The 144,179-nt window shown below is 37.1% G+C and overlaps 1 pseudogene; it reads right to left on the bottom strand.

The window, feature by feature from the left end:
* Positions 1-90,486: 90,486 nt before the first annotated feature.
* Positions 90,487-92,108, bottom strand: LOC138377813 (tubulin alpha-1B chain pseudogene; annotated as a pseudogene).
* Between the last annotated feature and the right edge of the window lie 52,071 nt (positions 92,109-144,179).

The following is a 144,179-nucleotide window of genomic DNA, read 5'->3' as shown; positions in this document are numbered from 1 at the left end:
AAAGGGCATTGGTGACTCCCGTGCTAGTAAAGTACCTAGAGAGTGTCTGAGACAGAAGGGATCTGGTATGAGAGTACAAAGACAGAAGCACTAAGCCAGATGGACAGATACACGGATCTATAACCAATTATTTATTCTCAGTCATGTCTTTCATGCTAGAGCGCGAGCTTCTTGAAGGAAGGTGCATGTCATCAGTAGCATTGTAGCCCTAGCACTTGGCACCAGGTCAGGCCTGCAGAGGCGGCTCAGGGAAGGTTTTTCTTATGAATGGGCAGCTTCAAACCTTTGTGAATTTCTGGGGTACTCCTCTTACATATGCGCACTGTGGACCCAGTGTTTATCGACATTATTTGCAATTGAGTCATATTGCTTTCTGCAGTCCCAAGCTATGTATAGATGCGAGTGGGTTGCTCCGGGCTTTCCAGAACAATGCATTTAATCTCCTGGGACTCAAACCAAGTGCAGTGTAACTCAATTCTCATGTCATATAACTTGATCCCTTTGCACCAAGGACAGACATTTCTGACCCACTAGACTAGGTTAGACACATAACCTGTTGGGCACACCCATATCATCCTGTGTTTTCTTTTTTTATAGAATCCTTCATTTTTATAATTTTTTCCTTAATGTCTGTATTTCCTGAGAGAATGTGAGCTTCCAAACCCACATCTACAGGGTGTCTTATTTATAGCCATCCCTGGCACATGCCACCTAGCACATAAGAGACATTTAATAAATAACCATTGCATAAATCAATGAACAAAAGGCATAAAACACAGAGGAGAAATATAACCAGAAGATATGATTAAAGGATTATGGGGAAGTGGATAATGGGGAAGCTATATTCAGTGAGGGAGGTACATTTAAACTTAGTCCAGAAGGATGAGGAGGATTTAGAGCTCTGAAGATGAGTGTTTTAAAAAGGATTGGTGGCAACAGGACAAGGAGAGACTTCCAGATGGAAAGAGCACTGGCAACAAAGGCACATGATGGGGAAGGGAGTGGTTTGATTACTTGGGCAGGAAAGTAGGGGATATGAAAGTGAGCAGGCAGAAATAAGATCAGGAAGGAAATATAATCAATAACTATGTGAGTGAAGGATTTAGAACTTAAATAATAAAAATATAATCATTAAAATATGTATGATTACCATCATCATAGCTCAAGTATAGGATGATTTTTTATTAGTTTTTATTATTTATTGTCATATTTTGAAAGCTTCAGTGTATGTGGTTCCATTCAGAAATGTACAGCAGTTGCTGTTAGAGGTGTGACACTGAGGCATGATACATTTCATTATGATATAAAACAAATTTCAATAATGATCAAAACTTAAGTGTAATAGAAAACCCAGGGAAATATGGTTAATGGTGAAGATAAGGTTGTTATATTTTTTTGAAATAACTGTTTCTGACTTGGCCTCATAAGATCACTTCTTTGCACTAAAGCCTCAAACGCTAAAAAAAAAAATTGGGCATGCTTTGTAGCCCATCTTTGTGACTACGATCCAAAATATGCATGGAAATCTCATCTGCTTCTTCTTAGACTCTCCAGAGAAAAGATACTGTTTGACAAATCTTAACAAGTTAGTGGTATTTTTTTGTAAAAAAAAAAAATGTAACCTAAATACCTCTTTCTACACTTTAAATGAAATTTATTTCCTTTACTCTTTTGGGAAGATGGAGGGCCATCATTTCACAGCCAACAATAGTATTGTTTTCCAAGTACATGTTGCCCCTGTACCTGTTACCCAACATCCTGTGAAATAACCTTTCAATTTTAAATAGCCTCTTAATTCAAGAGACTCCCAGAGAGAATTGATATGACTTTCTGTTTTCATCTCTACTTGCTTTTTCTAAAAATGTGCAGAGAAGTATAAACTTTGTATAGATTCGCATCACAGCATGTGGAGTTTAATACCCACCCACCACCCCACCCGAAAAGGTGAATAGCCATACAAGGAAATGGAATAAGCCACTCAGTGCCACTCTATGAGCAGATTAAAATGACAGCTTTGCAGAACATATGTGAGCTCAGAATAAAGACCCCTAGTAAATTCATGCAATATGCTTTGTACACTAATAAAATTCATCATGGTCTCTTGGAATGCAACAATTATTCATACTCTCCTCATTTTATTTTTGGGAGGGGCATGGAAACATTTCAACATAGCAGAATGTTGAGATAAAGGCAAGTGGGATGTGATTTTTCTCAGGTGTGCAGTTCAGTGCGAGAGATAGCAGCCTGAATATGAAGGTCGGCAGCAGTATTGCTTTTTCCTGTCAAAGCACTGGAATTAAGTGAAATGGATTTGAAATAGAAGAACATATTGTACTGTACTTCTTATGGAAGAAAACATATCCCTATAACACTTTGTACAAGCTAACATTAGACATGGTAATTAGATTCAGTGGTTGTTCCAAGATTAATAGATGCTTTACTTCAAGTACTTTGCTAGCAGAACAAAATCAGATGAAAGCAAAATGAGAGAAAAATGAATCTTATCCTTTTCATTTCATTGAGCTGTAGGAAAGCATTTTGCAGCTAACTCTTCGCAAAGACCTGATATACAGTCTCATGAGGTAGTTCCCTTTCCTTCTGATACATGCAATTCCCAAACATACTTGCTGTAAAGCAATATACTTTGGCCACCAATTCAGTCCCATTTAGGCCTTTGACAGGATATATCACCAGGCACATTAATTTGCAACATAATTTAAATCTGAATTCAAAACTCTCAGCTTGTGTCAATAAAGGTGATGTTCAATAGGTTATGTTGACTAGGGACTGATTTTCTTTTCAAAGAAAATGCTGTGTTTAAGTCAAATCAAATTATGTTTTTGCTTACTTATGAAAAACACCAGAACTGAACAGCATGTTTTATTGGTTTGAGTGAGCTTGGTTTTTTCCTAGATTGTTTTCTTCTAGTGAGGATATTCTCTATCACTAATAATAGTACATAATAATATCATGTACCTTCTGATGGGATGTACTGAGAAGGGCATACCATTATTTTTTGTGGTATTCCTGCCAAAAACCCATAACCTGAATATAATTATTAGAAAACATCAGATGAACCCAAATGGAAGGTCATTCAATAATTCTTTAAAAATATCAATGTCATACAAAACAAAGAAAGGCTAAAGGACTTTTTCAGATTAAAGGAGACTAAAGCAACACAACTAAAGGTAATATGTGGCTCTGGACAAGATCCTGGACCTTAAAAGAATTGCTATAAAGAGCATTATTCAATTGGAAATATCAAAATATGGATTATAGATTAAATAATAGTATTATATCAATGTTCAATTTCATGATTTTGGTATTGTGGTTAGGAGAATATTCTTGCTCTTAGAAAATACACCTTAAGGTATCAGAGGGTAAAGGGGCATAATTTCTGCAACTTACTCTTAACAAATGAGAAAAAAAATCTCTATCTATTTATCTCTATATAATCTATTGACAGAATGATAAAACAAATGGTGAAGAATATTTACTGGTGAATCTAGATAAAGAGCACATGGGAATTTTTCATACTATTTATGTAATTCTTAAATAAGGTTGAAATTATCCAAATAAAACTTAAAAAATAATTTTAAAAAGATATCCTTTATATTTGGCATTAAGCTTCAGTTGTCTCAAAAGCCTTGTCTTGCCTGGATTTCATCTTGTATGCATTAAAATTATAAAAGCAATGACACAAAAAATCCATAGTAGTATCAAAGAATTGTAAAAAAAATGATAATCTATTTTAAATGATACAAAATTTACCTAAAATCTGTGGATTTGAAATAGAATTCACTAGTGTTAACTTTAAATGTATGGCTTGAATGTGAATTTCACACAGAGATCAACTTTACTTATTTATTCAGTGGATATCACAAATATTCTTTACCATTGCTGTGTGAGTATTTTCTATTTCGTTCTTCAGCTTAATCTAATGTGTCCCATTTTGAGGAACATAAAAATGGAAATATTTCATCTAAGTATTATGTTTTTAAAGGAACTTTGGTTATTTTTAAATGACATCATTTGAAACGACTGTTATTCTAAAGGAAATTTGTGGGAGTATGGTCCCAATGTTTGGGGGGGACACTATTGATATTTAGTGGGAGGAGGTTCAAAATTGATAGACAATGTGTGGGACAAATCTGATCTATGGAAAATTATCTTACTTCCTGCACTACTTTCAAATGTCCCACTGGACATCCATGATAGTAAAAACCTATTAATAATTATCAAGTACAGAACATAATTCCATTTTTTTATTAAAATGAAATTTTTGTACAACTTTAATAATCACTGTATTTTCCAGGAATGTAAATGCTACTACCATATACAATGAGGAAAGACTGAACTTATTTTGTTTGGAGTTTTACTAGGAATTGTTTACTAATCTGGAAAATCATGCCACCAATAGCAATGTCATTCACATTTGTGTGACCAATACAACACACCTGGATTAGTTTGTGTTTGTACCTGTCTCTAATATGGAGATCCCAGGAATATACATGAATATAACTATTTAGCCTTTATTTCAAAATGTCAAAAAAATTTCAAAGTTTTGACAATATTCAATTGACTATCCCTTATTTCTATTTTTAAATCGAAAATTATCTGATTTTTGCTCTTGACTTTTAAAATTATTATTACTAATATAGACTTTATTTTTTAGAGCAGCTTTAGCTTCACAGCAAAATTAAGCAGAAAGTACAGAGTTCCCATATATCTCCTCCCGCACGTTGTTTTCCACCTTCAACACCCCCCGCCAGAGGGGTACATTTGTTACAATTAATGAACCTACATTGACACATAATTATCACCCAAAGTCCATAGTTTATGTTAGAGTTCATGATGTTTTACATTCTATGGGATTGGACAAATGTATAGTGACGTGTATCTACCATTACACAAGAATACAGAATAGTTTCACAGCTCTAAAATTTCCCTGTGCTCTGCCTATTCATCCCTTTCTTCCCCAACCCCTGGCAACAACTGATATTTTTTACTGTCTCCATGGTTTTGCCTTTTCCAGAATGTCATAAACTGTAGTTGGAATCAGAACTTTGACTAATACATACAGTATGTAGCCTTTTCAGATAGGCTCCTTTCACTTGGTAATATGAATTTAAAGTTTCTTATTTCTTTTAAATTCAAATTTATTATAAGTAGGAATAAGCATCTGACTCTTTCTAGTGTGGTGATGCTTAAACATTAACATTTGGAATTTATTTCATATCATGAATTACTTTCCTTTTACTTCTTTAAATCACAGGATATTATATAGACTTTTTAAAAAATTACCTATGACGATAGATTATATTAGTCATGAATTTCATTTTAGTATAGCAAAGGGGACCATGTAAAATATTTCTTTAAAAAAGCAGGATGTTTCTCAAAAACTGAAAAATAGAATAACTATATAATACAGCAATTCTACTTCTGGGTATATACTCAAAAGAACTGAAAACAGGATAAAAAGTAGAATGGTGGTTTCCAGGGACTGGCAGGAGGGGGAAATGGGGAGTTGTTGTTTAATTGGGATAAAGTTTCAGTTTTGCAAGATGAAAAGAGTTCTGGAGATTGGTAACACAATAATGTAACCCAGAGTCCATAGTGCTTAAAATTACTGAAGTGTACACTTAAAATAGTTAAGATGGTGAATTTTATATTATGTATAGTTTATCGCAATTTTTAAAAACAGAGAGGAGGGTACTGGGTATGATAGAGTTGAGAGTCATTGCTCTGCAAGTTTGAGGGAGGGGCGTGGTCTATGGTCCACCTGACTGCACTTTCCCTTTTCCAGCAGGTTATACATTCTCAGATATTGAGACAAGGAACAATGAGAAGGAAAAGTTATCTTCTTATATGACCACCAATGGCAAGTTGGTTGATCCTACTGCTTAGTTTGTTACTGAGCAATCATGTGGTCAAAAGACTCATATGAGCAGCTCATGATGCCAACAGCCACACTGATGAAAAAAATCATCTCCAAGCAACTCCCCTGGGAGATTCAGCACATCTTCTAGCCGGCTCTTAGCTGGAGCCTCCTACTACATCCACATCCACTTTCCTCTGAGCTCATTTGCTCCAAGTGATCAGTATCCTAGCAAGTCTGCAGTCCTTGACCTAGGACCTATTGGTGCAGGAGAGGCCCATCTTTCCATATCCTTCAGAAAGTGAAAACTGGGAGCTTAAGTGGTCAGGCATATTTTTTGTTACATTCCTGCATCCCTGAATTTCCCTCCACACCATTATCCCACCTGTATGTTAGCTTTCACAGCTTTTTTGTTTGGACAATCACTTGTCTGATCTTGCTTTAGACTTTGTTTTTTTTTTTTTTTTGTATTGAATCATTCATTCGTTTACTGACACAAATACATTAAGCACCTTCTGTATGCCAAGACTTTCCAATTCTGAAAATGTCACTGCCTGTGTCAATCCCTGTGATCTCAGGAGAGAAACTCCCTATTCCTATCCTGGCTCTAATAAACCTCTTCAATAGAGTTGGTGCCACTCCTGGAACACCCTTTTCCACTCCCCACCCCCAAATCCAACTTCCTTGCTAGGCAAAAAGCCTTCTTAGGGCATTTGGGCTTTCCCATCTGAAGGACTACCCTTACTTTTCAAGATCCTCAGCCACTTCCTAACATCCTTCTGTGAATGGATAAATAATTCCAAATTATGAGGAGTCACTCTTCATATATCAGGTAGCTATTGCTGCATAACAAACTACCCCAAAATTCAGTGGCTTAAAACACCAATCATTACTTATACCATGCACATCTGTGCGTTGGCTGGGGCTTTGTTCTAGGCTTTGCAGGGTGGGGCAACTTAGCTGGGGCAGCTGTGCTCCACATGCCTCTCATCTTCCCCCCAGCCTCCAGGAGTGGCAGACTAGGTTAGGCATGTCCTTCTCATGGGGAAAGCATAAGCACAAGAATGAGTGAGCCCAACTGTGCAAGCACTTTTCAAGATTCTGTGCCACATTTGCTACAATCCTATTGCCCAAATCATATCATCTAGCTGAGCCCAGGGGTGAGGAATTATACTCCACCCATGTCAGAAAGGACTGCAAAGTTACATGGCAAAAGGTGTAGATAGCTTTAGGCAGAAGTGAAGAATTTGGGCCATTGATGTAGTCTTTTGTACTTCCCATACTCCTCCCCATTTTTGCTATAATCTTAGACTGTATCTATATTTCATCCCTAATCACATTAGTTTGCCATGTCTTTTGAACATTATGAAAGATGTCTTTCTCTGGGTGACTTTTCTCTTAATTTGCATTTATGCTGCTCAAATTCAGTTTGCTAACCTCACAGTCATATTCACATCTTTGCCCTATATAGTGAAATGCCAAGATCTGGTACAAGCATATTCTTAATATACACATAATTGTTTTTGTACTAGAAAGAAGTTGTAAATATATGATTATTAGAGAACAAAGGGTGGATATTCTAGATTTGAATTTTAAAAATCAGTCCATGTGCTATTTAATTAGTAGATAGCCTTCTGCCCAAATCTATGCCTTTGAGTCAGCTTTGAGAATGTGAACACACCCAGGGCATGTGAGGAAATGTGTAAGTTTGAATGATGGGATTTAAGTGGACACATGGCTCCTCATATAGTCTTTCATTGGGTGGTGATGAAAGAAATGGTAATTCTGGGATGGTGTAAGTAGTTGACATGAATTTGAAGTTTTAGCTCATGAAGACTGACTCAAAGCAGTTAACAGAGAATGTCTGAACTAATACTCTTTGTAAGTTGGCATGAGATGTTTTTGTGTTGCATAGGTAATAGTGGAATCAAGTGTGACCTGAGGGTAGTATACTATGATGGAAAGATCATTCACTTGGTGGCTGAATTCTAGACCCTGATAAGCCACCACTTTAGCTATGTTGTACTTGAATGTATTTCTTAACCTCTCTGAGTCTTAGCTTTCTCACTTGCAAAATATAGGCTGATACTAGATATTTTTAAGACTTTACCACGCTCTAAGTTGCTATGATCCAAAGAAGCATTGTATGTCTAAAAATTAGAATCCTTCTCCATTGATTCTAAGCATGTCATAGTTGCTACAAGGAAATTAGAGATTTGCCAATGACCTGGATAAAAGCCATGGTATTATCCCCCTAGTTATTAATTATGTGTGATGTGAAGATAAAATGTACCATAGATATATTACATTTTAGTCCTGTTGTGTGTCTTGAAGCTAGGCAAGAACATGTGGTTTGTGTAATACAAACTCATATTAACTACTAGAAAAACAGCTCAAAATGGATGCCTTACTGATAATGGGTTAGTGTTGTCATGTTTATATGTAGAGAATCCCTTTTTCCATTAACAAATGCATGCTATAAATGATATAATGAAGGCCTTGCTAATGAATGGTGACTGGGGTGTGTTTCACCATCTTAAAAACTGATTTTTAAGCAATCAATCATGGCTTATATTTCAAATCCCTAGTGTTGTTATTTTAGTTACAAACAGGAAAGAATTGCTAAGATATTGTAATTGATTTGCTGGCAAGTTTGCAGACTCTATAAGTGATTTATCGGTTTTATATGGCTCCCTGTGAATTTCAACAGCTAGAGTTATCTGCTTATTATTTCCCAGTGCATTAGGTTAGTGGTATGATAGGCTGTCTTCAGATGTAGGTTATGTCTTCTATCTACTTCTTACTACCATTAGTGAGATAGAAGTTTTTAGACTATAATTACTGCCACTTGCGCTCTTGTAATCCACACATTCACTCAGTAGTTCAATGGAGCTCTATTACCAGAAGCCAGGTATTTCAGATACCTGGGGGAAAACAGTCATTATGAAAAAAAAAAATAAGGTTTCCCTACATTATTCTATAAATAAATGAGATAATATCAGAGCACTTTGTGGAGTGTAAAATGCTATCAAAAGCATGTCACAATTCTTTTTAAATTTTCGTCTAATTTTTGTTGTTCAGAATGGTAAAGATAACAAAATCTTTATTTGTTCATAAATAGATATTAACTACTTTAGTTTTCACCATTAGTCTGATGTCCCTAAGTGCCTTCTTTAATTAAAACACTGAAGTTGTGATATTTGCTTGTTGGGTCACAACACTCCTCTCCTTCTGCAGTTAGTCTCTTTGTATGTGTGCATCTCTATAAAAAAGTAAAGGCCCCACAATGCAAAGTTGCTACTGTTCCCTGATTGAAGCCCTGCTTTTGCCCTTTAATTAAGATCTCACTCTACATTTTCATCTAGAATTCTTTTTTTAAATTATTTCAGAGTATTACTGGGGTACAGACATTTTGATTACATGAACTGCTTTTGTGCCATTTGAGTCAGTTATAAGTGTGCCCATTACCAAGATAGCATGAATTGTACCTGTTAGGTGTGAATTTACCTGTCCCCACCTCCCCCCTCCTACCTGCTTGTTCTCTGCTAAGTTTTACTACCATATGTGCACATGAGTGTTGATCAATTAGTTCCAGTTTAATAGTATATGCAGTGTTAGTTTTTCCATTCTTGTGATACTTTGCTTAGAAGAATAGACTCCAGTTCCAACCAGGTTGTTACAAAGGGTATTAGTTCACCATTTTTTATGGCTGAGTAATACTCCATAGTACACATATACCACATTGTATTAATCCACACATATATTGATGGGCACTTGGGTTGTTTCTGCATCTTTGAAATTGTGAATTGTGCTGCTATAACTAGAGTCTACAAAGAACTCAAACAAATCAACAAGAAAACATCAAAAAACCCATTAAAAAGTGGGCAAAAGACATGAACAGCAGCTTTTCAAAAGAAGATAGACTAATGGCCAATAAACAGGAAAAAATGCTCAATGTCTCCAATCATCAGGGAAATGCAAATCAAAACCACAGTGAGATGTCACCTAACTCCAGTGAGAGTGGCTTTTATCCAAAAGTCCCAAAACAACAGATGCTGGCATGGATGTGGAGAGAAAGGAACACATATACACTGTTGGTGGGACTGCAAACTAGTCAGCCTTTATGCAAAACAGTATGGAGAATCCTCAAAAACTAAAAGTAGACCTACAATTTGATCCAGCAATCCCACTACTGGGTATTAACCCAAAGGAAAAGAAGTCATTTTATCAAAAAGACACTTGCACTCGAATGTTTCTCGCAGCACAATTCACAATTGCAAAGACGTAGATCAACCCAAATGCCCATCAATTCATGAGTGGATTAACAGAATATGGTATATGTATATTATGGAATAGTATTCAGCCATTAAGAAAGATGAATTAATGCCTTTTGCAACAATTTGGATGGAACTGGAGACTGTTATCCTAAGTGAGGTATTTCAAGAGTGTAAAAACAAACACCACGTTTACTCACTATTAAATTGGAACTAACTGATGAGTACACATGGGCAGAGAGGAATGTAAAACTCAATGGAAATTAACCAGGGGGGAGGGATGAGGAGGGGAGGACCAAAACCTACCTAATGGGTACAATGAACACTATTTGGGTGATGGGCACACCTATAGCCAGCACTCAAGTATTACAAAAGTGATCCATGTAACCTAAAATATTTGTACCCCCTTAATATTTTGAAATAAAAAAATAAAATATAATCTCACTCTATTCAAATCCATTGCATTTTAAATCCATTTCTCCTTGTCTCTTGAATTTTAAATGACCAAGAGATACATCTGTGGGAATGCTCTTTGAATTTATTCCTTTTTTAGGTGTCCAATGCTGATATGACTTTCATAGTCTTGCATTTAGGCCCAGAAAATTGTTTAGTTTTTTGTTGTTGTTGAAACGAAGTTCTCTATTTATTAAAATCCTTCTACTTTTATCCATATAAGATGCTGTTCTAAAATCACTCTGGTTTTTGTGGTTTGTTTTTGAATTTTTAAGGAGGCACAGTATCAGAGAAACGTGCTATGGCTAACCAGTTCCTTTTATTTTTTGTAGCAAGCAATTCTGTGTTAAGGAAAACCCACTTCTATATCTGATGCCCTTAGTGGATCTATTACAACATCAGCAAAATTGACATCCTAATTTATGCTCACTACCTTGGACCAGGGTTAACATTTTAGGGCAGATTATACTTTGTTGTAGGGCCCTGTCCTGTGTGTTGTAGGGTGTTTGAGAGCATCCCTGACCTCAACCCACTAGATGCCAGTAGCATCTCCCCCGAGTTGTGACAATCAAAACTGTCTCCAAATGTTCCTGGGGGCACCATTGACCCCAACTGAAAACCATGGACTTAGATATATCAATCAGGTGATTCCTCAGCTCAGTTTTTATATTTTTTAAAGGTGAAAGCTTTGATTTGCTCAACCTTATTTGGAATGTGTGATCATTCTCTGTTACTAAGACTATAGGAGCTGTGCTATGCCTGGAGCAAACTGTTCATCTGCAGTAGAGACCACCTACTTGCACAAATTTACTGTGTGCTATTTATGTTATTAAGTGCTACTTATACATTATCTCATTTAGTTCTTCTCTTTTTCACATATGAAGAAACCAAGACAACAAACTCAATTTCCTGAGAATGCTTTATCTAGAGTCCAGATAAAGCAAATACTGTAATCTAGGCCTTCAAAACCCCTAAACTGTTTCTACATTCTTTGCTATACTCACTTTGTCATCTCGAGCAACTTATTAAACTTTCATGTGCCTTAATTGTGTCAATAGTGTTAGTTATTATTATTATCTATATAAACTAGTTTGAGAAAAAATTATTTTTTGGCTTAGAACTTTACTTGAAACTTCCTTCAAAAGAATTTGGATTTCCATGTAGCTTGTTGACATGCTGTTTTATAACAGAGCTGTTCCTTTAGTTTATCCTCTCCTTGAGGCTCAGGACATACTGGACTCATAGACACTCAATAAATCTTTGCCAACTGATTGCATAAACAACCACAAATTGATTATCTATAGAAATTCAGGGTAATTTTTCCCAAGGATATTAACAATTCTTGTTATACCAGCAGTTGATGATCCACGAGAGATATTTGTGTATTTTGACATAATTTATCTAAATTGGAGGGTTCCCATCATCATTGTTTTCAAAGTTTTGGGCTATCAGCAGTAGCTATTCCTTATGTAGGCCTTGATAGACATTAACTGTAAAATATGAGACAACTTGCAGACAAACGGGAAAGAAAGAGAATTTAGTCATCAACTCAGTTATGTCAGGTTGACCTTATGAAATTGTACTTCACCTTGAACCCTTCTGTCCTCACTTCCTCAGGCTGTTGTGTGTGGTCTGTTGCCTTAGAAAAAATGATTAATCACTTTATGAAGGCCCCTGGTGTGTGGTCCAAGGCAAATGAGGTATCACTATGTCACTAGAGTGGTGAATGGCTGGTCATAGGAAGGCAAACAATGGCCAGTAGTATTGGTTACTACTTAATAATTGATAGATGGGATTGTTTTCTTTTCTTTGAAAGATGAATGATGAGGTTACTTCAAGGCAATGGCAGGAAGGGTAAACATTGGGAAGAAAGGGATGGGAACTCAGGACTGGCTCAGGCAGGAAATGAATTTAGCGGCAGTGACATCTACTTTTGACAGCACCTGCACAGCATGTTCCTAGCACAGGGCCTAGAGAGGGAAAACATTTTGATTACATTTCTTTGAAGGAAAATGAGGAACATTAGATTGCATTTTCAAAGGCAGACCTGCAATCTATCTCCTCAGAGGGCCTAATATGTATATGCTTTCAGTTTGGACTGAATCTGGGTCCAGCTGCCTGGTTCTATATTGCTTATTAAGTGTTATTTTCTGTCTAAATGAAGCTACTTTTTTGAACTGCATTGTTAAGTCTGTATTTCCAGATTTGGGAAATATTCATTAAGAAGAGCTATGAGCTTTTTGTCCTCAAATCAATTAATGTTGTCCCTTAACACTGCTGAGAATAAACCATGCAAAGCTAATTGAGATAGTGTTCACTCTTCTTGCACAGACAAGCGGAAGTCTTTAGGGCTAAGAAAATGAATATTATTCTCTCTTAAACTGACTATTATAGCAAAGAGATAGGCCAAGTCTCATTTCCAGTAGCTCCTAGTTGAATGAAAACAGTTATAAACAGAAAATATGAACCCAAGCACCCACTGGATGAAGAATGACCAAGCTTTCTGATGAGGAGATGCTCACAGACATGTATTCATATTGAAAGGAGTTGTTTATCAAGACACCTTTTTCCAAACACCCTGTAAATTAATGTTTAAAATTCTTGCAAGAAATACCATATGCTAAACAAAGGATCTCCTCAAGTGGCCTAAGAAGCCAACTCTGAAAATAAAGCCAGCATTGGTTAAGCCAAGAACTATTACTGTTAAGTGGAAATGCTAAGATTGATCTATAAGACAATCAAAAGCTGAAGATCATAGTCATGTGAAATTTTCTTATCTATAAAATGAGAAAATTTAAAAAGATGAAATATAGAATGCTGAGCACATGGAATAAGAAGTTATGCTCAATTACTTCAGAATCATTTTTTTTCTTTTTCTGAAATTGAATCGTATCTCATATATGTAGTTAACTTGATGTTTCTGGGGCTATAAATATTTGCTATAGTATTTCATAGCTAATTAGTGTTTGTCTTTCCTTATTTGATAGTTTTAATTAAGAAACTTTGGCTGTTTTTAGCAACTAATAGATGCGCAATGTCTATATTGATTTAACTTTCAGTAAGGGATTTGACAGTTAGTCTATGTGACTGTAAATCAGAAATGCTTTAAGGTAAATTTCCAAAGCAGTGGTTACCAATGTATTGGGATTCTCAAATATAAGTTAGTGATGATCATGAGATGTTTTAGATGAAAAAAGTGTGTCTATATAGATTAAAACAATGAGAAGAATGTTGTATCAAGAACCTAAACTTTTGTACCCCCATAATATGGTGAAATAAAAATAAATAAATAAATCACCTCTTAAAAAAAAAAAAAAGAAGATGAACACATTGACCAAGTGTTTTGGGATCATTATTAGAAGCAGGGATATGTAGCATTTGTTTAGTGCATATAGTGTGAAATTAGGTCTCCAGGTTTTAAAATTAGAATATAGAATATTAGAATATTGATATACATTCTTTCTTGTGGATTTCCCTTCCCCCATTAGTATTTGGCACAGATTTTCTAAACAAAATAGAAAATGATGTCATTTATAGTCAGTGTCCCCAGACTCTCATTTTCTTCTTCATGAGATTTTTCTTCACCCTACAGATATATGTTGTTGGGCTTTCTTATCTAATTTCTCCCTTCTCACCCCAGCCCTTTGCTCTTCCCTCCAAAACATAAAACCCAAAAGAAAAGTTTTTGTAATGCAAAAATTAGGCTCATCTTAACATGACACAGGTGTCCCCACTAGGTTGCCTGAATAATAAGCTGGCTGAAATCTGGGAGAATCCATCTTTTCCCAGCAGGAGGGACAGTGCCCAAGCTAAGCTTGCAATGGCACTGGTGACTTCCTGTTGAATCCCTTCTTCCCTCCCACCCCCAGACACACAGAGAGAACTATAACACCTCAAGGGCTCCACAGACTCCAAGTACTGGAGTAGCTCGCATCCTAACTCCAGATTTTTGTTTCCAAACAGCCTCTTTGTTTCATTCAGTGACAGGGCCATCATTTCACACTTGCTTCATAAGAAGAGAGACCCAAGAGTAAAACGTTCTTCTCTTCACTGGAGTCAAACCCAAGCCAGATCGAGAAAATGCTCCCTCAGTGGATGATGGACATATTAGGGGATCATGATCATCTCTGGTGGCTGATCCTGGCCTTGTGAGTTTTCTCTTATTACTCCTTAAACTGATACTGTGTGACTTGTGAAGTTTATCCTAACCCATTGCATGGCAGGTGGCAACCCTAAGGAGAACCACCTGGTTAAACAGCCTTCTTATTTATTCTTCATTCAACCATAACTACAGCACCACAATATTGTGTCTGAAGCCTCATTTCTAAGTGTGGAATTAGAGACATTTTTCACATTTGAAAGATATTTTAGTAACAAGTGACATATGGGAGGGCAAGTATTTCAAACTTTTATTAGAAAAAAAACTTTCTTGGTATTCTAAACTCAGACTACATAAGTGATCATCTTCTGTGTGAGGCTGTTTTGATACTATAGTCTTATAATAAGTCTTCAATCAGGTAGTATAGGTCCTTCAAGTTTGTTTCTCTTCTTTAATGGTACAATGTATGTGTACGTTCATGTAACAACCACATAAAACAAGATACAGAACTATTCCATCACCACAAAGATTTCCCTGGTAGTATTTCTTTTAGTCACATCTACCTTTCTATCACCTCACACCATCCCTAACTCGTAGTGACCACTAATTTGTTTTCTATCTCTATAATTTTAACATGTCAAAAATGTTATATAAATGGTGATCTAGCACCTCTTGTATTATGCTGGATAGAGTTGAAACCCATTCTACTAAGTGAAGTATCCCAAGAATGGAAAAACAAGCACCACATGTACTCACCATCAAATTGGTATTAACTGACCAACACTTAAGTGCATATATAGTAATAACATTCAGTGGGTGTTGGGCAGATGGGAAGGGGGAGGAAGGGATGGGTATATATACACGTAATGGGTGCGGTACACACCATCTGGGGGATGGACATGCTTGAAGCTCTGACTCGGGTGGGGCAAGGGCAGTATATGTAACCTAAACATTTGTACCCCTGTAATATGCTTAAATAAAAAAATTAAAAAGAATATTATATAAATGGAATCATGCAATATATTACCTTTTGATATTGGCTTTTTAAAAAATTCAGCAGAATGCCCTTGAGATCTGTGCAAGCTCTTATTTGTATCAATAGTTTGTTCCTTTTTATTGCTGAGTAATATTCCAGAGTATGTATGTACCACAGTTTGTTTAACCATTGAGCTACTGAAGAACGTTTTGGTTGTTTCCAGTTTTGGGTTGAAAATAAAGATGATATGAACCATTGTGCATAGGTTTTTGTGTGGATATAAACTTCATTTCTCTGGGATAAATGCCTAAGAGTTCAATTGCTGGGTCATACGGTAAGTGTATATTTAGATTTTTAAGACACTGCAAAACTATTTCTAGAGTGGTGAACCATTTTACATTCTAACCAGCAATGTATGAGAAATTTCATTCCTCTGCATCCTTGCAAACAGTTGGTGATGTCACTGTTTTCTATTTTAACCATTCTAATGGGTATATAGTGATAGCTCATCATGCTCTTAATTTGCATTTCCTCAATGGCTAGTCATGCTGAACATCTTTTCATGTGATTATTTGCCATCTTTTTATCCCTTTTGGGAAAGTGTCTCTTCATATATTTTGCCCATTTTCTAATTGCATTGCTGGCTTTTTACTGTTGAGTTTTGAGAGTTATTTTTATATTCTATACATATGACTTCTTCCTTTTTTATATTTTACACTCTATATATATCAGGTATATGGTTTGTAAATATTTTCTTTCAGTCTGTAGCTCATCTTGTCATCCTCTTAATAAGGTCCTTATCAAAACAAGTTTTAAATTTTAATGAAGTCCAATTTTGATTTTTTTGTTTTATGAATTATGCTTTTGGTGTTATATCTAAGAACTCTTTACTAAGTCTTAGGTCTCAAAGATTTTCTCCAATATTCCATTCAAAAAGTTTTATAGTTTTAGGTTTTATATTTAAATTTAAATTTGTGATCCATTTTGAGTTACTTTTTGTGTAAAGTATGAGGTTTAGGTGGAGGTTCACTACTTTGCCTATGGATATTCAATTACTTGAGCATCATTTGCTACCAAGAATATCCTTCCTCCATTAAATTGTTTTGCACCTTTGCCAAAAATCAGTTGGCTATGTAGGGCTGTGTAGGATTATTTCTGGGTTTTCTATTCTGTTCCAATGATCTATGTGTCTACTCCTTCACCAGTACTAGCACAGGCTTGATGACTGTAGCCATATAATAATTCTTGAAGTAGGATGGATTGATTACTCCCACTTAATTTTTCTTTTTTAAAAAAATTTTAGCTATTCTAGTTCCTTGGTCCTTCCATATGAATTTTAGAATAGGCTTGTCTATATATACAAAAAAGGTCAGACTGAGGTTTTGACAGTAATTATGTTAAACCTGTGTACCTATCTGGGAAGAACTGACTTTTTTTCTATTTTGAGTCTGCCAAATTATTAACAAGGTATGTCTCTACATCTATTTAGAACTTTAATTTCTTTCACCAGCATTTGGTAGTTTTCAGCATACAAGTTCTACACATATTTTGTTAGATTTATGCTTAAGTATTTCATTTCTTTTAGACTAATTTTAAATAGTGTTGTATTTTTTTAATTTGGTTTTCACAGTTTATTGCTAGTATATACAATTTGTAGTACAAATACAAATAATTTTGTATATTGATCTTATATCCTGTGACTAGAATTTTGTTTTTGCAGATTTCCTGGGATTCTCTATGCAGACCATCATCTCATCTTCAAATAGGGACAGTTTTCTTCCTTTCTTTCAGATATTTGTGCCTTTTATTTCCTTTTCTTGACTTACTGGGCTGGCTAGACTTTCCAGTACCATATGAATAGTAATGGTGAGAGTTATCATCTTTGCCTTCTTCTTCATCTTAGGGTGAATTATTCTGTCTTTCAGAATTAAGCATAATGTTAGCTGTAGTTTTATTTGGGATTTTTTGGCAGATGCTCTTTGTGAAATTGAGGAAGTTCTCTTCCATTACTAGTTTCCTGAGTTTTTTTTTATACTGAATGTGTATTGAACTCTGTCAAATGTTCTTCTTGCATCAGTTAATATGATCATGCCATATTTTTTCTTCTTTAGCAGATTGGTATGGTGAATTTTAACTGATTTTTGACTATTGAATCAGCCTTGCTTCCCTGGAATAAACTCTATTTGGTCATAGCATATAATTATTTTTATGTATTGATAAATAGTATTTTTTAAAATGTTTTGCTAAGAATATTTGCATCTATATTTATGAGGGATACTTGTTTGTAGTTTTCCTTTTTGTATTGTCTTTTTCTGATTTGGGTATCAGGTAATTACTTGCTTTATAAAATGAATTGATTTTTCAACAGTATACAACTGGTACTTTCAGAAAGTGCTCAATGAGCATTTTAAGATATACATATATATAAAATCTCCATATCACATGTGTTTTCTAAAGCTTTTTCTTAACTAAACAATATACCAAGGTGACATCAATGGATGTATACATACCAAATTCTGTTCTCTCTTAAAATATACAAATTTATCAAGCAATTTAAATTTTTTGTAGCAAATAGATTTATTTCTTATTCTTATATTTTCTGGGATAGATTGAGTAGAATTGGTATTAACGCTTCTTTAAATATTTTATAGGATTCTCCAGTGAAACCAATCAGACCTGGATATTTCTTTTTGGAGAGGTTTTAATTATAAATTTCATTCCCTTAATTAGTTATAAGTGTATTCAAATGATTTATTTCATATGGGGTGAATTGTGGTGGTTTGTATTGTTCAAGGAACTGGTATATTTAATCTTAATTGTTAAATTTATATGAGTAGTGTTTTTCATAGTAGTTTCTTATTATCTTTTTGATGTACATTTTTTTTTATTTCAGCTCATTATGGGGGTACAAAAGTTCAGGTTATATATATTGCCCATGCCTCCCCATCCCCCCGAGTCTGAGCTTCAAGTGTGTCCATTCCCTAGACAGTGCACATCACACTCATCATGTAGGTATGCACCCATCCCCTCCCCCCACCCCTATCCCCCCTAGTCAGAACTTCAAGCGTGTCCATTCACCAGGGAGTGCGCATCACACTCATCAAGTAGGTATACACCCATCCCTTCCCCCCAGCCCCCACCTCTGTCCGATACCAAATTGGTGTTATTCCCAAATGTGCACTCAGGGAAACCAGTTTGCTGGTGAGTACATGTGGTGCTTATTTTTCCATTCTTGGGATACTTCACTTAATAGAATGGGTTCCAACTCTCTCCAGGAGAACCAAAGAGATGCCATATCGCCATTATTTCTAATAGCTGAGTAATATTCCATGGTATACATATATCACATTTTGCTAATCCATTCATGAATTGATGGGCATTTGGGTTGTTTCCACATCTTTGCAATTGTGAATTGTGCTGCTATAAACATTTGGGTGCAGGTGTCTTTTTTATAGAATGACTTTTGTTCTTCTGGGTAGATGCCCAATAATGGGATTGCTGGATCGAATGGTAGGTCTACTTGAATCTGTTTAAGGTATCTCCACATTGCTTTCCACAGGGGTTGCACTAGTTTACAGTCCCACCAGCAATGTATGAGTGTTCCTGTCTCTCCACATTCACGCCAACATGTATTGTTTTGGGACTTTTTGATAAAGGCCATTCTCACTGGAGTTAAGTGATATCTCACTGTGGTTTTGATTTGCATTTCCCTGATGATTAGAGATGTTGAACATTTTTTCATATGTTTGTTAGCCGTTCTTATATCTTCTTTTGAAAAATTTCTATTCATGTCCTTTGCCCACTTTTTGATGGGGTTGTTCTATTTTTTCTTACTGATTTTTCCTGAGTTCTAAATAGATTCTTGTTATCAGTCCTTTATCTGATGTGTAGTATGCGAAAATTTTTTCCCATTCTGTAGATGGTCTGTTTATTCTCTGGACTGTTTCTTTGGCTGTGCAGAAGCTTTTTAATTTAATCATGTCCCATTCATTTATTTTTGTTGCTGCTGTGATCGCCTTGGGGGTCTTCTTCATAAATTCTTTGCCTAGGCCAATGTCTGTAAGAGTCTTTCCTATATTTTCTTCTAGAATTCTGATTGTATCACGCCTGAGGTTTAGGTCTGTTATCCACCGTGATTTGATTTGTGTGAGAGGTGAAAGCTGTGGGTCCTGTTTCAGTCTTCTACAAGTGGCTAACCAATTCTCCCAGCACCATTTATTGAATAGGGATTCTTGTCTCCAGAGTATATTCTTTTCCGCTTTGTCAAAAATTAGGTGACTATATGAGGATGGTTCTATATTTGGATTTTCTGTTGTGTTCCACTGGTCTGTGTCCCTGTACTTGTGCCAGTACCAGGCTGTTTTAAGAACCACGGCCTTGTAGTATAGTTTGAGGTCTGGCAAATTAATACCTCCCATTTTGTTTTTGTTGCTTAAAATTGCTTTTGCTATATGGGGTCTTCTTTGATTCCATACAAAGTGTATAATTATTTTCTCTATGTCTGTAAAGAATGATGTTGGTAATTTAATAGGGATTGCATTGAATCTGTAGATCACTTTGGGTAGTATAGACATTTTAACAATGTTGATTCTTCCGATCCATGAGCATGGTATATTTTTCCATCTATTTGCAAGTTCTGCTATTTCTTTTCTCAGTGTTTCATAGTTTTCCTTATAGAGGTCCTTTGCCTCTTTAGTTAGATATATACCTAGATATTTTATTTTCTTTGTTGCTATTTTGAAGGGTATTGAGTCTTTAATTTGGTTTTCCGATTGACTGTTATTGGCATATATAAATGCCTCTGATTTGTGTATATTAATTTTGTAGCCTGAGACTTTGCTATATTCGTTAATCAATTCCAGGAGTCTCATGGTTGAATCCTGGGGGTTTTCCAGATATAACATCATATCATCAGCAAAAAGTGAGAGTTTGATCTCTTCCTTCCCTATTTGGACTCCCTTGATTCTGCTCTCTTGCCTGATAGCTCTCGCAAGGACTTCCAATACTATGTTGAAAAGTAATGGAGACAATGGGCAGCCCTGTCTGGTTCCAGTTCTAAGTGGGAGTGCTTTCAGTTTTTCCCCATTCAGTATGATGTTGGCTGTAGGTTTGTCATATATGGCTTGTATCATTTTTAGGTAGGTTCCAACTACGCCTATTTTGTTAAGCGTTTTTATCATAAAAGGGTGTTGAATTTTGTCAAATGCTTTTTCTGCATCTAATGAGAGTATCATATGGTTTTTGTTTTTGCTTCTATTTATGTGGTGAATTACATTTATAGATTTACGTATGTTGAACCACCCCTGCATCTCTGGGATGAAGCCCCCTTGGTCGTGATGGATTATTTTTTTGATAAGCACTTGGATTCGATTTGCTAGGATTTTATTGAGAATTTTTGCATCTATATTCATAAGGGATATAGGTCTGTAGTTTTCTTTTTTTGTTGCATCCTTTTCTGGTTTTGGTATCAGGATTATGTTGGCTTGGTAAAAAGTTGATGTACATTTTTGATATTACAAATTTGTGTGTTTTCTACCTTTTTGTCAGTCTTGCTAAAGATTTGTCAATTTTATTGATCTTTTCAAGTCACTACATTTTTGTTTCATTGTTTTTCTTTATTATTTTTCTATTTTTAATTTCATTGATTTCTCCTTTTATCTTTATTATTTCTTTACTTCTCCTTGCTTTGGGTATATTTTGCTCTTTTTCTAGTTTCTTGACATGGTAGCTTAGATTATTGATTTGAAACTTTATCTCTTTTCCAAGGTAAACAATTAATGCCATAAGTTTTCCTGTCAACCCTGCTCTAGCTGCATCTCACAAAGTTTGATATGTTGTATTTTCAACTTCATTCAATTCAATACATATTTTTATTTCCCTTGCAACTTCTTTTTTTGCTCCATGGATTGTTGAGAAGTATGTTGTTTAGTTTCCAAATATTGGAGATTTTCCTGTTATTTCTCATTTATAGTTTAATTCCATTGTAGTCAAAGAATGCACTCTATATGTTTTAAATTCTTTTAAATGTTTTGTGGTTTGTTTTATAGCCTAGAATATGTCTATCTTGGTATATGTTCTGTGGACTCTTGAAAAGAATATGGATTCAGCTGTTGTTGGATGGAAAATCCTATAAATGCCAATGAAATTGTTGATTAATGGTTTTGTTGAGTTCTTTTCTATTGCCTTCTTGACTTTCTCTCTAGTTTTTCCATTAATTTTTAAGAGAGGAGAGTTGAAGTATCTGAGTATAATTGTAGACCTGTGTATTTCTCCTTTCTATAGGTTTTTGCTTCACATATTTTGAAGCTTTGTTGTTTGGTGCTACGCATCTAGGATTCTGATATCGCCTTAGTGGATTGCCCCATTATCATTATTTTATGTTCCCTTCTGTCTCTGGCAATTTTCTTTGTTCTGAAGTCCAACTCATATTAATTGCCATTAGTGCTTTCTTTTGAGTATTATTAGCATGGTATATATTTTCCATCATTTTACTTTCAACCTTTCTATATTATTATATTTGAAGTGACTTTCTTGTAGATGACATATAGTTAGGTCATTTTTTAATCCATCCTGCCAAGTGTTGTTTTTTAATAGGTGTACTTAGATCATTTATAAATAATGTAATTATTGACCTGTTAGGGTTTGAGTCTGCCATTTTATTTTTTATTATTTTTTGTTTGTTTTCTCTGTTTTATTTTAGCTGCCTTCTTGTGAGGTACTTTAACATTTTTTTTTTGAATTCTATTTTCATTTATCTACAGTGTTTTCGAATGTATCCCTTTGTAAAACTGTCTTAGTAATTGCTCTAGGTATTTGTCTCCCTCTGTCTCTTTTTGTCTCTCAATTTTTCTCTATGTTTCTCTCTCTCGCTCACTATTTATATATCCTTTTGATGTACATTTTTGTGTATATATACACATTTTATGATAGTCTACTGGTGTTATGGACTGAATGTTTGTGTCCTTCCCCAAATTCATAGGCTGAACCCTTACCTCCTAATGTGACTGTATTTGGAGATGAGGACTATAAAGAAGCAATTAAGGTTAAATGAGGTCCTAATAGTGGGGTCCTGATCTGACAGCATTAATGTCTTTATAAGAAGAGACAATCGATAGCTTATTCATGCCCTCTTTCTCTCTCTCTGCACAAAGAAGAGGCCGTGTGAGAATAAAGCAAGAAGGCAGCCATCTACAAGCCAGGAAAAAAGGCTTCATCAGAAACTACCATGCTGGCACCTGGATCATAGACTTGTAGTCTCCAGAACTGAAAGAAAATACATTTCTGTTGTATAAACCACTCAATCTGTGGTATTTTGTTATAGTAGCCTGAGTAGACTAATACAACTGGTGCCAACATTTTATTAGTCTGAGTGAAGTATAGAGACATTTCTTCCCTTTACATTCCTTTACTCTTCTCATTTATATAATTGTCTTAAATATTTTCTCTACTTACACTGATATCCACATCAGACTGTGTTACAATTTTTGCCTCAGCCATCAAACATAATTTAGAAAACTCAAGAGGAGAAGAAGAGTCTATTGTATTCACCTACATTGTTACTTGTTTCATTGGGTTTTTTTTTCCTTCCAAAGTTCAAGATTCCCTCTTTTGCCATTTCTTTTCCTTTTAGAGAATTACCCTTAGCCATTCTCTTAGGTTGGGTCTACTGGTGACAGATTCTCTTAGTTTTCTTCATCTTGACTTCACTTTCATCTCTATTCCTGAGGATATTTTCACTGAATATAAGATTCTGGGTTGACAATTCTTTTCTTTCAGAATATGGGAAATATGGTGCCACTTTTTTCTGGCCTCTATAGTTTCTGATGAGATATCTGTCATTCAAATTGTTTGACCCTGTAAGTAATGCATTGTTCTTCTCTGGTTGCTTCTAAGATTTTTCTTTGTCTTTACTTTTCAGATGTTTGATTATGATGTGTCTTGGTGTGGATTTCTTTAAGAGTTTTCTAGGCCGGGCGTGGTGGCTCACGCCTGTAATCCTAGCACTCTGGGAGGCCGAGGCGGGTGGATCGTTCAAGGTCAGGAGTTCGAGACCAGCCTGAGCGAGACCCCGTCTCTACTAAAAAATAGAAAGACATTATATGGACAACTAAAAATCTATATAAAAAAAAAAAAATTAGCCGGGCATAGTGGCGCATGCCTGTAGTCCCAGCTACTTGGGAGGCTGAGGCAGTAGGATCGCTTAAGCCGAGGAGTCTGAGGTTGCTGTGAGCTAAGCTGACGCCACGGCACTCACTCTAGCCTGGGCAACAAAGTGAGACTCTGTCTCAACAAAAAAAAAAAAAGAAAAAAAAAAGAGTTTTCTGTTCGAGGTTCACTCATCTTCTTGAAGCTGCAGGTTTTTTCCTTTTACAAGTTTGAAAAAATTCAGCCATTGTGTCTTTGAATATTTTATTAACACAATCATATTCTCCTCTCCCAGACTCTGATAAAATGAATGTTAGATATTTTGTTATATCCCTATGAGTCCCTGAGAATCTGCTCATTCTTTTGTCAGTCTATTATCTCCTTGTCATTCACATTGGGTGATTTCTACTGTTCTATTTTCAAGTTTACTGATTCTTTCCTTCTTCCTCTCTATTCTTTCTATTTTAAACTCCAAAATACATTTTTAGAATTTTTGCCTTAAATCATCAATTATCTTTTAAAGAGAGTAAAATAATGAGAAAAATATTTTATATTCTCCTGATGAAATTATTATTTCCAGTGCTTGTCATTACTTTGCATAGAAACAGACTTCTATGTGATACCATTTTCCTCTTGCTTGAAGTACTTAAATAATTCTCACAGTTCAATTCTTCTGTTGATGAATGACTTTAAGTCTCGTGTGTCAAAAATTTAATTATTTAACCTTCAGTTTTGAAACATATTTTCATTTTATATAGGAGTCTGGGTTGACGGGTTTTTTCCCTTTAATACTTGAGATATGTTGCTTCACTATCCGCTGACGTGCATTATTTCTAATGAGAAGTCTGTTGTATTCTTATTTTTGTTACTCTCTATGTAATGTATTTTTTTCCCTTAGGCTGCTTTTAAGATTTTTTATCAATGATCTTAAATGATTTGATTATAATATGCCTTGATGTTTGTTGGTGTTTATGTTTCTTGTGCATGGGGTTCATTCAGCTTTTTGGATCTCTTGTCTACATTTTAGGCAGGATAGTAAATCCAGTACTTATTAGTCAGTCTTGGTTAATAGCAGAAGTCCTGCACTACTAATTTTTAAAGCTTTCCAACCATTTCCCATGTTCAGCTAAGGGTGAGAAGCACATCATGATAGAGAGAAGTGAGCAACTGTAAGAAATGATAATAAAGTAAAATGACCAGACTTTGATCATTTAGTGGAGGGGAGTGGAGGGGTGGAATGTGTTTGGAGTGAAGAAAAAAATAGGCTTTTTGCTTTAGTCACTGTGAACTGAAAGGGACGTTGACATACAGAACTCTATGGTCAATATAATTTTAAGGAGTGGAAAACACTAAATTTGAGATCCCGAAGTGTGCCCAAACAGAGTCATTTTATAAGCAAGTGGTATAAAAATCAGAAGAGAAATATGAACTGGAGAAATATGTGTAAGTAGGATTCATACGCATGTAGATGCTAGGGAAATTCATGGGGTGGACAGTACTGGCTAGGAAGAGTGCCCAGAGTGATACATTCAATCTTTAAGCTTGTATTTCTCTTGGGGTTCCAGGGATTTAATGACTCAATGCCTAAGTGGATACTTCAAAATTGAAATTGAGGAATTTCTTATTTCTTTTACCTTATATTTCAACTGTTTATCCATTTTAAAAGTTTGATGGAACTTATAATATTTAAATTCATTACACTAAAAATTAGTAATTTATCAGATGTTAAAAACTCTGGACTAATTTTCCTTTTCTTTTCAAAATAGGAAGATTTACCTTCATATAACTCATGAGGATATATAGATTCTAAAATTTTAAAAATGAAGTTGTCTATTTTTCCTAAAACTGTGATTAATTCTGGTTGGTCGCATATAAGATAACACATATAATATAATATAATTCAATAATAATATAATTCATTCTCAATATTTTAGTAGCATCATAGACAATGCTATGGAGCTTTATGTTTTTTTATGAGAGAACTACTATATTGGAATTTCTAGCCGTTTCTAGTGTAGACTTCAAGTCATCTAATAGCAGATCGATTGTAACCTTACTTTAATTATACCTGTATAAGGCAAATAACCCTAATAAAATAACCCAAATTCCATTACTTTAGGCTGGAATGTTAAATTTTGTTTGGTAATGCTAAAGGCAGTATCAGTGTTGCAGAGAAATCATTTATATATTTAGGAATTTTAAAAAATGTTTAAAGAATGGTAACTGGTTTGTCACTGAGACTCTGAAAAGAATATGGGAGCAACCCAGACACTGGGATCATAGGCTAGGGTCTAAGTAAGGTACAGTAGAGGGCTCCCTGTAATGTAACTCTAGGACTACTAGGGTTTGATAACAAATTATTAAGTTCTGTTTATTCTGTATTATAATTCTCTTACAACATCCTGAAGTCTTCAGTTGAGTTTGGAGTCAGTCTTGTGGTTGTGATACTTTGGGGACTGGAGAAAGTGGTTGTTCCCAGGTTTTGGGTGAGGAACCTGGGAAAACCTGGGGAAATGTCATCAAAATGTCTAGACATGACTGGAGACTAAGTTACCGCTGCAACAACCAGTATTGCTTTTGGGGGAATCCTTAAAACTGGTTTAAAGAGAAAAAGATTCCAGCAGAAATCTTATGTGGATAATCAAGAAAGAGATAATCCCAGAAGGCTAAAACACTGAGATTACTTTTCAAAATCCTCTCAAAATGATGGTGACTCTGCAGTTCATCTTTAATTATCTTGACATATAATTACTCAGTATATCTTTAGTAAATAAGTTGAGAAAAAATAATTAATAAAATAACAAATAAATAAATAATAAGCTGCTCATACTTCCTTATCTTTAGTTGTGCATATTGTCCATGTTGTTGATTATAATGAATTTTATTCAAGAAGGTTTATTGGCCTTTAGAGCTGTCCATTTTTATGGGATGTAGATGCATTTTTGCATTTTTGAATTTTTTCTAGGTCTTCATTAACTCCTTTTTTTTTTATTTCAGCATATTATGGGGTTACAAAAGTTCAGGTTATATATATTGGCCATGTCCCCCCATCCCCCCAAGTCTGAGCTTCAAGCGTGTCCATTCCCCAGACAGTGCAGATGGCAATCATCATGTAGGTGTGCACCCATCCCCTCCCCCCATCCCCATCTCCCCGAGTCAGAACTTCATGGACTTGAAGTTCATTAACTCTTAATCGCTAGCGATTTTCTTCTTGGATTGTTGGAGGGATAAATTTTGAGTCTTTCCCAGACTTCTGTAGTGAAAAGAACATAGGAATCAAAGGCAGAAGAGCCTGAATTCAAATCTGGCTGAATGATCTTGGGCAAATCCATGCGGCTTGACATTGACTTCATCTTCTGTAAGCATCTTTCTCAAACTACTCTCTATGACTTCAATCTTGTCCTTAAAGACAGGCCAATTAGACGTGACTTTTTAAAGCACAATTTCAACGTTTGTGGCAAAAGTAGAATATTGGATTGTGGTAATAATAACATGAGTGTACCCATATGTCCACAGTCACTGAATTGCATACACTAATTGTATGCATTTTTTGTATATCAATTATACCTCAATAAAGTTTGGGGGAAAAAGTAAGATGCTGGAGATAGACTTTGGAATAAGGATTTCAGAAAAGCTCATTCTATGGACCTAGAAGTCACTCTTTTAAAAAGTCTTTCAGTAAAACAATCATTTGGTAATAAAATACAAACGTTCCATATAAACACTTCCCTTAAAAGTCTTCAAGAAAGTTTAAAAAAGAAAAATTCGTCTGTGTTTAAAAAATAAATATAGGCCTTAATTGAAAAACTGACAATTCTCTGCCCTTACTAAATTGTGACACCCACCAAATAGCCACAATATAAAATAAAATAGTTCTTTTGTATCAATAGATAGCTTGGCTTAGCAGAAATATGGCTAAATAATTTCTGGGAAGCCTGCAAAGCTGGTTTTGAAATGTTTAAAATATTATTTTTGGGGGTGGGGCTCACTGCATGGAAGTTGGCTTGGAAGGGTGATATGACATCGTTAATAATGAAGGTATTTAAAGTAGGACTTGGGCAAGGCTATTTACAGAGCTGCCTGACTAGTGTGAATCTGCACAGACCTATTTCTGGACTTTTGTTTGCAATTCATGGTAATTTACAGAGTAAATGGCTCAGGATTTGCAAAAGGAAACAACAGCCTATGTAGATTTCAGGGGTCTAAATGGAAATTTTCCTCTCTGACACAGGAAAATTGGAATATGATGAATAGCTGATGGCTGGATTTTTATGCTCTTGCATAAAATTCAATTTAATTTTCTTTAGGTTTTAAATCAAATCATTGATAATGTGTAAAAATGAAGAAAAGGGAACTTACTAACCTTTGGGAATGTATTTACCCTTCAGTAGATGCCATTTAATAGACAAGACTTAACTTACTTGAAATATTGAATTACTTTCTATGATTACCACATTCATCATTACTATGGTACAGTATGGTAGAAAGAACACTAAAGAAAGTGTTTAAATATGCACATAGGATATTAAAAAGGTACATATATTGAGCACCTAGTATGCCTCAGGCATTGTGCTAAACAATTTATATACACAATTTCACTTCATCTGTATTCCAGTTCTACTTCCACTTACGAGCAAATCATTGAATATCTCAGAAATTTTTTCTCATGTCTATAGTAGAAACTTTAATAAGTGAATTGCTTTCTCATCCACTCATTTATGCATTCAATAAATATTTACAGTGTGCCTATTACATGCTAGCAATTGTAGTAAGTAGTGGGGATGCAACAGTGAATAAGGCATTGTCCCTCCCCAAACAGAGCTTATTTAGTTTCCTAAACATGATGTATATAGTGTGTATTTTTTCCCAAAACTTGTTCTAAATAAATAAATAAATAAAAAACCTTCAGGGGAAGGTGGAACAAGAAGGCTGAATGGAAAACTCCAGTGATTATCCCTCCACACTAACACCAAATTTGACAACTATTCACATAAGGAAATACCTTCAGAAGAACCAAAAATCAGGCGAGTAATCATAGCACCTGGTTTTAACATTATATCAAGGAAAGAGGCACTGTAGAGGGCAGAAAAGACAGTCTTGCATTGCCTATGTTACCATCCCATCCTCTGGCTGTGCCATGCCAGCCCACTGAGTGGAGAGAGAATCTGTGTGCCCAGAGGAAGGAGAGTGAAGTGATTGTGGGACTTCGCACTGAAACCCAGGGCAACCTTGGCACAGGGGACTACAGCACAGGGAAGAACTCTGATGGCACCCACAGAGGGAGCATTTATACCAGTCCAGCCAGAGGGAGATCCTCCACCCCAAAACCTGAATTCTGGCTAGCCCTACTACCCCCCAATAAAAAGTGGTCTAGGGCCTAGAAAAAATTCATAAGGCAGTCAGGCCACAAAGGCTGTGATCCATGGGTGATTCCTGTGGCTGTGCCAGCTCAGAGCCAGTGGACTTAGGGTGCATGTGACCCAGTGAGACACCAGCAGTGGTAGCCAAGCCAGTGCCTATGTCACTCCTTACCCAACTCCAGGCAGTGTAGCTTATGGAGAGTCTAATTCCACTTGGGGAAAGGAAAGGGAAGAGTTCAGAGGAAACAATCAACAAAATGAAGAGACAATCCACAGAATGGGAGAAAATATTTGTAACCTACCATCTGATGAGGGACTAATGACTAGAATATATGAGGGATTCCAAAAACTCAATAGGAAAAATATCAAATTATCTGATTAAGAAATGGGCAAAAGTTCTGAATAGATATTTCTTAAAAGAAGACATACAAATGGCCAATATGTATATGAAAAAATGCTCAATGTCATTAGTCATCAGAGAAATGTAAATCAAAACTACAAGGAAGTGTCATTTCACCCCAGTCAAAATGGCTTTTATGCAAAAGGCAGGTGATAACAAATGTTGGTTATGATGCAGAGAAAGGGGAACCCTTGTACACTGTTGGTAGGAATATAAATTAGTTCAACCATTACAGAGAATAGTATGGAGGTTCTTCACAAAAGTAAAAATAGAACTACCATATGACCCAGCAATCCCACTGCTAAGTATATATCCAAAAGAAGAGAATTCAGTATATCAAAAAGATATCTTCACTCCCATATTTATTTCACCACTATCCGCAATAGCCAAGATTTGGAATCAACCTAAGCGTCCATCAGCAGATGAATGGATAAAAAAATTGTGGTACATATACGCAATGGAATATTATATGGCCATAAAAAGAATAAAATCCTGCCATTTGAAACAACATGGATGGAACTGGAGAACATTATGTTAAGTGAAATAAGGCAAGCACAGAAAGACAAATCTTGCATGTTCTCACTTATATTTGGGAGCTAAATCTTGAGAACAATTGATATCATGGAGACAAGAATAGAATGATAGTTACCAGAGACTGGGAAGTGTAGTGGGGAGGGTGTGGGACTAAAGTGGGGATGGTTAATGTGTACAGAAATGTAGTTAGATAGTTAGATAGAATGAACAATATCTGATAGCACAACAAAGTGGCTATAATCAATGATGAATTATGGTATAGCTTAAATTAACTAAAAGAGAATTGGAATGTTCCTAACACAAAGAAATGATAAATGCCTAAGGTGATGGATACCCCAATTACCCTGATTTGATTAATTTCCATTTCATGCTTATATGAAAAATCACATGTTCCCTATACATATATACAACTATTATGTACCCATAATAATTAAAAGTAATTTTTTTAAAAAGATAAAAGTAAAATAAAAGCCTTTTAAGGTGGCACATTGAACAAAGTTGTTATTAGACTCGAGATAATATACAAGCAAAGTACTTGATAAGTGATAAAAGGATATAAAACAACTTTGATGAACATTGGCAAATGGCCTTAATAATAAGGCCAAAAATTCCTTATGGATAATAAATACTTTCAGGCTAATATTTTATGCTAAGCTCTGAAAAATCTATTTAAGATTTCATTAACTTGAAATACAGACTATTGCTGAGATGACTGAAATATGCCTAACACTCATCAAGGACTGTTGCTTAGTAAAAGTATAATGTGGGAATGATGTTAACACAGTGGTCCTCCATAACAAAACAAGTTGGACTTGCTTGTCATACTAAATGAAGATACTATCCAAGTGAAGAAGCTTACATGGAATTTGGCTGAAAACCTTTCTAATTCAAGATCTAATAAGGTTGGATGCCATACTCACATGTTTGTGAAAAGGAATTTTTGAGTTGGAATATGCAATACCAAAGATATGTGTGTATGTGTGTGTGTGTGTGTGTGTAGAGAGAGAGAGAGAGAGAGATTCATTTACTGGGTAATAAACCTCTTCAATCCAAAAATAAGTTAGAGCCTAAGGACTGACCTCTTTAAACCCGTTACCCCCTTGGCAGGTAAAGGAAGGGCATGAAAGGTGGGAACGATTAGAAGATACAGCAAAATGAGACCATCTTTTATTGTTTCTTATTAGAAACAATTTTTATTTCCCTTTGTTTTGGACATTATTTTGTATTTTGTTTTGGTTTTCTTAATTGTCACAAATAGATTGTTTTTCATTGCTTGAGTTCTGACAGTTGGCCCTCCTGATTTTTACCCTTGATACACAATACTAGCGAACATGAGTAACCAGTGCAATTTTCTCCAAACTGAACAATTTCTGCAAATTATATCCTTTCATGTATTGAATTCTCCTTAAGATAGGCCTGACTAACTCCAACATTAAATAGCTATAAGTTTAAGCAGGGAATGGCAAACTACAGCTCACAGACCAAATCCAGCCCACAGCCTGTATTTTCAAATAAAATTTATTGGAACACAGCCAGTCCCATTTATTTAATTATTCTCTATGGCTGCTTTCATGCTACCACAGCAGAGTTAACTAGTTGCAATTAAGACTGGGTGACCTGCAAAGCTGAAAATATTTGCTGTATGATCCATTACAGAAAATTTTGCCAACACCTGAATTAGACTTAACTAACTTTAAACATACACATATGATCATTTTATAGATATTTAATTGACTTACAGCAATTATTCAACCATGGTCATTGCTTACATCTTTAAATTCTTAAAGTTATTTGTGAAGATTTAAAGTAACGTAAGTGGGCGTTTTTCCTTCAAAGACAGAATTCTATCGAGTCTTCCCTCCCCCAACTTTTCCCACCATCTCTAAAGCAGCAGGGAGTGCTGGTTATTTAAACATCTTAATTATAGTACTAAAGAAAGAAGTCATGATCATTTCTCTCCCAATTGTTCAGCAAAATCATTGCCTTTTCAACAAAGATACTAAAGTAATCGCTACAGAGTGATATAAAATAGCTGGTACATGATATCATCAAATTAAATTATATATTTCTTAATTTTAGCATAACTCTACCTAAAGTTTGATATGGAGACTATGCCTTAAATTTGAAAACCCTAAATCTCGTAAGGGAAAGGATCATTCTCACTAATAGAATGTAATTATAAAATTTCCACAATAATCACAAACTATTCTGGGTAAAAAGTATAGTTCTATTCAGTGCTTTCGAAAGGAGAAATGTCAGATCGTGCTGTTAAGACTACAGCTACTCCACAGATACTAATTTAATATGGCAAAAGCAGAAGTTATTTTAAAAAATGAGGGTGATATATTTGCCAAGTGAATCAATGAATCACAGCACCACTTAGTTTAGGTAATTCACAAAGTGACTGTGTGTTTTGTTTGTAGGGATATGAAGATTCCCTTCATTCCGAATATTTTCTGTATCTGTGCGGGTACACAGGGAGTAGAGGTTGGTCTGAACAAAGCAAGACATACTCCTGACGTGGTCAATTATAGTTGCTACTGCAAACTAGTGCCACCCCTGTGGAAAGCATTATGGAGGTATCTTAAACAGATTCAAGTAGACCTGCCATTCGATCCAGCAATCCCATTATTGGGCATATACCCAAAGGAAAAAAGGTCATTCTGTAACAAAGACACATGTACCCGAATGTTTATAGCAGCACAATTCACAATCGCAAAGATGTGGAAACAACCCAAATGCCCATCAATACATGATTGGATTAGTAAACTGTGGTATATGTGTACCATGGAATATTACTCAGCTATAAGGAATAATGAAGATATGACATCTCTATGGTTCTCCTGGAGAGAGTTGGAACCCATTCTATTAAGTGAAGTATCCCAAGAATGGAAAAACAAGCATCACATGTACTCACCAGAAAATTGGTTTCCCTGAACATCACCTAAATACACATCTAGGAACGACACCAATCGGATATCAGACTGAGGTGGGGGGTGGGGGAGAGGATGGGTGTATGCCTACCAATGAGTGCATTGCGCACCCTTTGGGGAATGGTAACGCTTGAAGGTGCTGACTCGGGAAGGGGGGGTGGGGAAGGGAGGGATATATACCTACATGATGGGTGCAACACGCACTATCTGGGGAACAGACACGCCTGGAGCTCTGACTTGGGGAGAAAGGCGGTACATGGGCAATGTATGTAACCTGCAATTCTGTATCCTCCATAACAATAAGATGAAAAAAAAAAAAACAAATAAAAAAAAGTTATAGTTGCTTATTGTAGTTATTCCCCTATATCAATGACTTGTTCTTTTTTGCACCCTTCACTTACTCCTTTCCCCTCTCTCTTATACTAAAGGTAGGTTATTCCCCAAAGTGATTCCTTAACATTTTCTCATTATCTAAAATCTTTTTATTTGATATAACTTCAAACACAGAAAAGTTACAAAAATAATACAAGGAATTTCCATACATTCTTTGTCCAGCTTCACCAATTGTTTGCATTCTGTTCCATTTGCTTTATCCCTGTCTCTCTGTCACTGTGTATATGTGTATGTGCATATTATTGTTTTTGGACCATTTAATAGTAAGTTGGAGATGTTGTGTCCCTTTACCCCTACATAATTTGGTATGTATATTCTAAAAATAAGTGCCTTCTCTTACACAACCATGCTGTAATTATCAAAATCAGGACATTCAACATTAATATGATAGCATTTTCTAATCCAGAGCCCATATTCAAATTTCATCAATAGTTTCAATAACGTTCTTTATGCTATTTTTTCCAATGTAGGATCTCAATCTAGGATCATGTCTTATGTTTAAACATCATGTCTCTAATTTCCTTTAATCTGGTATAGTTCTTCAGCATTACTTTGTGTTCTTGACCTGGACATTTTTAAGGAGTATAGGAGAGCTATTTTATAGACTGTCTCTCAAGTTGGGTTTGTCTAATGTTTTCTCACTAGCCATTATTTTATTCCTTCTCAAGAAACCTATCTTCCAGATCTCATCCAATTCCCTAACTTCAACATCTTCTCATCTATGTTACCTGTTCTCTTGTCTTCCCTTGTCTCAACCAAGGTATACCATGGTTTTAATTTCTGGCAATGCAATAGAGCAGCTATCTTGAACAAAAAGGAAAAAAAAAAACCCACAAAGCCATACAAAATAAAACATCTTGATAACCTGTAAAAACATTTTAAATGCAGTTGAGCCCACAGAAAGTAAGCCTTCAGGGGACAGAAATGCACTGAGAGCTTGAAACTAGGATGGAAACTGATGCTGAAGCTGAAGCTCTGGCCACCTGAGGGTCCAGATTTAGAGTCTGAACTGAGATTCTTGAATAATTCTTCAGAAAGGTACATGATCGAAGAAAGAGTGAAATGGAAACAAAAAAAATCTAGCAAAAGAAGATGACAAAGAAATTTTCAGAGACAAACTGACTTGGCTCTGGATACAAAAACACAACAAATAAAAAAAAAAAAACCTCTTCCCTGAGAATTTGAGATCATAGGCTTGTTTCTTACAGACTTAGGATTCAAATATACACTAGTTACATATCTTAGCAAGTCCCAAATCAATGTAAGAAATTAAAGTGTTTTTGAGTTTGTCTGGCAGAAGAAAATTCAAACTTTTTCAGAAGGGTCATACTCCAGTCCTCACAGGATTACCTTACATAAAGATCAATCAAATAGGAGCTCACACTCCAATGTTAGAAGATGCATGAGGAAAAAAATCTACTATGAACAAGAATCAGCAGAATTGGACTCTCCAAAAATTCACATAGAACTATTATTAATAGCTATATACCACAAAATAAGTACATTTAAAATGATTAAAGAATAAGAACATAGAAATGATAATGTGGCCCAATATAAAATATTTCCAGACAGATTTTTTAAAAAAACTAAATAGTACTTCTAAGAATAAAAAATACACTTACTGAAGTAAACAAAACTCAATGGATGGTTTAAACATCAGAACAGATTCAATTGAAGAGAGGCATGAAAAAATTATCAAGATTTTAGCATAGAGATGTAGACATGACAAATATAAAAGAGATTAAGAGACATGGAGAGTAGAATAAGATCTAACATATTTTTTCAACAATAACAGTGAATTAATATCTTCTGCATGCTGAGAGAAAAATAACTGTCAATCTGGAATTGTAACATATGATACATTATTATTCAAGAAAAAAAGTGAAATAAATATTTCTTTAGATAAAAACTGAGGGCTTACCAATAACAAGTCTTCATTAAAAAAACTTCTAAAGGGTATGCTTTAAGAAGAAGGAAAATTATCCCAAAGAAAGAACTAAATGCAAAACGAATGACGAACAAAGAATTGGAAGATACATGGGTACGTCTAAAAAAATCATTGAATAACAATAATCCTAAATTAAACACTTCCTAACTTGCTAAGTTGAACACACTCGTTTACTTCTACAGCCTCCTGAAACCCCACTAAACAAATATAAGGAAATTTTTAAAAGACATAAATTCACAAGGACAATGCAAACAAAGAACGGAGAAAGCAATTGTGGAAGATGGAAAGAAAACAGAGGTGTAAGTATTAACTGATTTACTAGACATGAGAGAGCTGAATCTTAAGTCTAGAGCCATCTGGTTTTTATCACAGAACCCTGAATTTGAGATGTGCATTATCTCTGGAAGTAGAGGGGCATGTAGAGTTCAAAATAGGAGGATTTGTTGAAGGTTTGTTTAATAAGCAATTAAATCCTCACATCCTCTACTTCCTACCACCCAGCCAGGCAACTGCCTTTCCAAATGTGAGCCAGATCTGGTCTTTTTATTTTGGAGAGAGTAAAACAGAGAAATTCTGGACTGAAAACAAGGATACTGTATAACAAAGGAGGATTAAGTCCAAGTTTATATACAAAATGTTAAGACCTTCAGTTTTCTTCTCCCACTTGGCACCCAGAATGCTGACAACCAGCCTTATACCCTCCAGTCCTAGGGTACTCGAAGTTTCTTCTTGGGGTAATCTGACCAGCCTGAGAAAAAAGATAATGACACATGGGATTCTTTTAGAAAATGGCTCAGCCAGATTATTGTAGAATGAGTTTAAGCATATTGAGAAGAGATTCATATAACAAGGGAAAAGTTTGGGGTTGAATTTGTGATGAGTATGTAGAAAACTAAGCAAAAAGAAAAACAAACCAAAAAAATCCCTCAATTATTAACTTCATGGAAAACAAAAACCTTTCCACAAAAAGAAGCATGAATGGTCCCTTTGGGGTTCAGAAAATGATGGGAAGGCATGAGGCAGTATATAGCTATTTTTCCCAAGAAGTCTTATAGGTTTCTTGGACTCTGTAAGTGTTCTACATGAATAATATTTATAATAAATGAAAAAATGAAAACAAATTAAAATTTAATGGTGCAAAACCAATTAATTAATGTCTAATTTGGAGATTAAAACAAGTAGAACTAAAATACTGGGGGAAATGACATGCAAGAAGAGAGGAGTTGAATGGAATTAAAATGTTTATTCTACAAAAGGAGATATGAAATTTAGCCTTTGTTAACAATGTATGTTAAAACGTTAAGGAATGGTGATAAAAATATATAACTTCTAAGTAAGTGGAGGGAAAAAATTAAGTTTATAACAAACATATATAAAATAATATTAAAAATAGATAAATATAGGTATAAGTATCAATGAAATGCATATAGATATAGATGTAGATACATAAGCTCTCCTATCATAAAGTCAGGGGTTCGACTACAAGATCTGATATTCGAATCATACTCAAATTTCTTATTAACTAGTCAATTCTAAATTTTATTTTTCACCTGGGACAAGGGTGGGCTGAGTGAATCATTACCAACATTTTTGATAATGATAATAATAGCAACTAGTTGTAATATTTGTTCTAAATTGCTTCAAAGGAATAAGAGACTTTTCAGCTGTTTATATAATATGAATAATAGTAAAAATAGCACTGAATTAAGCCAAAGGCTCAGCCTAGACCCTATTGAGATTAGATTACATATGAATTAAAAATATGCATCAAATGAACCATGCTCCATATTTGCAGCCTCCTCTTGAAATAAGTCAAAAACATTTGTTGTTGTCTTATCATTAGATTTTATTGTACAACAAAATCCTATTGAATGGTGGAGTTATTTCCAGTACAGCTCATCAAATCATTCATTTTAGTTCTAAGTCAAAGTTTAGAATAGTGATGGAAAGCAATGGAAGGGGATGCTCTATGTATTTTTAATATAGAATCCATTGAAACTAGCATATTTTATAAGATCTACTAGCAAGATAGGACGCTGCTTGGGAATTCTTGTTTTCTTTGATTTCTTTTGTTTTAATGGATTAAGTACTAAACAGAAGCTGAAGCAGTAGATCTAGGAGTACTAAACAAAGATGTGACTGCCTCTGTATTATATGCTGAGGGTAAAGTGAACACAACAGTCTCATCATTTTAAATTTGAAAATGGCCTAAAATATTAAACCAAATTAAATAATTTCTCAGAAAGGTACCAGGTTGCATTTTGTGGTATTGTTCTCTTTTCCATGAAGATTCTGATTACATGTCATTCTTTATGGCTTTCATACCTGGAAGGAGTCTTATCACATAGCAGCTATTTGTCAAGTTTTACTTACAGCACTGGTTCTCAACCCTGGTTGCACATTGGAATCACTTGGGATGCTTTAGAAAATGCTGATGCCTGGGCTCCACTCCCACAGATTCTGATGTAACTGGTCTAGAAAGCAATGTGGGCATTGGGGATTTTACTTCCCAAGTGATTCTAGTATGTAGCTACATCTGAGAACAACTGAGTTGGAGGGTCCAACTTAGGCTTCCTATAGCTTCCAAATCCCTTGGTTTCTAAGGGCTCTCTAAAATCCAAGAAGGACATTTATCTGATTAAAATTAATAAGATTAAATGGAGGGTCTCCTCTTTTTCTTCCTTTAAAATGAGTGAAACCTGTGACTCGTCTCTCTTTTAGCCTCTTGTTTCCCACCCACTCTACTTTCCCAACCATTTAAATATTTGCCATGATCCCAGGCAGCACAAAGAGTGGACACCCAGCCTCACTTCCCTCACCATGACTCATCCTAAAAGCTGTTTGCCAAATGAGGCTCTGGTTTTGTTTCAGACTTCATGCAGGGGCATCCGCAACCCTGCACAACAATGACTGTTCTTGCTCAACTCCCCCTCGGTCCCCGCCCAACCTCCTACTCCTCTATTCAAAACCAAGCCAGAAGAAAAACAAGGCATTTGTCCCCAACAGTTTGCAAACCAGTCATGCTTTTCCAATATATGCAGAGCTACCATTCAAAAACCTGGGATTCATGAAACTAGTTCCCTAGGCATTCATCAAATATGCTTGTAGTCCTCTGAGGACATTTGGAATTTTCAGCCTCTGTGATACATAAGCTAAGGATGGGACATGGCTTTCACAATGCTTATAAAGTAAGACTAACTGGACTCTCAAATCTCTAGGCAGCAGATAAAGACCCTTTTTAGAAGCATTTGCTAGGCATTCTCCCCAAATTTATCCATAGGAGCTAAGTTTGGCTGTGTTTTGGAGAGAGTTGTGTATTTACTGGTTAGTTTACAGAGAAAAGGAGCATGGTGAGGGTTTAGGACCTGGAACTAGAGCTAGTGGACTGTGGTGAGGAATCCAAGAAGCTAGTGCACTGACAGGTGCACTCCAGAACTGGAAGGTGGTTAAGAGACAGCAAGCAGTAGTCCCTGACTGACATGAGGACCATGGAAAAAGAAGGGCTGACAGATTTCTGAGGTACAGCAAAGAGGAATCCAGCAGTAACAACCTTCTAAAATCCAGACAGGACAGCAGTTGCCATTGGGTCAACCTCTAGGTGGGTAGCAAGACCCCCACCATGCTCCTTGAGAATGGAGTGGAGTATGAAATGGTGGCAGTAGAGTAGGAAAAGAGCACAGTAGGGTCCTAAGCCTCAAGGGAATTAGATGAGGATCCCTTACATACAATTATTTGCATGTCTTTTATCTAAGTTGAAGACTTAGCTATGAGTATTTGAGAAGTCACTTAACATGTTGAGCCTCAGCTTTCTCATCTTTAAAATGGGTAAAGTAACACTTGTGCTATGGACTGAATGTCTGTGTCCCCTCAAAATTCATATGTTGAAATCTAATCCCCAATGTAATGGTATGTGGAGGTGGGACCCTCAAGAGGCAATTAGGTCATGAGGGTGGAGCCCTCATGAATGGGATTAGTGACCTTATAAGAAGAGGCCAGAGAGCTAGCTCACTCTCTTTCCACCACGTGAAGACACAGAAAGAAGTCAGCAGTCTGCAAACCAGAAGAGGGCCCTCACGGGAACTGGATTGTGCTGATACCCTGGTTTGGACTTCTAGCCTCCAGAATTGTGAGAGATAAATTTCAGTTGTTTAAGCCACCCAGTCTATGGCATTCTGTTATAGCAGTCTGAACTGACTAAGACAACTTGCCTGTCAAGAGTATGATAAAGATGAAATGTCATCATCAATGTAAAGCAATTAAATAGTATCTGTGGCAGAGTTTATGCATAAAGGACCTCAACTCTCCATTTTTTTTATATCCACACCTCATTGCAATGTGACCTTATGTCAAGAGCTGAAGTCTCTCTCTTTACACCTTGAGTCTTATTATTTGCTTTGGACAATGGAACACATCAGAAGCATTCTGCACCTAGGCCTCAAGAGGTCTTGCACATCTCCTTTTGCTCTCTCGGAACACTACTGCTGCCATGTAAACAAGCTCAGGCTAGCCTGATGGAGGGTGACAATCATATGGCCCAGTTGCCTCGAACATCTGAGAGGACAGCTAACCAACTTTCCAGAGCTTAACTGACTGAAAGTTGACTGTAGACATATAAGGGAGCCAGCAGATACCAAAACACCCAGCTGAGCCCAGCCTCTGTTGCTAATTCAAATTTTGAGAAAAATTTAAAATTATTGTTTTAAGCCATTGTAGTAGTTTTTATGCCTCAAAAGCTAACTGATACAGTGCCTGACACAGAGTAAGAGCCCAGTGATGGTATCTGTTGTCATTAATAATAATATTAACTAGATGCCAAGAAGGGGACCTGGATCCAAATGAGAATCACAGATGTATATTTCCTGGTCTAAACAGTGCTGCCTATACAGTGCTTGTAAGTTTTTAAGTTGATAACAATTTTTAAAATTGTAAGACTTTATATAAAATCAGCTAACCCAGATTGCCTTTTCTAGGCAACAATTGCAGGATCTGCATAGCTGTTGCCCCTTGAAATGGGGCAATTTCTCCCTGGATGCCCAGTTTCTACCACTCCCTGTGGTTTCTAAAACATAATTATTCACTCGACAAGTATTGATTCAGTTCCTCCTATGTACCAAGCATTGTTATAGGGCCTAAGAGTATAGTGAAAAACAAGAAAACAATTCTCCTACTTTCCCATGGAGTTTGCAAGTGTGTGGCAACTGTGGGCTGAGAAGGGTTGCATATAGGCTGGGAAACAGGCCGTATCTTTGTACAAATTTTTCATTTTACTATAAGAAGTCAAAAATAAAAACAATTTGTTCATTATTTATAAAAGCAGAATAGCTTAGAGGAGAAAGAGGAAGAATTAACCATTTGGTGAACCATAGATGGTTTGTTGAGAAGGGTATAGTGGCCTCATCTAAGCTTACAGCAGGGTTTCTCAACTGAGGTTATTATTTTGGACTAGATAATTATTTGTTGTGGGGAGAAGGCTGTTCTGTGCATTGTAGGATATTTAGCAGTATCCTGGGCCTTCACCTACTAGATGCCAGTAGTACCTCACGGTTTTGACAACCAAAAATGTCTCCAGACATTGCCAAATGTTCCCTGGGGGGACAAAATTGCCTCTGGTTGGGCACCAATGACACAGAGTGAAAGAGTAATATGATGGGCAAAAGATGAAGGAGTAAAGGTTTGTATTTGTCATCTGCACTGGTTGGGATAAAGCTAGCTGCTACAACAAATGAACCCTCAAATTTTAATATCATAGAAATTATTTCTTGTTCACAGAACAGTCTAATATGGTCTACATGGCTTCATGATGTTCATTTGCATCAAGCCAGGAAATGAGGAAAGAACCTGGGGAAGAGAGCACTTTGGGTTTGTTTTTTTTTAATGGGCAACGCAGGAGGTTATGTATGTCAATTCTGCTCACACTTTGTTAGCTAAACTCAGCCACATGGTCTCACAGGAAGCTGAGAAAAGTTAGTTCTAGTTAGGTGCTCAGGAAGAAGAGAAAGAAGTTTGGTGAACATCTTTCAATTCTCTACATCATTCTTACACTAAACTATATTGGTCACCACAGAGAACATTTCTATAGAAATTATAAATAGAAATCAGTAAACCTTGAGCCTTTCATTGCATTCTTCATTTTAAGGGGATTTACTGACCTTCATATTAACAGCTCGGTGCTAATTTTGAAGTTATTGTTACAAATCAGACAAGACCAATTTAAAAGCCGAAATCAAAACAATATATTTATATATACAAATGTCAGAAGCAAGCATAATGACTTTGTTTCTGAAAGCCATAGTAGAGAATAAGAGAAGCTCCTCATGGTCCACAGAAAGGCTATTTACTTACTCATAGGGGGGAAAAAGAATGTTATTTTTGGCCCAGAGAATAACAGTTGGACTTCCATCAACTACCTTTGAACAAAACGCCTATGCAATGGTTGCATAAGTGCATATTTATGCTATGACATTTCCATATACAAGAAAAATGGATTCTTTTATCTAAGTCTTACTGAGAAAATGACTGCCATGTGAGTAAATTAAAATTATAACAGCTTTCACCACACCTTTTATCCCTTTCCCTGTTGTCTCACACGTGTAAGGCACACAGGAAAACCTAGGAGCATTCTGAGCTACTCAGGACCTTTTAATACTATGCAAAAAAAGAACTGTAGCAAATGGATATGCAAAGCAAGATTTGAGTACCTGTCCTTTTGCCATATTTGGTATGGAATCTGATCCATTTTATAGCATCTAAATCTCATTATTGTTATTTATATTAGGTACAGAAATGATTTTTCACATGATGTTGCTCTTCATCCTGAGCAGTGGGGGATAGGGGCAGTAAGGAATGTGCTTACTCATTTTAGAATTCCTTTAATTTTGTAATTCACCACCCCACCAAATTGGAACTAGATTTTTAACAGCTGCTGTGAAATCATTTTAATATCCACAAACTGAGGCTCAGTGCTTCAAAAAAATCACCTTTTCAAAAATCCTCTTTTCCTGGTTGAGTTGAAGATCTACACTTCATGTTGTTTTAATGTCGATATGCAATCATCCCCTCTAATTTTGTCACACAGTGTGCTCTACAGGAAGCCCCCATTGCAGGAGATTTATGGGACTCCTGGCTGGGGATTCAATCAGAAATTGGAGAATATAAATGAGCAGTGGGATTGGAGTTCTCTACCTTTACTTGTTTATTAGAATTTTCTTGAAAAATCTCGTACTTCAAGCTTTCATATTAAATAAGAAAAAACAGAATCTGTGATTTCCTGGCTTTTATTATTAAGAAAAATTTGTAATGTATTAAACTCTCTTCTTTAAAATAAGCCCTTTCTACTCCTAAAGTAGTTTGGTAATTTTATAAATGTAGATGCATAGGATAACAAATTAAAACAGGTTTTGTTTCCAGTTATACCACAGGGGCTGCTTCTCTCTCTTTTATTCATAACTGAAGAATGGCTAAGGCAGAGTCTAAAATAAAGAAATATGATTTCACATCTTAATGACAAAGCTGTAAAGGATAATGCTATTTACCTTTCACTGCACTCCTACTATAATATGCACTTTATTAGAAACATTACATTAATGTAACATTTTTTTTTTTTGAGACAGGGTCTCACTTTGCTGCCCAGGCTAGAGAGCAGTGACATCATCATAGCTCACAGCAACCTCAAACTCCTGGGCTCAAGCAATCCTCCTGCCTCAGCCTCCTGAGTTGCTGGGACTACAGGCACATGCCAGCACGCCTGGTTAATTTTTCTATTTTTTTGTAGAGATGGGGTCCTGCTGTTGCTCAGGCTGGTCTAGAATTCCTGGCCTCAAGCAATCCTCCCACCACAGCTTCCCAATGTGTTAGGATTATAGGCGTGAGCTACTGCATCTGGCCTAGTGCAATGCTTAAAACAACTTTCTGAGTTTGTTGATATTGTGCACATTTTATAGAGGAGGAAACTAAGGCTTAGAGAAATTAAGAAGCTTGGACAGAATCATGTATGGTTATTTGGAGGCATAAATATTTGAATCTAAGTTGGTGGCCTGCTAAGACCTATGCATTTTTAAGTTGTCCACTGATGTTGGAACTCCTTTCCTTCTACATTTGAGGATATTTGGAGTAAGCCAATGAGAAAATATTACAGTGTTGATGGGTAGTGCTCAAATATAATGGTACTTCCATCAGCAGACTTTTCCTTAAGCTAGGGTTATCTTTTGAGGCAGCCGATGCTCTTTTAGAATTCCACAACTTTGTCATTCAAAAATAGGCACTTCTTTTTTTGAATGTTTCTTTGTCTAAAGAAGGAGGGATCAATTCTCATGCTGGGTTGACATTTTGGAGAATGCCATAAGGAGCTCCTCTACTCAATGCTTTTGCTTTAGTTTGTCACTCTTTTTGTTTAAAAGGGCTCTGAATACCATTCCCCACCCTCACCTCTTTCCAGTAGTGTTAAATTTATTTATAGTAGGCCCTCCCTATCTGGGGGTTCTGCATCTGTGTATTCAACCTACCAAGGATTGAAAATATTTGGAAAAAAATTGTGTCTGTACTGAACATGTACAGACTTATTTCTCTAGTCATTATCCCCTAAACAATATGGTATAATAATTATTTACATAGCATTTGTAGTGCATTAAGTATTATAAGTATCTAGAGATGATTTAAAGTATAGCAGAAGGTATGCATAGGTTATATGCAAATACTATGACATTTTATATAAGGAACTTGACAATCCACAAATTTTGGTATCCACAGGAGGTTCTGGAATTAATCCCCCATGGATACTGACAGACAACTGTATTTAAATTTATTTGTTAGAAGGGGCTAAGATGGCAGACTAGAAGCAGCCTGCACACACTGCTCTGACAGAGAGGATTAAAGGTGGCAAGTAGATATCCACTTTCAGATTGATTGCCTAAGAAAGATCATTGTGAATTAAAAGAGAGGCAACCAGGGGCAGCCAAAGTGAAGGAAAGGGAAGAGAGGCAACTTGCTCTGCAGTGTGGAAGTACACAGGGAAGATGAGTACACATGTGGGGAAGACACAGAGGAGAGAATCCCAGGGCTCCACGTTCCTCCCACGATTATTACTATCCCAGCTGCAGGAGAGAGCCTCCACTGCAGAAGGCCATAGGACTTACATAGAGAGCTATCTGGAGACTGTGCAATGGCATTGCTCTGGAGAGAGGGCACAGAGGTGACCCACTGGCTCACAAACCCTGGGCTCTGTGGCTGGCACCATTTTAAAATCCTAAACCCAGAGTACTGCCTCTACCCAGGAGTCAGATTCATTGCTGCTGCCTTCCCATTGCCCCTGCAAGTCCTGGGCTGGGAGGCAGTGGGGGCCCAGGAACTCTCATGAGTCCCATGGGCAGGAGCTGCATGGCCCCACTGCCACCAGGGAACCTGAGTGGGCTGACAATAGCCACTGCCTGTTGATGTGGGCGGGGCTGTTCTCAAGCTGCAAGGGCTGACAAATGACGTTGCCCATGGATTTAATCTAGTCAGTTCTCAAGCCAGTGTGAGCTGACAATCATTACTATGGAATGGGTGGAACTGTGCTCAAGCTGGCAACCAGCTGACAAATGCTGCCGTCTGCAGATCTGAGTGGGACAGCCCCAAGCATGGGTCTTCAATCACTGCTGCCAGAGGGCATGGGCAGGACGATGCTCAAGCCACACTGGCCAACAAATGCCTCCACCCACAGATCTGTATGGGGCAGCTTTCAACCTGGCATGGACTGTCAATCACTGCTGCCCACAGGTGTGGGCAGGGCTGTGCTCAAGCCAGTGCAGGCTGACAAATGCTGCTGCCCATAGTACTGAGTTGAGCATCTCTCAAACTGGTACTCACTCTGTAATATAGGGACTGCCAGTGACAACCACAGGGGAATGGTGAGGCAGGAAATGCAGGAGATTAGCAGTGTTAAACGCTCACAGCATATCCACCCATCTCAGGCCAGGTCAGTCATCCTGAGTAGGACACAAATGCACCATCCAGGGACCTCTCCTTCTTTGTACTAAGTAGGAGAGTTCCCAGAAGTGAAGAACAGGTGCATTGCAAGCTCATCTGTCTTCAGCTGAGAGAAGAGATTTCAGATGAGAACAAACCATAATAAGAACTCTGGCAACACAGAGCATTCAGACAATAGAAGGAAATCAAGAGCATCCAAATGGGGGCAGAAGAGGTCAAACTATCACTCTGCTGACAATATGATCTTATATCTAGAAAACCCCAAAGATTCTGCCATGAGATTACTGGAATTGATAAACAAATTCAGCAAAGTCTCAGGTTACAAAATCAATGTGCAGAAATCAGTAGCATTACTATATGCCAACAACAGTCAAACTGAGAACCAAATCAAAGACTCAACATCCTTCACAACAGCAGCAAAGACAATAAAATACCTAGAAATATATCTAACTAAGGAGGTAAAAGACCTCTACAGGGGGAACTATGAAACACTGAGGAAGGAAATAGCAGGAGGACATAAACAGGTGGAAAAACATATCATGCTCATGGGTTGGCAGAATCAACATTGTTAAAATGTCCATACTACTCAAAGTGATCTACAGATTTAGCGCAATCCCTATTAAAATGCCAACATCATTTTTCACAGATCTAGAAAAAATAATTCTATGCTTCGTATGGAACCAGAGAAGATCCTATATAGCAAAAGCAATCTTAAGCAAAAAGAACAAACTGGGAAGTATCAATTTACCAGACTTCAAGCTATACTACAAGGCTATAGTAACTAAAACAGCATGGTATTGGCACAAGAACAGAGACCTAAACCAATGGAACAGAACTTAGAACCCAGATATAAAACCATCCTCATATAGCCATCTAATCTTTGACAAAGCAGATAACAACATAAGCTGGAGAAAGGAAGCCTTGTTCAATAAATGGTGCTGGGAAAACTGGATAGCTGCATGCAGAAGAATGAAACAGGATCCCTATTTCTGATCATATACAAAAATGAATTAAAGATGGATAAACAACTTAAATTTAAGGCATGAAATCATAAAAATTCTAGAAGAAAACATAGAAAAAACTCTTTTAGACATTGGCCTAGGCAAAGATTTATGACTAAGACCCCAAAGGGAAATATAGCAATAATAAAAATAAATAAATAAATGGGACTTAATTAAATTAAAAAGCTTCTGCACAGCAAAGGAAATAATCAACAGAGTTAATAGGGAACCTACAGAATGGGAGAAAATATTTGCAAACAATACATTGATAAAGGATTAATATCCAGAATCTACAAAGAACTCAACAAATCAGCACGAATAAAACAAACGACCCCATCAAAAAACAGGCAAAAATATGAGCAGTTTTTTTCCAAAAGAAGATAGACAAATCACCAACAAACTTTTTAAAAAATGCTCAACATCACATATCATCAGGGAAATGCAAATTAAAATCACAATGAGATACCCCACTTCACCCTTGTCAAGATGGCCATTATTAAAAAGTCAAAAAATAATGATACTGGCATGGATGTAGAGAAAATGGAACACTTATACACTGTTGGTGGGACTTCAAATTACTACAGCCTCTATGGAAAACAGTATGGAGATTCCTGAAAGAAATAAACACAGACTTACTATTCGATCCAGCAATCCTACTACTATGTATCTACCCAAAGGAAAAGAAGTCATTTTATCAAAAAGACACTTGCACTCGAATGTTTCTCACAGCACAATTCACAATTGCAAAGAGTTGGAATCAACCTATGTGCCCATGAATTCATGAGTGGATAAAGAAAATATGATGTGATATATATATATATATATATAATCTCAGAGTACTATTCTGCCATAAAAAGGAATGAAATAATGTCTTTTGCAGCAACTTTGATGGAATTGGGGACCATCATCCTAAGTGAACTATCTCAGAAATGAAAAAAGAATCACCATATTTAATATGTATTCTCTAATAATTGGGAGTGAAATGATGGGCACACATGGGCAAAAAGGGATGTAAAGGGCATTGAAAACCAAGAAGGGGAAGGAGGGAGGTATGATGGGAGGGGCAAAAACTCACTTGTCTGGTACAATGAATACTACTATTCTCTTGATGGGCACACTAAAAGCCCCAACTTAAACATTATACAAGGTATCCATGTAACAAAATCATTTGTACCCCATTAATATTTTGAAATTAAATAAAATTTATTTGTTAAATTTTCAATGCTTCTATACTATTTATTATTAAATCTGTGAATAAAGATTAATACTTGCTAATGTACATTCAAAAATAAAGCATTGATTTCTTACTAGCATGTTTCATCTTATACTTCGGAAATGTGTCACATCGACCCTGCTCCCAACATAATTTATATTTCTGTTTCTTTACATTGAAGTCTATAAAGGAGATATACCCTTGCAATATTGACAACAGACATAATTTATAATGAAAAATATTCAGTAGCAGCAAACAATAATTTCTCCAGTGGAGTTTCTCCTTTCCCCTAGACCTGAAGGAATTGGAGTCAATTAAATTTCCAGATTATTACCACGAGGAAAAGAGTTAACATAGCAGGCCTGTGCCTGTTATACTCAAACCAGCCTGCTTGCAACGTTGACCTGTGGCTGGCATCTGGGACTTGGGTTTTGGGAGTGCATGTGCCACCCTGACTGATAGGAGTGGCTTGCTGTGCCTAAGCTATGAAAACGATATGTTTTGTGCAGAACTCCTGCTTTCCTGTTGGTAGTCTGGAATTTTGCTATGAACTAGGCAGAGGGTGCCTATGTGACCAGCCCTCAATAAAATCCCTGAGTGCTGAGCCTTTAATGAGCTTCCCTGGTAGACATTTCACATGTGTTAACACAGCTCGTTGCTGGGGGAATTCAGTGTATCCTCTGTGACTCCACTGAAAGAGGACTCTTGGAAGCTTGTGTTTGATTTCCTCTTGACTTCACCCAGCTTTGCCTTATGTTGATTTTGTATTGTGTCCTTTTGCTGTAATGAATCTCAGCGATGATATGACTATAAGCTGGTCCTGTGAGTCCTATTAGCAAATCATTGAAGTGGGGGAGGGGTGGCCAATGAACAGTTGTTTTCTCAGCCTTTTCTCCTAGGTCCTCTCTCCTTGATATTTTCATAGACCAAATGTTTGTCCTGCCCAAAATTCATATGTTAAAATCCTAACCCCCAACATGATGGTATTATGAGGTAGAGCCTTTGGGAGGTGATAAAGTCAGGAGGGCATAGCCCTCATGAATGAGATTAGCACCCTTTATAAAAGAGACCCCAGAGATCTCCCTCACCCCTTCTGCCATGTGAGGACACAGCAAAAAGTAAACGGCTGTCTATGAACCAGTAAGCAGGTCCTCATCAGACCTGAATCTGCTGGCACCTTGAACTTGGACTTCCTATCCTCTAAAACTATGAGAAATAATTTCATTTTTTATAAACCACCTAGTCTATAGTATTCTGTTATAGCATCCTGAAGCGACTAAGACAGATGTATACTGGAAAATGAGTTAGCCTCACTCACACTGACACAAGCAGAAAAGCATCTAAAGAAAAAAAAAAATCCTTTTGATGAGATAAGAAGATATGAAATAGGTTTAAATGAGCATATTTTATTATTTGATTTGAGCATTATATTTCATAGGCGCATATTTTGTTTTTCTTTTGGTTTTTGTTTTACTGGTGTGAAGAATGAGCTAGCAGAATATCTTTTCAACTAACATTCCAGGAAAGAAGTTCTCCCCAATGAAATCACTCACTAGTGACATCTTTGTCTTTGGGGAAATTCTAGCATCAGAGTGATTTCAGTTTGGCTAGTTTTGGGCATACCAATTGAGATCCCCTGCAAGATTCCCAATCAGAACAAACAGAGCTTACATATAAAAAAACATATTAAAGATTTTAACATTCAGATAGTTATATGTTTGTATTTGCAAGGGCAACAGTAGTCAATTCAATTAAATGTTTCCTATGATAGCAAGAGTAATACATTATTGTAAAACTATGGATACTATAAACAATTTTAAATAAGACAAAAATTCAACAATACCAAAATTGAAAGATAATCACTGTTAATATTCTTACATCTCCTTCCCTGCATATTCTTACATACAGCTAAAACTACATTTTACACAAAATTATTGTGTGCCTATTTATTTTTGGTTAAATTAAGTCATAAACATTTTCCTCTGTCACTAAAATTCCTCATGATAAACATTTATGTCTGCCTTAAAAATAATGCTGAGGAAGAATAGATTATAATTTGCTTAACAATTCCTACATGATAGAACATTTAAATAGTTTCTACTTTTTCATTACTGTAAATAATACTATAACAAAGTTTTGTGGACAAATCTTTTTCAACATTTTGCATTATTTCTTTGTGATAGACTTCCCTAAATACAGTAAAATTATTAGTTTATTTTGAAATATCTCATAAAATATAGGAAATACATTTTAAAATTTGTCTTCATTTCTATATTTCTATAATTTCTGGTGCTCTTTATTTCCTTATGTAGACTCAAGTTTTCATCTTTTATCCTCCTCCTGTCTGAAGAACCTACTTTAATATTTCTTATAGCACAGGTCTGTTGCCAATGAATTATCTCAGCTTTTATTGTTCAAAAGTCTTTATTTCATTTTATTTTTTAAAAAATATTTTCATTGGTCATAGAATTCTTGATTGAAAGGCTTTGTTTCTTTTAGTATTTTAAAGTCACCCCATTATCTTCTCACTCTGGTGGTTTCAGATGAGAAATATCCTGTAATCCTTTTCTTTGTTCATCTGTATGTAATGTATCTTTTCTCTCTGTCTTCTTTCAAGAGTTTCTTTTTATCTTTTGTTTTTATCAGTTTGACTATTATGAGTCTAGGTGTGATTTTGTTGATATTTGTCTCGCTTGGGGTTCTTTGAGATTCTTGGATAAGTAATTTTGTATCTTTCATTGTTTTTAAAAAATTCTCAGGCATTATCTTTTCAAATATTTGTTTTGCCCTATTCTGTCTCCTTTCTTTTCCTCCCTTCCTCTTCCCTTCCACCTCCTCTCCCCTTCTTTCCTCTCTTTCTGGAACTATAGGTTAGACCATTTTGTTTTGTTCTGTAGTTCTTAGATGCTTTGTTTTGATTTTTTTAAGTTTTTTCCACTTTGCGTTTCAGTTTAGATAATTTATATTAACATATCTTCCAGTTCACTGAGTCTTTCCTAAATACACCCAGTTTACTGATGGGCTTATTGAGGGAATTCTTCATTTCAAATATTTTCATTTGACTCTTCCTTACAGTTTCCATTTCTCTGCTAAGATTCACAATATGTTTCTTTTCATTCATGCTGCCCAACTTTTTCACTAGATACTTAACATAATAATCAGAGTAATTTTAAAGTCCTTGTCTAATAGTTCCAACATTTGGCCTTATTAATTGTTTTAACTTTTGACATTGAGTTGCTTTTTTGTGTGTTTTGTACCTCTTGATTGACTGCCAGACATCATGTTAGAAAAACAGTAGAAACTGAGGCAAAGAGTATTTACACTTGCAAACAAGCACACTTCTTTTTCTGTCAGGCTATTTGTATGGGAAGTTAAGCCAATCTAATCAGGAATTGAACTGGTTTGGGGTTTCATTTTTGCTAGGCTTACCTTCAGTATACCACAGGCTTCAAATTTCTCTAGCAGTGGGCTGATTTTATCTTATTCTTAGAGTGAAGACTAGGGTGCTGAAGGGATTTTCTCAGTGTTCCTACTCCTGAATAGCCTTTCAGTCTTTCCTGCATTCTTACATCACAGAGGGACTCTCTATCCATGCTCTTGCCCAACTCCCAGAAGTAGACTGCTTTTGCTTGGTGCTTACCTCAGGGTAGGGCAGGAGAGTTCTACTCTTGTCCTGGTTCAGCCTTAGACCTTGAAAGGCCCTGTGAGCCTGGGACTCAAGGTTGAAGCTTTATTCAGCATTCTTGCCCCTCTTCCCCACAGAAGCCAAATTCTGTCTTGTATCTGTGTTTGATCTTGGGTGGGAGTTTTCCAGGGGACAGAAAACTACTTCCTCAATAGTAGTGGACCTCTGGTTGGTATTGGTATAGTATCTTGAGCCCAAGATAGTCTTATTTCCCCCAGAGGGAACAGACTTTTGCTTCTATCTTTTCCCCAAGTTGTAAGCCTTTGAAAGCAGAGACTGTGCCTGGTCTTTGCATGTTGCATTGCCTGATAAATGGCAGGTGCTCAATAAGTTGTTGAATGATGAGTAATTTTATTGATGACCTATCATGCTTCTAGAATGTTAAGAAGAAAAGAAGAGATAAAACTAAAGAAATAACCCTGTTTTTAAGTAACTTACACCATTGATGGGTAGATAAAACTAACATTAAGGGTATATTAAATATTGAGACCATAGGTATTGTAACTAATTAGGGTGTCAGTGTGCCCTTCCACAGTATGATTTTCTTGAGCTGTTAGTTCATTTTTAGTGTGGCACTTTGACAAAATATCAGCTGATTGTTTCTACAAGGAGTATAATGTACACAGATCTTTAAAATTATAAGCAATGATAATTTTCATATTATAAAAAGTTTTAACTAGAATTTAGATATTGCTTAATCGATTGATTTTAATTTACAAGTTAAAATTGCATATATTTATAGTGTAAAACGTGATATATATATATACACACACACACATTATTGAATGGCTAACTCAAGCTATTTAACATATGCATTACCTCATATACTTATTTATAAGTCAAGAATACTTAAAATCTACTCTTAGAAATTTTAAAATATACAATATATTGTTATTAACTGTAGTCACTATGATGTACAATAGATCTCTTAAACTTATTCCTCCCGTCTAACTGCAATTTCATGTCCTTTGATCAATGTCTCCTCAATCACCCCTTTCCCCAGCCTCTGGTAACCACCATTTTAGTCTCTATTTTTATCAGTTTGACCTTTTTACACTCCACATATAAGTGAGATCATGCAGTGTTTGTCTTTCTGTGCCTGACTTAGCATAATGTCCCCTAGGTTATCCATGTTGTTGCAAATTACAGAATTTTCTTCTTTTCTAAGGCTGAATAGCATTTTATTGTGTATATATACCACACTATCTTTATCCATGTAGTAGATTTATCCATGAACATGTAGATTTATTCCATATCTTGGCTATTGTGAATAATGCTGAAATGAACGTGGGAGTGCAGATATATCCTTGACATACAGATTTTATTTACTTTTATATACCCAGTAGTGAGATTGCTTGATCATATGGTAGTTCTACTTTTAATTTTTTGAGGAAACTTCACTCTGCTTTTCATAATGGCTGAACTATTTTACATTCCCACCAACAGTATATAAGGGTTCCCTTTTTTCCACATCTTTGCTAACACTTGATATCTTTTGTTAGTTGATAATAGCCGTTCTAACAGGTGTGAGGTGATAGCTCAAGGTGGTTTTAATTTGCATTTCCCTGAATGTTAGTGATGTTGAGCATTTTTTCATATGTTCATTGGCCATTTGTATGTCTTCTGTTGAGAAATATCTGTTCAGATTGTTTTTCCATTTTTTAATTGGGTTATTTTTTCTCTTACTACTGAGCTGTGTGAGTTTCATATATATTTTGTATATTAATCTCCAATCTACATTTGTTATCAAATATACTGTTTTGTTTTCAAATATACTGTTTGTAAATATATTCTATTCTGTAGGTTGTCTCTTCACTCTGTTGATTGTTTCCCTTGCTTTAAAGAATATTTTTAGTTTGATATAATACCATTTGACTATTTTTGCTCTTGTTGCCTGTGCTTTTGGGGTCATATCCAAAAAATCTTTGTCAAGACCAATGTCATGAAGCCTTTCTCCTACATTTTCTTCTAGTAGTTTTGCAGTTTCAGGTTTTACATTTCAGTCTTTCATCCATTTTGAGTCGATTGAAGGTCTAATTTCATTCTTCTGCATGTGGATATTCAGTTTTCCCAGTACCATTTATTTCCCCATTGTGCATTCTTGTCATCTTTTTCCAAGTTCATATGACCACAAATGCATGAATGTGTGGATTTATTTCTGGTCTCTCTTAAAGACAGGATCTCTTTCGGATGTCCAGGCTGGAGTGCAATGGCATGATCATAGCTCAATGCAGCCTCCAACTCCTGGGCTCAAGTGATCCTGCTGCCTTAGTCTCCCAAGTAGCTGGGACTACAGGTGTGTTTCACCACACCTAGATATATATATATATATTTTTAATTTTCTTGTAGAGATGGGGTCTTGCTATATTTCCCAGGCTAGATTGAAATCCTGGCCTCAAGTGATCCTCCTGCCTCAGCCTCCCAAAGTACTGGATTATAGGCCTGCATCACCATGTCTGGCTGGGTTCTCTTTTTTGTTCCTCTGGTCTATGTGTCTGTTTCTATGCTGATATTATACTGTTTTGATTACTATAGCATTGTAGTAAATTTCAAAGCAAGTAATGTAATGCCTCTGGCTTTGTTCATTTTGCTTGAGATGTAAATATTTACTATTGTAAATAATATTATTTTCTTGATTTCTTTTTCAGGTAGTTTGTTGTTAGTGAACAGAAATGCTGCTGATTTTTGTTTGTTGATTCTATATCCTGCAACTTTACTGAATTTGTTTATTAGTTCTAGAAGATTTTTTGTGGAATTTTTAGGGTTTTCTACATGAAAGATTATATCATCTTCAAACAGAAACAATTTAACTTTTTGCTTTCTGATTTGGACGTCCTTTATTTCTCTCTTGCCTAATTTGTCTGGCTAGGACTTCCAGCACTGTTTTGAATGGAAGTGGCAAGAGTGGCATCTTTGTCTTGTTCCTGATCTTAGGGAAAAATCTTTCACCTTTTCACCATCAGTATAATGTTAGATATAAACTTATTTATGGCCTTTATTGTGTTGGGGAATCTTCCTTCTATACCTACTTTGCTGAGAGTTTTTTTTTTTTTGTTGTTGAGACAGAGTCTCACTGTTGCCCAGGCTAGAGTGAGTGCCGTGGCGTCAGCCTAGCTCACAGCAACCTCAGACTCCTCGGCTTAAGCGATCCTACTGCCTCAGCCTCCCGAGTAGCTGGGACTACAGGCATGTGCCACTATGCCCGGCTAATTTTTTCTATATAGATTTTTAGTTGTCCATATAATTTCTTTCTATTTTTAGTAGAGACGGGGTCTCGCTCTTGCTCAGGCTGGTCTCGAACTCCTGACCTCGAGCGATCCACCCGCCTCGGCCTCCCAGAGTGCTAGGATTACAGGCGTGAGCCACCGCGCCCGGCCTGCTGAGAGTTTTTATCATAAAACAATGTTGAATTTTGTTAAGTGCCTTTCTGCATCTATTGAGATGATCACATGGTTTTTGTCCTTCATTCTGTTAATATCACACTTACTGATTTGCATATGTTAACCATACTTGAATCCCAATAATAAATCTCACTTGATCATGGAGAATAATCCGTTTAATGTGCTGTTAAATTTGGTTTGCTATTATTTTGTTGAGGATTTTTGCATCTACGTTCATCAAGGATATTGGCATATAATTTTCTTGTAGTTACCTTATCTGTCTTTGGTATCAGGGTAATATTTGCCTCATAAAATGAGTTTGGAAATATTCTATCCTTTTCCATTTTTGCAGTTTGAGAAGGATTGGTATTAGTTCTTAGAAGTTTGGTAAAATTCAGCAATGAAGCTGTCAGGTCCTGCTTTCATGAGAGACTGTTTATTACTGATTCAACATCCTTACTCATTGCTGATCTGTTCAGATCTTCTATTTCTTCGTGATTCAGTCTTAGTAGGTTGTATGTCTAGGAATTTATCCATTTCTTCTGGGGTTATCCAAACTATTGATGTATATTTGTTCATAATAATCTCTTATGATCCTTTGTATATCTGTAGTATCAAAAATACATTCTGATTCTGAATATTTCATTTCTGATCTTATTTGAGTCTTTTTTCCTTAGTCTAGCTAAAGATTTGTTGATTTTGTTTGTCTTTTTAAAAGGCCAGCTATTAGTTTTGTTAATATTTTCTATTATCTTTCTAATCTCTGTTTCATTTATTTCTGCTCTAATCTTTATTATTTCCTTCCTTCTACTAACTTTGGGCTTAGTTTGATTTTCTTTTTCTAGTTCCTTGAGGTATAACATTAGGTTGTTTATTTGGGATCTTTCTTCTTTTTTGATGTGGGCATTTATTGCTATAAAGTTCCTTCTTAGAACTGCTTTTTTGCTTCCTGTAAATTTTGGTATGTTGTATGTCCATTCTTATTTGTCTGAAGATACTTTTGTGATATTTTTTAATTTGACTCAGTGATTTTTTAGGAACATGTTTAATTTCCACATGTTTGTGAATTTTCCAACATTCCTCTTATTATTGATTTCTAGTTTCATATCATTGTGGTTGGAAAAGATAATTGATATGATTTAAATATTCTTAATTTGTTTAGTCTTGTAGCCTAAGATATAAGCTACCCTAGAGAATAGTCCATGTGCACTTAAGAAGAATTTTTATTGTCCTCCTATTGCATGGAATGTTCTCTGTAGTCTGTTAGGTCCTTTTGGTCTAAAGTGTAGTTCCAGTCCAATGTTTCCTTATTGATTTTCTCCCATCCAAGTACTAATCAGGCCCAACCCTGATTAGCTTCTGAGATGAGAGGAGATTAGGCATGTTCAGGGTGGTATGGCCATAGACTCCTTATTGATTTTCTATCTAGGTGATTGTTTATTTTGAAAATGGGGTATTGACATCCTCTACTATTATTGTATTGCAGTCTATCTCTTCAAATATATTAATATTTGCTTTCTATATTTAGGTGCTCTGATGTTGGGTGCATATATTAATATATTTACAATTGTTATATTTTCATGATGAGTCGATCCTTTTACCATTATGCAAAGATCTTCTTTGTCTCTTTTTAGAGTTTTTGACTTAAAAAATTATGTTTTCTGATATAAGTATAGGTACCCCTGCTCTGATAGGCCTGGACAGATCTAGACATTGGGTCTGCTGGGCTGTTCTGGAGGATAGGGCCACAGACACTACTCTGGCACTGGGGAAGGCCTGAAGATCTGGGTTGTGTAGACTAACCTGAATTTAGGCTGGTCTGCAAACTAGGGCAGGCCTGGAGTCTGGGGCCACAAGAATTGGCCAGGTGTTGGGCAGGCCTAGAGCCTATATTCACAGGAGCCTGCCTGGAGGCTGTGTCCATGAGTGCCAGCCTCCTAACGAAGGCTGTGGAGGCCAGCCTGGTGCCGAGGATGGCTTGAAATCTGGGATGATGAGGACCATCCCAGTGCTGGGGGTGGTCCAGAGCACAAGGGTGTTGTGCCAGTGTGGCTCTGGAGCAGGACTGGATCTTGGGGCTGCAGGATTCAGTCTGGTACTGGGGAAGGCCTTGAGGCTCTGTTTGAGGGTATGGGCCTGGAGTCTGAGGCCATGGAGGCCTGCATGGCACTGGATTTTGATGGGCCAAGTATTAGATTCTGAAGCAAAGTCCAGTACCCTCTACTCTCCTTCCTGCGAGCAGAGAGTATCTCTCTCTATGCTGTGCTGCCTAGGTTTGAAAGGAGAGGTGATGTGGATAATGTAAAACTGTCCTTCCTACACTCCTCAGTGTGTTTTCCTATTTCTGTACTACACTCCTGTGATATAATCTCTCACTTGTTTTCTTTAACTAATGTGAAGACATTTTCATGCATGACTAGTTGTTCAAATTGATGTTTCTATGGTGAGATGAGTGTTGGAAAGTCCTATTGTGCCATCTTGCTGACTTATGCCTCTTAGGAGTTTTCTTTTTTAAGACTATAGTACATTCTTGACTTGGAGTTTCTCAACTAAAGTTTCATATTATCCAAAGGTTTTTTAAGTGGCACAAATTAATTTTGACAAAAGGAATATACATCTTCTCTTAAAGGAGTATATTTTAACCAACTTAATTTCATAAATAGCAGGGGAATTTGTAATGCTTCTTTATATAGTTAATATTTTTTTCTTGCCACATAAAGAGTTTTGCATTTCCACCTATGGCTATGTAATAAACCACTTCATAACTCAGTGGTTTAAACAACAAAAACAATTCATTCTTTATGATGATTCTGTGTGTTGATTGGGCAATTCCTTTGTTCTTTCTAGTGTTAGTCAGACTCAGTCATGTGATTGCATTCAGTTAGTGCCTGCTCTGATCTGCAAGGTACATTAAGGCTTCTTTCTAATGTCTGGGTCTTGATGCTGATTGTCACCTGGGGTGTGTTAATTCTACTTCATGTGCGATCTCTCTCTACATGGCAGTTCATCTACTAGGGCCTTGCCAAATGTCTTCTGTCTGCAGCATGATAGCTGGGACTTTCTTACAGCATGGCAACTGGGTTCCAATGGAATTAAACTATAAACTAAAGTCCCAGGCCCAGAACTGGCACAGTGGAACTTCTGCCATATTCTTTTGGTCAAAGAAATTGACAGACTAGCCTAGATTCAAGAGAAGGGAATCTAGACTCTATCATCTTATGAGAGGAATGGCATGCGAGTACAGAGAAAGGAGTAATTTTTGTGGACATATTTAGAGACTATCTACCACAATTCACCCTCTAGCCACAACAACTCACATCCCTTCCATATGCAAAATGCACTCAATGCCATCCTCAATACTGTCATACCATTGTAGCATTAGCTCAAAGTCCAGGGTCTCATCTTCTAAAAATATTTCAGATGAGGATGAAGATCCTTAGGTGCAGTTTCTTTGTTGTAGCTACTTAGGTATAGTTCCTCTCAAACAAGAAAATTATAAGTTAAAAATGCATGCTATCTGTCCCCCAACATACAAAAGTGAGACAGGGGCAGGAAAAAACACAATAAGACACATCCATCCAAGGAGGGGATGGAAGGCACACAGTAGTCACTGACCCATAGCAATTCTGAAATCTACCCAGCCACATGTTGCCAGGGCCCTATACTCTGGGGAACCTTGTAGTTTTTGTACTTATCAAGTTATAATCTATTCCATTAAACAAAAGCTTCACCTATAAATCTTTTCTTAACAAGCTTTTTCTACATTGGGCTGTGAGTCAAAGTGTTTTTGGAACAATGGCATTTTGAATTTTAAAAGCCCCTTTGTCTAGATGAAAGAGGATTTTCGAGGAATGAATTAAATTGTTCAGCCTTATTTTTGATTTTATCTTGATTCTGAGGCCACAGTTAACTGGTAGCATCTTAAATTTAATGCTTTCCCTGAGTTCCTTTCAAACTGAGAATCTTTTATCAATTGAAAAGACTATCTTGAATCCTCTATGTTTTTTCTAAATTCTTATTACAAATTTTAACAGTTTTTTTTTTCTGTAGCTTATCTTTCTCTTGCCATTATACAAGGCTAAGAGAAGTCAACTGGCATCTTCAACATTCTTTCTGAAAATTTAGCCAGATATATAAGGTCATCAGATTCCTTTCTATCTTCTAAGTTACTCTAGGCAACAATCTTGCCAAATATTTTGCCAATTCATAGCTGATTCCCTCTTTACCAGTCTCCAACAGCATTTTCTTCACTGCTCTTCCACCCTCGGCCTTATGCTCAGTCTCAAAGCCAATGTCATATGTATAAATATTTTTTTGGCGGGACTCCAGACTAGATACAAATGTCTATCTTTGTTACTTATTGATAGATAACAAACTACTCCAAAACTTAGTGGATTAAAACAATAATTATTTACTATTTTTATGATTCTATGGATTGAATGGTGATTCTTATGTTCCATGAACATCAGCTAAGATCACTCATGTGGTTGCACGGGCTGGGCTGGAGCTGGAAGGTACAAGATGGCTGCTTTTGCATTGTGGGGTCTTAGTATTGGCTGTCAATTGGGGATTTAGTTCTACCCAATGTGTCTTTCTCTATATATAACAGCTTATTCTCTTCATCACCTAGGGCCTTTCTACATATCCTCTTTCTCAAGCATGCTAGTCTGCACTTCCTTATAGCATGATAACTATAAGGAAGAGCACACAGGGCTAGGCCTGGAACTGGCAGTTGCTGGCCAGCCTACATCCAAGGGAAAGGGAAAAGAAAAACTTTACTTTTCTTAATGGGAGAAGTGAGAGTGGCATATGTATGTAGGTTGGGGAGGAATTGCTGGTAACTATATTTGGACACTACCTATCACACATTCCTTAGTATATAGCCAACAAAGAAGGACTTGGGATTTTCAGTTTTCAAGTTCAACCTTCAAAATCTATGAACATATAATGTATTGATTCCAGGTAGAAAGTATTCCATTACATGTACATAAATGCCTTTATGCAAATGTCATAATCTGCCTAAAATTATTCTTTGTGATGGAGGTTTAAAATACTCAAAGCAAGGAAGCATGAAAGTTTGACTTTGACATGGGAATTCAGCTAAAATCTGTTTTTCAACTTGGACTTTGGCTTCAGCCTTTGGAAGGCTAAATAGCCACTTGCCTACTTTAACATCATTTGAAAGATTGTGCAATTGCCATTATATATACTTAGTGTAATATTGATAGTGATACAAATAATAGTACAATGACAGTAAGATAGATTATTGGGATTTATTAAGTTCTTAATACTCACTTTCAAATATTTCAAATATACATAAGCATTCTGGGTGTAACATGAACTTACAATCTCCTTGTGTGCTTCATTTGTTGAAATTCTAACAGGTAATTGTAGTATAAATGTGTATTTATTATTGTGAAAGTAAAATGCTGTAATAATTAATGATGATTGTGAAAGCTATTAATTTTTATGCACAAAACAGTTATTAAGAATTTTCAAAGAGTTAAATGAATGAGAGAGAAGACTGACAGTTGTTACACATATTATGAAAATTCATGAAGAAAATAACATTAGAACATTTTTTCTTCTTGACCAATAATTATTTATAAAATTAGAATAATAATAAAAGACTGAGAAATAGAGATTAGATTGCATATTAATTCTAATTTTTATAGGATTGTTTGGTGTATGAACAATTAGAACACCAAATAAAATAACATTTTAAGAACTTAAAATTTAAGAATTTAAGATGTAGCTACTTACTTCCATTTAAGCAGAGCATTTCAAGAACAAAAAGTCTTATTGAGGATTCATAAAATCTTAGGAGCATTATTTAAAAGATAAATGTCAATTTTGACACCTCAAGTTATCAAAAGCAGAAAAACTAAAAATCAACTTAATAAATAACTTTTGATTCTGATATAATAAAGAATGTAAAAGATACAAAGAATTAATGTTAGAGAAAAATGAGATACACCAAATCCAACAAAACTCAACAAAAGTTCTCACCATCAAACTTCAAAATAAGAGAATTTAAAAGAATACATTTGAGAATACAATTCTTATAGGTTTAAGTCTTTGGAGCCTAAAATTTTTAAACAAAAAAGCTGATTTAAATTATTACTATAGAGTGCTGGTCATTTTTAGGGGTTGAAGAGAAAGGATTCTTGAGTTCTCTGAATTATGACTTTTAAAAAATCTTAGGTACAAATTTTCATCTAGAAAACACATTACTGAAAAAAAGTTTCTGAAATATATTCTGCTATCCATGAAAAGTCTAGTGAATATATGACCTCTGTATCTTGTACGTTAGACAATTGGTAATTCAGAAATCAGCAGAAGACTCTTTAAAGTTTAATAACTTGGTGGATCAAGGCCGGGCGCGGTGGCTCACGCCTGTAATCCTAGCACTCTGGGAGGCCGAGGTGGGCGGATCGTTTGAGCTCAGAAGTTCGAGACCAGCCTGAGCAAGAGCGAGACCCCATCTCTACTAAAAATAGAAAGAAATTATATGGACAGCTAAAAATATATATAGAAAAAAAATTAGCCGGGCATGGTGGTGCATGCCTGTAGTCCCAGCTACTCGGGAGGCTGAGACAGGAGGATCGCTTGAGCTCAGGAGTTTGAGGTTGCTGTGAGCTAGGCTAACGCCACGGCACTCACTCTAGCCCGGGCAACAGAGTGAGACTCTGTCTCAAAAAAAAAAAAAAAAAAAAAAAAAAAAATAAAGTTTAATAACTTGGTGGATCAATAATGAATTTAATTGTGCTTATACTTGCTTGCAAAGAATTTTTACACAACCACTAGCATACCATATTTGATTGAAAAACTATTTATAGGATGGAAAATCAGTGAATAAAATTATCATACAGTTGTCTTTGAGAATCTAACAAAGACATTGAAAGTTATATGTAATTTAGAACTCACATTCGTACAATGTTTTGTTCACTCTTTTTGATTGTGCATACAGAAAGAAATTATAGACAGTAGAAAGATAGTGAGACACGTTCATCATTCTTTAGCAAGAGACAGACTTCACGTCATACAAGAGATTTTGGAATGTTATATAGAGATGCAAGCTGTTTTGAAAGTGCCTTGCCATATGTTTTACAAGATGTCCAACCATGATGGAAGACACACTACTACATGTTTAAAAAGGCATTTTGACTATAAGAGAGCCTTAACACTGTACTTTCTAGATAATAATAATAACATTATAGTACTTAAAATAACGACTGATGGTTTCATGTGGAGAAAGTCATAAAGTTGCTTGAACTTGTTGAAAAAAATGACATTGTTCCTTGAGAATGAAAGTGTTTCTTATCTAACAGTTGATAGAAAGACACTTCTGTCATTCCTCTCCAGCCAAGATGCTGGGAGTGGTATGCAAGTAATGGAAGCTGAAATACCAAATGGAAATTCAGGGAATATTTTATATTGAAAGCCAATTACTTAATTCTGAAGTCAATCATTTTGCTCCATTCCAGACTCAAGATTTAGAGACTTTTTTTCAAGTTATTCTTCCAATTAGCAAATGCATAGAAAGTATTAGAAATAAACAGTCAATTGTATTTTTGCTTTTGAAAATATTCAGAAAACTTCTTCAAGCAGTGCACAATATTTCTATTTGTGGGATTTGCTTTAATGCATTTGCATTATCACCATAAGCCAGTCATCAAGACTAGAAGTTAAAAAGGAAATAAGTCTTTATCTTAGCCAGTTACTATTATAATAGAAGGGAAGGAAAGCATAATAATATGGTAGCACATCACCATCAATATTGTACATTGGCAAAGGTAGCCAAAAATTTTCTTGTTCCTCTACTAACTTCAGTTGAAAGTGAAAAACTATTTAGTATCATGAGAAGAAATTAGTACTAAGAAAATTATTGTTCTTGCATTCTATCATTTAAATATTTATTTCATCATTATTATTGATAATGATTATATTATTAAATACATTGTCATTATCATTGTGGTACATTAAAAATTTAAAAATCTAACCACTAAATTATTAATAATGGTATTATAAATTTACAATTGTAATAGTTATCATCCAGCCCAAAAGCTAATACCATAATGGTGATATTGAGCTTTAGATAAATGTTGATTTTAAAAGTTGACCATTTGATAATTTTGCAAGATGTGTATTTGGGGCATTTCTAGCAAAAACCTAATCATGAAGATATGATGGAAGTATTGGTCAGAGAACTTAGTTACCCAGGTAGAGAGTGATAAATCAGGGATCCAATCACTGAAAAGTGGGGTATACGTTATAGTAAGATAGCAGCAAAGCCACTACATATATGTACTACATGATGTTGGATACCTGAATTATGCCAAGAGTTTTCTTAATCAACCTTCTCATGGGCCTAAGTGGTCAGATATAAACCAAAAGGTATTTGGGGGACAGTATCAGCTATCTATTGTTGCATAACAAACCACCCCAAAACGTAGTGGCTTAAAGCAACTATAATTTAATTGACATAACAAAATTCTGTGGGTCAGCAATTTAGCCTAGGCCAGCTAGGTGTCTCTGCCTCTAAGGGTTGGCTGACTATTGGCTGGGGCATCTCAGCTCTCCCCTCTGTGTGGTCTCTTATCCTCCAGTTATCTAGCTTGTGCTTGTTCTGATGTTAGCTAATAGGGTTCCAAGAGAAAAGTGGAAATATGCAAAATTTCTTGAGGATGGGGCTCAAAGCTGACACACTGTCATTTCTACCACATCAACCCAAGTAAGCTGCAAAGCCAACCCAGAGCAAAAGGTAGAGAACTAGATTCCTCCACTTGATGGTAAGAGTGACAAAGTCACACTATAAAGGACCTAGACACAGGGAAAGGTGAAGAATTGTGAATGCTTTCATAATCATTTTACCTATTGGCTCCAAATGTGGGGACTAGAAAAATTTGGGGACAGGGATGGCCAGGTAGTTCTCTGTAAGAGATCAGTATTTAAATAGATTTTTTCACAAAACAGTTGGAATATTATAATGAAATCCATTCATTTTGGGTGGCATATTACTTCAAAATCATCATTTAGTTGATGCCTTTAATTGTGAAATTATCTTATTCATGCTTCTGAAGCTTCTCTCTGGTAATTAGTTTATTTGAACATCACAGGTGCTCTAGTGAGCATCTGTTGTTATACTTACTTTCCCTTTGAGAAAACAGAAACCAGAGCAGTGGTTCTTAAAGTTTTCATTAGAATCACTTTGAGAAGCTGTTGAAAATAGCAGTTCCTGGGCTACACCCCAGACCTGTTGTATTGGTTAAGATACTGAGTTGCAAGCAATAGAAATTAACCATTGATAACCTAAGCGAATATCAAAAGTATTGGTAAGTCAATAGTCGCTCACAGAATCACCAGGAAGACAAAAGGATGAGGTATAGAAAATGAACATTGCTAAGGGAGTCTAAGGAAGTATCTGGTGAGGATACTACTATGGCCACTGCCAAACACTATACTCAGGAGACTGCACCATTGCCACTGAAAATCCTAAACATAAGGCAGCACCACTGACCTTTCCCTCTTGTCACAGCTGCTCTGGAGACTGGCTGCTGCCACCACTACCAATGCCACAAGATTTAGTTTTCCATTATCCTGGCTTCTTTGTGTTGCTTACTCCGGATTCATCATCTCAAAAAGAAACATCTGATTAGTGGAGTCCTAATTGCAAGGGAAGCTTGGAAAATAAGTATCGTCCCTTTTCAGCTTACATGCTAGAAGGTGGACTACACTCTTTTCCAAAACTCATGTAGTAGGTAATTGTTCAAACATAGGAGGATAGTTTAGATACTGGACAGTAAAAAAAAATGACTAATGTCCACTCTACCTTTTGAATAAAAATCTAGCAATCTAGTGGAAAATATAGCACACCTTATGGTGCCTCGCTCTTATTCTCTCAGCTCTCACCTTCACACATCGTCAAAGGCTGCTTTACTGCAAAAATCGTGGCTCTACCTAAGGATTGTTTGTCTGGTCATGGAATCACTTGGCCTGCCCAGCAGCAAGCCAGAAATGTCACAGAATTTATCGCCTCAGAAGCAGCCCTTCACCTGATAACGGACAACTAATTGGTAGATCAATACCGTAACTTCCTCACACCTCGGCTGGGATAACTTGGATGCATGTTCTTACACTAGCCCCTGGAGTCCCTCAGAGGGATTGAGATCCAGTTTCCCACAGTGGTAACTGCTGTGACAACAAACCTCTTATTGGCTTTCTTCCCTTCTCTGTCTCACTTGCCTGCTCCTCTACCCATGTTCTCTGGGATTATATCCCAAATATACCACTTACACTTGAAATTTTGTCTTAGGGTCGGTTTCTGGAGGAATCCAATTTAAATGAGGGATACTTTGGTCTTTCAAGGTTTACAAAGTGATTTATGTAATCCAAAATGTGTTTCCATAGCAAAATTTGGAGAACCAGTTGCACTGACAAATTGAAAAGATTGCCCAAGATCTCATTAATGTTAAGGGTTCTGTGCTCAACGTTAAATACAGCTCTTTCCTTTTGGTTCTTGGGTCATTTCTCCCCTACTAAATTACATTCATGGCAAAAAAGAATAAACTTTTATTTCCAGATGACTTTATGTAAGGAGAGATTTGTGAAACAACCAATATAATCATGCCTAGATTTCAAGAAATAGATAATGTCACTAGTGACTTTTATTATTTTTAAAAAATATAACAATAGTTCTTCCTTTGTCTCCTCCCATTAATGTTTCTGCCTTTGCAAATTCCTTGCCTAAAATTTACCTCCAATATTGTTCTTTTGATTGACAATTTTATTTCCATTTTAGAAAAGTTGAAAGAGACAAATGCAAAATAGAATACTCATCAAAGCATGAACCTTTATTTTAAAAAACAGAACACTTGCATTATAATGTTCAGAAAGAGAAATTCACTTGTTACTACTGTAAATTACTTTTAACAGCTTGTCTTTATAAATGGCATTGTAGAACAATATTTTTGAGGGGGGAAACAAAGGCAAAATTAAATACATTATGGTGGCCCACAATGGTTTACAGAGTAATGTAATAAGCAAAACCCCCACATCTTTACTAAATAAAATTGAAATGAAGTAGAGATAAGTAATTAGAAGTCAAATGTGAGAGAAATAACTAATTTAGGATATATTCTGAGAGTATCAACAGAACATGTTTAAGGTTGTTCTTTTTTGTACATCAGTTGAATAAGAAAAGTGAATTAAAATCTTCAGTAGGAATGAGTGACTCAGTTGTTTCACTTAGTTGTTTCTATTAGATTTTTTTCAGATATTTTAACCAAGTACCCGAGGGTTTTCACCATGTGCTCAATTATTTGTACTAAGGTTTATTTTTCAAATATTTTATGGCACCAGGGCATATGTTTCCCATCTTTTGTGAGTTTGTAACCAATGCCAGGACTTATTAATGATTTTTGGCTAGAATCATATAATTTCTCAGAACTTCAGTATTTGTCTTTTAAATTACCATATACATAATAGTTTCCATTTCACAAAGATATTGTACAAACAAATGAGATAGTATCTGTGCAAATACTTCATAAAGTATGATACACATATTAGCATTATTGTTTGATAATGGATTAACATTCTTTCTTAGTTGAGGTATCAAGTACATAGTTAGAGTGTGGACTATGGGATCTGATAGCCCTGGGAGAAAATCTTGATTCTTCTAAGTATAAGCTGTGTGATCTTGGAAAATTATTTAACATCCCTTAGTCTCAGTTTCCTCATCTGGAAAGTGGAGATAATAATGCTATTGTATGAACATAGTAAGTGCTCAAATAGCAGAGGATATCAATGATGATTATGATGATGATCTGCCATAATTTAAGGGCTTTTTCTGTCTGTTTCTACTTTCAGCCCTCACTATTTCTTGGAGCAGTTTTCTTAGATAGTCATATTCAAAATCATATAACAACAACATTTAACATTCAGGGACCAAAGTAAAGACCTTCTGTAGATTATTAGCTTAATGTGTTAGCACTGGACATCATTTTTTAATTGTACAAAGATATAAAAAAAATAGTGGTACCCTCATCTAAAAGTTCCCTATAAGTTTATCATTATCAAATATATCAGTTAGCTACAACCACAATAGTGCTATGTAAGAAACCACCCCAAAACTCAGAGACCCATATTCCACTGAGGTGGCTGTGCTCCAATTGTCTTTCATCTTCTCTGGATCAGTAGGCTAGTTGGGGCATGCACTTCTTATAACAATGGTAGAGGTTCAGGAGGTCAAGTGGAAATATGTATGATCTCTTAAGGTCTAAGCTCAGATCCATCATGACTGCCCCATTACATTGGCCAAAGCAAGTCACATGGCTTGGTCCAAAGTTAAGTGAGAAAGGGAAACATAATCTGTTCCTTTAGTGGGAGGTATAGCAAAATCACATGGCAAAGAAATTGGATACAGGGAAGTGTGAAGAATCAGGGCCAATAATGGCAGGCAATCATAGTCACCAAAGACTAAACTAATGTCCTTGAGAAAAGAGTCCAAGACTTGTGCATCAAGGAATCAGTGTTTCTAAACCAAAGCCTGGTGTATTGATTCATTGGTTCATTCAACAAGCATTGTGCTAGAGCTGAGAATGTGAAGCCTAGAAAAAAGATACTTCCAAAGTCAGTGAAGAGTTATAGGGCATTGTACTCATAGCTCATATAGGTTTTAGTAGAAAAGAGGATGTGGTAGGCACATGTAATGGATATCAAATAAGTATTGAATGAAGTAAGGAAGGAAAGAATGCCTATTCATGCTGCTAAGTTTTGAGAAAATAGTTGTGTAGAAATCAGGCAAGCAGGAATATCCAGACAATGGGGGGAGGGTAGTAATAACTCTTCTTCCTTTTTTTATCTTTTCAGAAGGAACCTGAAATTCTTTTCCACATATGGGAAATTCCTACACATAAGGCCGACTACTGAGTTTTCCTACCACTATAGAAGCTAAAAATACCAGACATTTGTTTTCCCAGCCTCCTCTGCTGCTGGGGTGTGGTCGTATGCTTTCCAATCAGTTGTACTCTCTCCAGATTCTGAAACTAATGGACAAAGAAGTAAGACCTATAGGAAATTCATTCATGTGCAGACAATACTATTCTATTTTCCTGGAGTAGCTATGGCCATAGCTCCAAGCAGTAGTGTAGTGTACAGCATTGGTGATATTGACTATGTAATCCACTTCTGAAATGTTATATTAGGCCTTGATTATGACTCCAGATTTGGTTCTATGGCTCTCCTGAAAAATTCCAGTATCCTTTAAATAAATTCCTTTTCTGCCTCAATTAGTCAGAATTCGTTTTCATTCTTGCAGCTAAGACTGACTTATCAGAGGGTTAGACAAGAAATTGATGGAAAGTCAAAGCCAGTGATCAGGCAAAGTGAGATTACAACAAATAAAAGTAAGATGAGCTGTTAAAACCTCTGGCCAGTGATGAGTGAGCTGGAAGAACCCTAACAACCAATGGCAGAAGTTCTTGCAAATCCTTAGCTTCTGTCACAACCAATAACTTACATTAGTGTTCAGCAGCCTTGCCTGCACTTTGAATCACCTGGGGATTTTTAAAAAATCCCAATTAACAGGTCACATCTCAGATCATTTATATCAGAATCTCAGATAACAGTATTTTTTAATGCTCCCCAGGTGACTAAAGGTGCAGCCAAGATATAGCCAAGACTGAGATAGGATCAGAGGAAGTTAGAACCATAGATGGAAAACAAAACAGGCACACCTGACTGGAGTAAGGAATGAACAGGAGAAATAAGAGCTGAAAATGACACAGAATGAATGCACTGATTTGGATACATTGAATCATATAAAATCTAATACAAATTGCTGACCTCACCATGTCCCATCACTTTTAATTATACAGTGTTTATTCAAACCACTCTTCTCTCCAAATCTATCTCCTACCTTAGCTCAGGCCCTCACCAACTCTCATATGGTCTATTGCTACCACCTCCCTGTTGGCTTTCTTGTCTCCATTCATTCTTACCTCCAACTCATCCAACATAAAGCTATCAGACTGGAACACTCTTTCAAAAAGGCAAATCTGATTGTGCTACTATCCAGCCTAATATAATCCAATGGATTGCCAAATATTAACCCAATGAAATCCCAACTTTTTTAGCATGGTCTAAGAACCTTTATGCTCTGTCTTGCTTAACTTCCTAGCTTAATCTCCTGCCTCATCCTGGGTCTCCAGTCATTCTCTAAACACTCATCTTTTCCTAAAGGCATTGTCATCTTCCACATCTAAATCCCTTTTTGCTAATGCACTTATTTTTCTTTCTTTGAATACATGTAAATGTTTGTAAGACTACTATTTGTGTTCATAATTCACATTTTCATACATTGATTTGTGTAACAGTATTCAGTGTTTCACTAGGGAAAGTGTAAATGAGCCTTTAAGCAATAGGGAGAAGGAGTTAATGTTTGAAGTTGTAATGATTATACTATTCAGCTGTACTTTCTAATAATTGGGAGCTAAATTATGGGCACACACAGGTACAAAGAGATATAAAAGACATTGGAAACCAAAAAGAGGGAGAGTAGGAGGAGGGTGAAGGATAAAAACCTACCTATCAGGTACAATGAACACTGTTCTGGTGAATGGTTATATATAATAATATTAAATTATGTATTAGAACAATTAAAACAGCTTGTGTATTTGTGGAATAAAAAATTATCAGTCTTCATTATTAAAGATGTCTAAGTTTTATATTTGAATGCCAGATTTGTAGGCAATTTACTTGCCTAGAACTTTGAGTCCATTGCTGTGATTACCATGTAGGGTAGAATGACAAACATTGACAAGAAGGTGCAGAGCCTCAGGTGTTTCCGGTTTTCCAGCTATCCTGTCCATGTAGTGTTATTGTAATTTCAGACCCTTGACATTTTTGTTTTAATGGAAGTTTTTCTCATTTTATAGTGCTATTGTCAGGTGTTAAAAGACAAAGCCATAGGTTAAATTAAAACTGAGAAAATTAAGCAATTACTAATGCCAGAAAAGATGGGGAGGGTGGAATTTGACAAGGAATAAGTTGTGTGTGAAAGGGAATATAATTATAACACATTTCTTGATTCAGATGTGAACATTATTTACAATATCATAACTTTAAAAATATAGAAAATAAATTTAACTAAAAATTGTGATACAACTGCCATGTAATCAGGAAAGGAGACAATACGTAATGTGAAAGTGCTACAACCCTCATCTATTTTACAAGGGAATTAATACCTGTATGAGTTTTCTACTGCTGCCATAACAAATTTACCACAAACTTACTATTAATAGCTTAAAACAACACAAATTTATTGTCTTACATTTCTAAAGTCAGAAGTCCAGCATGGATCTCACTGAACTAAAGTCAGGTATTGGTAGGCTGTATTTCTTTCTGAATTCATTTTCTGTTCATTCTGGTTGTTGGCAGAATTCAGTTTCTTGTAGTTGTAGAACCGAGATCCCTGATTTCTTGCTGGCTATAAACTGAGGGCTGTTCCCAGCTTCTAAAGGTCTCCACATTCCTTGGCTCATGGCCCCCTTTCTCTATATTCAAAGCCAGCAATGGCAAGGGGGAAGGAGGAGGGAGGAGGGAGGAGGGAGGAGGGAGTCTTTCTCACATACCACCTTCTGATATCCTTTTCTGCCTTTCTTTTACATTTTTAAGGACTCATGTAATCAGATTTGGCCCACCCAGATAAACCAAGATAACCTCCCCATTCAAAATCTTCAACTTTAATCACATCTGTGAAATCTCTTGTTATTTAAGGTAACATAATTTCAGGTTCCAGGGATTAGGACAAGGACATTTTGTAAGTACATTATTTTGCCTACCACAATATCTAATATCTAACATTAAGAAATTTTTAAAAATTATATGTATATTATTTCCAAAGAAGAAAGAGCAAAAAAAAAAGTGTAAAGAGGTTGCTTCTAGGAAATGTGACGGCCTGTGTATGCTTGTGGGTAGGTGGAGGAAGTTTGAAATAAGGTGATTTTTTTGTTGTTGTTAGAAGCCTCTAAATACTACTTGACTTTTTAAACCATGTGCTCCTTTGATATAAATTAAATTCAATTATAAAATAAAATAAAGGGAAGTCTTTCCAATTGTTTTTTTTTTTAAGTAAATCACATTTGGAAAGAAAGATAGAGTTTAAGAAGTAATGCCTCAGTTGTACATAATGGCCTAGCTGAAATTCAGAAAACTGCATGATTCTATTTTTTTCTGTGCATTATAGGGAAAATCTGTTTCCTAGCTGTCAGATATTTTAATTTATTTAGTCACACTTATGAGTAAAATTGGGTGCTTTTGCCTAGATGTCATAACTTAAGGTAGTGGATTGCAAAAGGACACAATACTTCACTTTGTTGGTATCCTCACAGGGAGATTTTGCAGCTCTTCCTGTCAAGAGATGGAGGCTGTTTTCCCTCTCTCTGAATCTAAGCTGACCTTGGAACTTGTTTTGGTGACTGGGATAAAGTGAAAATGGTATTGTGTCAAGTCTAAGCCTGGGCCCCAAATGTTCATGCTTCTGTTCTCCCTCTTAGACTTTAGCCTGTGTCATGAGAAAAAGCCTGGGCAACCCTGCTGGAGGATGAGAGACCGCATGGAACAGAAGTAAGTCATGCCAGCTCAGGCCATCCTAGACCAGCCTTCCACGGGCTACCTTGACCACAGACACGTGAGTAAGCCCAGCAGAGACCAGAAGTGTTGCTCAGCTGAGCCCAGCCCAAATTGACAACAGTGAACTAAACAAATGGTTATTATTCTAAGTCATTTTGTTTTGGACTGGTTTGTTATACAGCAAAAGCTAACCAATTTGCCAAAATACTACCATATTATAATTACAAGCCATGCATGTAAGTGAAAAGACAGAGATTTTTGGCTTCAGAACTCAAATTTGTAAAGAAAAAGTGCTGTTTTTTCCTCTTGGAATGTTTTGCTATCAATATTTTGTTTGTGTTAGCATTCTATTTTCTTGAAATATATCAAATTGTCCCTAAAAATGATGGCATCAATTCCTATTCCTGGCTGCAGTGAATGAGAGAGATTCTTTCAATGCACCTTCATCAGTATTAAGTATACGCTTATTTAAAAATCTGGACCATTTTGAAAGACACAAAACAAATTTTATTGCTTTATTTCACATTTTTATTGCCAGTAAAGTTGACTAGTTTTTCAAGTATTTATTACCAATTTTCATGTTGGAAGAATATTACAATTATATCATTTCCTTTATTTATCAAAAGCATTTAAATTTCTGTGAACTTTTTATAGATTAACAATTTTAACCTTGTCCTCATGTTTCTTGCGTATAATAGTCCCAGCTTGTTGTTTGATTTCTAATTTGGATAAACAGAAGTCTTACATTGTTATATAGACATATCTATTGAAGTTTCCACTTGAGCTTTTTAGTTACTTTCTAGTTTAGAATACTTTTCTTTATTCCTAGATTGTATGATTATTCTGTCATTTTCTTCTGTTTCTGTATATTTTAATTTTTTTCTGCTGCTTTTTATTGCAAAATATTAAGGGGGTACAAATGTTTTTGTTACATGGATACTTTGTATAATGCTTAAGTCAGGGCTTTTAGTGTGTCCATATGCAAAATAATGTTCATCAAACCCGACAGGTAAGTTTTTACCCCTCAGCCCCCCACCCTCCCCTCTTCTTGGTTTCCAATGTCCTTTACATCTCTTTGTGCTGGTGTGTGCCCATCAGTTAGCTCCCAGTTGTTAGGGAGTACATGTGGTGTTTGTTTTTCCATTCCTGAGATACTTCTCTTAGGATAATGGTCTCAAGTTCCATCCAAGTTGCTGCAGAAGACATTATTTCATTCCTTTTTATATGGCTCAATAGCACCCTATGGGGTGTTTGTGTGTGTGTGTGTGTGTGTGTGTGTTTGTGTGTAACATTTTCTTTAACCATTCATGAATCGGTGGATACTTAGGTCGATTCTACATCTTTGCAATTGTGAATTGTGCTGCGACAAACATTTGACTGCAGGTGTCTTCTTAATGAAATGACTTCTGTTTCTTTAGCTAGATACACAGATAGGATTGCTGGATTGAATAGTAAGTCTACATTTATTTCTTTGAGGAATCTTCATACTGTGCTCCATAGAGGATGTACTAATTTGTAGTCCCTCCACAGTGTATAAGCATTCCTTTTTCTCTGCATCCACATGAGCATCTGTTGTTTTTGACTTTTTAATAATAATGGCCATTCTAGGCCGGGCGCGGTGGCTCACGCCTGTAATCCTAGCACTCTGGGAGGCCGAGGTGGGCGGATCGTTTGAGCTCAGGAGTTCGAGACCAGCCTGAGCAAGAGCGAGACCCCATCTCGACTAAAAATAGAAAGAAATTATATGGACAGCTAAAAAATATATATAGAAAAAATTAGCCGGGCATGGTGGCGCATGCCTGTAGTCCCAGCTACTCGGGAGGCTGAGACAGGAGGATTGCTTGAGCTCAGGAGTTTGAGGTTGCTGTGAGCTAGGCTGACGCCACGGCACTCACTCTAGCCTGGGCAACAGAGTGAGACTCTGTCTCAAAAAAAAAAAAAAAAAAAAAAAAAATAATGGCCATTCTAACAAGGGTAAGGTGGTAACTCATTGTGGTTTTAATTTGCATTTCCCTGATGATTAGTGATGTTGAGCATTTTTTCATATGTTTGTGGGCCATTTGTCTATCTTCTTTTGAAAAACTTCTGTTCGTGTCTTTTGCCCACTTTTTGATGGGGTTGATTTTTTTCCTTGCTTATTTGTTGAGTTCTTTGTAGATTCTGAATATTAGCCCTCTGTCAGATGTATAGTTTGTGAATATTTTCTCCCATTCTGTAGGTTGTCTATTTACTCTGTTGTTATTTCCTTTACTGTGCAGGAGCTTTTTTATTTAATTAAGTCCCATTTATTGATTTTTGTTATTGCTATATTTGTCTTTGGGGTCTTAATCATAAATTCTTTGCCTAGGATTATGTCTCGCAGAAGTTTTCTTATGTTTTCTTCTAGGATTTTTATGGTTTCATGTCTTACATTTAAATCTTTTATCAATCTTGAATTAATTTTTGTATATGGTGAGAGATAGGGGTCTTGTTTCATTCTTCTGCATGTGGCTACCCAGTTTTTCCAGCACCATTTATTGAATAGGGCTTCCTTTCCCCAGTGTATGTTGTTGGCTGCTTTGTCAAAGACCACTTGGTTGTAAGTAGATGGTTTTATTTCTGTGTTCTCCTCCTTCACTCTGAATGCCTCCTGTCAGTTCTCAGATGCTTCACAATGCTCTCTCCAAGAAGGCCCATCTGTAGGTGGGCATCTACCTGCAACTTTCAATCCTCTCCTTGAGAGTAGCATGAGCAGGCTGCTTGTAGTCCACCATCTTGCTCCTCCCATTTTTCTGCTTCTGAATATTCAACCAGAGGGTCAATTACAGCTCCTAGTGATTATATGTATAGGAAGAATGAATTACCCCAGGTGAATTGTGGTGGGAGAATCTTCTTTTCTCTTCTCTTAGATAATATACACTTAGGAAATTGAGGTGAAGTTAAAAGATATTTGGTCTAACTTTGATAGTTGAATTTTTTCTATCATACTGTTGAGCTTTTACTCTAATCCCCAGAGAGACAGCACTATCACCAAGAGAGATGACCTAGAATCAGATTCATTCTTTGTCTGACAAAATCCAGCTGAGAGGAGTGAGATCTGTTTCCACATCAGTAGTTAGTCTGACCATTGTGATGAGAAACTTAGAACACATGTACATTCAAGAGAGTTAATGGACAGCAAGGCATGCTGGAAATTGGCCTTAATGGCTTTTGGTTTTTTAAATAAAATCAGTCCAAAACTTGCATATTTTCTTCCTCTTAGTTGCTTCCTGATGGCTTTATAATGTGACAAAGGACTTTCTTTTCTCAAAATATTAGCTAATCCTTTATTGCAACACGCTTAGATATCATTACATTAAAATTGAACTAGAGTAACATAACTATTAACAGCATTGTAGGTTTTATATTAATAGAAATTACTTATGATGTATTCTCGACCTACTTCCAAACCTAGAGAAATTTACAAAAACTTAGATACTATGAAGTCAACAAGTCTATAATTATTAAAGGGTAAGTACCAACTAATGGAAGCAAGGGTTGTGATGAAGATGGGAAATATGGAGTGGAATAATTAAAATATAAAACAGAGCCAATAGGGACTAGTGTTTAATGAATCAAATAACTCTAAGCTTTCTGGAAACTAAGGCAAAAAGGGAAACATATGGGTTATACAGCTATCTAAAAAAGGGAGACACAGCAAATCATCAGAAGAGACCGACCATCTCCCAGCCCAGAACTCTGAAAAAAACCAAACACATGGGTTGGGAACTTTGAAAAATGTAATGAACAATATCTTCAATACAATTCTACAACAACTGCAGAGACCTTCCTTAGATGCTCATTTTTATATTGGTCCTATCAAAGAAATGAGGATATAATGTATTAACATTAGTTAGTTTTATGAAGGCATTTCTTGAAGAATCAAATGAGAAAGCACTGTTGATCAAAGGGTGGATTTGAAATGAGAATCTATAGCAAAGAAGAAGTTGCAGGTATCAGGACTAGTTAGTGGAATTAGGATTTTTGAAATCAATCAATTCAGTAGCACATTTACATGTTACCTGAACACAATTGAAAGAGAGGCAAAGCTAAGTTGGGGAGAAAGAAGGAAGAGGGAGAACTGTAGCAAGTTTACATTTTGGCTTGTATTTACCACGTTGTTCATGTGGTTCAAGAGTATGCATTCTTAATGACTACCTTTTCTACTCTGCACACCACAAAGAGGTAGATTCCACCTCTCTAGGGAGGGATCAGGATAAAGAGTTGAACTGAACTGAGGTGAAGATGAGTGAATGATCATCTTTTGTCAGAGCTGGCATTTTTAGTTTGGAACCCTCTCATCTAATTTCTCTGGTTTCCTACTTGAGCCCATTTTTCCCCATTTCCCCCTTATTTTATGGCAAAATTAGATAGTGTTGTCAAAAATATAGAAAATGCATATTCATACTTACATGATTTAAATACAACTCTATATTCAATTTGGATAAACTCTTCCCATCTTAATGTATGCATGTCTGTGTGTATATAGATAGATAGATATGTATATATGAGAGAATTTTTAAACTTTTTATTATGGAAAATTTCAAACACATAGAAAAGTAGACAGAAGGGTATAATAAATAGATCAATTGTCTCCTTGCTGCACCAGTTATTGCCACTTTTGCCAACTTTATTTTATCCTTCTCACCTCCCACTTTTTTCCAACATTTTATCATAAAACTTTTCAAATATACAGAAAAATTGGAAAATTGTAAAGTGAACACTCATAAGTCTGAAACCTAGATCCTACAATTAACCTGTTCCTGTACTTGTTTTATAACATATGTATCCATCCCTCCACTTATTTATCCATCAATCCCTCTTAGATTTTGATGTATTTCTAAGTAAGTTGCAGATATAACTACATTTTCCCCAAATGCTTCAGCTAGTGAATTAGTGAGTACATTTATTTATAGTTCCTTATTTTGGGGTAAAATAACATACAGTGAAATTTCTAAATTTTAAGTGCACCAATTGATGAGTTTTGACATACACATACACCTGTGTAGCCCAAATTCCCATTAAACTATGTAATATAGAACGTAACCATCACCCTAGAAAACTCATGATTTTTCCCAGTCAATTCATGCCTGAATCCCCATCCCAAGAGACAACTACTTTTTTTTTTTTTTACCTTAGATCAGTTTTGCCTCTTTTAGAAAGTCATATAAATGAGATCATATAATATGTATTCTTTTGTGTAAGGTTTCTTTTACTCAGCACAATGTTTTTGAGATTTATTCATGCTGCATGTATAAATAATTTGTTTCAATCCCCTTCCTAAAAAAATATGAAGCATTTTAAAGCAAATGCATTATGTCTTTTTGCCAATGATTGGTTCCATTTCATTTGTACTCTCATTTGTATATAAGGGTAGTCTGGCTCCATTTTCTCCCATCATAATCTTTTCACTTCCTTCCTTCTGGTAAGCCACAGGTTACCCAATGGTTTTGCCTGCCTGGATTCCATATCACTGATACACACATATTATCAGACACTTTGTGATAGTATCAGGAATGAAGGAAATTTACCACTTTCTCCTTGCAGGAAACATTTTTGCTATATTATTCTTTCAATTTTTTTTCAAGAAATTCATTTCCTTTCCTTCCCTAAATCTTTCAAGAAACTTCTGCCCACTTGATTTTCCCACCCCCATCTTTATATGCATTATATCCCAGTCATACCATTCATTACTCCACTCATCCATGCTCTATAACAGGAACTATTTTACATGAATGATCCTATTTTCGTGGATCCTCTGATTGTGTCATCCATAGATGGAGAAAATCACAGTAAATAGAGTGGGAAATCATGGTGAATTAGAAGTACAATTTTTACTCTACCTGAAAGTACCTCTGTTTCTGAATATTTTGGTATAAATACTTAAAAAGTTGTTTTATACTTTCTGTCAATTTGAAATTATTTCACTCTCAAATTTCCAGAGAAAAGATTTTGACCAGAAGTACCAGCAGTTTAATTGTGGGACTAGGAATGAACAAGGTTAGTCTATGTTCCACTTCACCACAGATGTCAGGTTAATTAGTAAAAAGTCCAGAAGGAGCAATTTGGGGATTTGATTTTCATCACCCACTGGAGAAAAAAAAATCAGCTACTGGGAGAGTGTTCACAATATGTCTGCACTATGTTATTCCTTCACTTAAAATTTGACAACTAAAATAAAATGCACCCTCTTGCATTGGGAGATCACCTATGGTGGTAAACACATTTACTTCCACTTTTGTGAGAAGCAGAAAAAGGCAAGTGACTTACTTATTCTAAAATGTGTTGTCACTTAAAACTTTAAGAAAAATATAATATAAAAATCAAGATTTTATTTTAAGATGTCTCTTGTATCATTATATGCTATATTACATAGTACAAATAATATATAATTTAAGAAAAAATAAGTAGTTATATTCTTTGAAAAATACAATAGTTTGAACCAACTCACCATAAAATATGCTAAAATTTATGAGATGGGGACCTTTCTAAAAATAAGCTTCCCAGGACATGGAAGGTTTTCCCTTCCTCTATTTAAAAATGGCCACATCAGGATACATAATAGCATAAAATTATTATGATAATGGCATCACTTTGGCATAAAAATAAATGTCAGTTCAAAATAAAATTTCTCTCCTCTTTTACCACATTTCTGTCCTCTTTTACCATGACATTTCTATCATGTACTCGAACAAGTACTTGTTGAAACACTAAGTATAAAATATTTGTTGAAATGGTAAATAAAAATACAGTAAGCACAAATTGCATGGGTTTAATGGAAAATGGAAATTACCTAGGACTATCATTTAGGAGTTTGTGGAATATGTTCAGATTCATTATCATTTTTGATGTGTTCAATATTCATGAAGTATGCAGAATAGGTGAGGTTCAGTGAGGTTCAGTGATTTATTTGCCCAAGGTCACACAGCTGGGAATATCAGAACTCAAATCTTGATCATCTGAGTTTATATCTGGTTTTCTTCCTCTTATATCAGGCATCTTCATTAAAGACAGAAGATACACACAAGTGATTATAACACAAGACCATGAACGATGAATGATATACGTGTAACATAAGATTTCACACATCATGTCCAGATGAGATTATCAGGAAGCATTCTTTGATGATGTTGCATTGGACCTTTCTTCTTGACAGAGAAGAGATAGGCTAAATTTCTCTCCCATTCCAAAATACTTATGGTTTCTGCATTTGGATTAAAACAAAATGTGCAAGTGTTCCAGGTTTGTGTGTCCTTTGTAAAGACAACTTCCTGTTGGATTTTGGTAAGATTCTGAAATGACTTAAATGACTTCCTGAGTAATAAATAGCTTTTGAAGAGCAAGATCTTGATGAATTATGTGTAATCAGAGATACAAACTAAAGACATGAATTTTAAAATTCTCCTCAAATACACATGCTTAAAAGCAACATAAGAGAAAATAAGTTTGTGGGAAAAATGTTTTAGTGTGTTCTCCTTTCTTAAATATTCACAAATTCTGTGAAAGGTCAAAGACCTTATTCTAACTAATAATGCCTGTTTGTACATTTTGCCCTCAAGCTCACTTTTGTACACATTTTTTTTTTATCCTTTCAAGGCTTTAAAGCAAAAGATAAGTGAACCAGTCCCAGTAGTTATTCCTGAAATAGGGGCTGAGGAGTCTCTGCAAAGAGTTCTCCTTTCCAGCGTCCATGATGTGATGGCTACCGTGGGACATTGATCTCCACCAAGTAAGGGCATTGATCTTCTTCAGCTGATGTCCTGGTTTTGTATGTTTCTACATGGGGGGGGTCAAGGAAACAAGCACCACTAACAGAGAAGCAATGTAGTTGCGGTCAGAGGAGGTTTGCTTTGATCACCTCTATCTGCCCTTGAGACCGTCAGTGGGGCGGGGCAGTACCATGGACAGTTCCCTTTCTGCTCTCAACCTTGGCTCAGATCCCCCTGAAAAGGCTTTTCTTCCCCTGTACACCATTGCCTCAGGGACAATTCAGCCTTCTTGAGTCTCCACATAAATTCTATCAGATGTGGGTCTTGCTCTTCAACTGCCTCTGTTAACCTCTGTGAAGCCTATAAGTGCTGATAGGCATTGTCCTCAATCCCTTACACCAAATATGGAAAGGATCAGATAGTTAGGGGAGGAAGAAATAGGAACAGTTAAAATGATGTAGAAAAATTGGTAAGAGGAGGAGAAATATTGCAATGTGAGTGAGAAGAGAGGAAAGAAAACAAAGAGGCATATATGGTGAGTAGGAGTGTGACATGGCTGCCTCCTGGTAAAAAAATTCCTCTTAGCATGAGTCCTTCAGAGCCTTTGGGAGTGATCAGGAAACACTTGTTGAAGCACATACCTCAGTGGGAGAATTTTAGAATGCTTATTCCATCTATATATAAAAAATCTCCCAGCCTACCAAAATGATTGAGCTTCTTGAGTCAACAGCCCAGCTTTTTACCACAGCCACTCTTACAAGCCTATACAAGTAATAACTTCTAATGATTTCTTCCCATGAGTCTAAACATGAAGGATACTGGGGAGAAAGCCTTAATCAAAATAAGATCATAATGGATTTGAACTTCTGAGCCCATATATTGACCATTCCATATTCTGTTATAAATAACCTTTCAGTATACTGGACCCCAAGCTCAGCGCTATAGTTTGAATGTGTCCCCGAAAGTTTATGTGTTGGAAACTTGATCCCCAATGTAACAGTGTTGAGAAGTGGGCCCTTTAAGAGGTGCTTAGATCATGAGGGCTTTACCCTCATGAATGGATTAATGCTTTTATCGAGGGAGTGGGTTCATTATCACAAGAGTGGGTCCTTATAAAGGATGAGTTCAGCCCCCTCTCTTATTCTCCTATGCCCATCTGATGCCTTCCACCATGTTATGACATAGCAAGAAGGCTCTTACCAGATGCTGGCCCTTGATCTTGGACTTTCCAGCCTCTAGAACCGTGAGAAATAAATTTCTTTTCTTTATTAATTACCCAGTCTCTGGTATTCTGTTATAGATTCACTAAGATACTCAGCCAGACAGAAAGAGTGTTCCTTCAGCTAATGGAAACTGAAAATTCATGAATACATCTAGACAAATTTCTTCCATAAAACAGATCAGATATTATATAGCTAGATGGGGAAAGTTTGCAATTGATAAAGTCTTATACAATAGAGTGTGGATCGACACTTATTTAGCTTTGGGCTGGTCTGAAATTTTAACCATGTTGTATGTAAAATCTATGGCATCCTGTGGAATCAAGTAGCTTATGGGTCAAATGAGGGTAATTTGACATGTTGGTTTTGGAAAAAGATTTACAAGGGCGTGGCTTAGTCAGTTCAGGCTGCCATCACAAAGTACTGATGGTTGGGTGGCTTAAAAACAACAGATATGTATTTCTCACAGCGCTGAAGACTAGAAGTCCAAGATCAGGATGCCAGCATGGTTAGATTCTGGCAAGGGTCCTCTTCTGGGTTGCATACTGCCGATTTCTGGTTGTGTCCTCATATAATATGAAGAGCTAGCTAGCTATCAAGCCTCTTCTTTTTTTTTTTTTTTTTTTTTTTTTTTTTTTTTTGTTGAGACAGAGTCTCACTTTGTTGCCCAGGCTAGAGTGAGTGCCGTGGCGTCAGCTTAGCTCACAGCAACCTCAAACTCCTGGGCTCAAGCGATCCTACTGCCTCAGCCTCCCGAGTAGCTGGGACTACAGGCATGCGCCACTATGCCCGGCTAATTTTTTCTATATAGATTTTTAGGTGTCCATATAATGTCTTTCTATTTTTAGTAGAGACGGGGTCTCGCTCAGGCTGGTCTCGAACTCCTGACCTTGAGCAATCCACCCGCCTCGGCCTCCCAAGGCCTCTTCTTATAAGAGCATTAATCCCATTCATGAGGGTTCTGCCTATATGACCTAATTACCTCTCATAAGGCCCCACCTTCAAATACCTTCACATAGGGATTAAGGCTTCAACATAGCAATACTGGAGGAACACAAATATTCAGTCCATTTTAGGTAGTAAGCTTGGAGTATATGAAAAAGGTGGGCAGGAAGTGGTGTAGGAACACCCAACTTCCTATAAGATGGTGAACTAGCATGGAATGCTGGCTGCTTGCCCCCAAAGCAAACCTAAAGATGCCTCAGGATATTTGTAATGGTAGATGGATTTCAGGAACTTACATAATACATGGTAAAGCCTTTGGGGAAAATGAAGGTGGTTGGGTCTCTGCGTATGGTGAGAACAAGCAGTGAAGAATGGCATCCTATACCAGGAGAGGGTCAAGAATGAGATGGAGAACGGTTGAGGGAGAGCTTTCTAGTTATGATTTTTTCCCATTTGCCCAGGTAAGATCACTGTTAGCCCCACTGCTACTTGAGGCTAGAAAAGGCAGCAATGTCAACCATTGCTGAGAAAAATTGTGGAATCCCAGATGCTTACAAAATGGAAAGACCACAGGAATTAGGTTGGTCATGACTGGTTGTTTCACCTTCTGTTCAAGGACTAGGAAATTCCCACAGAGGCTGCTTGGCTCTGAAAAGGTATATCGGGGGTAGTAAATACTGAGGTGGGGGGTTGAAACAAGAAGTGGTTAGGTCTATATTATAACACTGGAATTCTGTGCCCTACATCATGTTCCCAAATAAACTTTTGAAGGGCCACATGGTCTTGAGACCAAGGTAGACATTACTATGCAAACCATCTGATCACCTCAAGAGAAAAATGGATGAATTCAGAGACATTTCATAATCCACTTTTGGACTGAAGTAGTATCACAAAGTACAATATCTCTACTCTCAAGGCCAGAGTTATTATGATGATAATAGTAACCAATAGTAGGGAACAACTCTACTTAGTGGAGGATGTATTTATTAAGATAGAGGTTAGGCTGTTGTACCAAAAGTCCAGTTGTTTAAACAAGACATAAACTTAGTTCTTTCCCATTAAAGGTGGTCCAGGGATGGCATGGTAGGTCTCCAGGATCAAGTGTACTTCTGTCTTGTTCTGCCATCCTCAATGTGAAAATTTCATCTCTTTGTCAAAGGCAAAGACATCATCATATCTGTATTCTAGACAGTGAGAAAAGCAAAAGGAGGAAAGGGAAGACTGGCTTCTTTTCTTTGGAGAACATGGACCTGGAGCTTGCATAAATCACTTATATTCACACTCTATTGGCCAGAATCTAATCACATGGTCCCATCCAGCTGCAAGTGAAGCTGAGAAAAGAGAGTTTTTAGCTGGGCAACTTTGTGCCTAGATAAAAGTTGGGTTTTCTATTATTAAAAAATGAAGGTGAGAAGGATATTAAGGGGTAATTAACATTTTCTGCTACAAGGGACAATCTTACAAAGGTCACTGATCACAGGATATGACAGAACAGTTGGAGGTGCTTGTTATTGGGTGCTTGTGTGGTAGTTTCCTAAGGAACCTCAGAATCAATTGGGCAACACTTTCCCAGAGGCTAATTTATTGCAACAAAGTAAAGATAAAATCTGTAGTACTGTATAATTTTGTGCAGAAAAAATATTGGAAGAATAAACTGCAAATCATTAGCAGTAGTTATTTCTGGGAGTGTGGGAATATGGATATTGTGTGTGTGTCTTTTATAATTTTCTATAATAAGCAAGTATACATTGCACATAAGGGCACCAAAATATTAACTTTTGTATTAACCATTTTTCATCTCTTCCTATGGTAAAAAAAAAAAAAAATGAGGTGAGCATTCATCAGACTCTCTATTTTGCATATTTCAATCATCTTAAGTAAAAATCAATTTGTTGCCAGTATCATTTTATAGTCATTCTGAAGCCAAAAAAGAGTAAAACTGACATACATTTGCTGATACTTATAACAGATGGACTTGGTAGGTATGAGGATATCAATATTTATGAGTTAATTACTATACAAATGAAATGACTATATTCCTATTTTGCTTAATATTTACTATGAAATTTGTTAGGTCTTGGGGAAAGCAGCTTTAGGCTTCTTGTAAACCCCACTTAAAACCAATAAAAATCATGTCTCTAAAGGTGAAGGAGCAGAGAGGATTGAGCAAATACTCTGAGGCAGGTGCTTTCACAAACATCTCACATAATTCTTACAGCAACCTCTTCCATTTGGCATTATCCTTCTCCTATACTTGAGAAAAGGGAGCCCCAGATTCCAAAGATGTCATAGAACTGATGTTTGAAATGGTCTGTTTCTATTAATAATTCCAAAAATATGTACCCCTTTCACTATACTGTATCACCTTGTATGCAATGAAATGTGCTGTTTGTCTTGTTTGGAAAAGTTACACATCATGCCAAAATATTCCTACTTTTGGATCTATCTGGTATGAAGGGGAGAAGCAGCTGATGTGTCCTCTAGTCCTCACAAGTCAACTGCTGTATGTGCTTCTACTCAAAGCTAAATGGCCATTTAAAGCCCACAAGCATTAACTATTCCTTCTAAATTTTTTTTTTCTTTTATGGTACTTAACACCCCGGGATAAAACTTCAACAATTATACCTTTATTCAGAATTCACATTAAAAAGTATATTTATAAACAAAAGTATTTATAAATAAAGATTTTTATCATTATTTTGATTTTTTTGTGACTTATTTTGGTCCCATGGGATCTTATTTAAGGAGAATACATTTGTATTATTACATTTATTTGTTGGAAAATAAGACGGGTTGCCCTGAGGGGTTGCCCTGCAGTAATATTTCCATAGAGATTTTATAGAAGAAGTAACCTGCAAATAAGCTGGAATACTTATAAACCTGAACACTGGAACCTTAGATATAAATTATGTTTCTACAAAAGATGGACAATAATGGGCAACGTAATAACGATAGTGTTATACTTTAGCTAAAAATCCAGAAATATAAAAATAGGAAACATCAGGACCTAAGTAAAGGAATAAATCAAGACTATATAAAGCAGCTTCCCACTCTATACCATTTTCTTCCTGAAATTGCTTTCATATACATAACAACACATAGATCTTTCTTCTTCTCCATGGAAACCTACTTTTCTCTAACAACAATCCTACAAAGCTAATTACTGCCACAAAGATATATGGTATAGAGAAAGGTATTGATCTTGACAATCCTGAGAAAATTTAAAATACTTTGTAGAGGAACATTGGTTTGGGTCAACTTTGTGTGCAATGTTTAAATATGATATCTTAATATAAGGCAGGCCAGGCGCAGTGGCTCATGCCTGTAATCCTAGCACTCTGGGAGGCTGAGGCGGGTGGATCGCTCTAGGTCAGGAGTTCGAGACCAGCCTGAGCAAGAGCGAGACCCCCATCTCTACTAAAAATAGAAAGAAATTATCTGGTCAACTAAAATATATATAGAAAAAATTAGCTGGGCATGGTGGTACATGCCTGTAGTCCCAGCTACTCGGGAGGCTGAGGCAGGAGGATCACTTGAGCCCAGGGTTTCGAGGTTGCTGTGAGCTAGGCTGACGCCACGGCACTCACTCTAGCCCGGGCAACAAAGCGAGACTCTGTCTCAAAAAAAAAAAAAAAAAAGAAACATAGAAAAGGCGAACGTGTGGATCCATCTGCTGGAGCTGGGATACATTCTTCCTCTCCTGTCCTTGGACAACAACGGCAGGCTCCCTGGCCTGTGAACCCCAGGACTTACACCAGCAGCACCCCAGGTTCTCCGGCCTTTGGCCTTGGACGGAGAGTGACAACATTGGCTTCCCTGGTTTTGAGGCCTTTGGACTGAGCCACACTACCAGCACCCCAGTCTCCAGCTTGCAGGTGGCCTGTTGTGGGACTTCTCACCCTCCGTAATTGCATGAGCCAAGGCTCCTAATCCCCTGTCATATCTCTAAATCTACATCTATACATATCCTACTGTTTCTGACTCTCTGGAGAACCCTCCTAATACAGGAGGTGATTAGGTCATGGGATGGAATCAGTGCCTTTATAAAAGAGAAGAGAGCTAGGTAGCCCCAACCCCCATGTGAGAACACAACTAGAAGACACCATCTAAGAACCAGGAAAGGGGCCCTCACCAGATACCAAATATGCCAGTGCCTTGATCTTGGGCTCCCCAGCCTCCAGAACTGTGAGAAATGAATATCTGTTCCTTATAAAAAAAAAAATATATATATATATATATGTATAAGGCAAATAGGTAAGCACTTCTGGACTGTTTAGTGTGTCAAATACTTTGAAATAGCCAATTTTCCCACTCTTTTGAGTTAGAAGAACATAACATGTCCTTTGTGAAACAAAAGGATTATTCTGCAAATAAGGAATAATTTCTCAAGTGTTACAGGTGAACATATGGTTGTATTGATCTGAAAATACTTAACTGACTTAGACACCTTGAAAGTGGAAAAATAATAATTCTGGTCAAAGATTAATTTGTTAAACTGCAATACTTGGCACCAACAGGTACATTCTAATCATTTTTTGGTGCCACAATTGTGTATCAAGTCCAGCAGTGGGTGTGCAGTTGATTATATGCCAGTGGCAGGCTGCTGAAATGCTATTCTAGCCAGGGCCAGCTTGTAGTTATTATAATGATTTGACACCTCTGCCCAAATATAGTGTCAGGAAAGTTGAAATCTCATTTCTTAGGAAGAATATCTGAGGTGTAGGGGTTCTGCTTTCTGAGTTGTCATTTGTCAAATTTAATTTTAGAACAAAAGCTACATAGTTACTCCAGTCATATCGATTTGATCCAAATGCTTTTAAAGTGGTCATGATCACATGCAAAATTTCTGAATTTTTTTCCCATTGATGGGTCTGCCTTTGGAAAGTGATGAGGAAAAGATTATATTAGTTTGTACAGACCTTAGATTCTATCACTGTCTGGTGATTTTGTGGAGGTGTGATTTGTTAGAAGAGAAACTTTAGACAAATTTAACAGAGTTTAATTGAGCAAAGAATGATTCACAAATCAGGCAGCCCTTAGAACCAGAAGAGATTCAGAGAGACTCTGCACTGCTGTGTGGTCAGAGAGGATTTATGGACAGGAAAAGGAAAGTGATGTTCAGAAAATGAAAGTGAGATGCTCTCCTGTCAGGTTTGAATGGAGGCTAGGGGAAGAAACCACCACGGCAAGTAGCCTGGGAGACCAGCATGCTGACTGATGAACTGGTAAATATGGTTTTCCCTTGGAACTGCTGACCAGTGAGGAGTGGGTAGTGCAGGTAGCAGCTCTGCTCCCAGTAGAGCTTCTGGTGGTCACTGTAGGATGGAAAAGTGGCCTCGGAGTTCTCACAGGCAGAGCTTCTGCAGGTGGCTTGGCCATAGTCAGTTTCTTTGCAGTTTTTATGGCCCTTCACAGGAGTGTCTATAGCCATTATCTCAGCTGCCTTTTGGCTTCAATTAATTGTCAGGTCTCAGGGGTATCTGGCCACAGCAGGCATCATCTTGTCACCTGAATCCACTATACATGTGCTTATCACTCTGAAAGGTCAGTAGTCTCACTGTAGGCTGAGTCACTTATCATAAGTGACTCCATTTTGAGACATTTAGGATCACAAAACATTATTATATATCAGGTACAGAAGTAGCTAAATTGGTTACAGCTCAGCGTTTGCCTTATTTGAACATGGTTTGAACGGTTGGTAGCTTTTGATAGGCCAAAACTCGGTGATTGGTACAAGAGTAGATAACAATCTGTTTACACATCCAGTTAGGTTACAGTTCACCATGTATGGAGAAACCTTTAGGCCAGATTTGAAATATGTAAGGAGGTAGCTTTAGGTTAAACTTTATTTAACACATTTTATCTTAATATATTTCTCTCTATCTATAAATAGTGGTAATCCACATTCATGAAAACTTAAACATTTTCTAAGGCACCACTTTCTCGGTGCAATTTCCATAGTGTAAACTAGAGCATATCTTGATTGATAGCATTCTTTTTCTTGGACTCCTTTTTTGTGAGTTCAGTTTGTTTGGCTAAAAACTTAAGACCCACGGTGTATCTGGCCTTTTTCTCCTCCTGATCCCCAGCATGTACTCTTGCACTTCTTCCCCATCCACTTTCTATTTCACACTCCAGATATTCTGATATAAATGCAAACCTGACTATACTCACTTCCCCTACTTTCCAAGCACTGGGGTCCTCCTCCCCAGACAGACGCTGGGGAGAATGATGGCCTTTGTGTAATAGCTAATTGGAAATTTCAAAAGGTAATTTCAAGCTTTAACCAGGTCTTTGTGTAGCTAACAGAGTGGTCATTAAGAGGTATATGGCTTAGTAATGGGCCATTTCTTATTCTTGGCAGGCTCAAGGAGGTACAATTTGTGAGAAGGGGATAAAAGAAAGGCACTAACAATGCTTTGCATAATAATGTGCCTTACTAACTCCATTATGAGAGAGGTGACCTTGTAAATTATGGAACCTTAGGGAATTATTGCCTTTTCCTTCCTACTGGGTTTGTTTGTACTGTCTCTGCTAAATAGTGTTTGTCCTCCAAAGACTATGGATGAGTGTATGTGTGTACACATAAGTATGTGTTCCAACAGTTAACTATTGGGCAATCAGAAAAAATAGACTTCTCTGCAACTCATACTGGTGGGAGAAACTCAGATTGGAATGTAAGAGCAGTGCCAATGCACATCTAGATGTTTCTATGGGATGTGGAATGTCAAAGATCACTACAGACTGTCCTTCTGGAACCTAGATCACAATTATAGGTGAAATAACTCAGATTTATGGAAATTGCTTGGAGCAGAGAGATATATCCTGGGCTGAGAATAAGATCTGCATGTACTAGAAAGATGTCCTAATAGGTGGGTGAGCATTTGCAAAAATGTGGTTATGGAATTTGGACACCTTTCTCCACATTCATACTGGGTCTGTTTCCTTTGGGTTATGGGGAGAAATATATTTGCTATGCTCTTTGAGATTTTATTTCTTCTTTTCTCCACTATAATTCTCAACCATGTAGCAAATTTAGTCTTAAAGTGTAGAACTATTGGGATAAATGGACAGAGGAGGAAAATGTGTCCTGTTCCATTTTTGCCCTTTACATATGAGGGATGTAGCTCATTAGGAGACTCTACCCAATGTCCAATCTACAACTGTAGTGGAGTGAGCAGGAATGAGGCAGCACAGAGACATAGGCAGCAACCTACAAAACCAAGGAAACTTGTGTGTGGACAACTGAGGGGCCAAATAAGACAGACAAGCTCTCCCCTCTCCCCAAAATGCTAGAGGAAATGAATGCTTACTGAAGACATGGATTGCCACTTCCATTGATGGTCTTGTTACTATCTTGACTAGAATCCTTCAATAGCTTTCTATTACTCTTAGAAAAACAGACACATTGGGGCTCAGAACACAATACCCCAAAATATGGCACCTTGGGAATTGAGAAACTTACAGAAGCAAGAAAGTCACTCTGACCTCCTCCGTTTCTCCACTGAAGCATGATCATAAAGGAATTTTCTGACCTATCTCCCTTGAAAGTAGGTCATAAGAGCCTCATGTGACAGATGTCCTGCCCCATATCCAGTAGGAAGAAATGTCATGCAGAGACACAGAAAAGAATTCGAACTAATGGGCGTGGCTGAGTCCCCCTCCCCAGTTTATTACCATTAGATCATACCCTTTTGTTGAATCACACTTGTACACAACTGTCCATTCTTCACTGAACCTAAGCATAGAAATATACAGTTTTCCCTGGGTCTTTGGGTCTTTATTTCTGAAGGCTCCTATGTCACCTAAAACTTTGGTTAAATAAATTTTTTATGCTTTTCTCTTGTTAATCTGTCTTTTGTTATAGAAGTGCAAGCCACTAATCTTGTGATGGGTGAGAAAAAAATTATTATTTTTTCTTCCCTATAGGTGAAATACTCGGCATTATCTATAAGGCCCTACATGATGGTGCCCCTGACTTCCTTCCTTTCAAACTTCTCTAGATGCTTTAAGGCATCATTTTCTCTTTTACCTTAGGACCTTCACGCTGGAATTTTTTATTCTTTTCCTTTCAATAAACCAACTTCTACTCAGCCTTCAGATTTCAAAGTAAAAGTCACTTCTTCAGGCCCTTTTTTGGATCCCCATACTCTGGTAAATTCCCTAGTTCTGAACTCTACAATTCTGCTTGGTTAAGATAAGTTACAATTAGTCAATTTCTCTCTTCCATGCTAGATCAAAATTTACTTGAGACAGCTATTATGTCTGTCTTGTTTACTGACACATCTCTCTGTGCCTATCCAACTGTCTGAAACACAGTAAGTGCTTAAAATTATTTGTTGATCAATTAAATTCATCAGAGCAACAAAAATTATGTATAAGGTTATTGATTACATTATTATTTAAAATAACAAAAACTGGGATATATTATGCATGTGTTACATCAGACAAGTGGCTAGATAAATAACATGCACATGTTAGAATATTTGTTTACAATTAATTTTTAAGAATATTTTAAAAGAATATTTTCAAAGAAAGTTTTATCTTCCTAAATATATTAAATCTGTCTCAAATATTATAAAGATACTTGTTTTTTTTTTTCTTTTCATCATCAACTAGAACTAGGAGTGTCAGACTTTTTAAAGTTTTGGTATCTTTTTTACCTCCCATTCATTTCAAGATCTACTGCAATTTGGAATCTGCCCCTACCACTTTTATCATCTGTAATGTCCTCTCTTAAGTCTTTATTCTATCTGACCTTTGCCAAAGTTAACACTATTGAGCAGCTTTACTTTGAAAACTACTATTGTAAAAACTACTGGGATAATTTTAGGGGTTGAAGTAGGAGAATTGACTGGAAAGGGTCAGGAGGTATCCTTCTGGGGTGATTGAAATATTCTTTATCCTGATCTGGGTGATCAAGACAAGATTTGTACATTTTATTCTATGTTAATTATACATCAGAAAAGTCCTGCTACCATTAAAAAATACACTATAACCATTCCTTCCCCAAACTTCATTGATTTAATTCCCTCTTTTTTCTCTTGTGATTTCTATTTATCTCTCTGATGGCCTGGTGCCACATCTTTAATTGAAGCTAGATTTATATACAGGAAACTGTATAGATCTTAAATATAAAATTTACTGAGTTTTAACAAATATATACATTTTTATATATAAAGATATATACATAAAGATATACACCACACCACACTCAAGATACAAAAGATTTCATCATCCCCAAAATTCCCTCATTTTTTACTGATAATACTCACCACCTCCCATATGCAAGCACTGTTCTTTTTTTTTTTTTAACTTTCTTAATGCCTTTACTTTAAAACATGATGGAAAAAATCTTACAGGTACACATGGAAAATTAAGACATGATCACCACTGAGTGAAAACAATCTAACCAGAAAGCTTTAATGTCTGTCAGCTAATGCTGAAGCTGAAATTCTGGGAGTATGACATGCTGCAGCGGGGCAGAAAGGAATGGATAATTAGTATTCCTCTCCTTCTTCCTCACCTTCTCCTTCAACAGAATCCACACCAACCTCCTCATAATCCTTCTCAAGGGCAGCCATGTCCTCACGGGCCTCAGAAAACTCTCCTTCCTCCATCCCCTCACCCACGTACCAGTGAACAAAGACACGCTTGGCATACATCAGGTCAAACTTGTGGTCCAGGCGAGCCCAGGCCTCAGCAATGGCTGTGGTGTTGCTCAGCATGCACACAGCTCTCTGTACCTTGGCCAGGTCGCCACCAGGTACCACAGTGGGAGGCTGGTAATTGATGCCAACCTTGAAGCCAGTGGGACACCAATCCACAAACTGGATGCTGCGCTTGGTCTTGATAGTGGCAATGGCAGCATTGACATCTTTGGGAACCACATCACCACGGTACAACAGGCAGCAAGCCATGTATTTACCGTGGCGAGGGTCACATTTCACCATCTGGTTGGCTGGCTCAAAGCAAGCATTGGTGATCTCTGCTACAGAAAGCTGTTCATGGTAGGCTTTCTCAGCAGAGATCACAGGGGCGTATGTGGCCAGAGGGAAGTGGATGCGGGGATAGGGCACTAGGTTGGTCTGGAATTCTGTCAGATCAACATTCAGGGCTCCATCAAATCTGAGGGAAGCGGTGATGGAGGACACAATCTGGCTAATAAGGCGGTTCAGGTTAGTGTAGGTTGGGTGCTCAATATTGAGGTTTCTATGACAGATGTCATAGATGGCCTCATTGTCTACCATGAAGGCACAATCAGAGTGCTCCAGGGTGGTGTGGGTTGTGAGGATGGAGTTGTAGGGCTCAACTACAGCTGTGGAAACCTGGGGGGCTGGGTAAATGGAGAATTCCAGCTTGGACTTCTTGCCATAATCGACAGAGAGGCGCTCCATCAGCAGAGAGGTGAACCCAGAACCAGTTCCCCCACCAAAGCTGTGGAAAACCAAGAAGCCCTGAAGACCTGTACACTGGTCAGCCAGTTTACGAATTCGGTCTAAGACGAGGTCAATGATCTCCTTGCCAATGGTGTAGTGCCCACGGGCATAGTTATTGGCAGCATCTTCCTTGCCTGTGATGAGCTGCTCAGGGTGGAAGAGCTGGCGGTAGGTACCAGTGCGAACTTCATCAATGACTGTGGGTTCCAGGTCTACAAACACTGCCCTGGGCACATGCTTGCCAGCGCCCGTCTCACTGAAGAAGGTGTTGAAGGAGTCATCTCCTCCCCCAATGGTCTTGTCACTTGGCATCTGGCCATCAGGCTGGATGCCGTGTTCCAGGCAGTTAGAGCTCCCAGCAGGCATTGCCAATCTGGACACCAGCCTGGCCAACGTGGATGGAGATGCACTCACGCATGGTGGCTACGGGTTAGGAGGCGAAGGCGAAGGCGACAGGAGCAGACACCGGGTCCCGGTTACCGTCCCCGACAAGCTAAGAGTCGAGGTAAGTAACGCACTCTGCAAGCACTGTTCTGACTTCTATAATCATAAATGAATTTTGCCTGTTATTGGACTTTTATGATTAATTTGTTTGCATGAGATTTTTACATATTACAAGTACAAGTTCTTTGTCAGAATGTGTTGTGAATATCTTCTCCCTGTCTGTGGCTTACCTCCAGTTAATTAATGGTATCTTTTGATGCATAATAGTTTTCAAATTTTAAATTTTGATAAATTTTCATTTATTTTTTTATTTGTATGGTTAATACATCTTATTTATTTTTAAATGTGAAAATAAATAAATGTTAAAATGATAAAATTTACCAGTGAAGTCATCTGAGCCTGAAATTTTTTTTTGTGGGAAAATTTTTATAATTAATTCAATTTATTTAACCAATATAGGGATATTCAGAATTTCAGTTTCTTCTTGTATCCATCTTAGTATGCTGTGTTTTTAAGGTATTTGTCTATTTCATCTAATGTATCAAATTTATTGGTACAAAGCTATTTATAATATCTTCTCATAATCCTTTCAATAACTACAGAATCTATAGTGATGTCCTCTCTTTGTGTTTTCTTTCTTTCTATTTTTTTAACCTTCCTTTTTTTGTTGAGCAGTCTTGCTAGGAGTTTGCCTCTTTTATTAATCTTTCAAATTACCAAATATTGGCTTTGTTATTTTTCTATATTTTTTCTACTTCATTGATTTACTTCTTATTTTAAACATTTGTGTATTTATTTTGGGTTTAATCTACTTGGTTTTTTTTTTTTTACAGCTTCTTAAGTTGAAAACTTTGTTCAGTGATTTAAAATCTTTCTTTTTTTCTAATACAAGCATTTAAAGCTATCTACTTCTTCCTAAGCATTGCTTTGGCATATGATTTCAATTTTTTGAAATGTATTGAAACTTATGCCCCACAAAACGATTTATCTTGGTTTCTTACCCAGTTTTTAATTGGGTTGTCTTTTATTTTTGAGTTGTAAGCATTCTTTATATATTTTTGATATTAGAGCCTTATCAGGCATATATTTGCAAATGCTTTTTCGCATTCTATAGGTTGTCTTCACATTCATGAGAGTGTCTTTTGAATCATGAAAGTATTTGATTTTGATAAAGTACAATTTATATATTTTTTTCTTTTCTTGCTTGTGATTTTGGTGTTATCAGAAGCCATTGCCTAATCAAAGCCACAAAGATTTACTTCTATGTTTTCTTCTAAGAATTTTATAATTTTGGCTTTCACATTTAGGTCTTTGATCCATTTTAACTTTTGCATATGGTGTGAGATAAGGGTCCAAGGTCATTCTTCTGCATGTGTATATCCAATTGTCTCAGTACCATATGCTGAAAAGAACCTATTCCTTCCTCCACTGAATGGTTTTAGCACCCTTATCAAAAATCAATTGACCATAAATGTTAAGGTTTATTTCTGTACTTTAAATTATTTCCCATTGATCTATGTCTATCCTTATGCCAGTACCATACTTTCTTGATTACTGTTGCTTTATGGTAAGTTTTGAGATCAGGAAGTGTGAGTCATCCAACTTTGTTCTTCTTTTCAAAGATTGTTTTGGCTATTCTGGGTCCCTTGGGTTTCCATATGAATTTTGGGGTAGGCTTGTCAATTTCTACAAAGATGCCAACTGGAATTCTGATAGGAATTACACTGAATCTGTAAACCAATTTGGGGAACATTACCATCTTAATGGTATTAAGTTTTATGATTCATAAATATGGGATGTTTTTCCATTTATTTGGATCTTCTTTAATTTCATTCAACAATGTTTTGTAGTTTTCAGAGTATATGTTTCACACTTCTTTTATTAAATTTATTTATAAGTATTTTATTCTTTTTGATATTATTATAAATGGAATTATTTTCTTGACTTCATTTTTGGACTGTTCATTGCAACTGTATAGAAATACAATTGATTTTTCTATATTAATCTTCTGTCCTGTAACTTTGCTGAACTCATTTATTAGTGTTAATAGTTTTTCAGTGATGCCTTAGGATTTTATATGTACAAGATATGCCATCTGTAAACAGAGAAAGCTTTACTCCTTCCTTTCTAATATGGATTCCTTTTATTTCATTTTCTTGTCTAATTGCCCTACCTAGAACATCCAGTACAATGTTGAATAGAAGCAATGAGAGCAGATACTTTTGTCTTGTTCTTGATCTTAGGAGGAAATAATTCAGTCTTTTACCATTATGTATGATGTTAGCTATGGGTTTTTATAGATGCCCTTTATCGGGCTGCAGAAGTTTCTTCTTATTCCTAGTTTGTTGTTTTTTATTATGAAAGGGTATTAGATCTTCTCAATTAATTTTTCTGCATCTATTCAGTTGATCATGTGCTTTTAAAAAAATTCTAACAATATGGTGCAATAATTAATTGATTTTCAGGTGTTAAAACAAGTTTGCATTGCTGAGATAAATCCCACTTGGTCACAGTATATAATTCTTTTTTACATGTTGCTACAATCAGTTTGCTATTATTTTATTGACTGTTTTTGCATCTATATTCATAAAAGCTATTGTTCTATAATCTTCTTTCTTATGGTGTCTTTGCCTGATTTGGTATCAGAGTAATACTGACCTCATAAAATGAATTAGGAAGTGTTCTCCCCTCTTCTATTATTTATAGGAGTTTGAAAATGATTGGTATTCATTCTTATTTAAATGTTTGGTAGAATTCACCTGTGAAGACATCTGGGCTTGGAATATTATTTGTAGGCAATTACTAATTCAATCTCTGTGCTTGTTACCCATTTATGCCTTTCAAATGTGTATTTTTCCATTTCTAGGTATAGTATTCTACAAATATTAATTAGACTAAGAACTATGGTCTTGTTGTGTCCCCCTAGAATTCATGTATTGAAATATAATCACCAAGGTGATGGTATTAGAAGGTGAGGACTTTGAGAGGTGATTACGTCATGAGGGCAGAGCCCTCGTGAATGGGATTTGTGCTATTATAAAAGAGGTCTGAGGGAGCGTGTTAGCCTCTTTGCCCTTCTACTATGTAAGGACATAACAAGATGTGCCATCTATGAAGCAGAGAGCCCTTACCAGACACTGCATCTGCTTGATGTTGGAAATTCTAGCCTGCAGAACTATGAGCAATAAATTTCTATTGTTTATAAATTACCCAGTCTAAGTATTTTGTTATAGCAACCCGAATGGACGAAGACACCAAGTTAACTAATAGTGTTGTTGAGATCATTTGTATTCTTCATTTTATTTTTTTTTTATTTATTTATTTTTTGGGTCTAGTGATGCTAGCAATTACTTAGAGAGGCTTGTTAAAATTTCCTACTCTGATTGTGGCTTTTTATGTTCTTCTCTTTAGTTCTGTATGTTTTTGTTTTGAACATAGTGAGGCTCTGTTATTTAATGGATACACACTTAGGATTATTATGTCTTTTCAATCCATAGACTTTTTTCTCATGATAAAATACTCGCTTTATTCCTCATAATACTTACAGTCTAGTATGTCCTGAAGAAGTCCACTTTGTCTAATATCAGTATAGATACAGCATCTTAGCTTACACCATAAAATTGTTGAGCAGTAATCCCTAGTGGGTCTTATTTTATATGGTACTAGTTAGGTTTTCAGAGCACTGTAGAATCTCCTTTTCCAAACATGGAAATGAGCTGTTTAGTCAGTGCCCCTCTTAGGTTCTGCTGAGCCTTAAGATGGTGACTAGAGATATTTACCTGATGGTACTTGAATGCTTTTTCCTTGGTAAGTAATATAATCTTATCAAGAGTCAAAGCAAATCTATACGAGTAATGTACAGATGATTTGTGGTGAGATTCAGCATCACAAAATGAGGGGCCATAGCAACAAGTCCAGTCCTCCTTGTTGCTAGTTATTTTGAACAAACAACTATTAGCATGATTTGGGGAGAATGATGTCCAAGAAAGTGATTCCAAAAGGTTCTAGTGAGGAAAGTTTCAACATGTGTGTATGCTTTGAATAATGGAAAATAACATTTTGGGTGTGAGGTCACAAAATTGAGAGTGGCACCCTTCTGCTTAGGCTAATATAGCTTTAACTCAGTTCCACTGCAGCATAAAAAATGATGTGCCATTGGGGCATAGTTTATGTGTAATACACACACACACACACACACACACACACATACATATATATATCAATCACAGGGCACAGGCAGCCCTCCTGACCAGGGGAGGACACATGCTGGTTTCCAACAGATCTACATCACCACCCAGTGTGAGAGTGTCAGTCGTGGAGGGAGCCCAGTGGGCATAATAGCTGTTGGCCAGAGTTGCCACCATGGCTGGGTGGGCTGAGCAGACTCCACTCTACCCTCACCCTCCAAGCCTGACACCCATCCCAGTGCCCCAGAGAGCCCCGACCACCACTCCCTGGCACACCTCTGTGTGTGTATATATATAGACTCTGTAATGTTAGCTTTACATCTGAAAAACCTCTAAGGATGGCAAATGAATAGAGAATGCATCCTATTCAAAGGCTCCAATTGGCACTAAACACACTATTCACAGATCAAATCTGTGAGTCTTGTGACAAGTAAGACGCAAAAGCCTGTTGAGGGAATTTTAAAATACACCCATAGTTGTATGGATGCAAGAAGAATGGTTAAAAGTATGCACAATGGAGTTATACTGAAATGATTTCCAGTCTACTTGTATGTTCTTGAGCAAGTTACTTAATCTAAGAGTCAGTCTTCTTATCTGTAAAATAGAGATTACAATGGTATCTGACAGGTTTTTGGTTAGAATTAAGAGAGATAATCCATTTAAAGCGTTAGCACAGTTCCTATACATAGTAAACATGCAATAATTTATAATTATTACTTTTATTAATATCATCATTTTTATGACTATTACTATTGTGGGCCTAACACCAATACCATCACTAAAGGAAATTTTAATTGGTGTACTTCTGTGAAACGGAAAATAAACACAGAAGGAATGTATGAGATGACAGAAAAACTGCTAAGCATATAAAATGGTCAACATGTAGGTAAAATTAGGCACATATTGATATCAATAACATATAATTTGCAGGGCTAAAATTCAAGATAGAATTATGTGGCTGTATTGTCAATAAAAGCATAGAAGTTGTGAATGGGGAGTGGTTGGCATTTAAGTTCTAAGGTCCTTGTATTATTTTGGAAGAAGATAACATTATTGATTTACTTTAAACTTGTTAAATAAGTATATGAAAAATTCTAGGGTAACCACAAAGGAATAGTAAGAGTATATCTTACAGTCTACTGGAATTGAAAAAATAAGAATATGAATGAATAAAAGCAAAAATAAAACTCAATTATAGGTGAGAAGGGAGAATTCAATGGCATTATACCTATGTGCCCTACTTCAGCCAGGTGGACAAGGTACTCAATAAAGGTTATATTTTTATGATACAGTAAGAAATGTAAGTATGGTGGCTTGGTTCTGAAGTTCAAGAATTAAATGTCTGATATAATCCAGGCACCTGGCTCATATGCAAATAAGAATACAGGCAATGAATAATCTGCTTCACAAATTATCCTTCACCTGCTCCTCCCACTTCGATAGATCTTGCTTCAGCTTTGAGGGAATCAGGTTGAACTGAGTTGGATCCAATTGGACCTGAAGCAGCCCGCAAAGTCTAGCCAAAGTGAGGCCAGAGAATCTTAGCCCCTTAGATACTCTGTGTATTAGGGATTACTCTTAAGGTCCTGACTTGAACCAACTCTTAATTCTTCCCTAGAGAGAATCTAAATTGTTTCTTTAGACCAAGAGATATCTGGGTCTTTCCGAGGTAGCAGACAGGTGATGAGCTAAAATTAGGAGGAACCTCTTGGTTATCCTCTGACCTAGGTTAATGGGATTCTCTAGGTCTGTGCCAGTAAGTTTCTCAACTACTTTACACTGCTTTTGTCCTTGTTAAAAGTCGAAGACGATAAAATGGCATAGTGAGAGGGGGACAAGATGGCCAACTAGAGACACAGGTCACCAGATTCTCTCAAAAAGAAGAAAAAGTTTCAGGTGAAAAAGCATAGCCCAAGTTAAATACTGAGGGAAAAGTGCCAAAACATATGCTCACTGGAGGTCCTACTGGAAGAAGTTTCAGAGCAGAAGAAGGAGCAAGATTTTGACAGAGGCCAGCCCTGGAGGAGTTTGGAGCCTAGTGGAAAAGGTAGGTGGGAGTGTTTACTTTTCTTTCCCTCACACCTGTGGCCTGCCTGCTTCCAATCTGTTGGAGAGCCCTTCTACCCTGAGGAATCCAGGCACTGCTACCATCAGCAAACTGAGAGCTTCCTGGGAGCAGAGCACCAGCCCGTGGGTCCACACAGTGTTGCTTACCCCAGCACCCACAGACCTAAGCTGAGATGGCAGGTGCTATATTGCCTGTGCACACTCTGGGTGCCTCTATCCTGCCAGGGAAGTCACAGCCCCTCAGTCTCCCTGTCACTGGTTCTCACACAAACATTCCCCAGCACCCAGTTGGACTTTGACAACTGAACATGCACTTGAACAGAACATGCACTTTCCTGCACTGGAGAGCCCCTAGATCACGGTCTGAAGTTGTCTCCATGTTTTCCAGTGGAGACACGGGTGCAGAGGAGTCTGTAGGGTAGGAGATTATCCTCACTCCAGGGCAGAAACAGCAGCAGAGCCTGGGAAGTGATGTGAAGACTGGGTCCTCCCCTCCTTCAACCACCCAATTCTGTGGACATAGCTGCCTTTGCTCCCAAGCATGAGCTTTTGGTGCAGGTGTGCTGCAGGACAGCTAGTTCTAGGCTTGCAGGGGGTGAGCTATGTTACAATAGTACTGTGTTCACTGTATCTGAGGGTTTGCATGGAGGATGTGGATCATTTCCCCCACCCTTCACAGACAGGCAGTGTTTTTGCAACCATCCTGATCCTGGAATCTCAGTCTCTGGTTCTCTATATCACTGGATCCATAGCCAATGCTCCCCAGCACCCACTTGGACCACAGCAGCCTTGGGGGGGCCAGTGAGTCCCAGGAGATCTGTGGGTCACCTTGAGCTTGAGCATTCAGGATGGCCTGCCTCCAGCTGAGAGGAGAGTCCAGCATGCCAGAGGGCCCTTAGGGCCCTTAGGACAAAGAGGACCAGGGCAACAGTTTCCCTCTACCTCCATTCAGGGCCTCCTCCTCCTCCTCCTTCCCCCTTCCCCTGCCCACTGCTGCTGAGGCAGTTGTGGCTGTGTCTGCTTGGGACCAGCAAGGGTTCCACAGGGGATGATTAAGCCAGTGCACTTAGTAGTGGCTGCCCTGCCTCTGACTGACCACCTGCTGTACCTAGGCTTTCACAGAGCTTGGGGCTTACTCCTTTCCCTCTAAAAAGCTGCAGCAAGTGCTTTTGTGTGTTTCAAGGACAAAAACTACCACCTCCACTGAGGGAGGGAGGGGCTAGCAGTTCTCTCCCTAAGCTATCTGTCTCTTCTGAGAGAAGCCTACCCTCCATGGAGGCAAATCCCTGGCACAACTACCCCTTCCACACCAAAATATTTCAGTGGCAACCCCAGCCATTTTGAGAGCCCACCATACATATAGGGGTTTGAGCTTTTTCCACCACCTCTGCTGCTGCCAGGGCAGATAGGGAGCAGGGAATCCCAGTGCATTTGTGACCCTGAGAACAAAAACTGCTGCCTCTGCTAAGGGAGGGTGGGGCTAGCAGTCCTCTACCCAAGTTAACTGTCTCTTCTGGAAGGAGCCTACTAACCCTAGAGGCTAGTCCCTGGCACAACTACACCTCCCTGCCAGAGTATTTCAGCCACAGTCTACAGCCAGTCTGGTAGCCCTGCACACAGTGGGTTGAGCTGCCTCCACTATCTCTGCTAAACTGGGACAGGGTGGGAACTAGGAATTCAGGTGCTTTTGTGACCCCAAAAGACAGAGACCACTGTCACTTCTGAGAGAGGGAGGTGTGAGCCATTTATGTACCCCACAGCTGCCTGACACTGATAATTTCATCAAGAGGGCCTGCTCTCCAGCAGGCTCATAGCACATCTGCCCTTCTGCCTGAGCATTCTTCCAGAGCAGGGGATCACCACACTCATCACTATCACAGCCAGTGCCTGAATGCAGGAAGGCTTAAGGGAAAGTTTGCCAGCACAGTCTCTGTCTGGTTCCCCCAGGACTCAAGCACGCCATCCAGGAGCCTGGGAACTGGGTATTACCTAACCTAGTCCAACACTGATAGCACTGGAGTACTTTCCCATGGGTCTGAGAACCAACTGATCCAAATTTCCAGCAACACTACAGTTGGTACCTACTTGCATTAGCTGAAAGGCAGTGTACCTCTCCCTCTCTACATTGAGCAGCAGAGTTCCTGACAGAGGAGAACATGTGAACCACAATTTTTTTGAATTGATTGACAATGATGACACAAGCTGCCAAAATCTTTGGGATAGAGAAAAAGCAGTGCTAAGAGGGAAGTTCATAGCACTAAATGCCTGCATCAAAAAGACAGAAAGATGACAATTTAACAACCTAATGTCATACCTCAAGAAACTAAAAAACAAGAAAAAAAAACCCAAAACCAGCAGAAGATAAGAAATAACAAAGATCAGAGCAAAACCAAATGATATTTAAACAAAAAAATTAGAAAGGATCAATGAAACAAAAAGTTTGTTCATTGAAAAGAAAAACAAAATTTAGAGACCACTAGCTAGATTGACCAAGAAAAGAAGAGGAAGTATTGAAATAATCTCAATCAGACACAAAAAAGGAGATATTACAACTGATACCATAGAAAAGCAGAAGATCATCCAAGACTACCATGAAAACCTACATGCACACAAACTTGAAAATCTAGAGGAAATAGATATTTTTTTGGAAACACACAACCTCTGAAGTTTAAATCAGGAAGAAAGAGAAATCCTGAATAGACCAATAATGAGTAGTGAGATTGAAACAGTAATACGAAATCTATCAACAAAAAAAGCCCAGCACAAGATGGATTCACAGCCAAATTCTACCATATCTACAAAGAATTACTGGCACCTATCCTACTGAAACTGGTCCATAATATTGAGAAGGAGGGAATCCTCCCTAATTCATTCTATGAAGCCAGTTTCACCCTGATACCAACTCAGGAAAGGATACAACAAAAAAAGAAAACTATAGACTAATATCCCTTACGAACATAGATACAAAAATCCTCCACATAATACTTGCAAACTGAATTTAATAGCACATCAAAAAATAATTCACCACGACCAAGTAGGTTTCATACCAGGGATGCACAGATGGTTCAACATACACAAATATGTGATTTACCATGTAAACAGAATGAAAAACAAAATCTGTATGATCATCTCAATAGATGTAGAGAAAGAGTTTGATAAAATCCAGCACCTCTTCATGATAAAAAACCCTTAAGAAACTAGGAATATAAGGAACATACCTCAAAATAACAAAAGCCATATATGACAAATCCACAGCCAACATCATACACTGAGCAGGATAAAGTTGAAAGCATTTCCTCTAAGAACTGGGATAAGACAAGGATGCTCACTTTCACCACTTTTATTTAACATAGTACTGGAATTCCTACTCAGTGCAATCAAGCAAGAAAAAGAAATAAAGGACATCTGCATATGAAAAGAGGAGGTCAAACTATCCCTGTTGGCTGATGATAATATCTTGTATCTAGAAAACCCTAAAGAGTCTTCCAAAAGACTACTAAAAGACTACTAAAATTGATAAATAAATTCAATAAAATCTCTGGTTACAAAATTAATATACACAAATCAGTAGCATTTTTATACACTATTAACAGCCAAACTGAGAATCAAATAAATAACTAAATACCATTTACAATAGATTAAAAAAAGTACTTCATAATATATTTTACCAAAGAGGTGAAAGATCTCTACCAGGTGAACTACAAAACACTGATGAAAGAAATCGTAGATGACAGAAACAAATGAAGAACATCCCATGCTCATGGATTGGAAGAATCAATATTATAAAAGTGTCCATACTGCCCAAAGCAATTTATAGATTCAATACAACCATCAAAATGCCAATGTCATTTTTCATTGAATTAAAAAAAACCTAAATTTCATTTTTTTTAATTTTGAAATATTATGGGGCTATAATGTTTAGGTTACATATATTGCCTTTGTCATGCCCGAGTCAGAGCTACAAGTGTGCCTATCCCCTAGACATATCACAGTGCACATCACACCCATTCGGTGTGAATATACCCATCCCCTGTTTCCCCCTCCCACCTGCCCGACACTACTCTATGTGCACATAAGTGTTGATCAATTAGTACCAATTTGATGGAGACTACACGTGGTGCTTGTTTTTCCATTCTTGGGATACTTCACTTAGTAGAATGGGCTCCAGCTCCATCCGGGATAATACAAGAGGTTTTAGTTCACCACTGTTTTTTTGTGGCTGAGTAGTACTCCATGGTATACATATACCACATTTTATTAATCCACTCATGTATTCATGGGCACTTGGGTTGTTTCCACCTCTTTGCAATTGTGAATTTTCCTGCTATAAACATTCAGGAACAGATGTCTTTTTTATGGAATGTCTTTTTTTCCTTTGGGTAGATGCCCAGTAATGGGATTGCTGGATCAAACCGTAGTTCTACGTTAAGCTTTTTGAGGTATCTGCATATTACTTTCCATAGAGGTTGTACTAGTTTGCAGTCCCACCAGCAGTGTATGAGTACTCCTATCTCTCCGCATCCATGCCAACATTTGTTGTTTTGGGACTTTTTGATAAAAGCCATTCTCACTGGAGTTAAGTGATATCTTGTGATTTTCATTTCCATTTCCCTGATGATTAGAGATGTTGAGCATTTTTTCATATGTTTGTTGGCCATTAGTCTGTCTTCTTTTGAAAAGTTTCTGTTCATGTATTTTGCCAAGTTTTTAATGGGGTTGTTTTATTTTTTCTTGCTGATTTTCCTGAGTTCTATATACATATAGAGTTCCTTGCCTGTTCTAACCCCTTCATTGATGACTGTCCACTCTCTAGGAATGAGATAAAAGACTTCGTTGCATGGCAGTCAAGGCTAAATTTTGAAGATATGCCTCGGCAGGCTTCCCTCCCACATCTTTCAGTTGGACTAGATAAAATCTCTTGCACCCACCTGAAGTGCACTATACTGTTGTATATCCACGTGTCCACATGAGCTGTCCTTTCTGTGTGGAAGCCCTGCTTTGGCTAACCAATTCTATAGCCTTCAGGATTCAGTTCAAGTGTAGCTAATATGTCCTGGGAAGCCTTTACTAAACCCCACTTTACCCAATTTCTTTTTGAACCCCTGCACCTTCTATTTTCCTTTCCTACAGGCCTGATCCCACAGTTGCACAATTATTTATGCCCAGCCTTTTCTAATGCTCTTTGAGTACCTCAGCCACACCACATTATATTCATAGATTTTCCCAGGGAACCTAGAACATTTCTTGGCACATAGGAGGTGATCAATAAATTAATACTAACTACAATAGCCAATCTTTATAAGAAAGTCACTGTGCATCAAACACTGTTCTCATAATAACCCTAGGAGATAGGTATTATTATTAAACATATTTTGTAGATAGGGAAACTGAGGTAAATATTTAAGTGACTTATCCAAGGTCACTTGGTAAGTGCTAAAGCCAGGATTCAAACCCTATAATGGGGCTCCAGAGCCTTGGCTCTTAATAACAAGGAGACTTTCTTATAGCAAATGATTCAAAATGGTGAAAATAGTCCAGAGAAATTAAGGTATATACCAAAGACCAATAATGAATCATTGGTGAATATTAAAAGACAGACATTGATTAATTTTAAAGATCCGTGATGATGTTGGATGGTAGTTGTGATTGTGGGCTCTAAGTTCTGACTCTTCTAGGGTGATTAGTAGTTCTGATTGTTGTGTTATTAGTAGACTTCATAAAACTTCATTCAAAATGCAATACATCTTAATAGAATTTCAGTTTAGGTTTCAATGGAATCCCTAGAGGAGAGCCACAAGAGGGAATGCTTTCTTCTGGTTCCAGTTCTGCACCTGAATTGTGGCAAGTGTGGTAATGCACATCACTTAACCTTTAGCCTCTTGGGCACATTATAAATAATTTGTAGTAGTCTGGGTCCTCTGAGAAACAGATGCTAACATGAGATTAATTGTGTCAGAAATATATTATGAGAGAAAATGGGAAGGCAGCTAGAAGAGGCTAGAAGAACCAACAGACTGCAATGCAGGTCTGAACACAAATGAAGGACAGAGGGAAGGAAGGAAGCTTGGGTGGAAGCATCTTAGTTAGCAGAAAAGTGCTAAGAGAGTCTGATAATACTGTAGGGGAGCCCTTAAGTTTCAGTCACCCATAAGAAGAGCCCTGCGTCTCCCAGGAACGTGCTTGCCTTAGTACCCTTGCTGTACTTAGTCATTATCTGGGAGGAGCCCTGCCAAGCTGTCATTACCTGGAAAGAATAGCTTTGGAGCAGAAGGCAGATGGATTTCACAGTATAACAGCTGGGACTGCCAGTCAATCAAGATTTCCAGAGTAGAGGATCTGAGATACATTCTCATAGCACCAAACTATTTCATTGCAATCACTTTGAAATCAGTGAAAGTTTTTTGTTGTTAAGTTTTGCTCTTGAGTTACAAAAGCTATTTATCAGCTCTGTTCTTCCAAGTAAAGTGGTTATTTTTTATTTTGGTGAAAGCGAAAAATATTCTAAGATTCTTTTTATTCAGAACATATTAAAATCAAAGGATCTGACTTTACAAAGGATAAAATAACCACTATTTATTAATAAAAAATGTAACTGTGTGCCTTTGGGTAAGTTAGTTAATATATCTTTATATTTCTGTTGTTGGATTTCAATTTAAGTGAAACTACCAAATGAGAATTTGCCTTCAACAGTTCCTAAAATGGAGGAGATAAGTGAGAGAATGGGTGGGAAATATTGGAAAGCAAGTGCTTTCATAAACACCATAGAAAATATCATCACTCTGTTTTTAAACCAGACTGTCTTCTGAGACTTGACTTCATCTCCCACTCTTTGATTGCATATTTTATTTCTCCACTTTCTTATTTTGCAATTACTAAACAGGATGAACCTTTTTAGAGATACAGATAAGTAAATTGAATAATGGTAAAACAGTATGAAATTCTATGACCTCAGGATAGTCACTATTAACATTTTGCTGTGATCTTTCTAACATTTTCTGATGAAAATATATGCACTTTACAATTAGAGTTATAGTATACTATTTTGTAATATATTTTATGTTATTAAATTATGTTATGTTATAAATATTTTCCCATTTAAGCAAATATGAATATGAGTCATCATTTTTGATGACTGTACGGTATTTATGCTTTATGCACTGCAATGTCTTGGAACAATTTCCTATTGTAACACATTCATAGATTTAGATTTTTTCTGGTTTTTCACTATTTATAAACAATGTAGTCATAAATATCTTTATGTCTGTATCTTTTCTAATTTGTCTGATTAGTTTCTTAAGATCAATTTCTCAGAATTGCTGAATCAAAAAGTATGAAATTATTTAAGGAAACTTGTTAGGATATAAAGCACACTGAGGTTATGAGTGGTGTGCAATATCAGCAAGTAAAAGTTAAATTTTATCTGTAGACTTCCCATTTTTGATGAATCCAAAGGATTTGGGGGTGTCTCATTTCATTTCAAATAATGGTCTTCGTTTCCCTTCTGATGGCACCAGGGGAGGATTCTCAGAACCTCAATAAGATGTGTGCTGCTTCTTCTGAGTAGAGCTAGAATGCTGAGAGAAGAACACAGGGGTAGAAAGTACCAATGTGATCATGGGAAAAAGAGGCAAAAGGTTGGGAGAACAGAGTAAGAGAATATGAGGTCATCAAGATGCTAGCACAGGCAAATTCTGTATGCACTGAAAGATAGTACAAAGTAAATAAATGTTTTTATACCTCCTGGACTCTGAGCATGTGTGATCATGTAATAGTTAAATAATTTTTCTTTCTGGTGGTGTTCCTGAATAAGATGCCAGAGATAATAAGTATAACAAAGTATTACAGATTGCAAAAGATACTGGCTGTTTCTTCACCAGTATTCATGTTCTCTTCCTCCTTGTTAGATTACTAGAGATTTCCCAGGGTCCTTTGGAATTTAATTATGGCCAGTGGAATGTGAACAGAAGTGATGTACTCTACATCCACCCTGGTTACCCAGTGTTTCCATATTCTCTCTCTTCCATTGTCTGGTGATGGAGCCACATGATGAAAGAAGCCTTAGTTCCTAAATGACTACCTGAAACAGGTCCCCCTGGCCAATCTGCTCTGGATCATGATATGGACAAGAAATCAACTTGTATTGTGTAAAATCACTGATTTGGGGGTTGTTTCAGGAGTTAAGCTATCCTAACACACTTATATTTCAAATAACTCAAATGAGTATTTAATTCAACTCCTATTAGATACTTGACCTCACAGTACAACAGGAAGAGAAATAACTCCTGGTGGAATAATCCCTTGGTCTACCTTAAGGACTACAGAACAGCAATATACTAAAGTTGGAAATGGCTTTCAGAATAGTTTCATCAAGTATCCTCTAAACTCTAGGCTTTGACTAGGTAAACTATAAATACTGAGCAGTTTTCTATCATTCACCAGGTAGTCCTCGTCTCTCTGCCCACAGTTGGGCTCAGATGCCTTAGAAATATAATTTTTCAATTCACAATTGCAAAGATGTGGAAACAATCCAAGTGTCCATCAATACATGAGTGGATTAATAAAATGTGGTATATATATATATACCATGGAGTTCTACTCAGCCACAAAAAACAATGGTGATCTAGCACCTCTTATATTATCCTGGATAGAGCTGGAACCAATTCTACTAAGTGAAGTATCCCAAGAATGGAAAAGCAAGCACCGCATGTACTCACCATCAAATTGATATTAACTGACCAACACTTAAGTGCATACATAGTAATAACACTCATCGGGTGTCGGGCAGATGGGAGCGGGGACGCGGTGATGGGTATATACACACTTAATAGGTGTGGTGCGCAGCATCTGGGGGATAGACATGCCTGAAGCTCTGACTCGGGTGGGGCGAGGGCAATATATGTAACCTAAACATTTGTACCCCTGTAATATGCTGAAATAAAAAAAAGAAATATAATTTAGGGTTGGATAGTCACAATTTTACCCCAATCCCCTCTGTTAGTCCTTCAAAATGAGATTCAGTAACAAGACAGGGTAACATAATGTAATAGAAATAATAGTGAGTATTTGGGTCCTCAATTGACTTTGTTTCTTTGATTATTGTGGCTTTTTGCCTTGGGTAAGTCACTTAATATCTTCCTAAGACTCAAAATTTTTTGATTCATTAAAATGGGGATAATAATATCTGCAGTAGTTCCTCAAAGGGATGTTGTGAGAATCAAATGAGATCATGATTGTGATATTCTGTGGACATCTTTAAAGGACTATACAAATTCAGGGTGTTATAGTAAAAATAAATTATTATTACTGATTTCCTCCTAAGTGCAACTCCTAATGTTATGTGGATGCATGATGGGCTTGGGTGGAGGAAGAGAATTAATGGAAAACAGGAGAAATAAGACTGATCACAATGGTTATCATCCTTGGCTGGCCATTGGAATCACCTGTGATACCTTATAAAAATTCATGTACCTCAAAATTTTAATTCAGGAGAACTGGAATGGGCTAAGGTGATTATGGTGTGCAGTCAGAGTGGAGGGTCACTGGTATAGAGCATAGCACAGAGGCTTTCCAATTTGAGTATGTATCATACTTACTCAGGAAGTTTGAGAAAATGATGGACCTGCAGTCTCCCTACCACTCCAGATATTCCAACTTGGTAGTTATGAATGGGGCCCAAAAATGTGCCTTACTGATGAGCTCCCCAGGTGGTTCTAATATAAGGTAGTACATGATTGGGGTAACCATATATAGTCCAAATTGGGACTTTGTTTTTTGAGACATGTGTTATTCTGAGTCCTTTGAGAAGATTATCAAATGGAATTAGATGTACAAGAAATTCATCAGGAGAAATGTCCATGAGAGAAAAGAGGAGAGGGTCAGAAGATGCTAGAAGTGCTGTCAGATTTCAGTGCAGGTATGACCCCAAGGGAAGGAAAGAAGGAAACAAAGAAAGAAAAAAGTATGGGTAGAATCAAAATGTAGTTCTAAGGAAAGTTCAGCAAGACCATAGGGGAGTCCTCAAGCCAAAGTCCAGCATTAGAGAAATTCTGCATTACACAGAAATGGACAGGTGTCCTGCCATGGGGGAAGTGGCCTCAGTGCAAACATGGGATAGATTTCAGAGCACAGAATCTGAGCTCATAGATCAATTACACTCATCAGTTACACTCACTTGAAAATCTGAGAGGTATATCTCATAGCCACCACAAAAGAATATGGGGCCATTCTTAGGAATTTAACTAGGTCAGCAGGTGAGAACTGCTTTGGTCAAAGCAGGATATAAGGACACTTTTTCCATGACCCACACTTGGGAAACACAACAGTTAAGAGAATGAGCTTTATTATCAATGAATATGATGTGGAAGCAATTTTAAAACTAGCCTACTTTATTTCACTATCAGTGGTTCCTTCAGGAACCTAATTAACCTTACTAAACTTCTCTTTACACATTAGTAAAATTAGAATGTAACTAATATAAAACTACAATGCCAGCTTGCTTTATTGAGAAAAAGAACTTATATACATGAAGCAATTAACATAAAAGGGGATCAATCAATGACATTTAGTATTTTTTGAGTTTATCTGGAGAGACAACGTACACCTCCAAAATATTGTCCATGCCAGCTCCAAATTCCACCATGCAACCAGCCCATGAGTTCTCAGCATTGCAGAGTTTAAGACTGGACAGTGACAGGCAGACCACTTAGTCAGGAAACACTTGCTTAGAGGAGTTTAAATGTGAACTTGGACAACAATTAATCAAGACAGCTCACTTGCATGGGGATGGTATTCTGTAAGGGGCATGATTAGCACTTTTGCAGGCCTGATATTGATGGGTTCTCCACGTTTGGTCAGAACTGTTTCCTAGTCTGATACAAAAGCCACTAGTTGGCTTTTAAATCAGACCCTCCCCTCCCCTTCTTGTGTTTGGGCATAAGAGACAGCATTTTTTGAATCTTCAGAGTATGAAAAATGGCTTCAGATAATATTTTAAATATTTAATAACAATGCATAAGAAACAAAATCAATGGAATTAGCTGCAAGTCTCTCCATTAAAGATAGAGGTTGTAAACTAGTTAGATATGTCTGAGAGAATTTTTTTGTTTTTGCTGATATGTATCAATTCAGAGAGAAAAGTTAAAAATCTTATTGCTTATAATTTACAAAGGTTTTCTTTTTGCACTAATATTATAGTTAAGCCCACTCTGAAAACAGACATCCACCATGCTACTAAACGTGACAGGTTTTTACAATCTTAATTAGCTATGAATGCCCTTTTTCAACTTGGGTTAATTCCAGCTATTAATTTACGCCCTGGAGAGCAAATCTGCCAAACATGCTTATTACCTGTTCCTGTGAACAAGAAATTCACCCACTAGCATCCCCAAGACTCTCTCTGCCAGGTTTTGGCCTCTTTTCTCCCAATGATCCAGGTGTGTCTGATGGTAGAGTAGTTTTTTTCTCTAAGCAAGGCTTCTTTATTACTCTTTTGTTTAAAAGAATCTTTATTGAAATATGATTCTAAATCCACACATTTCACCCATTTAAAGTGTGCAATAAATGGCTTTTAGTATATTCACAAAGTTGTGCATTCATCACCACAATCAATTTTAGAACATTTTTATCCCTCCAAAAAGAAATATCATATCCCTTAGCAGTCCTCCCAAATTCCCCATTCCTCTTAGTGCTAACCAATCACTAATCTCCTTTATGTCTTTATGGATTTTCCTATTCTGGACATTTCATATACATGGAATCATATAATGTGTGGGGTTTTGTGATTGGCTTCTTTCACTTAGCATATATTTTCAAGGTTCATCCATCTTCCTGCATGTACCAGTACTTCATAATTTTATTGCCAAATAATATTCCACTGTGTGGATATACCACATTTCATTTATGCATTCATCTGTTGTTGGGAATTTGGTTTTTTTCCACTTTGTGGCTTTTATGAATAATGCTGCTATAAGCACTTATGTACACGTTTTTGTGTGAACATGTTTTCATTTCTCTTAGATATATACTTAGAATAAAATCCTATGTTAACTCTATGTTTTTAGCCATTTGAGGAACTATCAGACTGTTTTCTAAAGTGGCTGCAACATTTTACATTACAACCAGTGCTGTATGAGGGTTCTAATTTCTCAACATCCTCATCGACACTGGTTATTATGTGTCTTTTTGATTATAACCACTCTAGTGGGTGTGAAGTGATATCCCATTGTGGTTTTGATTTTCATTTCCCTGATAGCTAGTGATGTTGAGCATCTTTTCATGTTTTATTGGCCATTTATATATCTTTTTAGGAGAAATTTTTATTCAGATTATTTGCCCATTTTTTATTTGGGTTATTTTTCTTTTAGTATTGAGTTGTAAGAGTTTTTTATACATTATATATACAGCTTTCTTATCATATATATGATTTGAAAACATTTTTTTCCTTCTGTGAGCTGTCTTTTCACTTTCTTGATTTTTTTAAAGCATGAATAATTTTAACTTTGATGATGCCTAGTTGATCTGTATTTTTCTTTTGTTGCCTGTATTTTTGATATCATATCTTACATCATCTAAGATCATGAAGATTTATTCCTATGCTTCTTTTAAGAATTTTATATTTTTGGCTCTTACAGTTAGGTCTTTGATTCATTTAAAATTAATTTTTATATATGATGTGAAGTAGGAGTCCAATTTCATTCTTTGGTATGTGGATGTTCAGTTGTCTCATCACTACTTGTTGAAAAGACTATTATCAATAAACAAGATAGTTTGTGGCTTTATCAAAGGGCAGAAGTCATCATTGGAGGCAGGCCTGAGACAGTAGCAAGAGAACTGACATTACTTCAGGCCTCGGCTGCTTCCCTTAGTCACCATCAGTTCAGCATCTTCCCCATGAGGTGGTCCTCCAGGTTCTTAAAGGGCTCAGGCTTCTAATATGAGGTCAGAAAATCAAAATCATTAGGAGATATCCCTATCACTATCTCCTTCCCTATTATTATCTCTAGCTATATCTATGTATTAGTAACTATCAATAGCTATATTAAGGAATATATTAAAGAAATTTGACCTCACACAATTTGTGGAAGTGGATTAAACAGCCCATGTGAGGCTGTTGCTTCTGAATCTAGTTCTGAACCCCAAAGTCTCAGGACTGGCAGCCAGGAAGGGAAGACAAACATAAAGTAGGAAAAACAAAGATAAACTGAAACCTGCAAGGCTGAGCTGGAACCCACAAAAATGAACTAGCACCATGTTGGTCTCTCACTATAAACTTGATGTTTCAAACATTGATGATGAGGGTTTTCTGCAGAAGTTGTCAAACTTTTACTCAGAGCTAAACACTCAATTGCCATGGGAGTTGGAGAAGCTGTAAGAGACAGGAGCTAGGGGATCTATGAGTCTAGCTGCTGTCCCACATCAAGAGGGTGAGGCAGTGGATGAGGGAGAACCTGTGTGAGCTGCAACAATACCTTATGTCATATACTGATAATTCAAGAGTTAGAAGAAGATGGCTCTGCTTCACTTTTATCATCCTCATCTCATGCAACTTATTTCTTGTGGCCCACATTAACCCAGAACTACACAGGGAAGGAAATTCTGGAGAAATGTAGTTCCAGCTTAGCTAAGTAGACACAGAACAAATCTATAATGCTTGTCAACACAGATAATGTTTCTCAGAGAAGAACTCCTTATTTTTTAGCAGCACTTGATGTCTCTTCATCAGAAAAGAACCCTTACTCTGTAGGGTTCCCATTCCCAGTAGACAGGTAGGACCTACCTCAAAGCTTTCTGGGGCAAGAATTTTGATAGCTGGGATATCAACTGGAGCCCTGAAAAGCATTTTCCACTTTATCAGCTACCTGAAAAGACTAAAGTAATAAAGCTAAAAGGATGTAATTTCTCATCCAATGACATAGGTCTATAACTCATAAGGCTAGCCCTTTACGTTCTCATGGTATGGTATAAACTCACACACTTTTTAACTACGAGCTGTACTTCTGTGAAATTTGCCCTTAAGTAAAGGGAAATGAAGCTAACAAAGAGGAAGAGGGTTGCTTGATATATCTAACTGGCCTTACTTCTTGGATATGACCATAGCTCTCTAAACAGGGGTAAGAGTGTTTTGTCAAAGAGAAAGCAGACATGGGGGCGGGTAGGAATACTTAAACCCTCCTGGAGGCAAATGAATTCCCTTCCTTATTATCCATTTAATTTCCTTGCTTGTTTTGTATATGATCATGGTTAATGAATGGAGGTAGAAACATACAACAAAAGGGAAAACAAAGCAAAAAAATTACTGGCTTTGAATGACTATATAAGACTGGTTTAAAGTTTGAAGGGATTCCAAGAATGAAAGGAATTATAGGTTAGCCTTGCAAATTGTCAGCTGCTTTAGGCTAAACATGATTTATATGTGCTGGAAAGGATTCAGTTTGTTTCTTGTTCTGCCCTAGGATTCCATTTCTCTTCTAGTAACTATGACATCCCCCCCTCCATAAACATAAACCCATTCCTGTCACCAGTAACTTTGAAAAAGAGAAGCAGAGTTTTGCAATGTTTGGATCCCAGTAAATTTTGTGTGCTTATTTTCAACAAATGGCCTGGATGGCTTTTCCCAATAAACTACAAACCAAGCATATTTTGGTTCTTCAAGGGGAAAAACTGTTTTCTTATACACAAGTGAACAAGATAATGATTTATTTATTAAGAATGGAAAATTTATTCTTCATCAAAATCTATAACTTATATCTTTCTCTGGAGTAAATAGTTATGGTAACTGAATACCTGCATTTTTTTTATTTCTTAGCTACATGATTCTCCTTCTTAGGAACCCCTTTGGAACCAGAATGCCCTATATTCTTAATGACTTGCAGAGCCAGATTTATCCCTCTAGTTTCATCCCTGTTGAAATCCCATTAGAAAAGACGGCCTATTGTTATATTTCTACTGCAAATTGCACACCTGATATTTCAGGACATTTAATAATTAAGTGAGGAGTATGACTCCTGAGTCACTGCAAAATGATTTCACAGCAATTGACAAAGTGTATTAGCTATACTTTAGATACAACAGCTTCCAATCTAAGAGGAAAAGGAGCCAGCACCCATTGGAAGACTTAGATGGAGGAGGACACGTTGAAATTACTATGGATTGGAGAAAACCAGGCAGTAAGAACATAGGCCATCTCTAAGTCTTTTTTATAATTGGGAACTTAGAATACTCTACACAGTGACTGGGGATGCTTGTCCCGTCTTTGTGGTATGTGTCATGTATTATTATCCTAGCCCAAAGTATATACACCTCTTTTGATCCAGTATTGGGGAGGCAGGGTTGTTTGTTTGTTTATTTTGTTTTGTTCCATTTGTTTTACAAATACAATGTCTGGTGAAAAATAGATGGTTCTTAACTTCAGAAAATACACAGTCTAAATACTGTGGCTAATGAAAAGTCAAGGATGGTTAGAGTTAGCAACCAGGACACTAGTCTTTCCAAGCTGATGCTAAATCCATACTGACTTTCCCCTAATAGTCCCTCTAGGCCCATTTATTTTCACCCTCCATTGGAAAACATACTTCTGACTTTATTTTCCTTAGGTCTCAAATAATGGAACTTTCGTTGGCTTGTGGGATTTTGCCTAAAAAAGCAAAACATGACCTTATCTACATCTCAGTAATTAGAAGTGGTAGCTATAATAGTTGAAACTTTTTCAACTATAAATATATATGAGAACATCATTCAGTTGAAATTCAAAATGATGAGTTAGATTATCTTTCCTTACTACAGAGAGATGAGCAGCTTTATACTGTCTATTGGAATCAGATTTCAGTGAGGTAATAAGGAGAGCTTGATCAAATTCCCTCCCAAGAAGCATTATTGTCTTAATTTTGTAGAGTTCAAAAATTTTGCTTCTCAATTTCAAGATTCTACTAGAATCAGTAATAAAATTAGTCTGATGACCACATTGCTCTAGAATAACATTCTTTAACATCTGTCCATATAAATACCAATTATCATTAAGAATAGCAGTGACTAGTTTTGAATTTTGTTTTGCCTGAAAATCATTGTTTCTTAAAACTGAAGTTTCTTTACTTTTAACCTGTAAAGATTATTTAAAGAAAATCAGGGAGTTAATATGGGGACCACAGATCAACACTTGATACCCGCCCAAAAAAGAACAATTACTAAAAAGAGGTGTGGGCACAAAATTGAGTACTAGGCTCAGAGGCTTCCAGATTCACTTTTGCCACTAACTAATTCCAACCTTGGATAATCCAAATTGTGTCTGTGAGTATGAGTTTTCTCATCAGGAAAATGGAGTATGGTCTTTGTTTGGCCTACTTCTCTGTGTTCCGATTGCCTAAGGAGGAATGAGAAAGTACTTTTTCAGCTGCAGAGCATCATATGAAGATAAAATTTTATAATGTGATGCTGCCTGTGAGTGACAAAGCCACAGGGAGTCAGGAATACCTCATGATAAACAAATCTCTGACCATGATTTTCTCTAAATTAATTATTCTCAACCCTAGCTGCATATTGGGAAGCTCTAAAAATACTAATACTTGGGCCCCATCACTAGTGACTCTGATGTCATTGGTCTGGGGTGTGACCTAGGCATTGGATTTCTAAAAACTCCCCAGGTGATTCTAACCTGCAGCCAATGTTGAGAAACACTGCAAAGTATTACGGAGTAAGAACTTTTGGATGCCTGATTCCTGCCCACACCTTGTGCTGCTTGTTTGATTTAAATGCTGGCTTGTACATGTAAATAGGTGGAAAACCATACCATGCTCATGGATCGGTAGAATCAACATTGTTAAAATGTCTATACTGCCCAAAGTTATCTACAGATTCAATGCAATCCCTATTAAATTACCAACATCATTTCTCACAGATACAGAAAAAATAATTTTACGCTTTGTATGCAACCAGAGAAGACCCCGTTTAGCAAAAGCAATTTTAAGCAACAAAAACAAAATGGGAGGTATTGATTTGCCAGACTTCAAACTATACTACAAGGCTGTGATTATTAAAACTGCTTGGTATTGGCACAAGTGCAGGGACACAGACCAGTGGAACAGAACAGAAAATCCAAATATAAAACCATCCTCATATAGCCATCTAATCTTTGACAAAGCAGACAAAAACATACTCTGGGGAAAAGATTCCTTATTTAATAAATGGTGCTGGGAAAACTGGATAGCTACGTGTAGAAGACTAAAACAGGACACACAGCTTTCACCTCACAAAAATCAAATCATGATGGATAACAGACTTAAACCTTAGGTGGGAAACTATTAGAATTCTAGAAGAAAATGTAGGAAAGACTCTTACAGACATTGGCCTAGGCAAAGAATTTATGAAGAAGACCCCTAAGGCAATCACAGCAACAACAAAAATAAATAAATGGGACGTGATCAAATTAAAAAGCTTCTGCACAGCCAAAGAAACAGTCACGAGAGTAAACAGACAACCTACAGAATGGGAAAAAATTTTCGCATACTACACATCAGATAAAGGACTGATAACAAGAATCTATTTAGAACTCAGGAAAATCAGTAAGAAAAAATCAAACAACCCTATCAAAAAGTGGGCAAAGGACATGAATAGAAATTTTTCAAAAGAAGATATAAGAATGGCTAACAAACATATGAAAAAATGTTCAACATCTCTAATCATCAGGGAAATGCAAATCAAAACCACAATGAGATATCACTTAACTCCAGTGAGAATGGCCTTTATCAAAAAGTCCCAAAACAATACATGTTGGCGTGGATGCAGAGAGACAGGAACACTCATACATTGCTGGTGGGACTGTAAACTAGTGCAACCCCTGTGGAAAACAATATGGAGATACCTTAAACAGATTCAAGTAGACCTACCATTCGATTCAGCAATCCCATTATTGGGCATCTACCCAGAAGAACAAAAGTCATTCTATAAAAAAGACACCTGCACCCGAATGTTTATAGCAGCACAATTCACAATTGCAAACATGTGGAAACAACCCAAATGCCCATCAATTCATGAATGGATTAGCAAAATGTGGTATATGTATACCATGGAATATTACTCAGCTATAAGAAATAATGGCAATATGGCATCTCTTTGGTTCTCCTGGAGAGAGTTGGAACCCATTCTATTAAGTGAAGTATCCCAAGAATGGAAAAATAAGCACCACATGTACTCACCAGCAAACTGGTTTCCCTCATCATCACCTAAGTGCATATTTGGGAATAACATCAATTGGGCATCAGACAGAGGTGGGGGCTGGGGGGAAGGAATGGGTGTATACCTACTTGATGAGTGAGATGTGCACTGTCTGGGGAATGGTCATGCTTGAAGTTCTGACTGGGGGGTATGGGGGTGGGGGGAGGGGGTGGGTGCATACCTACATGATGAGTGCGATGTGCACTGTCTAGGGAATGGACACGCTTGAAGCTCAGACTCGGGGGGATGGGGGGGCATGGGCAATATATATAACCTGAACTTTTATACCCCCATAATGAGCTAAAATATAAAAAAATAAATAAAAAATAAAAAAAATAAAAAGTGTGGGAAATGAAAAAAAATAAAAATAAAAATAAATGCTGGCTTGTAGAGACATCCTCCTCCCAAGGCTTCACTGGACTCAGCTGTAGGAGGTGGAACACTAGCATAGGATCAGAAAACCTACATATGAGTCCTGGATGTCACCTTTAAGCTGTATGACTTTGGGAAATTCATGGCTATGCCAATGATAATAACAATATGATAGCTACCATTTATTGTGCACTGATTATGGACTAATAATTAGAAATGGTAAACATGTCTAGTTCCCAATAACAACCCAAGGTAGGCATTATTATCCCATTTTATAGCAGAGGAAATTGAGGCTTAACCATATTCACTGACTAACCTATGTTTTTCCTTATTTGTAAAATGGGTATAAGCATAACCTGCCATACAAAATGATAAGATGAGATAACATAATTTGTGCAAATTATTTGTCAACTAAACCACTATACATTTAAAATTTAACAAACATATAGTGGTGTGGAAAAGCATGAGATTTAACTTCAGACAGGCTTGAGTTTCTATCTTAGCTCTGCCCACATAATAACATGGCAACCTTAAGCAGTTTCCTTAGCATTCTTTTGACTGTGTTTTTAAAACTATATAATGGAGATATTATTATCTCCTTTTGTAGGATTATTGTGGATAATGTACCTAAAGAGCAAAGCATAGTGAGTGTCTAGTACTATAGCTCAATAAAAACAGCTATTGTCATTTTCAATTGTTTACATCTCTGTAGGATCAGGTAGTTCCTGCTCCCAAATTTAAGATTAACAGTTATTGAATCTGGAACTCACTTTTTTGTCTTTGTTGTTAGTATCATTGGAATTCTATCTTCATCCTGGATTTTTAAGCAATAGGGTTGGGATTTTGGCTGTGTATGCATTGTCTTTTGGTCTATCTCTATGTTTAAACAGAACCTACTGTTTGGCCAATCTCTTGTTAGTAGGAGTGGACCAATGGCACATCTCCACTTCCATTGTAGCAGGACCTGAAAAGTCAGTACACTTTGGCCACCACCATCATCATCATCATCCTGGTCAGAGTATCCACTAGGAGCTTCAGGATTTACAGACCCTAAAGGAATTTGCAGACCCCATGTCTCAGCCCTATTCTGTGTATGAGGATTCCACTACATCTAACAGTCATTACAGGGAAATTTGAGCCCTTTACCTCTTCAGTCTCACAGTCCCCTACATATCCAATCCATTTACCACAGGTCACTAAAATTTTCTTTCAAATGTAAATTTAATGATCACTTTTGTTTGATTCTCTATTGCCCTCAGGACAAAGTCTAAACTCTTGAGTATGGTATAATAAGCCCATCTCTCCTTGAACTTACCCTATCCTCCAGTCACAGAAAACTTATACTTCCCATAAGACACCATACACTTCCATGCCCCTGTACCTTTTCCACACTGTTTCCTTTGCCTGGAATGTCCTTCTTTCCTTGTCTTGGCAAATACCAGCTTCCCCACCCAGCCCCAGTGAATATTTCACCTGCTCCATGAGGTCTCCTCGGACTCTTCCATGCTGGATTGTGTGCTCCATAGCACCTGCACCAACCTCCAAACAAGCATATTGCCTTGGAATTGTAGGTGTACAATTTTAGAATGTGAGCTCCAATTGTGTGCCTTATTTGTTTTTAAACCCTTAATCTTCAAGAATAGTGCCTGGTCCATAACAGGGGTTCAATGAATGTTTATTGAACAAGTGAATGAAGATCAAATATCTAAACTTGTTAAAGTTGTTGCAAAGTTAGAGTAAATAGACTTTGAGTGAGGGCTCGAGGGCCTTTCCTATATATGAAGTGAATAAATTAGTATAAAAACTTGAAGACGTTTGTTTGGAGTATTTGATTCTTTTCAATTACTTTCTGACTCTTAACTGTGCTATGGATAGTTGATATTAGATAAGTGACTTTTCAATATGGAGTATTATTATAAAATGCTCAAGGTTCAGTATAAGGCATGCAGTATAAAAAAGAATAAATAATATAATTCTCACCTTGAAATCTATTGATAAATATCCTTGACAGAAGTCAGGCAGTCTCCCTCCTAGTACTGGCTCAACAACTGGCTTGGACAGGTCAAATAACTTTTCTGGGTTTTGATTTCCTGCAAATGAAAGATTTGAAAAAGATGATGTCTAAAATCTATGCTAGCTGAAACATTCTATAATTGTGTAAAGCTATGCTCTGAAAAGAAGGTTGACGTATGTTGCATTACAGAGCATTTTCTGCCTTGGGTATTTTATTTTGACTCTATAAAATAAACTTAGGGTCTCTTAAAAGAAATAGCATGAATGCAGGGGAGGAACACCCACGTAAAGATGATTTCAAAACAGGAGAGAAGCAGAATCAAGGTGGAAAGTGAGGTTTGTGACCCAGCGTCTTTTTTCCCTCTATCTTCACACCGTCCTATTTATTTTTTAGGGCAAAAGATGAAAGTAGGTTGGACTAGGAGGGGGATGGGCAAAGGGGCATCCTGCAGCTGCAGTTTCCTTTCATGTCCCCCTTAAACCTAGTGACAGGATGGAGGAAAAGCTAATTGAGGTGAGATGACTTCCGAAGTGCCTGAGGGTCCCAAGTCCTTTCATCTCCCCTTTCCTTCTGAACACTCAAAATCTGTATAATGACAAACACCAAGATTACAATGCTGACAGGGCTGGGCTGAGCATTTTCTGCCCAAAACACATACTTTCTAGACTCTGGAGCCTGGGGGGTTTTGTAAGGAGAGACTGAGGACTTTCGCTGTCTCTCTCTCTCTCTTCATCATGAAAAGGCGGCTGCTTTTGGAATTTCTGTGTTGCTGGTTTGACAGACATGAAGGTGGAAATACCTGTGATTGAGAAAGCAAATGAGAGGCTGATTTCTTCTAAAAGAGATGGGAATTGCACTCTCTGAGGAATGCAGTATGACGTGGGAGTGTCTGAACTAGTCCCCAGAAGGTTCTAATGGGATTCTCTTCTTCAACAACTCTTTTTAAGCCCTGAGGCTCTGTTATACAAGGCTACATTATGCTGACTGAGTGTGCTGCCCAGGTGGTTAACAAGTAGCTCTGTTAGCTCTTAGCAGGCAGTTTTCAGTTGTTTCAGCATTTACTCCCCTCTTAGCTTCTCTCCAAGATGTTTGCATTCTTGGCTGAGTTGTGTTGTGCTGTCTTTTTGATAGTTATATGGTAAATGGATGGGATGGTCTTTGAAAAAGGCCTCCTGAGCTTCCCTTTTCCCTATTAAGTTGGGGAGTTTGTCAACAGAGGAGTGAGTAGCTCTACCAAATGAGCGGCTGTGGTCATTTGTAGTGGTGTTCATTGCAAATAATTACTCTTGACCTCTTCACCCCATTCTGGATCAGCACCATATTGCTTGCAAGGTATTTCTTTTTCAAATCCTAATTTTCCTGCTCTTGGAAATCTGGCATCTGGACAAATGCTGTAGTAAGTAGCAGAGACAGTGGGCACATTCTCACCCTTCCCAGCACCAGTTCTCTCTGTTGTGCTCCCAGGACCCATGGGTTAGCTTCCAAATGCCTTTTATATTAATGTGGTTACTTTTCCCCCAACCTTTACATTTTGTTTCATTTATTTTTGTATGAGTACTAAATTCACATGGCACACAATGGAAAAGGTATAAAAGTATTTAGTGAAATGTCTCCCTCTTATTCCTATCTCCCGGCCTACAAGTCCTCTCTCCTCCAGAGGTAACCAATGTTACTGGTTTCTTCTGAATCCTTCTAAAGACATTCCATATGTATACAAATAACTATGTACACATGTTATTTTTACTCCATTATAAACCCAAATGGTAGCGCACCATACACAGGCGGGCCCCTTGCTTGGTTGACTTACGTGTCTCAGAACTATTTCCATCATCAGTCCTCATATACACATACCTCATTTTTTATAGCTACACAGTATTTCATGGCATGGATGTATCATTATATATTTAACTAACTATGAGGGCATCTGTAACTTAGACATATGTGCACATAAGACATTACTGCAAGGAGCAGCATTACCTCTTACCCTGCTCAGGTAAGTTATGTGATATCTGTGCCTCCTCCCAGGGGCACCAAGTTCAGTGCTAAATTTCCCCATAGCCTGAAGCCTTTATACCCTCTCACCTCTCTGCCACCAGACCTCTGATGCCTGGGAACCATTTTTTTTTTTTCTCCAGTGAGAAGGGTAGATTTCTAACCTCTTGACTTTCATCATTTTATTAGGAATGCTACTTGTGTATAGTTATGGCATTATGCTCTGGGCATGTGAAAAAATTTGTTTCACCATTTCCAGGCCACTTAAGACTGTGACATGTCACTGTGGTGTCACAGCAAGTAATTGCCCTGTTACCCTATTCCCTAGTATCATACATGTGTCATCAGACAGCTCCACTATGCCCAGACACACATCACAGGTCACAGAGAAATCACTTGAGCAACCCAGTTTGAGAGCATAAACTTATTTTAGGAGTTGGATTCTCCGTATTTAATAGTGTATATTGGTTCCTTCACATAGCTCAGCATATATTAATACATCGGGTCCAGACTGAGCTTCCTAGGGCAGGAAACATCATCTGTCTTTTTCATTTTGTTTTCTTCAGTGACTACCACAGTGCCTGGCATCTGATAAGCATTTACTATAGACGATAAGATTTGAGTATTTGGAAAAATATTAGAAAAGATAAACCATGTTGAGTTTTACATAGGTATCTGTCAAGAGTTTTATCAGAGAAGCAAAACCATAAGCACTTATGTAAACTAGGGGATCTATTACAGAAATTTTACCTTACACAATAAAGGAAGCTGAATAAATAGTTTTTTTAAATGGCTAATGCTTCTGCTCCTGGTGCCAGGTCTGAAGTCAGCAGGGCAGTTAGTGCGGAAGGAAAGATGGATGAGAAGTAGGGGAAAGCAAAAACAAACTGGGACCCACATGGACAACTTACAATATGTGCCAGTCTCTAACCGTCCCGAAGCCTCCCAGTCCAGTGATGCAGAGACATGAAGGAGAACCCAGTGCCCTTCATCACAAAGCTGAATATGGATTTGATGCAGGAGTCAGAAAAACTGAAGGGTGAGACACAGTTGGAGCTGTAGGCACTGCAGACCTGACTGGTACCCCAGAAGCTGCATACAGTGGCCCAGGACATGGAGAAGCTGTAGAGGATCTGGAAAGATCTAGAGGAGATTTGGGCCCAGCTGCTGCCCCACACCAACAGGCAAGCCAGCAGATCAGCAACAATGTGCAGGAATTGCAACAGTGTCTGTGCCCTGCACTGTCCTTCCAAGTGTAAAGAAGAATATGGATGCTGCTTCACTCCCACTGTGTAAATCTTACCCCAAATGTTTCTTGTGGCCCATGTTAACCAAAAACTATCCAGAGAAGAGAATTCTGGGAAACATAGTTCTAGGTTAGCTAGTTTGACACAGACCAAATCTACCATCAACAGTGTTTGCCTTCTTCCAATATCACCCCAAAACAGTTTCTCTAAAAGGAAGCATTCATAGACTTTATATTAACCTCCCAATTAAATCTTCAGTATCTATATAAAGGCAAGAAGAATGCTATATCTTTCCACTACTCCACAAAGATAGTGTTTATTCTCATGAGAAGCCTATGACTTTACTCGGAATATAATAAGCACTTTCCCTGGAAGAATCTACTTTACAAAGGTAAAAGAATTCACCTCCAGATGATATCATAGAGCTCAGGTCAGGCAGAAAAAGAATCATGTTTTTCCAGTAGGTGTTTCTTCTGAGTTCAGTATTTTTTCCCTGCTCATTCAAGGTTAAAAAGAAATGTTGTACATGCAATCTCTTTTTCTTCTTGAATTTACTTTCACTTTATCCTTAAAATTTCTAAAAGTACTAAAACATCCTGATAGATCTCAGAGAATCTATTAATTCTTTAAAAGGGTGATATTTTCAGACCATTCCAAAGTTGCTTGGTTCTATTCAGACACTAGAAGATTGCACAAGTGGTCCCAATTTTTCACTTCTTCTTGTATTCCCACCTTTCTCGTATGACTTGTGACTTTGCAGTTCCTCTGATTACAGGGACAAAGTGTATTTCCTCACCACTTGACTTTGGGCTTGGTTGTATGACTTGCTTTGGCCAATGGAATGTTGGCAGAAACAACAGTAGCTCGTTCTGAGCCTGGGCCTTAAGAGGCCTTGTGCCTTTTGCTTGCCCTCTTGCATTTCTGCCATGCCATTAGAAAAGCTTCTCTCAGGTAGTATGACCTCTCAGCATGGACCCCAGAGCAGGCAAACCTGGAACAGAGCTGCTCTAAATGACCTGAGATCTGTGAAAATAAATGTCTGCTGTTTGAAGTCAGTGAGTTTTGGGGTGGTTTGTTAGGTAGCATTTTGTGGAAATATCTGTTCTAGTTATCTTTTGCTATTTAACACCCACTACCACCACTAAAAAAAAAACAAAACAAAACTACACTTAGTGGGTTGCAACAGCAATCTTTTGTTTCTCCACAGCTCTGTGATTTGGGCAGAAATTGTCAGGGAAAAAACAGCTACAATACTTAACTGATATAGACACTTTCAGGCATAAACTCTTCTACCAGCAATGGAAAAATACACCTCTGAGGGTAAGAAACGAAAAGGAAGGAGTAAGAGAAACACAGAAAAAGTACGTGAGAAATATCACCTGTTTCATATCTTTCATCTTAGAGGTTTCCCAGCTTCTAAGCTAGCAACAAAGCAAAAGATGAAACCAATATTAGTATGGCCCACTTGGAAATTAGAAACATTAAAAGAACTTCAGACTTGAGGATTTGGAATAGGAACTTGATAAAATAAAATCTGGGTCACTGCAATGTCATGGACAGAACAATAATTTTAATCAGGTGATCTGGCTCTGCCCTTATACTGCACTACCTTCGTGTAACCTCTGGTACTGGCACATAACCTCTCTGGGTCTCAGGTCTTTTATCTGTAAATGAAGTGAACAGGGTGGTATTGAGATTTCTTCCTGTTCTGACACTCTGTGAATCATTGTCATTTTCTTTATAACTCTGACATCTAAATGATGGCCTGGACTTTCTATATTTAACTCTTCAGAATCTATTTTTGCTACATGCCCTCGATAATGAATGGGATTCCTTAGTAAAACCAAACCTTAAGGTCTGAGTAATAATGAGCTTCAGAATAATGATGGCCAGGCTGAGTGGGACAGCCACACCAGTGGCTGAGCACTCACTTCTCCCTATAATTGAAATAAAATGAAAATACCTTTTCTTTCTTCACTTGGCATGGAAAGACTGACTAATAATTTCAAAGGAGGTTTACTAAAAACCAGGGAAACAAAACAGAAGTAATTGCACCCAAAATAAAGTAGTATAAAATATTCATTTCCAAAATATAGGAAATAAAATTAATAAAGAGTTTTTCTGTGCTGAAATATACTTATGCTAAATAGCTATCTCCTGTCCTTGTGGTGCTATGGATTAAACCTGATAAAACCTAGATTCAAATCCCAGCTCTACCACTTAAACCTTTTACCTGGCTAAGTTGCCTAAGAATATAGAACCTTAATTCTTTCATCTCTAAAATGAGAATAACCATACCTATTGCTCACAGTTGTTGTTAGAATTAAGTTAGATAATCTAGGCAAAGTAATAGGCTTGTAGAAGGTTGACTTAGCTTGGGGGTCTCTGAAAATGAGACCCAAAGACAACGATTCCAATGCACATGGTTTATTAAGGAGGCACAGGGAACACAGCCAGGGAAGTAGGGAAGTGAGGGAAGAAAAGGCTGTCTATAAAGGGTACGATTATTAAGACTGCTGCCAGAGTGAAGGAAGCTTAATCCTCTGGGCAAATTCTAGGAACTGATATAAAACACATGCTTCAGGTAACCCAACTCAGGAATGAAGGAAGCTAGGGTATTTATACACCCACTTCTGTCAGTCATTGTTTAAGGGCAACTGCTGGGTTTGAGAATTTCCCAGTGTTTAACCCTTGGGCAAAGAGATGGAAGGTGGAAGTTGTCTGGAGCACACTAATACGTAAGGTCCCAGGAGCATGGCTAGCATTCGCTGCAAAAGTCCTCACCAAATGTTCATTCCTCTCTTTTCCCCCAGTTCCTAATACAAATTGGTGGCACCAAGCTTGATTTCCTTTCCTGCAGATTCTTGATTGTTCTCTTATCAGAGAGACATTCCTGTTTCACCACTTAAAAGACAACAGTGACTAACACCAATTCACTGAACTTGGGTGGAGAAGCTGCCATCATAGACCTCTTTCCCCTCAGCCCTGCTACTCCAGTCTTAGGGCCATGAAGAGACACAGCTGAACTTCCTTTTTAAGAGTGACACCTATAACTCTGCACAGAGTGCTCCAAGAGAGAGTCCTGATTAAAGTCATTAACTTGTCCCAAGAGTTCCATTTCCAATGCCAAGGACCACGAAGTTTACTGTGCCTCTCATACCAACCACCTTAGCACCCAAATGCAAATCTCTCTGGCCCTTTGTTTTCACCTGTACTCCCTTACATATACTATCCTGCTCTTCCTCTTCCCCACTAGTTATAATCATTCCTTTAAAACTGTTTAGCTGTGCCCTTTGGAGGTGCCCAGTAGCCTCTAACTTGTCACCAGATACTTTCTCTACCTCCTTGCTTTACTAGAAACTTCATTTTCCTTGTCCTGTAATTGGGAACATTGCAGAATGCCATTTCTGAATCTCTTCATTAGAATCCCTTAAGCCTGATCCACATCATTGAGTTTATCATAAAACCATGCAGATTGGTGCAACTATAAATTCCTGGTCATCAATGTTAAAATATCAAATAGACCCTTAGCTCAGGTCTCCTGGCTTTCTGGGTTTCCCTGGTCCATGGCAACTATTTCAAATATTATCCATTCTCATCATATTCCTGACCTTCTCCTGGGCCCTTGTTCACAGCAGATGATTTTGTTTCCTACTTCACAAAGAAATTAGAGGCCATTCATTGGTCAAGACTTCCATATATGTTCTATCATCAAATCAGTTCCCATCCTTTCCTTTTTTCCTGATGTTTCATTGGAGGAGGCTAATTCCTTTGTCCTCCTATTGTCTGGATCCATCCCTCCTTATCTTCTTAAGAATCTTGCTGTCTTAAATCAGCCATCTAGCTGCAACCTTAAAGCTCTCCATTATCAATCAGCATTTTATCATGCCCAAACTGAATTCAAACAAGACTAAACAAATACAAAAAAAAAAATCTTCATTCAATCCCACTGTCTAGTAAAAATTGGCCTTCTCAAAGAGAGGTCTGGCCTTCATCCCAAGTCCAAAACCCAACAGGGCAAACATTAAATCTTACGGCTTGAGAATAATCTTTGACTTTATGTCATGCCTTCTGGACACACTCGGATGGGGGTTGGGTCCCCAAGGCCCCATGGGACCTGATCCCTGTGGTTTTGCTGGCCATAGCTGATGCCACAGCTCCCACAGATTGGAGTCATGTGCCTGCAGTTCTCCCAGACTGTCATTGCATACTGGTAGCTCTACAGTTTGAAGGTGTTGAGGCAGCCTTGTCCCTATTGGGTCCACTAAGCATTGCCCTAGTGGGGTCTCTCTGCAGTGCCCCGGCCCCATAGTTCTGCTGGCCATTGCCCTAGTAGGGGCTTTATTCATCACCCTTGCCCATGCAATAATTCTCTGCCCAGGCCCTGAGGCTCTCCAAGGTAGCCTATGATATCTCGGTGGAGGAAGTCATGCCTCTACAGCTTGTGTATTCTGCTCATCTGAATAATTAGTACCATGTGGATGCTGACAAGGCTTGGCTTACTATTTGTACCCTCAGACAAGCTGCACCTGGGCCCATCTGAGCCATAGATTCTGTGGCCAAGGAGCACTGCACCAGATTCCAGGGAGCAGAGGCTTGAGGCATTTCAGGGCAGTGACCCCCAAGGTCCTGCAGGTACCTGTGCCCCTCCCTCAAAACCATTCTGCCCTTAAAGCCCTGGCATTCTGGGCCTGTGATGGGCATGGCAGCCTTGAAGATCTCTGAAATACTTCCAGGGTTATTCTCCCATTGTCTTAATGAATAACACCTGGCTTTCTTCTAGCATTACTGATCTGATCAAATAGTCTCTTGGCCACACCCTTGATTTTCTCTCCTAAATATGCTTTTTTTATTCTTTACTTGGCCAGGATGAGAATTTCCCAAATCTTTATGTTCTTCTTCCCTTTTGATTATAAATTCCATCTTTAAATCATTCTCTTTTCTCTAATTTTATTATAAGCAGTTAAGAGAAGCCGTGCAGTACTCTGAACACTTTGCCACTAAGAGATGTCTTCTGCCAAACATCCTAGTTGACGCTCTTAAGTTCTGCCTTCCACAAAGTTACAGGAAACAGACATGATTCAGCCAAATTCTTTGCCACTTTATAATGGGATAGCCTTTCTTCCAGTTTCCAATACCTTCTTCTTCATTTCTGTCTGAGACCTCATCACTGTCCATATTTCTACCAACATTCTGTTCATGACTGATTAAGTAATCTCTAAGCTGACTGAGGCTTTTTTCTAGAGCTCTCTTCTTCTTAACTGTCATCAGAATCACCTTAATGCTTCATTTACAGAAATACAGACTTTTTCCAGAATTCACTTCAAAACTATTGCAGCCTCTACCCATGACTTAGTTCCAAAGTTGTTTCCACATTTTTAGGTATTCATTATAACAACACCCCACTCTTCTGGTACCAATTTCTATCTTAGACCATTTGTGGGCTAAAATTCTGTGGTACAGAATACCATAAACTGGGTAACTTATAAAGAACGTAAATTTATTTCTTACAGTTCTGGAGGCTGGCACATCCAAGATCAAGACACTGGTAGGTTCAGTTATCTGATGAGGGCTGCTCTCTGCTTCTAAGAAGGTGCTTTATTGGTCATATCACCAGAGGGAGGAATGTTGTATCTTTACGTGTCAGAAGGCAAAAGAGCAAGTGAAACAAATGCTCTGTGAAGCCTCTTTTATAGAGGCCTTAATCCTACTCATGAAGGAGAAGCCCTCATGGCTTAATCACCTCTTAATACTATGATATTGGTAAAACCTGAATTTTGGAGGTGAAACATTTAAATCATAACTCCAGACCCTAACTCCTTGCAGTTGTTATCAGAAGTCTTGGGCAGACTTGGCTGAAGGATTGTATCCTCAATGTCACAGTCTGCCTACCTCAGGGTACCCACATTCTTCTTCCAGTTACTATTGATGTTTCTTTTCTCTTTATGGCTAAAATTTTTGAAAGATTTATCTACAAAATCCTTCTTCATTTCGTTTTTTTATTTATTCCTAAACCCACTGCAATTGAGTTTCTGCCCACACCACAACGGTGATACTCCCCCTATCTCACCAATGCCCACCTTGTCACTAAATTTAATGGACACTGACATTCTCACCTGATCTGTTAGAAGCATTCACCACTCTTATCTCTTGGCTTCTGTGATACCACATCTCCTGATTTTCTTCCTACCTCTGGCCACTACTTCTCAGTTTTCTTTATAGGTTCCTCTTCCTTAACCTATCCCATATAGAGATCTTGCCCAAAGACTCTCTGGGTAATTTCATGCACTGGTGATTCCAAATCCTATATCTTAGCTTTAAACTTTCTCCTTAGCTTCACTCAAATATCAACATGACTACTTGAATTTAAGTTAGACTGCAAGATCCATGGGTCTTGGAATTTATTTATTGCTATATTCCCACAACATAGCATAGTGTCTAGCATATAGTAGGCCCTCAATAAATATTTGTTGAGTGAATAAATGAATTAGTATGTTATGTTTCACAGGCACTTGAAGCTCAATATGTTCATAAGTGAACTTATCAATAGATTCCTGAACCTACTCCTCCCCTGGAGTTCCTTATCTCAATAAATGGTGCCATCATCCTATCAGTTGCCCAAGCTAGAAGCCTTGAGAGTTACCCTTGATTTCCTTTCTCCCTCTCCTCTACATCCTATCCATCACCAAGACTTGTCAATTCTTACTCACTATAAAGCTCTCAAATCCATCCACTTCTTTTCACCTCAAAGGCAATACATCAGTCCAGTCACTATTACCCATCACTAGGACTACTCTAGTAGCTTCCACATTGTTCTCCCTGCCTTAGCTTCTTTCCTCTCCTACTTATTCTTCACACCGCAGACAATGTGATGCTTCCAAACACAAAGCTGACCATGCTACTCCCAAACCTTTACAAACTTCCTTTTATCCTAAAAATAAAGCCCAAATCTGTAATGTGGCTTACAAGACCCACCCTGATCTTGTCCCAGCTACCACTTTGGGCTCATTTTTAATTCTTTCTCTTACCTACCCCTCTCAATTTATGTTCCAGTCCTACTGAATTTTCTTTTCAGCTCCTCAAACCCATCACATTCTTCCTACCTCCTACTCCAGGTCTTTGCATATACTGTGCGCTCTCTCTCTCTCTCTCTCTCCCTCTCTCACTCTTTCAACTTTGATCTTTTAGGAGTGAACAACTTTATCTTCCTGACTCCACTGACAGATTTCCATATCCAAGTTTCCCTCTTCCCATCCAGTTTTAGATGATAAGAGTCTCCTCTTTCCATTCAATGTTACCATCTCTACATCCAATCTTGATTTTTACTTTCTTTTATTTACTCTAGGATCTTTTTGCATCAATCAATCAGCTCTTCCGTCCTATATCTTCAATTTCTCCCTCTCTGGTGGTCCTTTTTCTCCTACCTATCTGCCAGCATCCTTCCAAATTTCAAAAAAAATTCTTTTGACCCTAGATTCCCTCTCTGAAAACTGTATTATTTCTCTCTGTTCTTTTGAGATAAGTTTCTTAAAAGATAACTATAGTACGCTTATGTACACTGTCTGTATTTTCTCACCTTCAACTCAATCCTCAACTTATTGCTTCTTTACTACTCCTCTAAAATGACTTATGCAAAGCCATCAGTGATATCCATACTGCCAAAACAAATACATATTTTTGTATTGTGTCCTGGGACCTCTCTTTTACAATTAACCTGTTGACTATTTACCTTGATTTGTATGCAGTTGTTTTCTTCCCATTAGCCCCCACATTGATTTAATTATCACCTTCTGTCAAATTGACATCCAGCATAATTTTTTAGCTTATCCTTTCCCTTCCATACCTCCATACTGCCACTGCCCTGATTTAAGCTTTACCATTTCTCAGTTGGATATTACAAATGTCTCCTAACATGTCTCCTTGCTTCTAGTCTTGCCTCATTAAAAATGTATCCATTCTTCCACCTCAGTCAGAAATATTATCTATCATGACATCTGACTGCATCACTCCCTTTCTTTAAAACCTCAAGTATCTCTGAATTGCCTGTAGAATAAAGTTCAACCTTCTTAGTATGGCAAATAAAGTCATCTATGACCTAGCCTCCACCTATCCTGTAATCTTCCACTGTTTCCTATTTCATATTTTATCCTTTAATAAAACTAAGTAGCTTGTAGACATACACGCACAATACATACATTTTATGTTTTCACTCCATACCTTTGATAATGCTGTTTCCTCAGTCTACAATATTCTCCCCATCTTTCTTTGCTTAAGGGCCTCTCTTCTAAGATCCCATAGTACTCTGAAAATGCCCTAGATATTATTATTTACCATTATATTGAAATTCCTTATTTAGGTGCCTGTCTACCCACTAGACTATAAGCTCTTTAAGGACATGGATCCTGTTCTCAGCAGCTAGTGCAGTGCCTAAAGTGAGTTGAGGACCCAACTTTTTAGGGAGATGATTACTGAATAGCCAGTTCTCTGATAGCCATTTAGTTATTTTTAATCAGTGACTGTTGTAGTTGTGAGGGACCTCTTGGGTCATTCAGTCCAGCCTCCTCTCATAGGAGGCCCTTCTATTATAGGGACTAAGATAATTTACAGTTAAATGTGGTTGATCATTTCAACCTTGGACAGCTCTTATTTTGACACATATGGTCCCTTCTGATGAGAGTGGAAATTGGTATCACTTTCTTAGAAAACAATTTAGTGACTATATGTGTTTATATTTTTTTAATTTATTTTTTTGTTTGTTTTTCAGCTCATTATGGGGGTACAAAAGATCAGGCTATATACATTGCCCATGCCTCCCCATCCCCCTGAGTCTGAGCTTCAATTGTGTCCATTCCCTAGACAGTGCACATCGCACTCATCATGTAGGTATGCACCCATCCCCTCCCCCCACCCCATCCCCCCAGTCAGAACTTCAAGCGGTGGAAGGGATGGGTGTTTATATTTTTATTATATTTTTTATATTTTTATTCCTTAAATGTTTATGTTTACATTTCTGGAAATGTCTCTTATAGAAATCTCTTCTCAGAAAATTATTGAAAATATGGGAAAAACTTATTACATAGTAATGTTCATCATGGAAATATTCATAATAGAGAAAAATTAGAAATAGGCAACAGTAGGGAAATTATTAAGTAAATTATGGTATATTCACAAAATACAATTTAAATATCATTTTAAGTAAAAAGTCAATATATAAAATTAAATATAATTAATAAAATAAAATATAATCTTAACTGTACAAAAATGTTTAGGAAAAAACACTGAAAAGAAATGGTTGTTGATTGTGGTTGATATATTCTCATTTTATTTTCCAAATTTTGTCTGGTAAGCATAGATGATTTTTATAATAAGAAAAGGTGTGGGTTTTGCTTTGTTTTGCTTTTTGTTTTAGGTTTTGTTATTATTGTTTTAAGGAACTATTACCCTTTCCTTAAGAAATAAGGAGGATAAACTCAGTTAACTTCAGGCAGAATAGATCAGATTCAACAAACATGAACTGAATTTTTACCAAGAGGTGAGACGAGGCTACAGATATAGATGAATATACTAAGGCCTCTACCAGGACACCTGAATATTGTAGAAAATACTCAGAAGAGCAGAAATACAAACCTGAGGAACTGGTTTATTAGAAAAGTTCATCTTGCATGCACTCCAACTTTAACCTTTTTGGTTTCCATAATAACCCTTTATTTTTACCATTAGCCTGTCAGTCTCTGATTTCAAAATTCTCTGATGTATGCTAAGTCACTTCCTTTTGGTATTGTGTTTCCATAATTTCTCTCTTAAGCACAGCCCTACACACCCAATGTAGTCCATGGCTTAAGCCCAGTGCAGATTGTACATGTGTTCCATTCCTTATTCTTTTTTTTTTTTTTTTGCCCATGCCTTTGTCACTCTTGCCTCACAGCAATGTGGAGTGCACCAGCCCCATGCCTTCTGCAAACAAACCTGTGAGTTTATGTTATCTTCCCCTCCTCAACAGAGATGAGTAATTTATAGTTCCTGCCTTGAATGGTCTCATAGCCCTATTAAGAGAGCCTGCAATGGAGCTATAGGATGTGCCCAAGACAGGATGAAGGAAGAGATTGATGGTCTCCCAAGGTATCAGAAATGTTTCTCTGTATAAAATGGATGCAGGATGCCTTTGAGACACAGTTTTCTCCCTAGAATCACAGCTTTACAGCTAATACAGAGCTATGGAGAATTTAAGTAGCACTCTCTTGCACAATATGTTATTTTACAGATGAAAATACTGAGGTACTGTGAATTCAAGTGATGTGGTAAAGGTTTCACAGTGAGTTAGTAAGACTCAGGATTAGAACTCAGGCCTTATGGCTCCCATGACCACACTTTCTGGTGTTCTGCAACTCAATTTGCTAAATGGAGGACAGTTGCTTTCTTAAGCTTTTCAGAATGAGAGCTCTTAACCCAAAGGAAAAAAAAAGGAGAATCTTTAGGAAATAATGAAAACAGAAACACTTTTGGAGAAAAGATTTAGGGACTCGGAGAACTATTTTGACCCTGAGGTTATTCCCAGAGGACATGTTAGAAAAACAAATAAGAGTCAATTACTATTTTGACTCCAATTATCTGGGAAAAAATTGAAACCATTGCCTCCTTTCATCTCTTGAGTGCTGTTGACTAAAGGAGGAGCTGATTAGAGCTGTTAGTCTGGAATGCTGAGCAGCTCTGGGCAGGGATCCTGCATTCCAAACTGACCCTGCCCCACCAGGAACAACAAGGTGAAAACAGACGTTGATCACAAATTTCCTAACTCTTCGTTACCCTCTGGCAAACACAGTGTGTTTAATAAGATTGCCATAAAAGGTATTTATCTAATTAGACAGTGTTTCCCCCTTTTATTAGTAAGCAATTAGACCACACTTTAGTACATTAAGGAGGTTTTGTAAATCCAACTGCAAGCATATAAATTCTGTAATTGTGTAATTGTATATTGGGCACAAAACCATGGATTTTCTTCTATTTTGGCTTGACCATTTTTTAAAGCAATTTAGGGTTTTCTAAGCTAATGCTTATGTGGTGAGTGTTTTTTAAAGCCTAGGGTAATACATATAATTTAGCTATTCTTTGGTCTTAAACCCAAACCAGAAAATGACACAAATTCCACATAAACATATATCAACTACTTATTCTGTTCTTCTTCATCTCAAAGCCTGAGGATATTTCTTTTGTTTCACAATGCTTTTAAAATACAATGGTAGCATAGTATCATTCTTTAGCATAGAAACCATAAAATTTGTCTAGCCAAATCATTCCACAAATCCTCATTTAAACCTCTGTAACTCATATGCATGTGATTGAATTCATCTTAATTAAATTATATTTGCAAGACAAGAGTAAGGAAGAAAAGTAAAGATCATATCAGTTCAAATATCAGTTTTGTTAGGTTAAATATGATATTAGATTAAGTGGACTCATACGACATTGCTTTTTTACTTAAAAAAGTGGTAATTTCCTATGGTTCAACTTCTACTATATATGTTGCCCCAAATATTCACGGGGACATCATAAATACTGAAAATGAAAACCATCATTGACTCATATCATTAATAAACAATTCACTCATTTATAAAGTTGTCACAAGACTTTATAAGTTACATAGATAACATGTTTTACTAGGAGTTTTACTACTAGATGCCCATGAGACCTTAGGCAAAACACTAGGCTTTTGGGACCCTCTGTTTCCTTCTCTGACAAATGAGTGGTTTGAACTAGAACTCAAAAAAATTTTAAATTTCCATAAAAGGCATATCAATAATCAAAATTAGGACAAATTGTAGATAATAAGGCTACTATATTAAGCAAGTTGAGATCTATGTCATTATGGAAATATGCAATACTATGCATACTATGTCATAGTATTGCATTTCATATGCTTTAAGTGCACTGAATTAGACAATAAAGAACTGATCTGTTGATTGATCAGATGATAATAATAATTAATAATACTAATGAGAACAACCAACATATACTGAGCACATAATATGAGTCACATAGTTAAGCACCTTTTACATATTATCTCATTTGATTGTTATACTGTATACATGAGCAGTGATGTACTGGTAAATGCTTAACAAACCACTATCTCAGAGGACAAAAAGCCTTGATTCGTAATGTTTGCTGATTTCGAAGGTGTAAATATTTTCACCTTGGCTGAATTTCAGCTACCAACTTGACGTCATGAACATGGCAGGGCTGGGAAAAGATGCACAGTAGCATGCTATTACATAATATTTCTACCATACAGATAGAGGAGACATAAATAACTTCAAGAGCACAGGTAATAATAAAATATAGTAAAACAATTAAGAAGTGATGGGTTTTGAGTATTTATTATTTTCTTTTTAATATAATTTAAAGGTATATTTTAATTTGTAATAATGGCTGAGTTTAAACACTAACTCACAACATTTCTGAACACCTAAGGGTTATCAGACACTGAGGGCACCATTGTGTGTGAGGCTGATTTTATTTTAATACTATCCGATTTCATTTGAAATAGAGATGAAAGGTTAAGTAACTTACAAAGGTTATCTGCTAGTTGTCTGGGTGTGATGGCTCACACCTGTAATCCTAGCACTTTGGGAAGCCAAGGTGAAAGGATCACTGGAGGCCAGGAGTTCAAGATCAGCCTGAACACTATAGCGAGATCCCCATCTCTACAAAAGATAGAAAAATTAGCCAGCACACCTGTAGTGCCAGCTACTTGGGACCCCCAAGGCAGGGAGATGGTTTGAGCCCAGGAGTTTGAAGTTGCAGTGAGCTATGATGACACCACTGCACTCCAGCCTGGGTGACAGAATGAGACTCTGTCTCAAAAAAAAAAAAAAAAAGTTATCAGCTATTAAGTTCAAATCCTGATTTGCCATACTGTAAGCCTTAACTCCTTAATTCTGAGAAAGATTATACAATGTATTTTGAGAACATAATTATTGCATAATCCAAGACATATGATTTTGATTGTAGATAAGGTGGCACTAAGCAAGGCTAAAAGTGAAAAAAGAAAGCAAGATGAGAATTTAAAGGAATATCTTCTAGAGGAGGGCCTATTGAGAGAAAAGATACAGGTCATTGGTGACAGGTTCCTGTTAATGATATTGCTAAGGTTAACAAGAAGGAACTAATGAGCAAAAAAAAGTGAAATGAAAACAGTGAAAAAGCCATTCTATTCTTTGACAGCACCAAGGGGTATGGAGGTGCAAAATTCCCATGGGAGGGGCTCACCAGTCTGGAAAGATTTAAGAAATGCTGTCTCCTTTATTTGCTTGCACTGGAGTCCCTGTAGATTATGACAGACAGCATCACACTTTTCTCCAATTGTTTAATCCAGTTTTTTTCCAGATAACAGAATGAAAACTCTACGTTCATGTTGATAATTTTTTGATTCCTGGGTAATTTCCAGTATAGTTTATAAAATAATTTAAATAAATTTTGTTGTTATAGATTTCCACCTATTCAGAAGTTTTAAGCATTTTAATTAGCAGTGCTTAACTGGTACCAATGGCTAAGTTCTCCAAGCTGAGCACAAATGGGTCAACTTTTCATGCTTTTCATGAAGACTCAGGCTTACTCTAACACATACCAGACATAAGATCAGTGTTTGGCCATAGTAGCCATAGTAAGTACTATATAATCATTACCTGTTATTATTAGTATTTAGAACTGTGGCATTTCTGGTGGATCCAAGGTTTAGGCTGTGGGCAGAGTTTCCTTAGAATGTTGCACCCAGATTGTAGAATTCTCTTCATATGCAACTTTAGCCACAGACTACCAGAATTTGCCCTTTCCTGGTATTAGTGTACCAATGTTTGCAGTTATTCTTTGTTGCACTTAAATTTTTGCTGCTAGAAATGTGTTATTTGATCATTTATCAAGGCTCATTGTAAAAGCAACTTCTTTCCCCAAAAGAGGTTCAGCTTTGGTTGTCTTATGATTTGGACTTATAAGGTGTTTGGGCTAATGTTGAGTGATGTTAGTTCATGTGAGAACTATGCATTGATAGTACAGCTAGTACATCTTTTTATCAGGTCCATGGTCAAAGTAACTTCTTTGTGATAGTTGGGAAATGACTTCTTTCTGAACAGTATTTGCTAGCACAACAAAGTGACTATAATCAACAATAAGTTGGGGTATACTTTGACTGTTAATTCTTGCTTTACAGTGGGTTTCTGAAAGTTCTCAAAGAAATATGTAAACAAATGTAGTCCATGTTTCAATATTTATGGCAAACTATAAGTTAAACTTATGAGCTTCATTAGAGTTGGTAAATGGAAATGGTCTTTTTTGTATAATGGGTAGTGAGAACAGTGGGCAGTCTAGGAGAATCGTCCTTCTCAGGCTTTTTGACTCAAAGTTAGACCATGTGTATTTATCTTATACTTTACTATGTGCTTTATTATTGCTCCCTATAATTATATTGAATTCATGTTTATTACTAAATTTTTAACAGCCTTATCAGAAATGTCAGCCCCCTCAAATCACATCTTTTTAGACTAAAGGTCTTCAGTTTCATTTAGTATAAACTCTTTATTTTACAGTTGAAGAATCAAAGCTTCAGTGAGGTTAAATGTCTTGCCCACAAAACTCAGTACATCAGCATCTTACTAGTTTTGAACTTTGCATTTTTGAATAACTTACAAAGGTTGTGTGGAATACCACCCACTTGTAAGATGAATAAACTTTTCTTTAGCAATTTTAACTTCTTGGAAAAATTTTTTCAATAGGGCAATAAAATGACATCAGTGAAATCAATCATATTGTCTTGATAGGTAATAAATAAAACCTTGGGCGGTGACCACTGAGGACACACGATAAGGGAAGGGGTGCCTAAGCTGTGCTGTTCAATACAGCAGCCACTAGCCACATAGGGCTATTATACAATTTAAATTAACTAAAAGTAAATAAAATTAAAAATTCATTTCCTCAGTTCTACTAGTCACATTTCATGTTTTCATTAGCCATGTGTGACTAGTAGCTGTGCTATTAGGTAGCACAGAATATTTAGATAAAATATTTCCATCATTCCAGAAAGCCCTGTTACACAATATTGGAAGGCCAGTTTGAACCTCCACTGAGCTTCCAACTTTGCTGGGGGCTTCCCAACTGAGAAGCTCCTCCCTTCTTGAGATGGGTGCCAAGCAATCCTGACACCAGGTGGATCTCTCAGGGAATGGACAGAGCCTTTCTGGAATAACAATATACTCAGCTCCTAAGCTGCATAACCACTCCTTGACAAAAGAAAGAGACTCAGTATCCCATGTTCCTGGCCTACCTCACTCCTGTCCTGTTTTGGGAGTGAGGATGCAGAGGAAAGTATGAGGGAGGGAGGGGCCAGAATTCATCATTTTGGAAGCATATCCCCAACTGTCCAAACCTTGTGTAACTTTTAGCTTGTCTACCCTCTTCCTACCACCAACTCCCCAGTTCCTCCATCTTTAGGAGATATTAGAGGCATGGTCTTGATGAGGTCCAGTGACTTTTTGCCCCTTTGGGACTAAAGTAGATGATTAGACAGCTTCAGGGGAAAGAGATATGTAAAGGCAGGAACCTCAATCAATCTGTCACCAAGTTTGCTGAGGCCCTCAGCATGGTCAGCTCAGTCAGCTCCAGTGAGGGTACAAAGATGGTAACAATCATTTTATAGGGGCTCCTTTTCCCAGGCACCCTTTTTATTTTGAGCTACCCTAACCTGAAGGCCTGAGACTGGACCTAGCTATCTAAGACCCCTCACTACCCACCTTGGCAGTGCCTTGGTCCATACCAGACAATAATAGTCCTTCCCTACCCTACAATGAAAGCACCATTGTAGGTCTTAGTAAGGGGTTAATAAAGACTTACCAGGTCTTCCTCATCAGAAGTATTTACATTTCAAAAGCCATCTCCGAGCCTTCCTCCTCTCCCTTGCCTCACTCTACCCCGCACTGTTTGCTGCCCAGTAAAATAAATAATGTGAACTACAGTCATGCATCAGATGGGGTTAAGAGAAATTAGTCCTCAGGTGATTTTGTTGTGCGAACATCATAGAATGTACTTACACAAACCTAGATGGTACAGCCTACTATACACCTAGGCTATATAGCCTGTGGCTCCTAGGCTACAAATCTGTACAGCTTGTTACCATTTATGCCAGCATCACCACAAACATGTGAGTAATGTGTTGCACTATGATATCATTGGGTGATAGGAATTTTTCAGCTCCATTATAATTTTACTGGGCCACCCAACGTCTTATATGTGGTTTGTTGTTGACTGAAACATCATTATGCAGTGCATGACTATAATTGATTTCTAAGTCCCTTCCAAGCACTGAAGTTGTCTGATCTACTGATTCTGGAGGATGCTAATGCCTTAGCTCAAAGGAAAGCTTGCCTAGTCCTGGGAGTTTCACTGGGACAAGACATACCTCCTGGCAGTGAAAGTGTCTTTTTACCTTCATCCACATTTTTCCTCAAATTGCAATTATATTTATTTTCTTTTTCTCCATGTTTGTGTAGAATCCCAAGCCAGTGGAAGAAAAATCACCCATACTTCTCTCATAGTTTTGATTGTTAAAACTGGGATCCTGAAAACAGCTGACAGAAATCATAAAAGATGGAGTTTTTCTCTGTGGCCATCACCACACCCAAATTAAATCAGGATTTTCAACAACGTAATCCTTTAGAAACCTCCATCACAGAGTTCTTTCAGATCAACACTGAAAACTTAATTATTCCCCCTAGATATCAACAGTAGCTGCCATTTATTAAGCAACTATTATATGCCAGGCATGCTTGCCTGACTTTTTACAGTAGTCCTCCCTAATCCATGGGGATATGTTCTAAGATCCTCAGTGGATGTCTGAAATTGAGGATAGTACCTAACCCTATAGATAGTATGTTTTTTCATATACATATATACCTATGATAAAGTTTAATATATAAATTATGCACAGTAACAGATTAACAACAATAACTAATAATAAAATAGAGCAATTATAACACTATGCCAGCATCACTACTCTTGCACTTTGGGGCCATTATTAAGTACAATAAGGGTTACTTGAACACAAGCACTGCAAAACCACAACAGTTGATCTGATAACTGACATGGCTACTAAATCCTTGGACAGTCGCTGGACAAAGGGATGATTCACAACCTGGGTGGGATGGAGTGGGATGGCATGAGATTTCATCATACTACTCAGAACAGCATGCAATTTAAAACTTATAAATTGTTTATTTCTGGAATTTTCCATTTAATATTTTCAGACCAAGGTTGACTGTGGTTAACTGAAACTGTGGAAAGTGAAACTGCGGATAAGGGGAGACTACTGTATAGACATTATCTCACTTACTCCAATTCTAGCACCATCTCTATTTTGCAAATGTCAAAAGGGCTCAGAGAGTCATGATAATTTGCACTGATTCATACAGCTAATATTTTGGAGCTAGGATTATAATAAGACTTCATCAATTGCCACAGTACATCTATTTAACATTAATTTTTCAAATTATGTTCCAAGGAATCCTAAATGTCCTCTTGAGATGTTCAAGATTGTTGAAGGAATTGGACATGGGTAGGGGAAGAGAGGAGAGGGAAAGGCCAAAAGGTTGCCTCTATCCCTGTCCATGTCTGGTCTGTCCTGCTCACCTAACAAATTTAAGCCTAGTACACATTCATTTAGCTATTTTATGTACTATACTGGGATTTCACATACTGTTTCTCAGCTTAAAAAATAAAAAGTTCAAAAACCATTGCACTAGAGTCTGCTTTCTCCACTATTCTTCTGACATCATCCCAGCAATAGTCCTTATCTATTTATAACTAATTGACATTTACACGTTAATCGATCCTGCCACTGAATAATGATTAATAAAAACAAATCATTGTACATCTTTAACTATGTTGTCTTAGTTACAGATTCAGAAATGCTGTGGTAGAAATTGATTATTCAGAGACATGTGAGGACGATTCATCAGAAACGGAAAGAAGGTGTCTAGGGCACTGCTGCTTACTTTCTCTCAAAAAATAAATTAGGTTTAGACAAGATGATCATTTGATGCATGATGGCCCTTGGCCGAACAAAATATATTCACTTTCACTTCCTTCCAAAAGGATCATTTTCTCAATCACAGGTAACAGGATTGACTTTCAAAGTAGGACTTGCTCACTCTTTTCCTCATTTATTAACTACCTAGAGGATTTATAGCCTCATATTTTTTCTATTAGATATAGCTGCTTGAAATCCTGAACAGAGATAAGTTTCAATTTGTTTTTTACTTCCTACAGTGTTCTTTTTAAAAAGTGAATATATTCCCCAAAAGATTTTACTTCTGGTATTGAGATTCGCTTTTGTGGGGTGTGTGTGCGTGTGTGTGTGTGCACTTGTGCATGTGTGTGCACATGCACATGCACACATGCATACTCACACATAGGCCAAGAGGTGCCTGCATGTAATAGGGTCTCCATGTATTTCAGACTAATACTTTGGAATAATGAACATTATGATGGGGTTCAGGACATGCTGCTCCAAAACATGTCACCTTGGCATAGTAAATATGTTAAGCTGAAGAAATTTGAGAACACCCCAGAAACAGGAAGTTCTCTCTGACTTCCCCTACCCTTCTTCTCTGAAGCAGGTCATAAAACCCAGAAAGGATTTTCTCACCTTCCCCTGAAACAGGTCATAAGATCCTCAGGTGAGATATGTCCTCCCTATAGTGGGAAGAAAAGAAAGGAACATCCTTACCTTTAAAGACAACAGGTCTGAACAACAGGCCTTGCTAAGCTTCTCCCAGTTTATTAGCATTAGATCATACTCTTTTTGCCCCATCATATTTCTCCACAACTATCCACTTTTCATCAAACCTATTATAAAAAATACTAAGGTTTAACTGTTTCTTTGGGGTCTTTATTTCCTTGAGAAGGCCCCCATGTCACATAAAACTTATATTAAATAAATTTGAATGCTTTTTCTCTTACTAATATGTCTTTTGTCATAGGGGCTTCAGCCATGAACCTAGGATGGGTAAAGAGATATTTTTCTTCCCCCTGTAATTGCAAGTTGCTTGGTGCAAAAGGAAGCTGCCCCTGAGCAACCTACTTGTTCAGTCCATTCAGCAAACAGCAATCAACAATATTAATCAAATGTCTTTTATGGGTAACCAGAAGAGGAAATCAAAGATGTTCAGACAGGAAATGAATGACTGCTTGACAAAAAGGTTGTAAAGTAGACTCCAGCAAAGACTATGAAAGTAGAGTTTTAGAAATTTAGAGGCTCTTTCATCTTGGAATTCTGTGCTTGTGACCATAATATTTGAATTCTACCCTCTAGCACTGTGCATTCCAGAGGCACAAGATGAGGCATTTAGCTCATGATGATGGTTGAATGTCTCTGTTTGTCAAGAATGAGTCCGGTCCTTGTATGGAGGACTAGATCTTTATCTAGAGTAGAAAGATGCCAAAGGGAGGTGGGGGGGTGGTGTGTGCTGTGAAATGTTTGGTCATAAAATGAAACTGAAAAAGTGCAATCTGGAAAGACAGGGATATAACTGTGTGTTCCTGGGTGAAGTGGCATTTTTGTTCATAGAAAAGTAGTTTTTTTTGTCATTTTAATAAATCTTCAGAGGGAAGAGGGAAGTAAGATAATGATGCCCTGGTGAGGAAAAGAAAAGGTATTAACTACCTGCCCCCCAATGCCTAAGAGAATTGTAACATGGACCTCTCTAAGAGGCAGCCTAGCAGTACCCCCTGGATCCAAGAAAGCTACAGGCACTGCACCCAGAAGAGGATGATGCCAGAGAACTGAGAGAGCATGAAGATGGGAAAGGACACTCTCTTCTGTGAATTGCATCTTTGTACATGATATGTTTTCTAAGATGTGTCAAGTCTGGTTACAAGTGTTGAGCAGTAGGCCTACCGCTACGCTTACCCATGTGTAGTGGTAGGAGGCACTCAACACCAGGTGAAGAATTATATTTCCCAAATAACCAGGGGAGTTACTGTCATTTGTCTCTTCAATAGAAGGTTTACTAAGTGTCTTAGTCTGTTTTGTGCTGCTATAACAGAATATCTAAGACTGGGTTAATTATAAAGGACAGAGATCTATTTCTCACAGTTCTGGAGGCTGGGAAGTCCAATGTCAAGGGCCCTATACCTAGTGAGGGTCTTCTTGCTGCATCATCCCATGGCAGAAGGTGGAAGGACAAGAGAGGATTTGTGTGAAAGAACAAGAGTGAGCTGAGCATACTTTTATAATATCGCACTCTCAAGATAACAGAGCCCTCATGATATAAACACCTTTTATTAGGCCCCACTTCCCAACACTGTTGCATTGGGAATTAAGTTTCAACACATGACCTTTGGAGGACATATTCAAACCATAGAACTAAGTAATTGAAAAAAACCAATATTTACCAATGCCAATGAATGAGTATACTTTAATGAGGGGAGAGATCTACTGGGCATAGAACATAAGTTCTTGCCTTTCACTGTGGACTACTCATGCCATCTTATTTGACAGCTAAGACAACCTCAGAAGGGGAAACTAATGTTCCTAGGGATTCAGTAACTTGCTCAAGGTCACACAGCTAGGTGATAGTGCCACAATTAAATCCATATATGTCTGGATTCAAACCCAATACTCTTTATACTTTTTCTCATCACCCCAAAAACAGGAAAGTAGGAAGATATAGAGAAAAGTTTGTGGTAAAAACCAAATTCATAGTGGAAACAAAATTATGTTACAGGATTTCCTTCTCTTTGCTACTATAAAGTAATTTTTAAATGTTCTAATAAAGTATTCACTCATTTAGCCTGGGGAAGGAAAAATGGGTCCTGTTCTTTGGTCTATGAAAAGTATTAATTTATTAAAAAATAAGATCAATAAACAAAACTTACAATGAATATTTGACTTTTAGATAATTATTCTTTGCTTAACCCTGGATAAAGAATCAATTTTTTCTCCAGGGAAAAGGAGGAAAAAAACAAATCAATTAAGAACCAATAGCAACTTAATTTAGTGTGATTACCATTACATTATAAAACACTCAAAGTGCCCACGTTTTAATTTAAATGCAGAGAACAGAACATTTTACTCATTGGAACAAATACTACCACATACTTTAGTCTTTACGAAGGCTGGACAAGTATAAGATGAAGTAGGAAAACATTTGAAGGACAGAAATAAGAGACCCCGTATCTAACTCTCACTGGGATGTCCTCTCTTCTCAGCTCTGAACTATTTATCTGTATGTGCTGGGGCAAACTATAGAGAGTTAGAAACTAAAGAAAACCTAAAGTTTCCTATTTTGAGAGCTTCATGTTGTAGATAAGGAAATGAAGTCTCACTCATACTAAATGACTTTCTGACAATCACATAAATAGTGGAGAACTAGGATTGTCCTGTGCCTCACTCACTTAACGTTTTGGTAACCTACTCTGTAAAATGAGGAAATATGAATAGGAAGCTTTATGATATCATGGAAGGAACACTTGACTTCGAGATTGATATCCTGGGTTTGAGCACCATTTTCCAATACCCACCCATTGACTTCAGGCCAGTCCTGAAGTCTGAAGTCTTCTTAATTTCAGCTTTCACAATAAGGACATTTCTCATTAGTCTCAGTTTTCATAAATTTTAAATGTGAAGTTAAAATTTCTGTCTAAGCTATAACACAGGGGTGTTGAGAGAAATTAATAAGATAATGTACAGAGAAGTACTTTGAAAACTGTGATGTACTTTAGAGGAGCAAAGGAATTATGATAACAGTGATGATGATAATGATGGTGATAAATCTCTCTTACTCTCAAATCCTAGTGGGAAGGAAGAGCTTGCATTTGGAAGAAGTGGAAGAGGTTATATTGGTAGAATGAGGGACAATTCATGGAGATGTGTAAAGGACAAGATATGAGTTTAGATGGCTTTTTAAAAATAAAGGTGCACAAACCAGTAGCATTTCTATATAATAATAACACTCCAGCTGAGAGTCAAATCAAGGACTAAACACCATTCACAACAGCTACAAAGAAAATAAAA

Source organism: Eulemur rufifrons, chromosome 30, assembly GCF_041146395.1.
Source record: "Eulemur rufifrons isolate Redbay chromosome 30, OSU_ERuf_1, whole genome shotgun sequence".
Taxonomy (NCBI): domain Eukaryota; kingdom Metazoa; phylum Chordata; class Mammalia; order Primates; family Lemuridae; genus Eulemur; species Eulemur rufifrons.
Note: the sequence above shows the minus strand (reverse complement) of the source record. Positions and strands in the feature narration are given on the sequence as shown.